The 144,179-nt window shown below is 42.0% G+C and overlaps 1 protein-coding gene across 4 annotated transcripts; it reads right to left on the bottom strand.

The window, feature by feature from the left end:
- Positions 1-70,865: 70,865 nt before the first annotated feature.
- On the bottom strand, positions 70,866-133,269 carry MMRN1 (multimerin 1). 4 transcript variants are annotated; one of them, XM_073340687.1, is made up of 8 exons: positions 132,630-133,269; positions 114,817-114,936; positions 110,774-110,880; positions 103,570-103,668; positions 98,830-99,003; positions 91,550-93,529; positions 83,656-83,802; positions 70,866-82,380 (listed from the first exon to the last, which is right to left on the bottom strand). In XM_073340687.1, exons 1-8 carry the CDS (start codon positions 133,184-133,186, stop codon positions 81,959-81,961), a joined length of 3,606 nt encoding a protein of 1,201 aa, XP_073196788.1. In that variant the 5' UTR covers positions 133,187-133,269; the 3' UTR covers positions 70,866-81,958. The 4 variants fall into 4 exon arrangements, with proteins under 4 accessions (XP_073196788.1, XP_073196789.1, XP_073196790.1 ...); XM_073340688.1 differs by having other exon boundaries at positions 98,830-99,000; XM_073340689.1 differs by lacking the exon at positions 98,830-99,003.
- Between the last annotated feature and the right edge of the window lie 10,910 nt (positions 133,270-144,179).

Here is a 144,179-nt window from a genome sequence, read left to right as displayed (position 1 = left end):
TGTCTCCTTCATCCGCTCCTAATCCTGTGCCTTACTTCGCACCACCCTCTATGATAGCTGCCTCGACTAATATGTAGAATGGTTACCTACACTACAGGTATTATGGCTCCTTAAGATGTCCTGGCAGCTTTTCAAATCTCAGAAATTGGAACATTCCTAATGCAAGAGGTACATGCTGCCTGTGAGCTGGTCGTGTGTGCTTTGATGTTTGGAGGCTTACCAACTAGTTGATGGCAAGTGAAAATAAACTGTGCGATTCACTTGGAGATTCTCTGTGACAAGATGGTTTGGCCTTTAGATGGTTAGAAATGGCTACATAGAGGTGGGGAGACAATCAGAAGGGGTTGGTGCTATCAAGGCAATATAAAAAGCTCTGGACACATCCAGTGTACACAGTTTCTTCTCTCTCTGTTTGAGGGCAGCTCTAGGAAGAAGCATGGTGAGGTAATTGGTTCAGGTGGAAGTGAGAGATCACCTTTTCTTTGTTTGTAACCATTTTTGACTTTATCCCCTACACTTGAACTCACTTAAAATCCTCTTTTTGTGTTAATAAACTTGTTTTACTTCTAATCTGAATTAGGGCTGTCATGCACAATTAAGGATCCTGCATTGGGTGAGGGTAGAAGTATTCAAACTCCATTGGGGGTAATGGGTACTACTTTTCCTACTCATTTTGCCATGCATGTTATCACGGTCAGCATCCACCACAGGATCTTAGCTGGGTCAAGTGTCGATTATTTATGGGAAGGGCAATCCTGACAGGACCAGAAGTTGACAGGAAGTCAAACAGCTTGTTGGATTTTTCTGATATGACTGACATATCTATCTCCAGAGTCTTGTCAATCCTCAAAAGGATTTGAAGTCACCAGTTGCTGGTACCAGTTCAGAGGTTACAGTATCATCAGTGGATGAAGATGACTGGTCCTTTGGTGGTGATACTGAGTCTTGGGTACTGTTTATAATTTGTACTATTGTAGCACCTTGGAGCCCCATTTGTGCTAGCCACTGTACAAACACAGAACAAAAAGACAGCCACTGCTTACTTTTTTTTTTTTTTTTTTTTTACTACAAATATACCCACAATAGTTAATTTAGTTAGTTTCTGCCTTCCTTAATTATTATAAATATATTCACAATAGTTAGTTGTTTCACCAATTACTTGTCCGGGCTTGTCTTGTCTTAACTTGGGCCTGCCCACGTCAGCAAAGCCAACTCTCCACAAAGGCTCCTTCTCACCAGCCTTTGACTCAGTGCTGGGACTGTGGATTTATTTCTGGAGTCTTTACACTGTCTGTCCTGGCGCTCTGACTGGAGTCTCTGCATCCATGTTCAGAACAGCCTCTATCAGTACTGGACTTCAGTGTCAGAAAGGTAGATGCCAGCTTTGATGTCAGGGATGGTGGTGCCAGGGTCAGGCCTTTTCTCAGTGAAGTTCTCTGTGCTGGTCTTCAGTGTTGATTGCCTGCTAGACTGGATGATGCAGCAGGATCTTGAAGTTTGTCTGATGAGGAAACCTTCACGGATTGTTCCAGAAGATGGAGCTGGAGCTTGAGCTGCGCGTCTTACAACTTACACATCTTAGCAGAGAACGATAGCTGTACTGAACAACTGTTTGGTATATGCAATTCTTCTAGGCAGAAGGGGCATCCATGGTGGCCATCTCTTAAGGGGATTAGCCCATTGCAGGATAGACAGGGCTTCAAATGCACAGGCTTTCATTCTGCCATGTCAAGGAGCTCTGTACTGGGAGCGTCTAAGCATCAACCCTTGGTCCAGATGACTAGAGGTGATCACAGCAGTTTTAAGTCAAGGTAATCAAAAGAGTTCTGAAGGTTTTTAGAAGATTTGTAGAAGGTTTAGCCAAGGGTAAGAACTAATGGGTCAGACACTCACCAGATTCTGTTTTGCTACAATGGGTGCTAAGAGGGAACTGAGGTAGGGTTGCACCCACCCTGCCCTTTATGCTCTCATATGGGAACATGAGGAGGCAAAGGATACATGCGCAGCCTTAATAGACACTGCTATTCAAAAGAATCTTCACATGCATTAGGCATGTGCACATATACAGTGGGACCCACACTGACATACTCAAAGGAGAAACCAAGTTCCTTCCATTCTTCCTTCAAGAAACACTTGTTCCATAATAAACCAGCCTGTGTCAGTTTTGTTGCCCAGGATCATACCCACTTCTATCCATGGATTAGCAGCTCTTTGGGACAGGGATTCATTGTTTGACCCAGTTCACCCGCTGTACAATGCTACATAAGCTGAATGTGTAAGCTACTTTGTGGGAACCAATCATTATGTTAAAAAGTGATGTTGTTTGTGATGCTAACATTAAGAACCCCACAAGAGAGGCCAAACCCTGCTTTAGGTTAATCATAAAAAGAATGGTAATGTAAAACAGATGTTTAATTTAACATTTGTGTTTCCTTCTTCTTAAGCAGACTCCTTCACTACCGGTGGCAGAATCAACCCTGCTTTTCAGCAAGATAACCACCTTCAAAACTATGCTCACAAATGGAAATTATAATTAGAAATTTAAAATACACTTCAGTGCACTCACAGTGACAAGTGCTCCTTACGCTGTAAAGTTTTAGATTATTAAGATGAGCAAAACGTGTGGATTTTTATTTCTTTAAATAGCCCTGGAGTGAGTTGTCTGGCAGAAATTTGAACTCTCATGAATGTGTCCCTGCAGGCATGCACAAAATTTTTTAAAAAAATCCCCAACAACCATGTGCAATGCTGTACTCCTCATTTCACCCATTAGGGACATGTCTGGTTCACCTTATTCTGAGCATTTTCATGTTTTCAACCACATGCAAACAGCCAATGCAGATATCACTACAATGCACTCTTCCTCCGCTCTGGGTCTAAAGCGGTCATTTTGAGTGGGGGGGGGGGGTTAGGAGAGAGGCAGGAGAGAAGGGGGAGATGGAGACAAAAAGCATCCATCGCTCAGAAAGAAAAAGGACTGAATTATTTCTTATGCACGATTGTGAGAACTGGGTTTGAGAATGGGTCGCAGGGGGACATGCAGTTTGTACTAAGGAAGGGACACAGAGAGGAAAGGATTCTTATTTAAAGAAAGAACTTAAAAATCATACATTGAAAATATATTTCTTTACTTTACCACCACCTTCATCATTGTCTATAGTCAAAAGTTGCAGTGTTTTAAATATACCAGTATAGTTAAAGCAGTACAACCCCCCCTAGTGTGGGCTCAATTGTACCAATATAAAGATTATTTACATTAGTATAGCTTATTCCCTTATGGGAAGGGGAATAAGTTATACTGATATAAAGATCCTTTATACCAGTATAACTGCCTCCATACAAGGGATTGTACTGATATAACTATATCAGTGAAAAAAGCATTCCCATCAATGAAACAATTTATTGATACAAAAACTGTGTGGACACTGGGCCTTAGACTCCAATCCTGCAAAGAGATCTATCTGAGCAGACCCCTGTGCCTGCCTGGAAGTCTGTGGTGCTTCATGTAGGTAGGTACTGCCTGCACGGAGCTCCTTGTAGGAGCGAGGTCTTATATTATTATAAACAAAGACATTAAAACAAATACAACCCATGTCATGTGTCACTCCGCTTGGACAATGAGCATTAATAGAGTCAGTTTCACTTTTCTTTCTAGCCTGTTTTACTTCGTAATATTTGGGTTTGAAACATTGCAGAGGCTTGTTTATTTATTTAAAACAGCTTTTTTTTTTAAATGAAATTTTAATTGTGGAAACATTCCTGTTTGTTCTAGGGTTTTTATTTTAAAGTTTATTTTTATAAAGATTGTACATGGGGCCAAGTGTAAGTTGACAAACGTTCCTTTCAGTTTTTTTATTGAAGCAGCCTACAAAATGGGAAGAGAGAAGAAACCTGCTGTTGGAAGAGAGAGCTGTATTTTTATGTGACATGTATTGAATGTTTACTTGGCGTGGGAAACATGAACTGAGGGTGGTATTCTGCATTGGAAAGCAGAAGGCTAAAGATGAAGAATGGATGTATCATTTTGCAATATCTGCCATTCTCTTCACTGAATCATCACAGCAGGAGCCTTCCAAAGTACCATTGAATTGGGAGTTCATAAATTCTGCATTAAACTAACTTTAATTAGGTTTGCCTCGGGCCTAAGTGCCCCAAAAGCTGTTTTGTTAACAGAGAACTATTAAAGAGTTTTCCTCAGCAGAGTAAGGTCTAGGGATCTATCTCACAAGTACAATAAAAGAAAAAGCCAGTACAGCTGAAGCAGATGGACCAGGTCGAGAAGAAATTGACATTGCTTCAAGGTATAACTTCCCCTCACACACTCCATAACCCTCGCACACCCAACTGACTGAATGGCAATTCCTCTCCTTTGCAAACAAAATGCCTCCCACTATACTGGGCAAGTGGGTAGCAGACATAGTCCAAGACAAAAAATAAGTGAAATTAACCAAAACAGACAGGTGCACGTTCATCTTATCCCTCTTATCTAAGTGTCCATTACACAAAACAGCGAAATGTATTAATGCACAAGAAGCCTCTGCTATGTGTCAGCTATGGTTGATCTCTGCCCACATTATATCAGACACAAGCGTTAAAAGGCAAGGAAATGAAAAGTTAAGGCTACTGAAAGTACATCTTTTATTCCTCCGCACGTAGAGATGCTCGCCATTAGCACAACCATCATACATCACAGAGAATGCACCACAACCTTAACTCTGCCCTCTTAAGGATGCCAGCCTCCATCACTCCTTTCACTAAATTCCACCCATCCACCTCCCCCACAAGCAGACCAGACGTCTCTCCTGTGCATCCTTCACTGTTCCGCAAAACTATCCTAAGAGCCCATCACACAATACCTAGGCAAAAAGGAAAGCATTTCAGTTTAGCTATCAATTTGAAGTTTGTAAAGCTGCTGACCAGTCGTTGTGGGCCTCTGTAGTACAGTGCATCTGAGCATCTCAATCATTAATGGATGTGTTTTTCCCCTTTTAAACAGATGGGGGAACTAAGGCACAGGGTAGATTAAGTGAATTGCCCAAGATCACGTAAGAAATCTGTGGTTGAGCTGGGGACTGAACCGAGGTCTCCTGATTCCAATGACAGTGCCCTAGTCACTAAATCATCCTTCCTTGCATATTTGGTATTGCACACAATGCAGTCTAAAGCACTGGTGCAGAAAATACATATAGGTATCAATCAGTGTGTTCATAAAACAGCTGAACCAAGGAAATTCAAACTTCGGTATCATGGCGTACATGGAAAACGCTGGCCAATGCCCAAGAGTTCGACGAGAATCACACCGTTATATTCCGTTCCATTACTGTAGCAGATTGCTTTGCCTCAAGAAGCATTACACTGGCTCACATGACCATTAGGCTTCAGAAGAAGGGAGAGTATCAAGCTTCAAGTCAATGTGCAATCAAACAAGGATGTGGAGGTGCACTTTCACATTCAGTGTCTGTTCTGCTTAGCTTCATATCCTGTATGCAGGAAAGGGAAAACCACTTTTCTTTTTTCAAAAATCTAAATTTAAAAGTTAAATCCTAAAATATTATGGAAATGTTATACACTCGGTGGGGGAGAAAGTAACTGAAGCCAATGTGATGAGTTTGGTGCAAACATAGAGTACTGCTCGGGGACACATCAATTAGATACAGTCTTTCCCTTGAGTTCAGTGGGCTTTGGATCAGGCCCTAAAAAAGCTATGCATTATTAATTGTTGTTACGAATATTAACAGACTCCAACACACATATTTATGATGTACAACTGCTGTGTTTCATATAAAAACAAGTCAGCACAAATAACCAGAGTGCTGTGCAAATACTCGGCTTACCCTCGTGTATTACGAATTCAAGTGGGGCCTCAGTTTTCTCGTCATTTCCTTTAATACACCACTCTTTATGGAGTTTGTGCTGCTGGAACACAGGAGTTGCCATAATGGAGCAGACTAACGGTGACCAACCTAGGCAAATATCTTAGTTCTCTCAATGGCCAATATTGGATGCTAGAGAAGAAGGCGTAAACTCCTTATATAATTGTGCAATACTAAACTGCTGGGGAAGTTTGTTTCCCAGCTAGTGATCACCTTATATGTCTTGACACCCAATAGACTTAGTAATATCATCCTAGACAGTTTGATTATTGATGCATAAGTGCAACGAATGGCATCAAACATCATTTTTTTGAACACTGTGATTCTCAAAAATGACAGCAAACACAGCAGCACAGATGATCAAGGCAGTAACCTATCAGAAAACTTTTCAGTTCAGAGGTGCCCAGATATTGCCAAACATGTTTAGCTTAACATTGAATCAAAAACAAAATATGTTCAAAATGCAGAATTTATTGCACTGCTAATAGAGTTGTAATAATTTATATGTCAAGAAGTTTCTTGACTCTTATGTTCCTATTTGCTCTGCCCTGGAGTAAAATTTGTATCTATTTCTCATGACAACCTTTGAATCCTATATGGGTAATAAATAGTCTTCTTCCAAGATACCTGGATGGAGTAGTTATTAAATAAACATGAAGGCATTTGTTATCAGCTGTGTTTAATTCTCAGGGTTTTTAATACTTCTATGCCTAGAGCCTAGACAATTAAATTCCTCTTGAAATAGATCTTAAATAAAAAGGAAAGTTAAAAATAAGTGCTGTAGCATGTAAACAGTACCAGCATATTAAATTTGTGTTCATGAACAAGGAATAAATTAAAAATGGAGGGTGCTTTTTGCCTCCCCGGGGCAATAGTAAGTTATGCCTCAACAAGCTGCCCAGATTTATGTCCCTCAATACTATTCTATCCAGTAAACATTTTTATACCTGCCATGGAACCTCCAGAATCAGCTGAGGCTGTTTGTTCCAATATATGGAGTTCTTTCTATAAGCATTACTTAGTAATGTGTTTAGAATTCCTTAAGAAAAAAAATCTTAGGAATTTCTATACATTTTACAAAAAAGAAAATGCATTATAGCAAACCAGAATAATACCACCAATTTTTAATATTCTTTTTCTATTTTATGACTATGCCATTTTTACAGAAGCATATGTTCCTCTTTTCTTTTTAAAAAGGATCCTATTTTAGAAGAAATTCAAAGTGAAAGTGAAGCTTGTGAATGCTTTGGGACAGAGATTCTCTCTTTTTCGGCATTTGTACAGTTCTTAGCACAATGGGGCCCAAAGCCTGATAGGAAGCTTTGTGCCTTAAATAACTCTGGGATATTCAAACAAGTCTACAGGAGGTAGGAACCAAAATTTCATTTAAATTCAGTGGGAATTGGGTCCTAACTCCCACAGCCTCCTTTGAAAACCCCAGATTAAAGAGATCTCTGTTCATGTCACTCTTTCTAGTGGAGCTATTTCAAAAGCATATTTTATAAAATAGAGGCATGCAACTATCAACTGATTTTCATGGAGGCCATTTATAAGTTATTACCCATGACCATCTGCATCATACAAGGCAACAAAAGACATAGAACACCATGAATCTTAGTTCTATAGAAATTCTACTGATCCAGTAAGGAAGCAAGCCTGCCATGGAAGCTCAGTCGCAAAATATATATTGTATTAGTATCACACTGTGGGAAATTGCAGGGATAGCAAAGGACCCAATCCTGTACCCATTTAAGATGATGGCAAAACTCCCATTAACTTCAAAGGGAGCAGGACTGGGCCTGTAATCTGTGGGTGAGTATTCCATGCCCACAGTACGACGTGTAAACATCTCCCATATTTGGATATATAGTTACATTTACAGTCCGAAGAGTCACTCCCCATCACTCTGGACACAAACAGGGTTTAAGGGTCTATATATTTCTTTAATTATCCTGTTTTCTTGCCATGAAGGATGTCAGGAAGAGAGGCGTTATCCCCCAGTCTATTGAAGGGCATCCTACCTTCAAGAGCATTTCCCCCTTCCCAATCACTTAAAGACAAACATTCCTTTAAGGCTTTTACCATGCTGATAGATTTGTTTGTTCTTACTGACAGATAGGAATAAGATCAATAGGATACCAAGGCCTTTCAGAATATGCTCAGCAGAGTACCTTAGATTTAATTAACGATAGCATACATAGGTCTCAGGCTGGACCAAGTTGCAAACTCCATGTTGAAAGGGCTGGCCTGGTGTATTTAATGTGGCATTCTGCAGACCCATTAAGGACTGTATTTTTTAAAATGAAAAGGAGTACTTGTGGCACCTTAGAGACTAACCAATTTATTTGAGCATAAGCTTTCATGAGCTACAGCTCACTTCATCGAATACAGAGTAACACGGCTGTTACTCTGAAACCTGTTTTTTAAAATGTTTTCCATATGGAACTGGAATTAGTCTGCACAATAGCTTTGGCCAAAAGGCCCAAATTGCCTATGTAATCTCTAAACCACAAACCTATGTGTTGCTAGGAAGTGATCCCTTTTTGTGAGCCAAATGAAATATTTGTCCTGCTCCAACTTCTTTCCCATGTATCTTATACTGTATATGCACCAACATAGGACTTTTTGTCAGTTCAAACAAATCTTGGACATATCACAGATTATTGCTTGACTCAAATATATTTTGGTAAATGGCCTCATACTGTAACTACAAGAAAGAATCCATATTTTTTCCTTGTGATATATTAGTGTCTTTCATCTGTTCCCGTGCACACAGTCCTGTAGTTGTTGTGCACGGAAGACTCCCATTGATTTCCATTACCTGTGTGCACAGGCTGCCGAATTGGACCCCGGTAAATTACCAAACGTCTTGGCTCTTTCCAATGCAGTCTTCACAGCACTATTAAAAGCAACCAAAAAGTAAACCAACAAAGTAAATTTCTTGACTACCGGTCTTTTATTAAGACATTCATCATAGCAGCATGTCCAGCATCAGGGTCTGACCTTGAAGTCCAGGGGAGTTCTGGCATTGGCTTGAATGGGAACGGGATCCAGTCTTAGTGGTGCATTTTGAAGCCACTATTATATTCATAGCTAGAACACAGCATTTAGATAGGAGAACTATTACCTGAGGACAGCTTTCTAAGCATAAATGTAATTACATATTTTGGGCCTAACCTGAATGTTGTTTAAAACACAGTGAGGGAGTAGCAGCTGTCTGCAGAAAGTATCTAGAATTATTCAACCACTTTTCTAGTTGCTTCCAAATTATTAGAGCTAACCATAAATGTTAAATATTAAACTCTAGTCTTCAACGATAATGGCCTTTGTAAATAAGAAAAAAAGAGCATTTTAATATATACATGTTTTTTTAAAAGAATGTAGATGGAGAACACTGAATCACAAAAGTGTACACCACATTCCTGTGACTAGGTGGCAAAATTTTAACTCATGATTTCCCCACTGTGCCTTGCTGCAGAAACCATCTCAGTTCCCTGTTCATCAACCTGGGATACTGAGGAGTTTCATTTGTAAATGCAGCAGTATATCTTTAAAAATTAGCTAAACTCCCAAATAAAACTCCTACATACAAACTATTTCTGAATTAGCACTGATAGTATATGTTGTATTCCAGTAAGGTTTGCTGTTAGGCTCAACCATAACCACCACTCTGGTTTAGTTCCTAAGTGGTGTGAAAAGGCAGGGGGGTTGGGGGGGGGGGAAGGTAGCAGAAGTGCTAATGCATTTGTTTGATGTGTGTATGCGAGAGTGAAAGAGAGGAGGTGGGTGGGAGTGTAACTACACAGGCAGCTGGCAAAGCAAATTGTTTGGTTTTATATTTTCTCTTCCCCCTTAGTAGAAAATAATTATAGCCATACACAGTGATGAAAATGTTGATTTTACTAATCTAATACTGATATTGCTTTTATCCCCATTGAACTCTTTGCTTCTAATTTTTCACTGATCTTTTTACATGCCGCTCACAATACACTATGCAGGGTAGATCATATAAAAGCTGTGAACAAATCTATCCCTATATGATTCAGTATGGCAACTTGCCAATAACGAGTGGCTGACATTACTACATCCCCCCCCCCTGTAATTAATGTGAAAAAAACACAATTATCTAAAAGGACAGTGTGGATTCTCTGCACAGTGAGGAAAGCATAGCCATAGACACTCCATAATGAGGAAATACCTAGGTCATTTTATCATAAATGTGATTTGATATTCCTGGGATGACAGTTTCCTGTCCATGTAAAACTTGAAGTTCTGTAATTGGCCTATTATAAGACTGCTGTACTCTGGCTTCCTACTCCATTGAACTCTGGGCTTGATCATCCCTCCTGTGGGAAAACTTGCAATGTGGACAGAAGAGGAGAACAATCTCCTTAAGGTTCCTCTGCTTGATATTTCCCCCAACCTGTTCTATCTGTGGCACTGTTGGTCACCCTGTGGAACTGACTCCCAAGATCCAGAGACCCTCTACACAGAGGCACCACATCACCTCTGAGCCTCTTGTGGCTTTGCCCCGACGCCTTGGGAACAGGGCTCTGTAAGAGCTGCACAGCCATGGCTAGGGCAGCCATGAGACCCTATTAAAGAGGGAGCCATAATACAGAGACTGGGCAGGACCAAAGGCGGAATATGGCCTCCTACTCCTTTCCACACCCAGCTCCTGCCTTTCCCTTTCTCCAGCATGGCTTTCCAGACCCGCTGTGAGCTCTCCTGTGGTGCAGGCAAAGGACTATCACTGCTGCAGAGGTAGCTGGGAGGTTGTATATCCTCTGAGATCTATAGGTGGAATGGTCTGGCCCTCTTTTCTCAACTCCCCTGTTGTAACGTACCACAATTGTCTGCCAGGAACTGCCATACAGAATGTTTTTGCAAAACACGTGAAACCACCACCAACTGTTACTGCCACCACCACCTAGATTTGCATCAGCTCCTAAGGGCATGAATTTTCTTGCAATCCTTCTTGGCTGTAGTAAGTGCGATCCTGAATCCACAGAAGTCAACAACACCACTGGTCTTTGACTTAAATAGCAGCTATGTTAGGTCCACTGTAATATATTTTTTTTACTATCCGGCTGATCCTGCACCACTTGCTCACATGATTAGACCAGCTGGCATTAGTGGAACTACTTGTAAATAAGGGGAGCAGACTTTTCCCCCCCCCATTCCAGCAGACTACTTAGACATTGTTATTCTATAGTCTCTTCATTTCTGATTCATTTGAAGAGTACTATTTTGGGGCAGTGAAATGAAATTTCTTACCTTTCCAACTAGAAGCAAAAATGGATTTTCCCTTCCAATATAAAGTTCATGAAATCAATATAATTGTGGTACCTGTGCATGTATTAACATTCAGAGCTTTACATAAATTATCTGCATTTTACTTATAATATTGCAGGAATATGCTTTGACCTACAAAAAGACAATATTCTAGGAAGTAAGAGTCGAGCATTTACTCAACATTTTAAGTAAAGATCATAGTCAAAGCGAGTCAGAAAACTCACCTGGACCCTCTACTGTGCTATTAATGCAAGAAAAATCCCTACCACTGACTTCAGTGGGATATTTTCCCCACGTAAGAAGTATGGGACTGAGCCTTTGGGGCCTGATTTTGATCTGACTTGATGCTGCACGGCCCTGAGCACCCTCAACTGCATTGACGGAGGATGCCCCTGCTGAGTAACTCTTGGCAGGAGCTGCTCAGAACAGCACTGAGCTCTCACACCAGTCTCAGCCCTGATCCAGCATTCACGGTAGACAACGAGGGCAGCCTGTCCATTGACTTCAAATGCCTCAAACCCTCTATCAGGGATAATTCCATTGAGTTAAGCAATGAAAAGGGAGCATTAGGATGTAAAGAGAGATCAGAAGCAAGCTCTTTGTCATCAGCTTTTTAATGTTTTTAGCTGGCCAATCCCAAGGTGAATTTTAGAGATGTTATGTAGTCACTGTTTTTCTTCAGGAGCTTCTATGAAAGAGACAGCCTGCTGATGATCACTGTTAGCAGTTTTTAAATTATTTTTATTTTGCATGCTCTCTCTCTCTCTCACACACACACACACACACAGTTGTAGTTACTGAATATACGGACTGAGACCTTTATTCAGATTTACTCTTTCAGAAGAACTCTGATACTGGTTTTTCACTTTATGAAAGTATTACTCCAAGATAAATCATTTTAAACCAATTTGAGATCTTCCTCCTTTAGACATGAGTTTTTATTTATTATTGTCGTATTTCCAATCCATATTACTGAAGCATTTATGTAGAATATGGTACCTCATTTACGATGTAGTCTTAACACCTTGCAAACACTCCTCTGCTGGCTCAGTTCCCTAGCTACAAAGCACATCATTAATACATAGTATGTAGCATACGTGGTAGATTTGTTAGTCTTTAATATGTGAAACTCTGAATTCAGCTCTTGGTAAGGTCAGAAGTGAAAATGAATTTGGTGATCTCATGCTGCAGTTGTTCCCTGTGGATATTTGTACATGTCACAAAACTACTGAACAATTGGCTGGCTGCTCAAGAGAGGTTCAGGACTGGAATAGCAAGGATGCTGCTGGTTGAAGTTGAAATGCAGTGGCAAAGGTGCGTGGGGAATTTTGTACAAGTACCTGACTTTAGCTATCAATGGGATGAGCACCAACAATTTTGTAAAAATAATTATTACTTGTTCAAAATATTGAAAGGATTTACCCTATAGTTTTAGCACTGCAATCTCTAGGGCTCTGTAATGGATCCTTATTCAAGAAAGCACTTATGCACATGCTTAACCTTTAAGGACAAGCTTAACTGATTTCCCTCCATCCTTATTTTTGAAAATAATGGAGGACAACCCTCCCCCACCTGAAATACAGTAAAGTATTAACTTCAATAGCAATGGGTTCAAGCTCAACATACTTCTTAGAAAAATATCACAAATAGCATAAAATAAACCAAGCTGGTATTTTAGGCCAATTGGTGTAAATAGGAACAGCTCAATTGATTTCAACAGCTGAGGGTCTAGCCCATCATGTCTATATTTCCATAAGATACTGAAGATAAAATAAACACCTTGGCCCTGATCTCATAAGGCTTGCACAAAGGTAGAACTCCAGTGATTTCAGTGGAGTTACTCCTGCTTTGCACCAATGTAATTAGATCGGAGTCAAGACCCTTTTGTTTTTAACCAAAAGAAAGTAACGTATGAGCCTTGTGACAAAGAACGGAGAGAGCGTTTCAAGTTCTGAGCTGATAATAGCAGGGAGACAGAATCTAAGCTCTATTGTTTCAATAGACACAAACTCTCCATTAGTATGCAAATTATTATTTAAAGAAAGAAAATGTGGCATAGAACGTGAATGATGACAGTTACAGTAGTTGTGGTTACAGAGGAAAAAACATGACTCAGTCTGGGTAACCTTAACATATAACACAGATTCGGATCCATTAGAGGAAGGCCTGGAAGGAATTAGCCCTTTTTCTGCACAAGTTGTCAAAACTTCTAACGAGATAGTGTGGGAAAACATACAATGAAAGTACCGTTCACATTAGCACAACCAGCACGCTGTTTGCAATATGTTTTCAAGGGATTAGGATTAGGGGATAGAAAGTTTCTTACCCTTCAGCTATGCACAGTCAATAACATCTTCTTTTAATCACGGAGACCAAGCAAGAGCGCGATTGCCACCCGCACTTACAATTTAAGCTAAGGAGGCAGTGGTGCGGTCTGTCAGTTACAGCTAAAACTGGAAGCAGCTGCAGTTCTAATCTGAGCTGAGCCACTGATTTACTGTCTGACTTTAGATGAGTCACTTGACCTTCTTGCTCCTCAGTTGTCCCAGCTGGAGAGTTGATGTAAATGGCTGAGTGTATGGTCCATATTGCAAACATACCAAAGATTCACAAATATTTGGGGAATTTAGAACTGGTGGCTAATACAAAGGTGTTGTAAACTAGTTGGCATGGAAAGCAGGTCTGAAGACTAAAAGACTAAATTTCAAAACACCACCTACAATTCTGGGTGTCATTTTTGAGTGCCCAACTACTGACACTTTGGAGCTAAAGAGAGCATGGCAGGAGGGAGAAGGATGGCTGGAATGCAGCTGCCTTCTGGCAATTCACAGCTTCTGGAACATCCCTTGGCATTATACTAGGGATAAATATCCTTTTGGGGTTTAATTGAACACTTCAGTACATTGTGGTCCTGTTTGGCTACACACTGCAAGAGTCATGGAAAACCCAACAGACGCTGTCGTCAGATTTCTTCTTTGAAAACTTTTGACCAGTTTGTCCTTTGTCCTTGAGCTTCATTCTGTAGAAGAGAGGTGGGGTGGGGATGTCAGGGAGCCATAAGTGACTCCTTGAACCTTAGGGCCGGCTTCAGCCTCTGCACCGGCTCCAGTCCCAACAATGTTTAGAACTGCGAGTAGGGACGCTGTAAGATACATCACTGACATGGGATTGGTGTAGCAGAGTTCCATCCTCATGCCGAATGAACTTCTTCCTGCCCCCCAACATGCCCCCTATCCAGAAGGTGGCTAGGGTAGCTGGTACAGGACCCAGGTTTGGCGCATCCATTCCACAGAAGAATTCATCTATAACAGGAGAATTCACTGTTGGCCATTTGCAGACAGTTTCTAATTTTTGGGCCTGGATAAAGAAGGCAGACCTGTGGGTGGCATCTGTATGTAAATGGCCTGTTACTGTGAGTATTTAACATATATAGTAATTAGCTATGCAGAAGAGTGACACCCACTCAGCACACCCCCATTTGGCTGAGCATGAAGTTCCCTGCTATTCTCCTCTGGTGCCCCCTACTGGCAGCTGCTCCAGCTCTGGATAGTCTGCTTCTTCACACCCTTCGGTCAGGTCACGTGCAGTCCCACCTCTTCCAGGATAACACAGGGTCCCCCTGAATAATCCAGTGACCTCATGCCATGTCTTTAGCCTAACTCTGAGCTCAGTGATCCTTACACCACTTTTCACACAGGGCTTTCGTATCATCTTTTTTTGTGTCTGGTAGGGGAATCCAGGGCCTCCTTTTACTCTGGGTTCCAGTCCCAGGAGCCTGCAGCAAGCAGCTAAGGTCTGCTTCCTCACACTCCCCAGTACCTCACTAGCCACTTTCTAGCTCAGCCTGTCCCGAGGCCCTTTTCCCCTGCCCCTTCCTGGGCTCCATCTTCTGCGGACTCCTCACCCCTTCCTGAGCTCTTCACAGTTCTTTCCAGGTCCTGTACTGAATGACGCCTTCCAGAGCTTTCTCCCTGGATCCTGTCTGCCTCTTCTGAGGCTGTGTGTGTAAGTCTCCTTCCTCCGGAAACCCAACCTCCAGGCTGCCTCCCTCGGATCTTGGTCTTTTGTTCCCGTTCCACCCATGTAGATTCCCATCCCAGTGTATCTCCTGGCCCTGTGCCAGAGCACTCATCTTGGTAGAGGCTCCCCAAACCTATCTTCCGCTTCCCTTCTACTGCCTTGAAGTCCTTCCTTTATTAGTCACCTCACTTCTCTCAGCTGGGACTCATCCTTAATTCAGGCACCCACCTCCTCCCGAACTAAGCCTAAAACCAAATTGCACTAACTCACCCTCCAGATGCAACCAGGTGCACTAATTGCTCTGGATCCAGTTAATTCTTTCTCTGCTGCTGTGGGGTATACACCCTGTCACAAGCTGGCACGAGAATAGCTTTGTGTAGGCTGGAGAATGTTATGCGAGCTCTGCGAGTTTTGTGGGTCTCCATTTTCCTCCACTGTATGAAAAAAAAGGAACTCATGGGGTAGGAACCCTTTAAAATTGATCCCATCTGTACATCTAGCCTCTGTGTCCTGGAATAACAGGATGGCAAGACTTTTGTTGACATGCCTGTTTACAGGAGTTAGACGCTGCATATAGCTACTGAGTGAACTCCACTGACTCCCTCTGGTAAGTTAATGGCAGCTGGATGAGAGACAAGTAGAAGTGACCCTATGGGCAGTGGAAGCAGGGAGAAAGGACATGAAGGTCCTTCAGGAAACCCTATGAACAGCTAGACTAGGGCAGAACACTTATGCTGAGGCTGGTGTTCTGTTATTGCTATTTAAGTTACTAATGAAGTCAAACCCAAGCCAGAAGGAATGGTAAAGTCGGTGTAAGCTTTAACTGGACTATGGTAGAATGTGCACAGGAGCTTTCAAATAGCACCTCCTTTCTTCTAGAATTACCTGCATAATATAGTGGCATCCCCCTTATAAATAAAATATCCTTTGTGAAAAAAAACACTGTTTTAATGAATAGAGGCACAGTTAATAAACAGTACATCAGTCGTTCGTGCTGATGCATATGCATATTTATAAATAATGCATAACAACAACAAATATGCATTATTGCTTTAAAATTATTATCATTATTGCTTTCTTCTGCTCATCATAATATGAAGAAAGTGAAATTATAGCTGTATCTGTCAGCTGGCACTTAAATAAACTGAAAAACATTTGAACAAACATTTCCTAGATATTACTCACTGAATTATTTTCTACCAATGTTCATTAAATCAAATATTTTATCATAATCCACATAGCCAACTTTACAACATCATGCGGTTCAGATGCAATACATTAAAATATACTAATGGGATGACATTTTACCAAGGAAAATAACTGTCAACAATAGAGAGGTGGTTTCTTGGCCATTTGCTGAGAAATTGCAGAAAATCCCTCTTTAATATGGATCACTTCACCTCAGCATATAGGAGAACTGACTAAAAACTAAGCTCTAACACCTGATGCCTAGCATCGTGACTAATATGGAAATACATCTACATTCTTCATAGCTTATGAAGAAATCAGAAACCACCCCCACCAGAGAAAAGACACATATATACTCCAGGTCTTTCTCCTGTAAGTTTCTACTGCAGTATAATGAATCACTGCTCACAGGTAGTTAAATTCTAATTGCAAACAACAGAAATGAAAGAGATTCATGCTTGAAAAATTCTAGTGAATACAGTGCAAAGATATGTCACGATGGACATCTTTGCATCATTGGCATGATTTCTTTTTAGATTGGCTGAAGAGAGATATTGTTGAAAACCACGGTCACATGGTAAATTTGTGACATTTTCTTCTGTTCAGAATACATTGTGGAACCTGACATGTGTTTCCTGGATCTGGTAGGGTTTTTTTTTGTTTTGTTTTTTTTGGGAGGTTGGGAGGGGGGCAGGTCGGGGGGTTGGAGTACAGTGACTTTCATAGCCCAGACTGCCTGGTTGGCTGATTCTCCTTCCCAGCGCTGCATGCAAATTGTTCTCTAGTAAGTCACTGTTTAGTGTAGATGTCTGTTAATTTTCTTAACTTGGTGGTAAAAATATCACAATGGAAAAGAGAGTTAGCTTTGTAAGTGTTTGAGAGATACATTGTACCATTTTACAACATCCACCCCAGGAGAAAACACTTGCAGTGCTATCAAAATTCATTACTACACTGGGGGCTTCCTAAGGAGGCTCTGTCAAATAATGCTATTTAAGAAAAAGATACTGTAACTTTTTGGGAGAGGCAGAAGTCATATCAAGAATTTTGTAAGGATGCTGGTGTACACCCTGATATACTCTACATCTCATTTCCTCAAAACTGGTGCGTGAAAATAGACATGATTAGATGGTACATGTGCTTCCTGTCTTTGCACCAACATAGCTTCAGTGTAGATGTTTCACATGAATGGATCAATTACAAGCACTATTTTGGGTAAGAGACATATTAGGCCTGATTTCAAAGTGTGTCAGAGCTCCCAGTACACAGGAAGAGAAGTGAAGGTTTCCATCATCTTTCTGCCTGTCCTGACCCTGGAGGTTGCTGAGCTAATTGAGCCCCTGACCCAACTGCTGCTCTAATTTGCACCAGAGAATGACGACTCCCAGGGACTTTAGTAGCAAAGAGCTCATTTCACTCTGGCCCTGTGTCCTCCCACTCCTGGTATGACCCCTTTTCCTCCAAAGCACCCCTCTATGGCTGGAAAGAGCAGGAGCAGCTGCAGTAGCGTGACTATATCAGTCTTATGCAAGCCGAGGATTCTCCCATGAGAGGGAATCCTTCAGTGCTGCATCAAGCCAGCTGCACAAGGGGAATTTCGACGGGGCTGAGGATCTGGCCCATTATCTGGAACTCTTAAATGTTATTCCATGGGCCAAATATGTTCTGGGTTCACTTCTGTAACTTCCATTGTTATCTGAAGCTGAATTGCATCATCTGGGTACCACAAGCCAGTCCAAAATTACATGCTTTGTATTGGTGGCCAGAAAGGAACATTCATCACTATTAAAAGACACAAACTGGATTTTGTCGCAGTGCTATGATCCATAGAGATAGCCACTCACATTATTATCGCCCCTTTTCTTCCATACCCTGTTCAAGCCTTTTGTTCTCGCAAACAAGGCGGGGGACACCTCTATTCCCACCCACAGCTCCGATCCCCATTTCTTCCTGCACTCTGTTACACTCCCGGAGCAAAGTACTGTTTCAAACTGGAGGACGTTATAAAAACATTTGCCATAAATCAAACAACATACGCACAGCTTGTACAAACCCCACTGCTGGGGAGTCAAACTCTGCTATGTCTCTTCAACCTCTTCAGCACAGTTCCAAACCTTAAAGGGACAGGGTACTGGAAAGTATAGCCCTGGCATTGCTTCTAGTTCTTGCACAAAAGTAGTTACATTTACACTGAAATACTCTAGCACATAGACTGTAGTTCACGAGGGTTACAACTCTACCCAGGCTGCTCTCCCAGCTTCCCCCTTTGTTCCCATCATGCACCCCAACTCAATGCTTTCTAAAATGTCACCCTCTACACTTGGAACAACCTCCCCATCAACATTAACCAAGCTTATTCCCTGTCCCCCTTCAATCGACACCTGAACACCTACTTATTTCAGAGCCCTTATGCTCTACTAATGATCACATGTATCTCCTTTTCCTCCAGCTTCTGTATTACTCTGCTGCTATGCTTTATCCACATCGGGACCAATCCTGCTCCCATTGTGGTCCACACACTGCTAACCTCCCAGTGATTTCAACAAGAGCAAGACTGAGCTTTTAAAGTGCATGCTCTTTGGGCCAGGATTTCCCTTTTTTTCTGTGTGGACTGTAATTTCTGTCATGTGCTGCACACACCTATTTGGTATTATAGAATAATACAAAAAAACCTGTTTATTTCACTAGTCCACTCACTTATTCAGACAAAATCTCAAATCCCAATTTTTATCTCACAGCAATATACATATCCATTTACTGTAAAGGTCTGAGGTACATAGACAACTAAATATCAGGTGGATTATCATTAAAACAAATTATGGAAGTTTAATGACAGTACTGTAGATGAGACCTCAACAGTGTGCTGAATTTAAACTAACAAGAATCAGCAGATATGTTTTGTGAAACTGAAGATGCACATGGATTATTTTAAAGCCCATTTATTTATTAGGTAATCTATTTGCATTATGTGTGAATCCATGGTCAACTATTTTAAGAGTCCAGTGATGAATGCCACTAAATGATTATGCAGCACAAATGGAAATACAGCCAGTGTCCATATAAGCATTAAACGAGATCATAATGATTAGCTCTGTTTCAAAGCAATATCATATTAATTCACAAGGGATACTTAAATTGTCATACTTCATTTATAATTTAAACATTGCAGTCATGAAACAAATATATGCATACCCTCAGAATCTGATATATTCACTGCCTCACATTTCTTAAAAATGTGTCTTCATTCCTATACTGTATAAATGTAAATCAGACAGCTGAGCTTTCAACTAGGTTTGTCTATCTCAGTTTATCAGTAAAATGGGGTATCAATGGGGCAACAGATCTCCAATTAAGACAGTAAAGGAAAGCTTGTAAATTGCAGAGAATTTATCCCTAGAATGTGTGTGTCAACAAGTTAACTATTATTAATATTGCTTCATCTCTGTTTGCTGTTCATACTCAGATAGGTTTATGTCTATAGAATTGCTTTGGAAGCTCACAAAGGAACGCAATGTGATCTAGGGCTAGAGAACGCATCTGGGGGTCAGGGGCACTGGATTCTCTTTGTGATTCTTCCACCAACTCACTGGATGATGTTTATCAGCTCTACACACTTGTGCCTGCTTCCGCATTTGTAAACTGGAGACAATGATATCGTCCCACCTTTGTAAAGTTATTTGAAATCCTCAAATGAAAAGTTGTACATATGTTTAAAATATCATCATCATTACCGGGAAGACCTAATGTTGTGCTTATTGGGTGAAATTCATCCCTGGTCTACCTCCATTGATTCCAGGAGAGTTAGACCATAGACAAATTTAGCCTATATTTTTTTGCCTTCCCGTCTGCTCCCTGAGAAAAAATAATTGGAAATCAACATTGAATAGTTATGTAAAATACACTGCTGACCATTGTAGTAGCTCTTTTCTTGTCTACTGTTGATGGGAATACAATGCAAGAGAAATATAGCTAAGGGCCAGATTGCAATTCCCTTACTCACGCAGAGTGATAACTTACTCAAATGGTCCCATTGGTTTTAAAGGGACTGGAATAAGGTAGTACCTAACTTGTGCAAGTGCATCACAATCTGGATCTAACTGAGTTTAACTTTCCTTTTCGATTTGGACAGTAATTCACAGTTTGGTCTATTATTTTCCCACATTAAAGACATATTACTTCATTGCAAGCTACAGAGTATTTTCATTTGCACCAAAAAAAACAGGTTGCCATGATATATGGAGACAGCTAAAGCTACCTATGAATGGTTGCATTTTCTGATGGATTTAGCTGAGTCATAAACAGGAAAACTAGAAGTCGATAAACCTGTAAATCTGACCTCAACTTACTTTCTTCTACTCTTTCTGTAAGGCCAGTTAGCGAAGGGCTAACCAAAGAGAAGGAATGACAGAGAACAATTATGGCATTTGAGGAAGACTTTATTATTGAAGTAATAAAGCTTGGGGCTACATTTTACATTTACTTTGCCATGAGCCCCGAACAAGGAGCAATGCATTGCCGAACCCTAACCAGGAGCAATCTGGGAACCTGACAGACTCTGAAAGTCAATCTGTCTTACATGTTTCCCCTTCACCTTCACAATAGAACCCCCTTGGTCATGTCTGTCTATACCTGATTCAGAATATTTCTCCTGCTTAAGAAGGTTATATATTGCGTACTTAGGTTCTGTTCTAAGCAGGATGAGAACTTTACTTGCTCACAATCACTTTAAATCCTTATGTCAGGTACCAAGCAGTCTAGGACTCTCGGATACAAATGCTCAAACTTCCCTCCGATATCAACAGGGCTTATCTTTTTTGGCTAACTGATTCTGAGCCAGGCATACAGATGTGAAGCATTAGTGCACATGTAGAATGCAAACCAAACTTTAGTGTCGCTAATTAGGAAAAAGTCTTTTTGAAACAAAGCACAAACAAGTGACAGTGGGGAAAATAACATGGCATTATTCCCTGAGATATGAACTAAGGACCAAAACAGATGACACAACTTTCTTAAGGGTAAATTAAGTCAGTGGTAGATCCTGGAATAGAACCAAGTTGTCCAGTTTACCTTGCCTCCAGCTATAGCCTTGTCTACACTAGAAAACTTCACCATTGCACCTGCATTGGTGTGAATAAATGGGTGTAAGCTGCATCGAAGAGAGCATCTACAGTAGTCATCCTGTTTTGGGTTCACCATGTCCACATATTGTAGCACTACAATAGGACTGTTTTATGGATACCTGTCTTGCAGTTCTCTGCAAAAATCCTCATCCACTGCACTGTCCAGATTCCTATTTGTAATCTATAACCATTTCACATTTATGAGCCAGATCCTCTCCTAGTGTCACTATGTTGCATTAGCTGAGGATGCGGCTCTGCATGTATAAAAAGTGTATGTATGAAATATAAACATCATATGGGAAATACCATATAGGGCCTTGACCAGAATGGTTTCTGAGGACATGTCAGGGACATTGTGGAACTGTAAGAAGAGAACCCAACTGGATCAGTGGATCCAAAATGTCAGTGCTTCTGGGTCTTCTGTCGACACAGACAACGTAATGATGCAGAGTGGCCTGATGAAGGATGCAACTGATGCATGCCTAGCTTAGAGCAAGTGCCATTGCAACGATGTTGGTAACGCCTATGTGTAACACCGACAGACCCCTGTCGGTAGCGGCCGGAATCGAGCCTGGGGCCTCTAGAGCTTAGTGCATGAGTTTTTTTCGAGTGCACGAGTTAAAAGCCATTTGGCTATTAACTAAAGTTGTAGGGCAGACTCATCAATCCGTCAGTCAGTCAATCTCTCTCTCTCAGAACACCACACCCAGGAGGTGTGTGGGTTACACGTGCACTATTGCAAGCCCTTTTGAGGAGTGTTGACACAATGGGTATTACCAGCATTGCAGTTCTTTGTAACAGCGCTGGCAGCAATAAAACACTTTGGTATAAACAAGCCTCAGGATGGCTGTGAGAATGGGTTTTGTGTGCATCACCATTCTTCTTGGCTGTCCTCTGAGTGCAGTTCTCATCTTGATGAGCAACCCATGATTCGTAACTCCACTTAGTGTTAATAGGCATTACTATACACAGACACATCACTAAGAAAACAGAGCCCTTTATCTGCTGAACAGACGCTTGTTCTATTTTCTTCTCTTCAAAACATGTGATTAAAAACAAGGCTTTTTGTAACCTGTTTTATAAAGCTAATTTTTTTTAAGCCATCCGTTCTAATTCTTCCTTTTTCGAGCCTCAGAAGCCCAGTGGAATGAGTGGCCAGCTGCAGCAGAGTACACTGTATTTCATTATTTTTAAGAAAGTCAGGCTTGCATTAAAGCGGAAGGCAGGGCAGAGCGGATTTAGGACTTTCAGCCTTATAGCCACAACGGACGTGTGCCGTTTATTGAAAAGATTTACGGAACTGTATTTTCATAATTAATGCTGGTTATATATTTAAGATCAAAGGATAGTCTGGCTTGCTCGGAGGCAGAAGGCAATGAATGGGAGGCCTTACAATTAAGGTACCCCCTTACTTTCTTGTGCTGGCTACCTGCATCACAGGTAAAAGTGTGGGAGGGGGAGCAGGTGTGGCAGAGCTGCTACATCCCACCTGCACAGGTACAGACCTCATGCAGTTTACTCCTTCCCAGGATGTTTAGAGCAGACCCAGTAGTCAGGAATCTTTGTCTAACTCTTAGTGAACATTCACTTACACGTTCTGGAGTATTTTGTTCTTTCCCAATACAGTCTGAAACATTCAGAAATTATCTGTAATCAAACAATTAATAGATGAATACACCAGAGTTATCCAGAAGCTTCTACATCACATGAGATTGCAATCTGGAAAATGCTCCTTGGTACTCAACAGGGCTGAGTGTTACAAATTACAAACAGAAAATGTGCACAAAAACCAAAGACCTTGGCCCTTGGCACTGGAGTACACTCTTCAACTTTGGGGCAAAGGGCACACGTAAAGAAGGCTATGCCACTTCATGCTCCTCTGCTCCTAGGTCCTCTAGCCTGGTCCCCTGAACATAAGAACGGCCATACTGGGTCAGACCAATGGTCCATCTAGCCCAGTATCCTGTTTTCCGACAGTGGCCAGTGCCATTCAGAGGGAATGAACAGAACAGGGCAATCACTGAGTGCTCCATCCCCTGTCATCTACTCCCAGCTTCTGGCAGTCAGAGGCTAGGGATACCCAGAGCACTGGGTTGCATCCCTGACTGTTTGGCTAATAGACATTGATGGACCTATCCTCCATGAACTTGTCTAATTCTTTTATGAACCCTGTTCTAGTGTTGGCCTTCACAACGTCCCCTGGCTACGAGTTCCACAGGTTGACTGTGCGTTGTGTGAAGTGTTTCCTTTTGTTTGTTTTAAACCTGCTGCCTATTAATTGCATTGTGTGACTGCTGGTTCTTCTGAAGGAGTAACACTTCCTTATTCACTTTTTCCACTTTTTCATTCATGATTTAATAGACTTCTGTCAAGGCAATTTTGCTGCAGTCTTCACTAAATAGATTAATGGTGGCCAGATACTCAACACAATTAACAACAAGGGGGAAGGAACACAAACCAAAATGGGGAAAGAATAATTTAAAGAATACTTACAAAAATTAGAAATTCATCCTATTAGTACTTAAGGAATTAGCTGAAGCAATCTCAGAAGCATCAGCAATTATCTTTGAGAACTTCTGGAGCACAGGCGAGAGCCCAGAGAAATGGAGAAGGGCTAATATATTACCCATCTTTAAAAGAACAACAAAAAGGACAGGGAATTATGGACTGGACAACCTAACTTCAAAACCTAGAAAGACACTGGAACAAATTATTAAACAAACTATTACCTATAAAGGCACTTGGAGAGCAAAAGGAAATTACCTATAAAGATTGCTGAATTAGAGAAGACCAGTCTTATGTCAATTTCACTTGGTGCCAATTGTCCCATGGTCAGAGGGGAAAAAGAACCTGGTGGGTCAGAAGAGAGAAGAAAGAAATACATCTCCACTGAATGGTTACCTCCTTTCACAAGGGCTTCACAAGGTTTGGGACCTGCTGTGTGAGAGGGCAAAATGGAAGTGTGAGTGGGATCGCACTCAACTTGCCTGACCCACTGGAAAGCCATGGGACTTTTGCAGGTAAGTGAATGATGAAGCTGTCCGCATGAACATGCCTGCTTTCCTGTCACTTCTGTTCTGTGAAGGTCTGGTAACAACAAGTGGCTGAGGAAATTGTCTGGCAGTACAGCTGCTTCAGGAGAGCTATGGGGAAGCGAACGCCCAGCCAGGAATCAAGGGCTTTCATGCAGGTGGCCCTGACCTCTGAAGATCTTGGGGAATCTGCTCCAAGTGTCAAACCGTTCCTTAGAAGAATTCACATGAAACACAGTGTGGAAACACACAGAGTTTCCTCTGTCCTGTGCAGGGTAGCTCATGCCAGGAACATTAACGCCTTTGGGTTTTATTGTTGATATCCTGGTCTGCTCTTGCTAAAGTTTTGTTGCTATTTTTAAAACTGTGTTACTGTTGTATATTGCATAATCAATACGTACTTCAAACAGTGACTTGGTCCCAGATGAATGTATGGTGATAGCACGGAAGCATGTGAGCAAACACATGAAATGTATTGTTTAAAAATATCTAGCCAGTGATCTGTGAAAGGCTGCTAAGGTTGGAGAATGAAATCCATCTTCCACTCACCGCTGATCATAGCTAATTCCCATACAGTTCCATGCAAGAAGCAATAAAGCAGTTTTCCCCCTCCCCATCCCACTTGTGGCCTCCTGTGCTGGAGAGGTAACTGTTTGTTATTTTCAGTCTCTCAACTCGCACAGTTCTCATTTTTTAAAGTGACATATTGCATAATTATATTATGTTAGTTTTGGACTGTGGATTACTGTTCAGTAGTATATGAGCTAAAACCAACAGAGTCATGTATCTCAAGATACATTGTGGATAAACTGGAGAGAGTCCAGCGAAGGGCAACAAAAATGATTAGGGGACTGGAACACATGAGTTATGAGGAGAGGCTGAGGGAGCTGGGATTGTTTAGCCTGCAGAAGAGAAGAATGAGGGGGGATTTGATAGCTGCTTTCAACTACCTGAAAGGGGGTTCCAAAGAGGATGGCTCTAGACTGTTCTCAATGGTAGCAGATGACAGAACGAGGAGTAATGGTCTCAAGTTGCAGTGGGGGAGGTTTAGATTGGATATTAGGAAAAACTTTTTCACTAAGAGGGTGGTGAAACACTGGAATGCGTTACCTAGGGAGGTGGTAGAATCTCCTTCCTTAGAGGTTTTTAAGGTCAGGCTTGACAAAGCCCTGGCTGGGATGATTTAACTGGGAATTGGTCCTGCTTTGAGCAGGGGGTTGGACTAGATGACCTTCTGGGGTCCCTTCCAACCCTGATATTCTATGATTCTATGATTCTAAGACTTAATTTGGATTTGCAGTGTCTTGGAAATGAACATCCAATGCTTGGCATATGAATTATTATTCTGTATTAAAAGTGGACATATTCAGGAATTCAAATATAGGAAGTGCACTAGGAGGGAATTTAAAAGGTTTTCATGAAGATGTCTTTTTGTAAATAATACCTAATTACGGCAAAAAAATCTCTTAAGCTTTCTCAAGCTCCACCCAATACTCAGACACTCTGCTGCTGAGTGCAATTTAAAAATTTGAATAGCTACTGTAGAGAGATTGTTACATTTTTAAAAATATAGGCTGGATCATCGGCTTGTATAAATGGGTGTACCACTATTGACTTCTGTGGAGCTTTGTAGATTGGCACGAGGTGAGCATCTATAAATCCATGGTGCACCCACACTTTGAATACTGCGTGCACTTCTGGTTGCCCTATCTCAAAAAAAGATATGTTCGAATTGAAAAAGGTATAGAGAAGGGCAAAAAAATTTATTAATGGTATGGAACGGCTTCCATATGAGGAGAGATTAAAAAGACTGGGACTTTTCAGCTTGGAAAAGAGACAACTAAGAGGGGATTGCCAGCTCTCCTGAACTTTTTTTCCCTTTAGATTTTCTTCCCAGGGGATCTTACCTACTAGTTCTCTGAGTTTGTTCAGGGCTGCTTTTTTGAAGTCCATCCTGACCTAAATTACTATCTACACCTACAGTGGAACTGTCATTTGGGTGGCATTTGCTTCAGAGCAGTCTGACCCCCAGTGCATAAAGGTGCTGATTTCTCCAATTTCTTTCTAGACAAGGTCTGAGATACGTAACCTAATACAATTCACTTCAGAGGAAAGACTATGTAATTAACTCAGTGCCTGTCCACTTTCTAAGCTAAAGTTTCTCCTAACCCTCCTGATCTGTAGAACTATCTGTTCTACCTCTAAACAGTACTAAGGAATAGATTGGGGAGTTGTGGCATCTTTCAATATTCATCTATTTCCTTTTTCTTTTCTCCTATCATCTCTATGTAGTTCCCTAGAAAAGCATGTATTTTAATTTCATATCCTCCTAATTAACTCTTCTTGTAATAACTAGGATTTGATGGATCAAGACAAGACTATGGCGATAAAGCTCCAAATCTCCCCAGTGTACTAATTTGGAAATTATGCTAAATGCAAGCACGGAATGGCATGGAAACAGCAAAACCCTTTGAAATGAGGAGCAATTTTACAAGGGTGGTAAAATGGATACTAAGTGTCTTCTTTAGGAAATGTAACAATTTCATAAAATCGTTTTGTGCCACACTAAGCCTTTAGGATACGCACTATTCAAGAGACAGAACTCAACTGTGCCTCCCTATGGAAAGCCTCATGAAGGCTACCCTTCTGTTACAGCTCTTTTTAGAGCACAGGGCATTCTACCCCTCCACCCCTCTCTTTGTATTATATTCTCTGTATTTACTACTGAGATGCTCCAGCCCAGGGCTGGAGGAGCTGAGCAGGACTTTCCCAGCAACTGCTGCTGTCGGAGCCGATCTACTTAGCCAACTCTGCTGCCTCTGCAGTGCACCCTCTCCATGCTTGCTTGCAAAATGCATTATCATGCACACAACCTCTACCTTCATCCCCATGCCCGGCTGCAATGGTAGCTAGTGCTATGGTGCTGCACAGCGGAGTTGGGAGCCTGTTCGCCTGTGAAGATGCATGGGAACAAGTGGCCTTAAAAGGCATTTCTAAATAGAAAAAAAAAAAGCAAGCCTATGCAGTCATCTGTTCACAGTAAAGGTTACACTGTGGACCTTCTATTGCAAGTCCTATATTCACAGCCCCTTCAGATTTACATAGAAAAACAATTTTGATCTCAGAACTTGGTTATTATTTTCAGCCACTTGTAAAAATACTGGAAAGTTGGAAATAACTGAGCAAACTTTTTTTTTTAAGTTATATGAGTTACATGGGAACCTTTTTTAAAAGTGTTCTTACTGTTTAATTGTACACCTTAAACGGAAATATCTATGAAAACTCAAGTTTATGGTAGATTTAAAATATACATGCAAGGTGGTGCTATCAGTTCTGCCTCTTATTAAGGCTGCCTGAGATTTCCCCTTATAATTTTCAGTTAAATTATAATTTTGCCAAACTTCAACTGTTTGGGCTGAATTTTTCCACACAGGCTGTTTGCCTCAGACAGAATTCTTCTGGAAATTTTCAGCCAAAACAGTTCAGCCAGCAAGGCTAGGGAAAAAATACATTGCCTTGCCTTCAAAAAAATATCTGGCAACCTTTTATTTGAAAAGCTTTTGTACTCCCGTACTTTGGAGTAGAGATTTGCAATTTGCCTGAAATTTAGAAGGAGAGGGGTGACCTTTGTACCAAGGATGTGCTTTTGACTGTTCCTGTGAAAATCCGCCAAAATTTGGCTAAGTTGTAACCCTTTGAAAGAAAAAAAAAAAATCAGTTCAGCCATGAGATAGAGAGAGACTTCTTAGAGTTTAACAGCGAAAATCCCTGAAGAGCCCATCCTCATTGAGCATGTTCCACTCTCTCATAGCTCCGCCTTGTGACCAGACAGTATGTGTGCCAATCCCAGAGAACAAATGAGCATCCTCCATCCCAGGGCTGTATCTCCTGGCTACTGTAGGCTGAGCACCAGAACAGAGAATAGGTAGCTTGTTTTCCCTGTCATCTCAATGACCCCACTGTTGGCACCCTGCCACAGGCCCAAGTGCTGTGCCTCACTTTCCTCTTTTAGCTATATAAATCAGTCCCCACTTACGCTTTGCCTTCAGGAATCCCTTATTCAGAAGGAACTTTATATTAATTAATAACCAACAGCTAATAAAATGAAATAGTCTCTGGCTTCTGTTTTCTCCTTTGTGGAATCTTATCCTTCTTCTAGCCTTCTGTCATCAGTAAGTCACCCACAGCCCCTATTGCCTTCCCAGACTCAGCTGCTGTACCCCAACCCATGCTGGGGTTCAGTCTTTACTGGCTCTCTCTGTGGGGTCTCTCTCTCCCTGTCAGCACACTTCATCTTCCTATTCGCCTCTTTGCTTTAGAGATGGCCACCAACCCACTTCCTGGAGCTAACTGCCCACTCTCTCCCTTCCCCTGGGTGTCTGACCGTTCTACTGTCAACTCTTGTTTAGGGTTTGTTTCACCTACTCTATCTCCTGTGCATTCCTCTGCCCGGAAACACCCGCAGGACTTCTCTAGAGAGAACTCCTCTTGTAGTGTAACTTCCTTTTTATAAAAGAAAAGGAGGACTTGTGGCACCTTAGAGACTAACAAATTTATTTGAGCATAAGCTTTCGTGAGCTACAGCTCACTTCATCGGACGCATTCAGTGGAAAATACCGTGAGGAGATTTATATACACAGAGAACATGAAACAATGGGTGTTACCATACACACTGTAACGAGAGTGATCAGGTAAGGTGAGCTATTACCAGCAGGAGAGCGGTGGGGGACGGGACCTTTTGTAGTGATAATGAAGGTGGGCCATTTCCAGCAGTTGACAAGAATGTCTGAGGAACTGTGGGGGGGGAAGGGGGAGAAGGGAATAAACATGGGGAAATAGCAACTATCTGCTTCCAGGTATTTCCTACAAAGGTCATCGTGGGCCAGTTAGGCCCTGATCCTTCCTGAAGGGCCTCATGATATACCCAGGCAGTGTGAAGGAGGAAACCACTTGACTCTAATGCACAGGGGAACAGCATTAGACTGGGGACGGGGGAAAGGGAAAAGAATAGACTAGAACAAGGGGTCTGGTGAGAAACTGGGACTGGGAACAGTCTGGATAGGCAAGGAGAAGGGTGTGAATTAAGAGAGGAGTATGGGACTGGGAGCTGGTGAGGAAGAAGGGGACAATTCTGAGGTGCAGAGGAATACTGAGATCAGAGGAGGATATATAATAGAGCTATTAGCATTGTCTGTCATTACTGACAGATTCCGTATCACCAAAGCCAATGTATAGTATTATCATCATCAAGAATTTGTAATTTAAAAAAGTTTCCTGACAAGAGGACTAGGGTAGGGAAACTTCCTAGGTGCACAGATCCCTGCAAATTGTGAACCTCAGGGAAAAAAAAGTTGACGATGCTCTGAATGGTCTCTTTTCTCCCCTTGGTCCATGTTGCTCATTATCTCCCTCGAGAAAAGAAGCCTGAGGTTCCAGGTCTGCATTCCCTCCGAACAAACCCACTCCACGTGAGGCACCTAGGCTCTTTGGGAACAGTCACAAAATTTAGACTCTCAGGCCACACAAACCATGCATGCCTCCAAGCCATGTGCCTGTCCATGCTGAGTTTGGTGTGAGCATGGACCTGAGTTTTTGACTGGGAGTTGGGAAGGAGAGAGATGTGGGGGGGACAGGCACCCTTTATCCCATTCTTTTTGTTTCATGTGGAGAAGTTTTTAAGGGCTGAAGTCTTTTCATTGCATAAAATGTTTTACCACCATCTTTGGGCACTGAAAATAGTTCAGCGCCTTACACTTTATGCCCATAACATTTTGTGTGACTAAATGACTTGAGCGCAAGGACAAACAAGTAGCCTGTAGAGAAGAGCTGTGCATTGGCTCAGAATAGTAGAAGTTTAGGGGTGGCCCCAAAACTCAAACATCAATATAAAAGGGCACAGAATACAATAACCGCTACATCTGCCTATGGACTGGGGCAGTGGTAACATTGCCAAAACAACATTTTATTTCACTTACTGTTTCCCCTGGCCTCTGTCAGTCCACACCCTGCTGCAACCAAGCTAATGAAGGAGGGGAAGCCAATTACAAAATGTCTGTCTGGACCAACTCCTCGCTGTAGGAAGTATATAATATTCTCAGACCAGAAATACAATATATACCGACACAGTTACTAACACATAGCTTTAACTGTCATCTTTGCAACTACAAGAGACTGCCCATAGATACAGACCCTAATAATCTCTGTATAGGGAGCACTGAGAATAGAGACAAAGCATTACATTATTAGAGAGAGACAAAGTTGTGGAAATAAATTAGTCCATACTGGAACTGATTCTTCAGAACAACAGGGTGTCCTGAGTCCTTTGCTTCTGATATTGTCCAGGATATGTTTGCTGAAATCTCTCTCTGGTGTTGACAATGCAGTAGGAATTAATTAGCGAACAGTCAAGTATGTACTAGAGAAATCTCACCTTTTTTTCCCCTCCCCTCCTCCACTGTGGACCTAAAACTCACAGCCATTCCCTGCTAATTACATTCCACTGTAAGCTGCATGAAAATGATAACACTTGACTGGGAGATGAGTGAAAAGAATCTGACCTTCTTAGTCAAGGTCATGGATAGTGTCATTGTTCTGAAGAGCTAGAAGTAAAGATCTCCTGAGCCATCACGATACACAGGCTGTTCAGTACTGTGAAATGACAGTGAGTGTTGGAGGGCACAATAAATGCAATTTTTAAAAAAATATATTATGTAGGCTAAACTCCAAGCGCCAGTGACCAGCCTGAACAGTCAGGCTGTGTGCTGCGGAGGTGTGTCAGGTGGAAGCAGGGAAAGGATGAAAGCTTGGAACAACATATGCCAGGCCTTTCCCACCAGAGGGGGACCAAAATAGGAAGATGTATACAACAGTTGATTCCCTGCCCCACCTTTCCTCTGCACTATGCACGCCCTGCTCCTTCACAACTTGTTGCAGGCTACTGCAAAGCAATCATCTATCCCAGGCAAAGTGTGTACATTCCTTAGGGTATGTCTACACTACGAAATTAGGTCGAATTTATAGAAGTCGGTTTTTTTGAAATCGGTTTTATATATTCGAGTGTGTGTGTCCCCACAGAAAATGCTCTAAGTGCATTAAGTGCATTAACTCGGCGGAGCGCTTCCACAGTACCGAGGCAAGCGTCGACTTCTGGAGCGTTGCACTGTGGGTAGCTATCCCACAGTTCCCGCAGTCTCCGCTGCCCTTTGGAATTCTGGGTTGATATCCCAATGCCTGATGGGGCTAAAACATTGTCGCGGGTGGTTCTGGGTACATATCGTCAGGACCCCGTTCACACCCTCCCTCCCCCCGTGAAAGCAAGGGCAGACAATCATTTCGCGCCTTTTTTGTCTGCTGCCAGCCAAAGATGTAAAGGATAGATGGAGTGGGTCAGAACAAGAAATAGACCAGATTTGTTTTGTACTCATTTTCCTCCTCCCCTGTCTAGATCACACTGCAGTCAGTCACAGAGAAGGCGCAGCGAGGTTAATCTAGCCATGTATCAATCAGAGGCCAGGCTAACCTCCTTGTTCCAATAACAACGATAACTTTGGTGCACCATTTCTTATTGGAACCCTCCGTGCAGTCCTGCCTGAAATACTCCTTGATGTACAGGCACACCCTTTGTTGATTTTAGCTCCCTGAAGCCAACCCTGTAAGCCGTGTCGTCAGTCGCCCCTCCCTCCGTCAGAGCAACGGCAGACAATCGTTCCGCGCCTTTTTTCTGTGCAGACGCCATACCAAGGCAAGCATGGAGGCCGCTGAGCTCATTTTGGCAATTAGGAGCACATCAACCACCACACGCATTATCCAGCAGTATATGCAGCACCAGAACATGGCAACGCGATACCGGGCGAGGAGGCGACGTCAGCGCGGTCCCGTGAGTGATCAGGACATGGACACAGATTTCTCTGAAAGCATGGGCCCTGCCCATGCATGCATCATGGTGCTAATGGGGCAGGTTCATGCTGTGGAACGCCGATTCTGGGCTCGGGAAACAAGCACAGACTGGTGGTACCGCATAGTGTTGCAGGTCTGGGACGATTCCCAGTGGCTGCGAAACTTTCGCATGCGTAAGGGCACTTTCATGGAACTTTGTGACTTGCTTTCCCCTGCCCTGAAGCGCATGAATACCAGGATGAGAGCAGCCCTCACAGTTGAGAAGCGAGTGGCGATAGCCCTGTGGAAGCTTGCAACGCCAGACAGCTACCGGTCAGTTGGGAATCAATTTGGAGTGGGCAAATCTACTGTGGGGGCTGCTGTGATGCAAGTAGCTCACGCAATCAAAGATCTGCTGATATCAAGGGTAGTGACCCTGGGAAATGTGCAGGTCATAGTGGATGGCTTTGCTGCAATGGGATTCCCTAACTGTGGTGGGGCTATAGACGGAACCCATATCCCTATCTTGGCACCGGAGCACCAAGCCGGCGAGTACATAAACCGCAAGGGGTACTTTTCAATAGTGCTGCAAGCTCTGGTGGATCACAAGGGACGTTTCACCAACATCAACGTGGGATGGCCGGGAAAGGTGCATGACGCTCGCATCTTCAGGAACTCTGGTCTGTTTCAAAAGCTGCAGGAAGGGACTTTCTTCCCAGACCAGAAAATAACTGTTGGGGATGTTGAAATGCCTATATGTATCCTTGGGGACCCAGCCTACCCCTTAATGCCATGGCTCATGAAGCCGTACACAGGCAGCCTGGACAGTGGTCAGGAGCTGTTCAACTACAGGCTGAGCAAGTGCAGAATGGTGGTAGAATGTGCATTTGGACGTTTAAAGGCGCGCTGGCGCAGTTTACTGACTCGCTTAGACCTCAGCGAAACCAATATTCCCACTGTTATTACTGCTTGCTGTGTGCTCCACAATATCTGTGAGAGTAAGGGGGAGACGTTTATGGCGGGGTGGGAGATTGAGGCAAATCGCCTGGCTGCTGGTTACGCGCAGCCAGACACCAGGGCGGTTAGAAGAGCTCAGGAGGGCGCGGTACGCATCAGAGAAGCTTTGAAAACCAGTTTCATGACTGGCCAGGCTACAGTGTGAAAGTTCTGTTTGTTTCTCCTTGATGAAACCCCCCGCCCCTTGGTTCACTCTACTTCCCTGTAAGCTAACCACCCTCCCCTCCTCCCTTTAATCACCGCTTGCAGAGGCAATAAAGTCATTGCTGCTTCACAGTCATGCATTCGTTATTCATTCATCACACAAATAGGGAGATGACTACCAAGGTATCCCAGGAGGGGTGGTGGAGGAGGGAAGGAAAATGCCACACAGCACTTTAAGCACAGCACTTTAAAAGTTTACAACTTTAAAATTTATTGAATGACAGCCTTCTTTTTTTTGGGCAATCCTCTGTTGTGGAGTGGCTGGTTGGCCGGAGGCCCCCCCACCGCGTTGTTGAGCGTCTGGGTGTGGAGGCTATGGAACTTGGGGAGGAGGGCGGTTGGTTACAGAGGGGCAGCAGTGGCAGTCTGTGCTCCAGCTGCCTTTGCTGCAGCTCAACCATACACTGGAGCATTCTGGTTTGGTCCTGCAGCAGCCTCAGCATTGAATCCTGCCTCCTCTCATCACGCTGCCGCCACATTTGAGCTTCAGCCCTGTCTTCAGCCCGCCACTTACTCTCTTCAGCCCGCCACTTACTCTCTTCAGCCCGCCACCTCTCCTCCTGGTCATTTTGTGCTTTCCTGCACTCTGACATTATTTGCCTCCACGCATTCGTCTGTGCTCTGTCAGTGTGGGAGGACAGCATTAGCTCGGAGAACATTTCATCTCGAGTGCGTTTTTTTTTCTTTCTAAGCTTCACTAGCCTCTGGGAAGGAGAAGATCCTGTGATCATTGAAACACATGCAGCTGGTGGAGAAAAAAAAAGGGACAGCGGTATTTAAAAAGACACATTTTATAAAACAGTCGCTACACTCTTTCAGGGTAAACCTTGCTGTTAACATTACATACATAGCACATGTGCTTTCGTTACAAGGTCGCATTTTGCCTCCTCCCACCGCGTGACTACCCCCTCAACCTTCCCCCCTCCCTGTGGCTAACAGCGGGGAACATTTCTGTTCAGCCACAGGCAAACAGCCCAGCAGGAATGGGCTATACTGAGTGTCCCTGAAGAAAAACACCCTATTTCAACCAGGTGACCATGAATTATATCTCACTCTCCTGAGGATAACACAGAGAGATAAAGAACGGATTTTGGTTGAATGCCAGCAAACATACACTGCAATGCTTTGTTCTACAGTGATTCCCGAGTATGTGTTTCTGGCCTGGAGTGATAAAGTGTCCTACCATGAAGGACGAAATAAGGCTGCCCTCCCCAGAAACCTTTTGCAAAGGCTTTAGGACTACATCTAGGAGAACCGCAAATGCCAGGGCAAAGTAATCCTTTCACATGCTTGCTTTTAAACCATGTATAGCATTTTAAAAGGTACACTCACCAGAGGTCCCTTCTCCGCCTGCTGGGTCCAGGAGGCAGCCTTGGGTGGGTTCGGGGGGTACTGGCTCCAGGTCTAGGGTGAGAAACAGTTCCTGGCTGTCGGGAAAACCGGTTTCTCCGCTTGCTTGCTGTGAGCTATCTACAACCTCCTCCTCCTCATCATCTTCTTCGTCCCCAAAACCTGCTTCCGTATTGCCTCCATCTCCATTGAAGGAGTCAAACAACACGGCTGGGGTAGTGGTGGCTGAACCCCCTAAAATGGCATGCAGCTCATCATAGAAGCGGCATGTTTGGGGCTCTGACCCAGAGTGGCTGTTCGCCTCTCTGGTTTTCTGGTAGGCTTGCCTCAGCTCCTTCAGTTTCACGCGGCACTGCTTCGGGTCCCTGTTATGGCCTCTGTCCTTCATGCCCTGGGAGATTTTCACAAAGGTTTTGGCATTTCGAAAACTGGAACGGAGTTCTGATAGCACGGATTCCTCTCCCCAAACAGCGATCAGATCCCGTACCTCCCGTTCGGTCCATGCTGGAGCTCTTTTGCGATTCTGGGACTCCATCATGGTCACCTGTGCTGATGAGCTCTGCATGGTCACCTGCAGCTTGCCACGCTGGCCAAACAGGAAATGAGATTCACAAGTTCGCGGTTCTTTTCCTGTCTACCTGGCCAGTGCATCTGAGTTGAGAGTGCTGTCCAGAGCGGTCAGAATGGAGCACTCTGGGATAGCTCCCGGAGGCCAATACCATCGAATTGTGTCCACAGTACCCCAAATTCGAGCTGGGAACGTCGATTTAAGCGCTAATCCACTTGTCAGGGGTGGAGTAAGGAAATCGATTTTAAGAGCCCTTTAAGTCGAAATAAAGGGCTTCACTGTGTGGACGGGTGCAGGTTTAAATCGATTTAACGTTGCTAAATTCGACCTAAAGTCCTAGTGTAGACCAGGGCTTACACAGCACCTCAGTAATCATATTCCCCCACTGTGCAGTAGAACCTTTTCCATTGTGTTGCAAAGGGCCTTTGGCAGCCAATGAATTTTTTCCTTCCCACTTAAAGGAGATCAGTATGTTGCGTTTTTGCTGTAAAAAAAGATTGTGTTGTAAAGAAACTCTGTGAGGTTGTGGAATTTTCTGGAGAACTTCAAATCTATGTTGCAATCTTTGATGTTCAATCACAGTCTGACTGGCTGGCTGAGATGGGCCTGTGACTATTAATCATTTCGCATATATAGCTCTCCTATCTGCTGTTCAATATCTTGGGCACTAAAGACTATTGATTGGCTACCAATTCCCTGAATAAGGTCACATAAGCCTGGCATTTGTAATGCAGAGAACACCAGATGTGAACTTTAGGAAAATTTGGTTATGGGTCAGAATCCATCCAAACACTCTTGCTGGGGCTCATCCCCAGTTTTGCATTTCACAGGATGAAGCACTTCATCTTTTTATTAAAACGACTAACCTATTGTTGCTTTGTGTACCTCTAAGCTACAACAGGGATCTGATGAGATACAGTCATCAGCATCTTCAAGGTTGCCAAAGATCTGCCACCAGGGTCTGTGGCAGTGTTGTGGCAGCTAGTGAATCTAGTTAAAACTTTCAAAGGGACCCAAAGCAGTTAGGTGCTCAACTCCAATTGAAATTCATACGAACGCAAACCCACTCACACACATCACGTGTATTAAAATAAATCTCTATGTATCATACAGAAAATGTAACCAAAGAACTCCAATTACCACAGTGTTAATGGGAGTTATGTGACTATGCTCTCCACATCACGCTGATCATTTGTTTGCTTCTAGTTGTCACAGTTTCCTTTGGAGTTAATACGCCATTCAGACCTCATCCTGAATTTGGATCGGCTGACTTTGCTTTTCTGTGATAGTTTTTAGGTCAGATTTGCTTCTCTACTACCTGCCAAACCAAGGCCAGGAGGCACAAGGGGCCAGATTTTTAATGGAATTAAGCACCTAAAAGTGCAGACAGGCACCTAAATACCTTTAAAAATCTGCTCAGGGAACCTTTCCCTCCATTTTTTGTCCATGCGCAAGAGAGTCAGATGCATTCCTGGTCATTCAGCTTCCCGTGCACACGGACTAGAGTGGGCAGTGCGTCTAGACTCCCCAAAGGGCAGCAGTGGGGCCGTGATGGAGCCACCACTTATGCACCAGCTAACAGAGCAGAGGCAAAGCAGAGATGAACTTTATAGGGTGGTGGATCTTCCCCAGCAGTCTTAGCCAAATTTGCCATCATGCCTCTTCAAGAGTATTCTCAGTGCATTATCCCAGCTAAAGAGAAGTCACCTGCTCTGTACAATGGTTCTGTTTGGGATAGCTGATGAAGCGAGTCTGTGTAGGTTTACTGTGGAGCCTAAAGTTCAGAGGGAATTGCTCTGACCCTCTCAACAAACGCTGTGTTGGAAGAAATCTTAGTCCCCAGTGAATCCCTGAATTTAAAAAAGCCGTAATCTGTATTCAAAAGGAAATTATTTATGCATGTACAGTAGACAAGGCAAAATGCGAAGTTTCACTGAACTTCAAGCTGGCTGCACTTATTTTCCCCTTGAGCTGTACAAATAAATTTCAGCATGACAATGAAAAGCAAGCTACATCATATGGATTCCTCTAAAATCCCTACATGGATTTACACTGTGTAGAAAATACATCTAGGATAACACGTTTTGGTACCACCACCATTAAATGTTGTGACTCTTATGTAGAGATATACTTACAAACATATGACCAAATCCTGTGGATTATTCTGTGCGACAGGCAGGAAATTATATATCCACCACACAGGAGTCGCATCACAATGGAAGGGAAAAGCAGCAGGAGAAAAAGCAGCAAGCAGAAGTCCATGGACAGCTAAGGAGTGAAAGGCTTTGGAAAGAATCACCTCTTCAAGAGTGCCATGGGGTTTTGAAAGATCAGCTTGGGCTGAAAGGAAGGGCTATGTCTCTGTGAAGAGCATTGGTGCCAACAGAGTTTGGGAGAGCAAAAGGAACATTTCCTATTGTTCAGACTGCATCAAAATGAATGAGTGCCTGCTGGCAAAATTGGTGAAAAATTAATCACATTTCTGCAGTTTCATGAAAACACTGAACATTTCACAGCTTTGCTTCTAATTGGAAGTGAAAATGGAAAGGCTCTTTTTCTTTTTGTCAAATGGGAAGATATTATCTTTCCACCCCCAGAGGGAAATGCACAAGGGTTCCTCCCCTGGCCAGAATTATAGGACAGATTGTTACTACACACCCACATAGCACAGAAAGGCTGAGGAGGAGTCTCTCTTATACCCCATTGTGGACTATATGGACCTGGGGGCCAGGCACACTAAAGTGTAAGATTCCCCTACAGCAGGGGGGTGGTTTGTGGGCAGGGAGGGGTGGAACTTTGGTTCTGCTCCGAATGCAGCAGCCATTATGGTTGAGCCTGCAGGGGTTTTGTAATCTGCTGCTGGTATAGGCTAGCAGCAAGTTACCACCTCTCTCCCGGAGCAAAAGAAGAAGCAGAGATTGTGCCTGAGAGGGTACATATGAGGGGCAATGGCTCCCGGGACTGCTATTGGAGTGGTGCAGCTTGTGCACGCCATTGGCTTCGAGTACTGCCTAAAGAGATGCTTTAACTCAGAGAAAAAACACAGTTGCCACCCCACTGAGCTTTCAGTCAGTGCTAAGAAGAGCCCGAAAGTTGTTGGTAAAGGAGAAAGCAGACTGAATCAGCACAAGATTGAGATCCAGAAAGGCCCATCTTAAACACCACTGAATCACCTGACAGTGTCTCCCTTAAGCAGAATGATCATCCCTATTAAATAGGAAACAGTGCCATTAAATATCATTGGGCTTAAATCATTTCCCTGGGAGATGTTTGTTCCAGTTCAGGAACAGGTTCAGATAGATGTCTGTAGAAAAGACATTGCCTTATTCAGCAAGCAGAGCAATGTACTGCTGAGGGCAAGCAAGGGTGGCAGAATCTGGCCAGAAGTACAGTGTATTGTAGTTCAGTTGGATCATGTACTGGTGTAACTCAGTGTAGCTCCATTGACTTCAGTGAGGCTACACTGATTTACACCAGCTGGGGGCCTGTTTCCTTGATCCCATCTACAAGAAACTTTTTCCAACATACATTTGTGATTAATAACACATTTAAGCAAATCTGACATTAAAATCACTTTACTGTAACCCTATACTGAGTTACTGTGGTGTTTGTTGTGTTTATTTCTCCAATATATTGCCATTGCTTTCTTTGGAATGGTAGTGCCATTATACTACTAGGATATCTTTACACTAGATTACTACTCACTCTTCTACTGCTCAAACGCTTTCACATACATAACAAATCCGCAGAAGTCCAAAAATGCCCCAGAAAATATGAGAGAGAATGTGCAGAACCAAAGCACCAAGGGTACCAGAGTGCCCCAGAAAACAGGCGTCTTTGCAAATTACATCCTTCTTGGTACACCAAGCCCTGAGGTTTCTGCTCCCTGCAGAACCACTGAAGATGGCTTAAGCTTTACAAAGAATTGGCCAAAGTCAGAGATAATGCCAGCGTTGCATTTCTATCTTCTTGCCTTGGTGATGGAACTTTAACAGGATGCTGAAATCCACCACAGGACTAGATATTGGTCCCAATATCTGCTCAGAAAAATAACTATTGACAACTTCTTCCTCCTCTTAACCAAAATCCAAAAGGACAAATGGCAAATATGCTTCTTTCTTCATCACCTAATTACCCTGATCCCTGGCTACAGGCTATTGGCTTCCATCTAGAACCTGTGATAAGGAAGCAGACATTGTAGGTGCTTTGACCCGCCCATAAAGTACTGTACTGTCAGATCCAGTCCATCCCAGGAACTTCTTGGTCCCTCATCAGGGGATGCACTAATGTCAACATAGACTAAAGAATTTTCTGCTTTACTGTACCAGCTGTTATGAAAATGGATGTATTCTAGTCTGTGCAAACCTCCCTCTGGCTTAATCCTCATTTGTGGTCAGACAAATCTCCTTTTCCCTACCTCTCCTGTGGAATGCATATCTTTAATTACATTTTGCTACACACTAAGCATAAGTCACCCATTGTTGCAGATGTGACAATCCAACTTAAAAAGTATTATACAATCAGGCTTGTAGCTAGGCAGAATAAAGGCTGCAGAGAAGGAAAAAAAATCTGAATGGAGAGTCCAGGAATCCCTTCTCTGGGGAAGAGTGAAAATGCCACGTGTGTTTTCCTGCATTCTGGAAGATTCTAGATGGATTTTATATGAACAACAAGAACAAAAAAAGGAGCTTCACCTATGATTTCTTTGCAATTCTAGAATAGCTTGCCTGTGGAAAATTATATTAAGTCACAAAACTATAAAGCATGGACCCACACTCCAACTGTATGCATGTAGTTTGCATTGAGAAAGAATCAAAATTAGTTCAAAAGGTTATTTCCTTTCTCTCCCTTTTTACCTGTCTTGTCTGTTTAAATGCTCAGGACAAAGACTGTCTCTTGCTATGCATTTGTACAGATCCCAGCACAATGGAGTCAATACTTGTCAGGGGTCTCGATGTGCTGTTGTACTGCATTTAAAAATAATAAAAGGAAAACCAAGCTCCACACTGTCTAATGCTGAATCCTGGTACTAGGAAAATCAAGCTCTCTACCTACTTTGGATTTATGAGAATGGAGGTGGCTTCTGAGGGCAGCAATAACAGCCAAGGGAATTGTACCGATCAACTTGGGAAACAAAAACTATACCACACATTGATTTACGGACTATTGCACTCCTGAACAGAGCAAGATGTCAGGAAACTGCTTTACTTGTACTAATGTAATGCAAATCCCACTCTCTCATATGGAAACTGTTTCTGGAGTTTTACTGTGAATTAATGACATCTGGATTTGCCTTGTCAGCTTCCCCATCCCATATGCTCCTGGTGGCTATTTGTGTATGATTTGGGATAAACAGTAACATCCAGGATGTTGCTTTGTTTGGATTTTATTTGTGTCTTTACCCTTCTTTTGCTCTCCTTTGTTACTATCTATTTTCTCCTTTTCTAGACTCTCTAGTATTATTAGGACATTGGTTTCCTTACGTGATAGGATCCGATATCATACTGGAGCTGGGCAAATACTTCTTTATAAATAATTGATCTGAATTGAATTGTGCCCCTTTTTTAGTTCATAAATTGTCAGTGCACAGACTGACACGGTCTCAGATTTGAAATTAGACATGAATAAATTCTGAATTATTGGCCGAATGATTCCTGCAAATAAATCCTGCTCTGAAGCATGTGAGCTTTTCGTTGCATGTATTCATTCTTTGAAAATATAAATGAGAGCAAGTTGGTCAGCTAGATGGTATGTTTCTGTTCCCTGACTGGAGGAGCATAACTCTTAGAATCAGATTTCCAGTGTGCGTTTAAAATGGACTTCCTGCAAATATGCTCCAACATTAGCTTAGGGCCATAATGTGACTGGCTGCACGATGGGTGTGCAAGAGCTGGGGGATGGCAGAGAGAACCCCTGCCCTATTGACACCCCATCCAGCAGATGAGCACAATTGCAGGCCCACTGCTTCCTGTCTGGGTGAGCAAGGGGATTATGCTGCATCCCCAAAGGTGTGTGGCCTCCCACACACTTCCTTGAAGCAGAGTGCTTATGGAGCTCCCCAAATGCAGCCACATGCCTAAATGGCATGATGGAGCCCTTGAAATTAATGGTTTCTGCCATCATTCCTGCCAGTAAATGTATCCCCTAGAAAGTTTCCAGGAATTGGATGCAAAAGGGGTATAAAACTGAACCCAGGAGAATTAATTAAAATACTTCCTACAAGTACTGACAAAAATGTTTGTGCAGGATGTAACTTTCCTCACTGTGCAGTTATCTTTGCCATTTTCTGTTATGAAAGTTCAGGAACCTTTTACTGAGGAAGGCACACCTGCTTATACTTCATATTTGTGTGTATGTTGTTTGTAAAAGTTTGTCTCTCTTTAGGAGCAAAGATACAGTCAAGATTTTCATATGTGAGTGCCAGCGATTCTGGGTCCCTCGCTTTTTAAGCATGCAACTTGAAGTACAGTACAGGGGCTTGATTTTCAGAAAATACTGAGCAAACACTTTCTGAAAATCAGGCCTTTTTAAGGTGTTTAAAGTTAGGCAGCCGAAAATCAAAGTACGCAAAATCGCCTCAGCCCTTTTAAATTGCCAAACCATGTCATGAGTCAAGGCATACAAATAGTGCCAGCCATTTCCATGTCTGCCTCAGCGCCTTTATGCTATTAGAACATATGATGGGAAGTCTCTTAAATACGTGCCTCCTGTTACACTCTCCACTGTACTTCTTTACTAGATAATTAAGTAAGAAATTTCAATTTTTTCATGTCTTCACTAAATTAAATTCTGCTCATATTAATCTGCTCCATATGGTCATTAGCCTAGTTACATTTCATCTGTGGGATAATAAGATGGGATTTGTTGCAGTCATCCCGCTGTTGTAGATATGGCTGTGTGGACATGGGTTGAAAAAGTTAATTTTCCTCCCCACCTCCATCCCTGTTACAGATTTTGCTTCTTAGAAGCGAAATAATATGCCAGCATTGTCTGATGAAGAACACTGAAGAATGCAATATAATAAACTCCCAGTGAATACAATTGCTGGTATCCAATGATTAAAAAATTGTAAGCCTATTTTCAGCTGTGGGGCGGCAAATATGGTTCAAATGAACAATAGGTATGGATGGAAGGTAATAAATTCCCTAGTTCCAAACAAATTATCTTAATTAGGCAAGTCCTTCTTCTCATTTATTTCTGTGCCTTACTTTGCTCAGTGATGAATACCACACGCTGTCTGCAAAGGAGTAATGGGAAAAGCAGCTGCATATCTGCATATGTGTTCTCATCACACTAAGAAAAAGGCAAATACACTTTTTTCAATCATCCACTTCTGATATGAGTGGAATTTTTGAGGCATTTAACTCAGTGGATGTCAAGAATGCTGCAGTGATTGACCATTATATTGTCACATCTGTTTAGAAGCAATGTATAACTCTGAAAAAAATCTAGGTCAGGATAGCTTATTAACCATCTGCACTCGCAAAATATAGTGACTTATTTAAGGCTAAGACCCGTGTTAGAGAAACAAAGTAATAGAAATAAGAGGTGGGACTTGTTAACGATAGGGCTGAGAAGAAATCCCCTATTAGCAAACAGTGGCATCTCTTGTCAAGTTCAGTGTCCCAGCTAGCAATGCAAGAGGTTTAATAAAATGGAAAGAGGGGGAGAAAATTCAGTGAGAAGATTAAGCAAAGAAGGATCCCATTAGAAAAACAGGTGCATCTATGTGGTGTTTTAGGTGCTCTTTAAAAACAAAAACAAAAACAAACAAACAAAAAACCAAGAGAGTAAAACATGACTGTAAAAGGAAACTAACAACTAAGCCTGGCTGGCAGTACGGGGTTAGGTGTCCCAAGTATCAAGACTCCCTTCAGCCACACATTTGTGTACAGGCAGGTTCTCATCAGCTTTGTCTCTCTGGGGTAGATGCTGTAAAGTGAGCTCCATGTAGTGGACTGAATTGTGGGCCTTGTGGGTAAGACCCCAGAAAACAAATCCACCACCTGTTCTCAATGGACATATCAGAAATATGCCATGCTTCTTAGGAGCATAGGCTTGCTCCCTATCTGGGTCATTCCCCACAACACTTATTTCTGTGCGTCAGTTATCTTTCTGTACACTTATTTAGGTTTTGCTACTCATTACACTTTCTAGATGCTGGATACAAGTATTTTAAAAGCAGCCGCCCCCTGCACAAATTATATCCTCAGCTCTTGGGGGAGGTGGCTTAAATTCTATTACTGCCCTTACGTGGTCATCTTTTTCTTTGTATTGAACTTGCATTCGGGGAGACGGCTGGGAGGTGTTCCACTAAAGTGCTATGGAATCTTCTTGAGTTGGAGAACATTCAAGAGTGAAACGTTCTGTTTAGTCTATATCCAGCTGGGAAGGCTATGACCTCTGCTTGAAGGAGATGACTCTATCACTTTAGGGAGCTGCCTACCCAGTTTGTGATGTCTAATCCTCAGTTATATATGAGGTGCAGGTTATGTCCAGTTGTGTGGGTTGGGCTGAGACCCCTTGGAGAATCCTATAGTTACCACAGTTGAGGTTACTTCTTAGGACACTGGGCCATAAATGTCAACCACACGTACCAGAACATCCCAGGATGGCGGATTGACGGAGTTTCCAGCCTCAAGGCCTGCTCTATAAAATCTGCTATGAAGCCTGCAGAGGTGTTCGGTTTCCAATGTACTGTGAGAATTCCCATGCTAGTTCTCTCGCTCTCTGAACTCTCCTATCAGCCACATGCATTCAAATAATTTGGTCTTCAGCGAAGGATCCCTTCTGCATGGGAGAACAGACAGACATACAATTGCCACCCCCACCTTTTGAAAAGTCTGGACTCAGTAGATTAGACCCTCATCTGGTTTAAATCAGCATTGCTTCATTAACCTGTACAACTATGTATGTTTATTATTGGTCACCTCATCCTCCATCCCCACTTTCCTCTTTTTTCAGTCACGTTCACTTGTAATATCTTTTCTCAAATTTGTCCCCAGTCCTCCAAACTCTTCCATGAAGGCTGTGGAGAGCCCCATTTAAAGCAATGGGACTTTGTGCATTTGAAATGGGTCTGTCTGCACAGCGGAGTTTGCAGAACTGAGGCTGTAAGCTTTCTGGGGCCAGGACGATGACTTCCCATGTGCATTTACAGCATGTTGTACAATGATTTGGTTGTCTGGGTGTTTGTTGCTGTACTAGAGTAATCAGGAAAAAATTAAGAAAGCATAGAGAGAGGAGGCACAAAAGCTTTGGAAGGGAAAAGGTCACCCTCTCCATGAAAGTTCAATAAAACAGCAGGATAACTTGCCTATTTGGCATCTGTTGTGGTTTTTTTTCATTGATAACAACCTTCTGAATATGGCTGAATAAAGCAGAAAGCTCAAGAATTTTGTGCCAATGAAAAACGTATAATTCTATAATAGGACCCGCTGACACGATTTCAGTGGCTAAAAACTGAATGTTTGGTTTTCTTTTCCTTCTATTTAATTGCAGGGTTTTACCTTACTTCTGTGATTTGTCTTTTTCTAACCACCAATTTGGGCGATTGTGAGGTTAAAACATGATGAGAATTCTAGGGAAACAAAGAAGTGGAATTGCTTATGCCATTACTGTTGGGAATGTGGCTGGTTTTTTTTATTTTAATCTTATTGTGTTGGTTGAATATGTAGAGATTACTAGGAAGAAAACAAAAAAAACGATCATACTGCTGAATTTCCCCTCCACTCTACAATATGGACTCATGACAAAGGCATCACCTTGGCTGTAAATCTTTCAGATGCAGGTGATCAGGAGAGGGTAAAGAAGGTTTTCTTTGAGGAATTAAAGCTTCTTTCCGGATTTCCGCCTGATCACTCAGGGTAACGGAAAGAATTAGCAACAGTGAAGAAAGCATTCCTAAGGGAGGATTTAGCAGTCGCAGCAGTTTTGTATCTAGTGCAATTATATGACACCTATAATCAGTTTTCAGTGGGTATGGGCGTATATATATGGGAGGGAGGGGGGAAGAAAGACCCACTATCTGTACATGGAGGGGGAGAAAGACTCAGCCATGCTTTTACTGAAAAGGCCATCAGAAGTGAGACTGTGTAGGGAAAAAAAGGGAGACCCACGAGACTGATGATTGTGTACCTAATTGTCAGTATAACAGCACAACTGAAGGAGCAGTACATGCCTGCTTGCTACTGTGGCTCAGCCGGAACAAAATCGAGCAAGGGCTTTTTGTAGGTGCAGTAATGGAAGTTTTGCCCGAGTAAGGACTGTCGGACCCGTACCTCTCAGCATGTATGTCTAACTTGCGGTAGAAGAGCTGCAGCACAGCTGCAACTAGCCCCCGCTCGCAGGGCTCACGCTGTGGGGCTACATAACTGCAGTGTAGATATTCGGGCTTAGATATCTGCACTGCAGTTTTATAGCCCCACAGCCCAAGACGTGCACGCTTGAGTCAGCTGACCCAGCCAGCTGTGGGGCTTCTGTTGCAGTGTAGACATACCCTCAAAGGGGAATATGGGGCAGAATGTTTGACAAGTCTCCAGAATGAGGGACACAGAAAAATTAATCATGCAGGAAACTTAAAACATTGTGTAAGAGAGAATCTTCCTATAACCTCCGCTTTGTGATTCTTTGTTTCTGGTGTAAAGAGTTTTCAGTAATGAAAGTGAGGGAACTCCACAGGTGATTTTTGGGACTAAAATGAGTTACATAGTAGAGAGATGGCAGGGTCATCAGATTAATATATGTGTAATAAGGCTGGTGCTGCACTGATCCATTTACTTTTTGGTTTTCTTTATCTTGTTTCCTTTATTCAATACAATTATTGATGGGCTTCCTAACTACTTGTTGTTGGACAATTACTTACAAAGATACTACTTCTTTCTGCCTTGAATCAGAGGGTTGTATTGACTTTCCTTTTTATTCTGCTTCTTGCCTGTGCCTGATATGGCTGCTCCTATTCTAAAGAGCGCTGTGCAAACTTCAAGGCATTGGGTCAGAAAAACATCCACCAAGTTCTGATTCTTAAACCCTTGAGTCTGTAAAACCAGGTTGGAAATCTTACAAGGACAGAGTTTTTGGCCCTCCCATCCCCATGAGATTCCTACCACTACAGCTTCCAGGCAGCACAATGAACACTGCCCAGCATCACTGCCCAACAGTAGCAGGGAGTATAAAAGAAGGGATATAGTGTAAAATTTGCAAAAGCTCCTAAGTCACTGAGTTCCAGATCCTCAAAATCAGTGGGAGTTAGGCACCTAAGTTCTTTTGAGGATCTGGGCCTTAGACATTTTTTAAAACATTACCCACTAACCATAATGCTTCAAGGCACAAGCCAACCTCGGACTAACTGCAAGACAGTATATGGGGTTAGATAGATCTCTGGTCTGATGATTTTTAGGTGCTAGTGAGGTCAGTGGGAGTTGTGCAATAGGTCTGCTGTATACTGAGAAATTATTTTTCTACCCATATTTCTGAGGCTGTGCTTAGAAAACTGAAGAACCTCCTTATCACGGACAGCTGACTTAAAACGATACATGTTATATATCATTGCTTCACAGGGATCTGAAAGCAAAGGACAAACTATACTAGAAACGGAAAATAAGAGAGAGAATGAAAAATATATAGAGAGTAAAAGTTTATACGAGAAAGAGAAGGGTGGAAAATGAATTATTGCTAGCTTACAGGGCTAATGGAAACAATAACTGCCTTTATCAAATAAATAAAATAAATACGAGAGAAAAGTAGGTCCATTGATAAATGAGGGGGTAATCACATCAACAAGAATTTTATACAGGTAGGGTTAATGAATTGCTATTTTATACCAGTCATTGAGAAGAATAAAAAGGCATATGAGTAATTATGCATTCATGAAGACCTTAATGGAAACAGCTGATTAAAGTAATGAAATGGGACCAAGAACATTTATTGGAGAAATGTCCTAAATTAAGAGCAATCAGACTATGGAATAAAAGGGTGTGTTCGAATCTCCATCTCTCTAATCATTCAAACTTAATTTAGAAAACAGTCAGGAAAGCGGGGGGACAATCTTGCACTAGGAGGGGTTGCTCCAAAGCACACTAAAGACAGTAGGAGTTTTTCCATTTACTTCAATGGGTTTTTGATCAGGGATGAATAGAGGGGTAAGGGGTCAATCCCGCAAAGCGCGGAGCTCCCTGGCCCATATCCAGAAAAGCATTTAAGCAAGTGCTATATTTTAAGCCTGTGACTACTCATGTGCTTAAAGTTACGCACGTGTTTAAATGATTTGCTAGATTAGGGCCAGAATTGCTCTATATTTTGTAGGGCTGTGCCCTTAGTGAGTAGGGTTTTTACATATCAAAATTTCAGGATTCTGTAGTTACTGCCTGGTACCTGTTCCTGTATAGCTAGACAATTCACTATATTTCCACAAAGGGAGGGAATCAACTAAAACCATAAATGGTTGTCATTAGAGAAGAAATCAATGAAGATTATTCTTTTTAATTAGAGTTCATGGAATTCCTTTTTCTCATGTCCATGGTAGGCAAGTCATCAGTTTCTGATCAAGGTAAACAGTAGCAAGAAAGAAATCAGTGACAAGTAATTGGTTCTTTTAGTAATATACAGTAGAGTAGCAGCAATTCTGGACACATATCATAACTGAACACGGCTATTTCTGCTTCTGTGGGCACAGATTTTTATATCCCCTGAATTAAGATATGAAATATTTTGATGCTGTTTTTAGTCATTTTCACACAAAAGATTTCTGTGTTGAAATTAAAAATTCAAGAAACTGGAAAGAATAGGAACTGCAAGGCTGTTCTCTAGCACAATGCTTATTTTATATGTGCAACTGACAGACAGAATTGCGATTTATAATTAGGAAAGGGACAATTCCTGGTTCAGAACAGGTTCCACTTATTCACCCACCAAAATGTGAGTATCAGTAATTAACTGTTTTATGTATCTCCTTTTCTAAGCAACTCAAAATTTAAATTAAAATGACTGCACATGCTTAATTCTATACATTACCTGAAAAATAGTTTGCATAAATAGTCTTCTTTTAAATGAACAGTATTAAAAAATAAGGTAGTCAGGCATTCAGTTTTAGGTGAGAGAGAATTTAAATTGTCCCTCTTATAGTCTTTCCAGTTTAATATTTGTGTGTGTGCATGCATGCACGGTTTGGCAAAGTAGCTAATGGGCCCCTTTTGTCCCCACTCTGCTGATGGGAAGGGATAGAAGGGCTGTAGATTGATCTCCCTATAACCGGATGTATCCAGTTGCGAAGGGGATGTGGTGCACTACAGATTCTTGTGCACTCTGCTGGCAGTCAGTGGGACCTTTCCTTCACCCAGCATGCTCTCTCGGATGGGCATACTCCTCCTTTCTGCAAGATTGCTCGTCCTGCACCCTGTTGTCTTCAGCCTGCCAAGTTTGTCTTAAATATATCATGTACTTTTTGGGGCCTGGCATTCTCTGATTCCATCTCTGCCTGTTAGGTCCTCTCTGCTGCTGTCCATCCTCTTCTCTGTCTTTTCAGTGGTAGGGCACTAGACACATGGCAATTCTACATGGTGAGGGCATCAGTTCAGCAAGCTCGTCTACAGCTTCTTGCCCTCTCTTTCTTTCTCCAGTCCCACTCCCAGCTTCACAGAACCCGTCCAGGGGACCAGCAGCCATTCTCAGCTCTACTTTTTCAAGGACGTAAGTGGCGCATAGACCTTCTGCGGGTTCTCTACTTTCAGATGAATCTTTTAGTCCAGATTTAACATGTGCGGTGAAAAAGCATTTTACCTATTTTGTGGAGTCCTCACTGAAAAGCAGGAAGTATCAAGCAGCCTATTCAGAAGTCAAACTTCAATCTAGTGTGCCTCTGTGCCCTGGCATCCCTCTTTATTGGTAGAAACAGACTCAGTCTCCGCCTGGGCTAACGTTAGTTAATCTAAGACTGTGATATCACTTGCAAGTGTCCAGCAACAGAAGAAAGCAGCTAGAATTTGGTAGAGGACAATTTCTTAAAAGGTGTTTTTTTCCACATAGATTCTTAAAAATAAAAACAGGTAAGTGCAGACAAAGGGGATCTGGATAATTTAACAAGTAAGTTAAATGAACCAGTTTTTCTATCTAGCATTTCAAAGAACTGACTGGACTTCAAAGGAATAAAAGCATATAGTATCCCCTCCCACCAGCCTGACGCAAGAATTTATAATAAGAGATTCCTTGAAAACACAGGTAATTAGATTATTTCCCCATATGAATCACAAATATAATTTAACTACATGCATTGTCTGTTTTGTCATCAGTGAGAAATGCCTTCAAAGAGACCCTCTGAAACGAAATTATTTTCCTTACTACAAAGAAAACTAAAACTCACCGTTTCCCTCATATTGTGTGTTTAAGGATCAAAGCGGATGGAGTGAAAAGTTGAGACTCCAAGCCCAGCAGGACCTTGACTGAGGCAGGTGGTCATTCTCATATGAACTGAAAGCACGCTGTCACAGTAGACGTTAAGAACAAATTTTGTGATTCGAAAAGGGTAAGAATACCTGGTCTGTAGGCCTCTGTTATCGTCGTTTTTTTCCCCTGAACACACTCTCACCAATGGGCAGTCTTCTAAGGCATGCAAACACCCAAGTCCAATATGTGTTTCTATTTAAACATTTTTATTTTCTTTCTCCTCTTGTGCAACGTAAACCTTGTCTGAGTGTACTATACCAGTAAATACGTAAATATATATCAGGTAACGTGATGGAGTGTGACAGAAGGAGCTCAGATACTCTCGTGATGGGAAAGAGAGAGAGCTCTGTGTATATTCATTGAGAAGACATTGCTTCCTACAGCTCAGACAAAAAGAGAGGCCATAAGCTTGAAGTAATGCAAAACTTGGTGCGTGCACTCAAAAAGTTAGATAAAAGATGGGGGCTCCAGATTTTCAGAGGTGATTACCTAAGGTTGGCTCCTAGGTGAAGATTTTCAAGGCACTTTGGCACACAAATGCCACTGAAAGTCAATAGGAGTTGAGCATCTAAGGCCCATTTGTGCTTTTGAAAATCTCCCAGTCAAAGCCTTAATTAGTGGCCTGATTTTCAAACATCTTGAATCCTCATCTTTTGAAGCTTTATGATGACTTCACATGCTAAGTTTTTCAGTGTTTCCTGCACAGAGAGACCATGCACCTTGATTAACGCAAACAGAATACGCCCATTATACGATGGCTATAACTCTCTCTTGCTCAGACATTTTGATAACTAAGGGCTTGTCAACACCGGCAATTCACAGCGCTGCAACTTTCTCGCTCAGGGGTGTGAAAAAAACCACACCCCTGAGCACAGCAAATTTCAGTGCTGTAAAGCGCTAGTGTAGACCGCGCCCCCAGTGCTGGGAGCTGCGCCCCTCATGGAGGTGGATTTTTTTTAAAGAGTGCTGGGAGAGCATTGCCAGTGTAGACTAGCCCAAAGTCTCTTATTTAGGTGCTTAAATATGATTTAGGTGCCTAACTTTTCAGTTTTGAAAACATTGGCAGGTGATTTTACCATTCCCAAGTATTTTGGAGAAGGCCCACTGCACAACAGCAGTGAGTAGAGAGGCAAGGGCACTGAGAGGAGACATGTAAAGAACAGCAGAGGTCAGAATTAAGACTAAAATTAATTAAATCACTGTAGGGAGAGCCATACCGGATAATGATAAAAGGAGAATTTTTCTCCTCATCCCAGACAATTAGTACCTGGCTGATATCCTGTAGCATGAGGGTTGACATCCCTTATACATTTTCTCCTAGCTAGCGTAACTACTGTTATTATTCATGTATGCCCCTATTCAAGACAGCACTTAATCTGATCAATAGGCATTCTAACCTTGGGATATTACTGAGGAAAATAATATGATGAGCTCTTTATGGCCAGGATTCAGAAAAGCACCCATATTCAGGGGAGCCCATAAGCGGTGTGGAGGAATCCCGAGCTGACGTAACTGGTCGTATGCTACTCTTCCAGGGGTAGGGTAGGGACCTGCCTGATGGCTAAAGACATACTGAACTCTGGGGATCCCCATTTGGCCTCACAGTCCCTTGTGGGCAGTTACAGTGGGGTAAGATAGGACAGAACTGGGCAAACCAATAGGGGGATCAGATCAGAGCCCTCCTTTGCCCCTCCCCATGGTTCCTCAGCGAAGAACAACTTGGCCACACTGAAAGATCAGGGCCTAGTTGTTTTAGGAAATCACAACTCAAGCCACAAAGAATTTTCTACAGAATTATCCTACTACCCTTTCTAGGCAGGCTTTACAAAGATGCAAAGAAGATAAAATTCAGTGCTTTCACTTTTGACATGTTTGTATTGATCTCTACAGGAAACCTGATGGGAAGCAAATGAGAAATGCAAATGAAGCCACCCAGTAGATAAAAGCACAAGACATTTTAGGGGAAAAGGCCGTGTGGTCATCAAAGCTGAGTTTTACCTTCCATATCTCAGTAAATCCTGCAGTGTAGCAACTAGCTGTAATTGTTTCACGAATTATCTTTGCTTTAATAACTTTGCCTCATAAGCTTTTCTTCACATTTCTTTTTCTATATATGAAAAAATAATTTCTTATATCTTCTCTGATGTGCATGCTTTCATTTTTATTTACAGTCATTTCCTTTTTTTCCAACCCTCTGTGTTTGGTTAAAAATAGTATCTCATTGGCAAAATATGTACCAGTTTAATTTTTATGCTTTAGCCTACTAAACTCTTGCTCTCGCTTTCTCCATTTCGGATGTTCTTTTTATACTTAAAAGAGAATTTTATTTTTTCACCCTTGCTTCAGAGTTCCCCCTTTTGATCTGGAACAAATCATGTCCTCATTTCTGAGCCTTTAATGTTCCAAGTTAACATATTTCTGTGTTTTTCCCCATGCAAAGAAGAACCAAAAGCGAACCCAAACTCTGAAGGGAAGTCTTTACCACAGAATGTAATTGTCTCACTTCCTCAACTTTACTACTGTAAAGCTCTGTACTGTTGTTTTTTTGTTGGTCTTTTAACTGGTTTTGTACGCTGTCTGAACGCTCACAGAAAGGTAAATGAATCCACCTTCATAAACTCCTTAGTGCTTCCATTTAAACATAGTCATAAGAAATACCTTTCCCTTCTGACTTTTGTTCTTTGTTTCCTCCTCAAGGATCATCGATCCGATGCGTTTTCAGAGGCAGGGTTTAACATGTAGGGTTTGAATGGGTTTTCATTTTAATAAGGCTCCCTCAACTGGCTTTTTATCCACATCTGAAGCACTGCAGTAAATGTCCAATTAACTGAAGTCTAAGTCAAAGATAGCTCTTCTAATGTGTAATATAGTTACAACCCTGTGCACGGCACTGAAATGTGTACACAAGCTTCATCGGGAAATATTCCCTGGTAGGAGGACTATTATTTTGAGCTGCTTGTTAACTTTGCCTGCCTGATGAAAGGAAGCTGAAACATCAGCCTTTCCCCCCCTTTATACGAAAGATCCATGAAATTCACAGAAGCGTGTTTCTAGTTGTAACATTATCTATGTTACTTTTAAATTTTAGAGTGTTTTCACTTAGATAAAAACTGTAGAAGTGAGAGTAATAATAAATAGTAGTCACTAGAGGGCTAGCTCCTTCGCAGTGAAATATCACTCTGCATAACTGAGAAGGAGATGAGACAAAAGTGGCTTTATGTCATCTTTGTAGTCTAATCCTGGGGTAACACTACTCCACCTCCCAAAGATTTCTCTAGGACAGAGCAATCCCCATGTAGCTGATTAAGTAGCCTTCTCAGAGGCCTGAATCTGGGCAGGCATTGTGATCTAACGGGTGGGGTGCAGGAATGGAAATCAGAAAACCTGGGTTCATTGCTGGCTCTGCTGTTGAGCTGCTGAGTGACTCGAGCAAGTCACTTCATCTCTCTATTTTCCTGTCCCACCTTTGTTTGTTCTGCCCAAAGGCAGGTACTGTCTTTCAACATATGCTTGGACAGTGCCTAGAACAAGTGGGCCCCACACTTTGTCAGGGCCTCTAGTTGCTACTGTAATACAAATAATTTGCATTTATATAGATCTCAAAGCACTTGGCAATCATTCGTTAATTATGCCTAAAACATTGCAGGGAGGCAGGTCAAATACTAAAATACACCTGCTAAAATATTAAAGTACTTCTACCTACAGACACAGTATTGGTTAGATACTCATGTCTTGCAGAAACAGCTATTATACAGATTAAGGAGCCCCTAATAATATGCATTGACTGGAAGCATCACAGTAGCTCATCAGTCTTGTGTTTAAACTGTTGTGTAAAAGACTCATGGGTTAATGGATCTTTGCTAGTCATTGACACGGCGCATGCATGTAGAACTTTAATACAATAAAGTAGTTTATCTCTATGCACAGAACGTAAGTGGTGCACAGGGCTATGTGCTCTGCAGTGTGTTGAATTTCCACCTTTAAGCATGTGATGATTGCTCTTACATGCTCATCATCTTGACCACGCTTTGAGGTGCACTGAAGCCTTGGCACACATTGCCATATCCTGGAGGCATTTTACAGCAAGTATTCTTGACAAAAAAGGATCCAAAGACATAGGCTGCAATTGCTTCAAGAACTCAGCAAGGTGTGCCAATGCTCTACTGTGCCAGGGCAATTCACCGCAGCACCCCCTGTACCTCATAAGCCCCATAGGGAGGAGCTGCATTGGGCTTGCAGCGTTCAAAAGGCACTGGGGTTAATTTAGCTCAGGAGCGACGTTGTAGAGCCCTCAACATCCATCCTTGTGCAGAATTTAGCAATTAGTCAGAAACGTGACAGCACATACTCTAGGCCTCATCGACAAAGACCCTTTTTGCCTACTGTTAGTACTACAGACCCAATGCAGCTCTGGAATCTTTTCTGCTATATGCACCACCAGCAAAACTGTTAGCTGAACTCTGAATGCAGGATAGTTATTCCTCGGTGACAATGTATTACTTGGAGACTTTCAGCTTGACTTGCCTATCCCAGGCTCAAGTTTAAAGCACAAGCAATTAGAAAAACCCAACACAACTTTTTTTTTTTTCCAATTTACAAACTGAGACAGGTTAGGGATAGATAAATTCTCTCAGGATAAAAAAGAAAAAAAAGAGGAGGACATCCCTGTGAAGTTCCCCATGGAGAGTTGACCACATTGGGCATGTGGGGTTTGTTCACAACCTCACCCCGTAACAGGCCACAGAGTCCACCTCCAAACCTGGTGGATACCAGAGCTTTCTGCATAGAGGCCCTATTTATCCCTACCAGCTCCGTTCCCTCATGGCAGCTCAGCTCCATTGGAGCTATGCTGCAAGAGACTCCCCATGGTTGCAGTCGTTCCCAGGAAACAGCTGAGGAATGATAATTCAGCTTGGGGCTGAGTTATCTTCTCTAAGCAATCTTCTGAAGGGGTAGCTCACTCTGGTCTTCCCCTTCCTTGAACCCCTCACCCAGGAAATGCCCTCTCTAGGGTCTGGAAGAGGACAACAGTGCCATAGAGGTAGTTGAGTCCACTGTTATCCAGGGAAGGATATTCTCTGTACTTATGTGGTGGCCACCCTCTTAGCCAACACACTGAGGGTTGAATCAGGGACCTCCTGAGCTAAGCACATGTCCTACTACAAATTTCAACTAAAGCATTCTAGCTGAGGTGGTAAAAGACCCATATCTCCTCTGCCAATCAGTCTCAGTGGCAGCCCCTTAACATCCACTCACCAGTAGGTTACACAGGGATCTAAGGGGAACAATCTGTGCCTTGGAAGTCACTGAGAAAAAAAATATACATGCATGAGGTGCTTATGGTTATTCTTCCTCAGTTACACCGGGCCCATTTTTCAGTAAGGAAATATACTGTTTTGGTAAATGACAATTTTTAACAATTTTAGAAAATGATTAAAATATTACTATAAAATGTGGAAAATTGTGTCAAAAGCAGAAAATGGGTCCATTTCAAACCCTGCAAAACAGAAACAACTTGGAAATTTCGAAGTGTTTCATTCAGTTGTTTTCCCATTTTTCAGCCAGCTCTTATGTGTACCAATGTGCCTCAATTCCAATCTGGAGTGAAAAAACTAGTTCAGTCTCTCTGTATGAGAAGACACTACCATGAAGCATTCTAAGGGTGACAGTGGTTCTTGTGATATGGACGTACCTCTCCACAAAGAACTGGACTAATCCCACAAGATCACGTTTATAATAGGCTCCCAAACAGCTATCAGATGGTAATGGCTTCTTCTGATCAATAATGACCTGGACAGATTTGGAACTGACCTAGAAGCAAAAGGCTTTGCAGCCTATTACTAATTTCCTGAGCTAGCCTGTCCCCTCTGAGGTGTAGCTTTCTAATGAATATATTCCACATTCAAGATGATAAATGGTTTCAATTAAAAAAAAATCTTTGGGAAAATATGCCTGTTGTTTAGCAAATGAATATATAGTATTATTCATTTATTCTCTTAGGCCATTGGAGTTAATGTGTCAGTTCTATAAATTAAACGTTTTTGTATGAATCATGGGTGGGGGCGGGGGGAGGTGGGAACATGCCTAAAAGCCACATTGCCTTGGGAAAAAAGAGGCAGTTCCTTTTCCACTAACAATTAAATGAGGAAGTATGGGTTGGTTAGGAGTTGGGGGAGGGGAGATGCATTCCCACAATACGTGCCTAAGAGAAAATTGCATTGATATTTATAGAATAAAAGCTCTACCTGTTCTTAAGGTTTTCTAATTGTTAAAGATGTCATCTATAAAAAAAGAACAGAGCCTGCAAATGCTGTGATGTGAGGGAACCGGGTAAGCTTAGTAACTGTGAGAGGAAATCCCCACTGTTCCTCTCACTCCTGTGAAGCTAGGGAAAGGAGGGCAGCTGTTGCAAAATTGAGCTTTTAATTGGAAATTTTGCTCCTTTCTTCCTTATCTCAGGTTAATTTTCCTACTGTTACCTGCTGCTGTGGAACACCAGTGCATTCTTTCAACCCCGGTCGCTTGCAACCGATGGAGAGCTAATGCAGAGGTCAGAGTACACATACTGAGACAACAGATTTCTCTGTGAGCGCCTGACCATTTTATGTATGGTATGTTTTTCAAAGTTAAGCCCTTCAACCCATCTATTCGGGGCCAAATCCTCAAGTCCTCATTCAAGCCAAACTCCTACTGAGGTCAAGCAAAGGCTGCAGGGACCGTGACGTTTTTAGCCAAATCTCCGTCTCACTGACCTGACCACCAGACTTTGAAGGGCTGGTACTCAGAGGCACCTGATAGATGGACAGTATAAACAGTCTCAAATCCACCTGAGTCTATGATAGGAACTGCAGAAGGTGTGTGTGTGTGTGGGGGGGGATTTTACATTAAGAGTATAAACAAAAATGAATTATTCTTGGTCAATTTATTCCAAATGTTGCCAATGCCCTATTTACACTGTGCTGTAGGGTGACAAAGACGTAAAGTCACAGAAAGGGTTATTGCCTATGAGGGATATAACTCATAGATTAATAGTTTAAATGCTTAAAGATACTTGAATGAGACTAATAGGCCCCGAGAGCTGACATATAGTTAGCAGCCAACACTTAAGCCCTTGGGCCAGATTCTCACCTGTGCCAAAGCTCTGTACAGGGAGGGGAGGGGCAAAGGTAGCTTTATACCATCTTTGTATCACCCCCAGTTCTTCAGACTACTGGGGTTCAAATCAACCCACAGCATGATTTAGAGTAGCCTCTGCACTCATATAGCTTAGTGATGCCAGTCCTTCACTCTACCAGAAAGACTCAAAGTGGCCTTATTGTGCTGGGTACATTGTGCTTGATTCTCCGGTGTTCTGCTTCTTGTATAGTGATTTAGATCCATGCAAAAAGTAGATGTAAAATGCTACATTTCGAGGTGGCAATGAGTTACCCCCTCTTTGCACAGGTGTGAATGATGCCACAAGATCAAGTCACTAGAGAATTAGACCAGAATCTTTAGTGGCGCCAACAGGTTGATACCAGTTGCCAGCAGGACGGTTTATTTAGAAAAAATGAGGCTTTGGAAGGAAGTTGCATTTCATGGGAATCACATCATAACCTTGAATCTTATTCTGTTAATGATATTGCTGTGACATATAAGCTGTTGGTTTTTTGTTCGATTGCTGGGAGAGATTTATACAGCTTGACTTTGTTAAAAGGTCACCAAGGTTATAAAGACCGCAATTTCCATCTGTCTCTTCTTTCTCAAGTTCAGAAACTACAAATTCTAGATTCCCCCCTCTTTGAAAAGTCTTCAAGGATTAGATTGGGGGAGGGGGAGTTCTTTTAGTGTGTTTATCTTGCATATTTCAGCTGTGTAGCACGGTAGAAACCCGGTCCTGCCTGAGGGACTTAGAACAGCCCCAGAGAGGGCTATGGCTGGGGACAAGAAGCCTGGGCTGATTGGAGAAGGCAGCAACAGCTGGGGCCACACCCCAGTCAGGCCCAGTTGGCCCCTATAAGAGGCTGCAAGCCAGGAGTCCACACAGATTCTCTCTGCCCGTAGAGAGAGAAGGGTCTGGCTGCTGGGGAGCCTAACCAAGTTCCTAGAGTGGAGCAGGGCTAGGAGAAGGTGAAGGGCGCTCCAGCCTGGAAACCCCCCAGGCTACGGCCTAGTCGAAGGCCAGTTAAGTACTAGGATTGCAGGGGGCAGCCCACGGGTAGGCAGAGGCAGCAGGTTCAAACCCTCCTTGCCTGTGATGAGTGGCTTGTATACTGCAGTCAGCCCCAGCGAGCGGGGGCTAGATAGTGACTGGGCAATAGCCAAAGACTGAGGCGAAGTGGGGATAGGGGTTCCCCTGGGTGGGGAGACCCTGCAAGTGAGGAGTTACTGCCAGGGGGCAGCACACCAGCATACAAGGGGCACTGGGTCCGGGAGGAACACGGGCCTGCAGAAGGTGCTCCAAGGCTGGAAGTAGAGCTAATTCCCAGGACTCCAGCAGGAGCCGCTGCAGGGGTGAGACCCACATGCTTACAAGCAGAAATAAAGAAGGTGACCCAGCCTCCAAATAATCGAGTGACTAGAATGAGCCCATTGCAAATGCTGGGAAAATTGAGAGGACATAGGGATGAACCCAGCCTCCACTTTCATGGCTGGGAAGAGCCTATATGCCCTGGAATTGCTGCAGGAATGTGAGGGGTTGCGAGATATTTGGGGAGGAACTCCAGGGGAGGTGAGGAAAGGCATGATCAGTTCAGAAAAGGGAACAGAGGAGCTGCCACTACTGGGATCCTCCTATCCTTCCTATGGCTTCAGGAATGCTAAAAATCAGCAAGTTTTGTTCATTAGCAAGTGATGCTCAAATAAAAAATCAAATTGTTTCCTTTAATGGGATGGTGCTTTTCACTAGAGGATGGAGCAGGTGAAGAATTCCCTTGCACATCTATGATGCTCCTGACAAAAGTGCTGATACAATTGCTGCTAAGGGTAACACAATACTGGAAGAGAAATCGTTGAAGCTGGATGATACAAACAACATCTACTAGTGCTGACAATGCCTCCTGGAAGTAAAGCAAGCATCATACTGTCTTCCGCCTTTTGAACTTACTCCATCCAGTGTTCACAAGACTGAGTGAAGCCATCATGTATTACACAGCATAGCCAAGGTTCTCTCATCTAGGATATAAAGGCCAAGTGTTTTTAAAATGTTGTCTAAAGTTAAATGCCAAAGCGGTCTCACTTTCCAAAGTGTAGTGCACTAGCAGCTCCTATGAACTATAATGGAGTTATACCTGGTGTGAACTAGGCCAATGTTTTTCTGACCATTAATGAATTTTAATACAGTTGAACTGCTGCGTAGGACCAGTGGTAATTTTTCCCTAAAATTTCCTTGTGTACACAGAGCCAAAGAGGTTTTGGCTGACTCTTTTCCCTAAAAGAGTTTTGGCGGGCAGGAGGGTCCCGCAGGCTGGATGTGGCCCACGGGCCATAGTTTGCCCACTTCTGCTCAAAAGACCCCAACCAGAGGAGAGGACTGAGGCTAAGGTAAGCAAGACACTTAAGTTTACTTTTTTTTTTTTCTTACCATTTGACTTTTAACATACTTCTCTCTTCTATTGTATTAGGCGATTGGAAATGGAGGACACCACTCAGATTTACATCAAGCCCCATGGTTTTGGTTGGCAGTTCATTAATCTAGGATATCACGATCAGCAAAGCAGTAATTTTAAGAGAAATTGGTTCTTGTCCCTGTCAAAGAGCGGAAGTGCTCGGGGGCAAAAATCTCGCCCATCTGGAAGTCCAATACTCTAAAATAGCTTCATTCTTCAAGTGTAGGTCTCAGCACATTTTCCTATCGGGTCTGGTAACTTTGCAAGTCTCTGGCATGTCTGTGAGTACATCAGTGTTTATTATTAAGCATCTGACAGTAACAAGACATCTGTAGCATTTATGAGAGAAATAAAAGTGTATACCCACAATCAGAGGAGAACTGAGTCGTAAACACATTCATTTTCATTTGGAAGTGACCCTACACAGCGATCTGAACACTAATTCCAGAGATGAGATAGGGAGCATCCAGAGGGCTTTAAGCTGAAGAAACTCATCTATGAATCATAAAACCAGATATACATTACAGACTGTACCAGGCATTCTGTCTGACACAGAATAAAATTTTTAAAGGTTTAAGGTAATTTTAAGAATTTCCTTCATACTTACAGTTACTGGTTAGTTTGTACTTGGCTATTTGTCCTGTAGCTTGTTAAGTTTTCTAATCATATTTTTATAAGGGATCTAGCCAAGGCTCTAAACCTGATTTTAAACTGCAGAAAATTATTATATATCCTTGTCTGGTCAATGGAGATGTTTGTATTAATGAACTGCAGTCATGGAATGCTGAAATTTTTTTATGGAAGCTAACTACTATGATCAGAAAAGTAGTAATGTGAAATCTTATTGCTCAACAAATCTGTCCCAAGGATACATTCAGAGACCTGCCTATAGACTTTCTGGACCAAAAATACTTCTTTCTGCATTTTGCTCCTGTCAGAACTGCTGAGAAACGTCAGCAATATCCGAGCGAGAAGAATTCTATACTGTCTCACACATCACCACGAGCAACGCTGTTTTATCTGTGAAATCTTTGCCTAGTGCTACCCTACACCTCAATTGCACCTTATCAATGCCTGTAATAAGACTCCATTGGGAATGAATGATGATTTATTTGGGCTGTAAGGACCTTGGAGAAGGCAAGTGTGTCGTCTTTTGTGTCTGTCAGGGCTTAACAAATAATAGTGATTAATAATGCTTACCAACAATCATTGCATTTGAGCCAGGAATAACACAGCTTGACTTTCAGATTCCAAGCTGGGTTTGGAGTGCGGGCAGTGAGCTAAAATCATATTTGTACATGTAAACTGAATACACTTTGTCCCCGCCAGAGTAATGCAAAGCTGCCCTGGTGCATGCAAGAATGAGCACCAAAGCAACCTAAAAGGCATCTTAGCCACTGTCGAGGGGACTCCTCGGGTGATGCTGAACCTCTGCAATGGCTCTGACACTACTCCCTGCTCAGCTCCCCTTCCAAGCCCATGGGGCATGGCTAGAGAATGAACTGTGTGGCCAGGACATTTAGACGTCCCCACCTGCTGGCTGCGCCTTTGGGCAGATGGTGGCAGCTGAAAACTGTTATACTTTGCGCTAGGGACCACCATCAAGCTCAGGGAAGATAAAGGTGACTTAAAATAATTTTTGCTAACCCCATTCTTAGTTGTGCTGAGCGCTCCTCAGCTACAGCTCAGGATCTAGCCCTCAGTTAATAGGAGTGGAGTGGACAGTTCAGGTGTTATGGCATACAAGACATTTGCACTCCGACATCACTGGGTTAAATTTTCCGCCAGCAGAGGCAAAGGAGACTGAAGGCAGTTCAGTGGTCCCCTTGGGACGGGGCAGAGGCATAGTGGTCGGATAGCCTTGGGGAAGCTTGCATTGTTGCTGACCCTATTGTGCCTGCTGTAGCCTACAAGTATAGCTAATTGCTAGGTAAGGCACGGATACAAGTAAAGGCATTCATGCAATGAAAGTGAACAAAAGGCTGGTAAAAGACAATAGCTTAGCTAAACAAGGTGTAAGGCTCAAAAGCAGGGATGGGCAAACTTTTTGACCCGAGGGCTGCATTGGGTTTCAGAAATTGTGTGGAGGGCCGGTTAAGGGAGGCTGTGCCTCCCCAAACAGCCAGGTGTGGCATGGCCTGGCCTCCGCCCCCTATCTGACTCCCCCCGCTTCTCGCCCCTTGATGGCCCCCCAGGACTCCTGCCCCATCCACCCTCTCTGTCCCCAGAGCCCCTGCCCCTAACTGCCCCCTGCCGCCCCATTCAACCCCACTTCTCCTTCCTGACTGCCCCCCCAGGACTCCTGCCCCATCTAGCCACCCCTTCTCCCTGTCCTCTGACCGCTCCCGGAACCCCCACCAACCCCTCCTCTCCTTCCTGATCGCCCCTGGAACCCCTGCCCCCATTCAACCTCCCTGCTCCCCGCCCTCTGACCGCCCCAACCCTTATTCACACCCCTGACCACCCCCCGAACTCCCCGCCCTCTATCCAACCCTCCTCCCCCACTCCCTGCCCCCTTCCTGCGCTGCCTGGAGCACCGGTGGCTGGAGGTGCTAAAGCTGCGCCGCCTGGCTGGAGTCAACCACGCACCATTCAGCACAGAGCACTGGGTCAGGCTGGGCTCTTGAGCTGCGCTGCCCCAGGAGCTCGCAGCCCCGCTGCCCAGAGCATGGCGCCGGCAATGCAGTGAGCTGAGTCTGTGGGGGAGGGGGAAACAGCAGAGGAGGGGTCGGGGGCGAGCCTCCTGGGCCAGAAGCTCAGGGGCGGGCAGGAGGGTCCCGCAGGCCGGATGTGGCCCACGGGCCATAGTTTGCCCACTTCTGCTCAAAAGCCTTCGCAGCTAACCAGCAGTAACCTTAGATCACATGATACCACAAGATAGAGCACTGTAATGGCTCAACAGCTGACAGGTAACCACAGGATGCCAGTTGTTATCAGCTTTAGATATTTTAAAGATACGAATATCAGCAAATGTCTGACCCCAAGAATGCCATGGTAGCTAATTGACGTATCCGCTAATAAACTGGAGGTAAAAGGCCTAGTAACCCATGGGAGAAGGGCACCCCAGCATGTGTCAGGTGTGGATGTTCAAATAAGGAAAAGGGGCTGAAACCCCTACTCAATATGCATTTGGCCTAGCGGTGTCAGCATAACTCATTCTGGCAGCTGTCCACTGGCCTGCGTGCCTTACGAGATGCCAGGATGATGACCACTGGTGGGGATGAAAAGGAGGATGAGGACTTACACTTCAGGTTTTTCTGCAAGGGATCGTGTGACTAAATGAATGCTCAAACACTCATTCTGTATTATCTCTATCTACCTGGCTGAGTGAAGTGTGACACTATTGCAAATACAGAAGGTCCTGCCAAAGTGTGAGTGTTGTACCTGTATACGTCAGGATTCCCAACTTCACAATTCTAACAACACTGGGCCTGGTCTCAGGACTAGAACCTATGAAACCTCAGAGTGTTAATTGGGAATCCTTAAGTAATCAATCAATAGATCAGGCAAAACTGCTGTATAGATAAAGAGAACCTTTCTGCCCCAGAGTGGTCTGCCCACAAGTGACGACCCACCCCTCCCCAGAATCCAAATAAGCCACAAGTGTTAAAATTATATACCTCCATACCAATACCCTTTGCTTCCAGTTTCATTTATCATTCCCAAGCTGCAGGGGGGAAGACGAGAACGTGAACACTCCTGTTCTGAAGTATTTATTGTATGCCATTCCAAAAGCCAATAAGACACAGCTGAAGAGATATAGCTGAGGTTCCAGACTGTTGAATTTCAGACATACTGGAAGTGTGTTCTAAATGGCTAAATTGAACAAGGAATGATAGGGAAGTCAAAAGGTGCTAATATACATATTGCATTATTTTCTTCTGCGCCTGTGTAGTTAGAGGACCAGAACCTACAATAAACTGAGAATGTGGAGTTGCCTGTTTTGATTTTTATTTAGTAACAGTAGTGGAGCCAGCCTGTCATTTCTGCTGCTAGTTCTGGACACGTGTACACTCGTTCTCCATCTGGACTGCCACTGAGGACTGCCACTAACTAATGGAAGTACCCCTTGCCCCCTAAAGAAAGAGAAACACTTTGTGAAAATTACCTTATGTCTGTTCAAACATCTATTGCTGACTGCCCATCATGGTACCGGTCCCCCGCTACTTAGCCCTACTGATAGGGTAAATGAAGGAACTTTTATATCTTCAGACTTCTCATTATGATCCACAGTGTGGTGCCCTTAAATAGCACCCTTTGTGTGTAGGTGTAATTGGCCAATATGAAGTAGTTTCTATTCACTCCTTTTAGTAAATGCACAGCACACTGAACGTGTATGCGTATAATTTATCATGTCAAAGTCACTTTATTTTACCCAGTATTGTTCTTTCCTTTCTTCTCCCCCTACAAATTATTATTCTGTGTGAATTTCCTACATAATTAAGTGGTTTGGTTGCAGTTCCAAGGTCTATAAAACGACAAAGGGAAAACTGAAATAGCTGGCTCTGAAATTGGTTTACATTCAGCAGTGCTGCCTACCATTTGCTTAGACCAGCAGATGTCAGCCTAAATTGAGAAATGGAAAAGAAATACTGTATCATAATGTTAGTGTCTCATGTACCAGATGGGAGTTTTACACAACATGGCAGGAGCAGTTAGCCAACAGTGGTTAAAATTCAGCGTTGGGACTAGCACGGTGACACTGCATGCACTGATAACGTTTTTTTGATTATGGAACTTAATTGTATCATAGATCAATGATAGTTTAATTTATGAGGATTGATTTTGTTAATTCAAGCAGTTCAAAAGGCACTGTTAAAGCTTCAATCCATTTAACTGTATCTGACTTGAGCTTTGCTCACAGTATCAGAAGATAAATGACTGTATACAGCTAATACCTTTTAATTTTTCCTCTTTTTGTCTATTCATTTCAACATCTGTCATTTACTGTGAGTTATATTTAAATGAGAACTGTTGGTTATACATAGGGCCCTGCCAAACTCATGGCCATGAAAAACGTATCATGGACTGTGAAATCTGGTCTCCCCTGTGAAATCTGGCCTTTTGTATGCTTTTACCCTATAGAGACCAGCGTTTCTCAAATTGAGGGTCCTGACCCAAAAAAAGAGGTGCGGGGGGGGGGGGGGGTCAAAAGGCTATTTTAGGGGAGGGTTGCAGTATTGCCACATTTACTTCTGTGCTGCCTTCAGAGCTGGGTGGCCAGAAAATGGTGGCTGTTGGCCAGGTGCCCAGCTCTGAAGGCACCATACCATGCCACCCTTACTTCTGTGCTTCTGCCTTCAGAGCTGGGCGGCCAGAGAGGGGTGGCTTCTCACTGAAGGCCCAGGTCTGCAGGCAGCAGTCAGGGTGGCAATACCATACCATGCCATCCTTACTTCTGCGCTGCTGCTGGCAGTGGTTCTGCCTTCAGAGCTGGGCTCCTGGCCAGCAGCTGCCGCCCTCCGGCTGCCCAGCTCTGAAGGCAGAGCCGTCGTCAGCTGCAGCACAGAAGTAAGGGTAGCAGTACCAAAACCTTACAATCCCCGCACAACTCCTTCTTGGGTCAGGACCACTACAATTACAACACCATGAAATTTCAGATTTAAAAACTGAAATCATGAAAACTTGATGATTTTTAAAATCCTAGGACCATGAAATTGACCAAAATGGACCGTGAATTTGGTAGGGCCCTAGTTATACAGGATATAGTTTGGGCTTCTGATATTTAAGCTCCAGTTGCAAAACAACCCCTACTAGTTTCCCCCACTGTCATTTTACTATTACCATATATCTGTAATAACAATTTGACAACTAACCCTTCATAAAAAATAATGTTTTGGTGCAGCTACATTGAATTGTACAAGAGGGTATCTGCTCAGAGAGAGAGAGAGAGAGTGTATGTGAGACCACCATCCTCCAGAGATTATGGTTTCAGGGTATCTCAGATTATCAGGCAGGGCATAACTTTCCAAAAACTACAGCCCTGGTGCATTTACCTCACATCCAGTTCCAGTAAACACAACTGGTGCCAAGTCTCATGATTTTATTACAAGTCCCATGCTGTTTGGGGTTTTTCTTACAGCCCCAAGTACTTAGAATCATTTTATCTGAGAAGCTCAGATTTATTGACAATCAATCAGTGTGTAGCCCTCAACGTTGAGGACTAATGCCTGGAAAATCAAACCTGAAAGGAAAATCAAACCTGAATGCAGCCAATGAAGTGAGCTGAAGCTCACGAAAGTTTATGCTCAAATAAATGTGTTAGTCTCTAAGGTGCCACAGGTACTCCTTTTCTTTTTGCAAAACCCAGAAGGCAAATCAAAAAAACCCAATTTTAGTTTTTTAAATCTTATGAATTTTGAGCCCTCACTGATGACTTTTGAATGCTTGTGATTGTCAACACTGACTGTGCAAATCCCATGAGAAATAACAAACAAACAGTGCAGGAACACCTAGCTGGCTTTAACTAGGTTGCTTTTCCAAGCAAAATCCTTTGCAGGCCCCCTTTAGCCTCGGATCAGTTCCCGGCTCCTTCCTCTAACTCTTGCCTAGCCTGACAGATGGCTCGAACAGCAGTGTCAATAGAGTGCCTGCATCCCTGCACTCTCTCTGGTTTATGCATTTTACTCAGGGCCCAGCCTAGCTGCAGCCTATGCCCTTTACAATGAGCTTGCAACACCACAGCCAGGCAAATCAATGAACATTTTCTCTTTGCTAGAATCTTTAATCCCAGTTTACACTAAGTCACTTCCAAGTAGAAGCCCAGAGACTTTTCTAGAGCCATCCCAAGTGTACATTGCTTGATGGGTGATCAACTTCTCTTGGGAGCTCAAGGAATTGGTAAAGCCTCACCAGGTGAGGAGCACTGCTGCACGGACTGTTCCAAAAGCAAATGAATCATCATCACCCAGTAAACAAATGATATGTCACTGGAGATGAGAAAATGGAAAGCTTTCCTACTATGTACTTTGTTACAACAGCACTGGCAGTGAGAAGTAAGACTAGAAATACACGTATTGCTGTTAACTTTGGTCTTGTGACTTTCAGATCAAAGACTACAACAGGCCACATTCACATCTGGTTCCAGTTTAGCTCATTAGAAGCCAACGGAGCTAGGCTCTTGCAGACCAGCTCAGGATTCTGGCATTACAGAAAAAGAAGACTCCAAAGAAAGCTTAGTATGTGCTTCATGATTACATGCGTCCCAACACCAAAAGCTCAAAAAATATGAGCCAGACCCCAAAATCTTGAGCTTTTTTTTTTTTAAAAAAAGGTGAAATAGTGCTTTTGGTCTGTTTTGAGTTCTGATCTCCCCCTGGCCATCCCCAGTGACAGTGTCACCAGCTCTCCCCCATTTGTACAGTCAAATGGTTTTAGACTCCCCCACCCCCTGCTACAGAAGCTGTTGCTAACCACCTGATGGTGCAGAGCTCCCAGCTTCTCTCCAAACCCCAAATTCTATTTAATTAATTTTGTGCCCCCAGCCACATGTCTAAGCCTTGCCCCTCAGTGTACCTGTGTGTCTCCTGAAGCGGGGGACTGGCTGCAGAGAGGTCCTCTTCTTCCCCTTCCCAGCTCCTGGAGTTCTTCACGCCTCCTCAGGCACGGGGCAGCTGCAGCAGAGCCCCAGCTCCAGTGGTTCTCCACCCCCTTATCCCAGGCTTGGTGTTGCAGGTATGGGGAGGGGCAAGGGAAGAGTGAGCAGAATCACCCTGAACTGTTGGGCTCTTTCTGCTCTCCCCTTCCCTCCTGTGAGGACAGCATGCTGCTCCCATTCTCCCCTTCTAACTCCACCCTCCTCTGGCTCCTGGGGAGAAGTGGGCGAGCCTGGCCGCCTCCTGCAGCAGAGCTAATTGGCTACTCTTCCCCAAGAAGCAGGGAAAGCAGCCAGTCAGAGGGGAGGCTTTCAGCCAAGCAGGGCTGAAATTCCTACATGGGCAAGAGAGTCTTGTTATCCTGAGACTGGTTTCAGCAGGGCCCAGAGTCACATAACTTGCAAGGAAATCAGGAGAGTTGGCAACGCTGGCGAAGAGAACAGACTGGTTGATTTGCCCACTTACTATTGGTCTCGTCTCATGCCTTCTACAGAATAGCACCAGTCCTGGATGGAGAGCCTTCTCCTCTACACCTTCTGTCTTTTGGAACAGATGTCTCACGCCTCTTCACCTCACTGTCTCGCCTCTCTTCAAATTTCAGCTGAAAACATTATGTTTTTCCCTTTGTCTGTGACAAAAGATCCATCTCCCTTCTATTTTGTATTATTTAAATCATGGTGGGGTACAATTTGTAGGAAAGACACTGTGTAGTAAGGAGTTATACTGTATTTTTCAGGAGATGAAAAAACACCAACTGAAAAAAAAGGAAGTGATTTGGCTTTAAAATAAATAAATGGAGACCTGAAAAAATTTGTTCCTCCACTTACCCTAAAATCCTTCAATTATGCACAGTGAATTCTTGATCCTGCAAACATTTGTGCAAATGACTTAACTTTGTTCAGCTGAGTAGTCCCACTGAATTCAATGGCACTACTCCCACAAGTAAAGTTATGCCTGTGCTTCAGAGTTTGTGGGATCAGGCCCGTTGCGTTTGAGCAGTGCACTAAAATCATACTACTAATACGCACAAATTAATTCTGTAATTCCCACTTCCTTATTTACTGCTCATTTTCCATGTAATCAGGAAAAATGTGCTAAATGAACACCTCAGATTGACTAGTTAGGTCACAACATATCACCTTTTGTAAACACAAATGGACTGCCAGATTAATTGAGGACAGGGAACATCTACCCATCATTCTGTGGGAAAGAGAAATGAGCTGGAGGCGCCAACTAGTAATTGGACAATAAATAAAAACCAAGCAGAAGTATTTAAGTTATTAAAGCTAAACTATTAAGAGAAGAAGGATGGCCAAGTGATTAGGGCAACAGACTAGGTCTTGGGACTCTTGGTTTAAGTCCCTGCTGCACCACAGACTTCCTGCTGTGTGACCTTGGGTAAATAAACTCATCCTCTTTGTGCCTCAGTTCCTCTATGTAATATGGGGATGATTGTCTAACCCCTGACATGACCCGGGTTGTCAGCGGGCAGGATCGAACCCCCGGGGACCTTTGGAGGATAGTGCATGAGCCTCTACCGCGTGAGCTAAAAGCCAACTGACTCAAAGTGTGTAGAGCAAACTCACTTAACTCTGTCTCTCTTTAAGTGGTCTCAGTACCACTAAATGGGAAAGAACACCACACCCAGAAGCTGTCTGTGTGGGTTACAATTGCACTGCCCTACCTCACAGGGATGTGGTGAGATTAAATGTATTAATGATTATAAGGCACGGTAATGGGGGCCATATAGTGCTTAAGAAAGACTAATTTCCCTCCAGAGATAGCTGAAGGATGAGATCATTTTCAAAAATATTTGTTTCTGCCACTGTATTCCTCTGTTCTAGTTTGCTAAACAATTGTAATCATTCCCCATTGTTTCCAGAGACTTATATGCATTATGAAATGCACCTCTCCATAAGCTTCAGCCCTCTGAGTGCAAGCTAATGAATCAGTCATCTTTCTTTTGTGTTTCCTGTTTTGCTTCTTGCTCCTGCTATGTTCTATAGTCTTGTGCCTTTTCTCATCTGATTCAGCATTGCCTTCCAAGTATTGCTTTTCCTTTGTTACTTCCTGTTTTCCAATTTTGCATATTATAATCTGTTGGCTTTGCAATGTTCAGGTTACACTGCAGTTTCTTTCCTTTCCATTTTATGGCTGCCTTCCCCCCACATCTGTTTCCCCCCCGCCCCTTATATAGTACTTTTCATCATTATTGGCAGGATGCATCTCTCACTTAGTGCTTTTAATTTTTTTTTTGCTTGCTAAAGCTTTTTGTCCTGAATCTAGTTTGTCTCTCTCTCTCTCTCTCCATCTCGCATTTTCAGGTTTACATTCCTAGGCTCTGATCCTGCTGTGCAGCCGCCTGTTACAAAGCAGAGCGTAGGAATCTCTGGGGAATGGCCTGTCAAATTCGTCTACTTGGCGATCAGTTACGATGGGTTGGCAGGTGGTGTGTAACTGATCGCTGCATGAGCAGAAATGTAGTAGACTGATAGCAATGTTGCAACAATCTAAGACAGAGATTCTGTAAGAGATAGAAGCAGGAAGTCAGAGATAGAGAACTGTATGAACATTGGAGAAACAAAGAAGTGAACTCTATTGCAATGTAATTATATTTTCCAGAGTATCGGGTTTATTATAATCTAAATATTATCTTTAAGAGTCAAGTTACTTGTTTTAATTGTAGCCAGAGAATGTGGTTTCAGTGGCACTAGAATGAGGGAAGAACACAACACAATGTAAAGCAGCCACCACCCCTTTTTAATGTTTACATTAGATTTTTCTTTATAAGACTTGTCTTATAAACTCATTCCATGCAGTCAGACAACAAATATTTGGCAACATACATTGACAAATACAGTAAAATATAATTGGGCAAAGGGATTTTGAGGATTGGTTCATGCATGAAAATATTGTTGTTTTTGTAAGAATTTGTGGAGTTGATCATTATGGTTCCCCCCTCCTCCCCATCTTTTTTGCTAGCTGTTGATGGTGAAACTGGTGGCCACATGCGGGTCAAATTAAAGTGTAGTCACAGAGCAAGATCTCATCATATTCATAAAGAAAATCACAGAATTTCACAAGTAGGTATAATTTTCAAAATGGTACAGAGAGTTTCATTTCATGCTTTCAATTAGAATGAGTGTGGATTAAATGAGTCAGTTGATTTAAAATTTTTCAACTAGACCTTCTGCATCATGTGCTAAATAGTTACAGGCAGATTTGGCAGAATTTGGGAGCCTTCATACAGGTGAATGGGGCATGAAAATAACATTTCGTGGAATTTTCTTGGAAATGGCTTAACATTAATCTTTGTACAACTGAAATTTTGAGCAAAAATACTTTGAAACTTGGAAAGCTTTAATTAACTCAGTTTGTTTTTCTGAATTAATGAGGAAATGTAAAGTCTCTTACTTCAATGGGTTTTTTTAAATTTTATTTCATTTGTGAATATTTTCCATAAGAACAGCCATACTGGGTCAAACCAAAGGTCCATCTAGCCCAGTATCTGGTCTTCCGACAGTGGCCAATGCCAGGTGCCCCCGAGGGAATGAATAGTCGCTAAGGTGCCACAAAGACTCCTCGTTGTTTTTTCTGAATAGAACAGGTAATCACCAAGTGATCCATCAGTAATAGAATTTTTCAGAAATGGCTCATTTGTGCTTCTGATATTAGCTGGTTCCTTTTCTTTTGCAGTGATAAGCCTTCTTTTGTTTGAGCCAAATTCTGCAATCTTTACTACCGCAAATCTCCACTAAGTGTAATGAGAATTTTCATCAAATAAATATCGCAGAATTTGGTCCACAGTGTTGAGCCCTCTCTTTTTCAATTCCAAAAAGTCAAAGGACTCAGTGCCAATGAAAGATAATGTCTCCCCATGGAAGAAAGATCCCAGAGAGAGAAACAAAATTGTTTAACTGTATTTGTGTCTGCTTTTTCATCATAAATAAATAGAACCTTATCGGATAGATTATTTCGCAAAAAATACTTTTAGCCAGGAAGGAACACAGGGCCAGATTCTCCATTGGTATGGGGCAGCATGGCTCTATTGAAGTTATTTTCCATCTGCAGAGAATGTGGCCCATCATGTTCTCTTTGGACACTCTTGCTTGACATGTATTGTGTGTTTGTGGACTGATTCTATGGGGTGCGATTGTTGTCTCCTAGCTGTTGAGCACCCTCAATTCCCTTTGAAATCAGTTGGCTAGATTCTTCTTTCAGTTACACTGGTCTAAATCTGGGTGGATTTAGATCACTGTATCTGAGAGCACAGTATGGTCTGAGAAGAGTTAAGGGCCATCAGCACCTTTGAGAAGGAGCTCAACACTTCATTTCTGGCAGGAATTAAGATGAGAGAGTCCAGATACATCCTTGGCGAAAAAAAATCCACACATTATGAATGAACTACTTAACTTCTTGAGACAAAACTTCTTGTTATATGCTGGTGTATACCATCTCAGTGGTGTTTTTGAGATGAAACTCACATTTACCACTCAAAATGGCCCCCAGACTGTTGAAAAGAAATGCAAAACAGTATTTAGATGGTGGAGAAAGATACTCCTCACACTTTAACTTCAGGAGATTTTCAGACATCCCAGACTAAAATATCACTGAGGTACTCAAATCAAATTTGAAATAGCTTCCCTGGGAGGTTGATAAATAAACCTGTGTATCAGCAGCATAACAATGACTGAAAATTGGGCTCCAGAATACTGAGAGAAAGCTGTGGACTCAGAACAGTGTTGGTTTAAGGATGGAGCCTTGTGGGACTTCACAGCACCTTTGTACTGAACTGGCAGAAAAAAGCATCTTACATGCAAGGAACTGCGTATAATGCACTAACTAAGAGACTAAAACTACTAACAGGCAATATCGAGGCTCATGGAGAGATGAGCTCCCATGATCAGTTCCATCACACTCAACAGACAGATTGAGCAACGTAAGGCATGGCAGCATGCTGTTATCAGCATACATGAGCACATGACTGGTAATGCAGCTCTGCAAAGAGCAGTAATCATGCTGTGGGAAGATCAAAACCCAGACAGAAATTTCTCATTAAGGTTGTTAGCTGGGGAGCAACTTCATAATTTTGTTGTCCTTGTCAGTGCTTTTTAAAATAATCTTCCAAAGAAAAGTAGCAATTTTGTGGTTGTTAAAATATTGTCCTGAGTCATCAGTCCCGTCCCCCCCCGGACCTTTCCTTTTATTTTTCCTCAATGCTTAGGAAATAAAAATGAGCCAGTTTAAAAAGGTAAAAGCAAACAAAGAGTGACATACAACATTACCATCAGGACAGAGTACTGCTCAGTGCCAGTCTAGTACTATTCACCTTGAAAGTGATTTAATTAAATAATTCTGATAATACTCCAGGTATGTAGATAAATATTATTATCCACATTTTATAGCTGGTGAAACTGAGGCTCTGATTCAGCATCCTTTCTTTATTCAGCCACACTCAATCTGACTGTAGATGCGGAACTCACGCTTCTCATGATTTCCTTCGTATAGGGCTTCAGAGCGAAGTGGCACAATGCGTAGAGAAGCCCAGTGCTGAAGGCATAAGCGTGAAAACTTGCCGAAATTGAAGTAAGTGGCAAAACTCCCATTGACTTCAAAGGGGTCAGGATTTCATGCACATTCTATGGAATCTATGTACAGTGTGATTTCCCCACATTTTTAAATGTGCAGATATTCACACCCTGTGTGTGTGTCTGTAATACATTAGTTCCTTCTGCAACCATATGCTTTCCAGACCTTTGTTTTAAATCTGTACACATAGGGCAGTCTTTTTAGCATCACCAAGCTAAAGTACTCGCGACATAAGACATTGTAGTCATTCTGCATAGATCTCCTACATATGGAAGATAGAGCTGTTCACATACATTTTATATTTATTCATAAATGTTCATTGGTACCTGTCACCGTATTACCCTGGTTCTGAAAGATTTTTTTAAAAAGACGCCTGTATATAGTGGGCAGGCAGAATAAAACATCCTACCTCCTGACTTCAGCTGGTTGGAAATTTTTGAACATTTTTACTGTTGTTGGCTAAAAAAATGGCATTTGAAACCCCCTCCCCCCCGACTTTTTAGTGAAAAATTTTCAACATTGTTTTGCTTTCAATGGATTTTCATGCTATTTTTAAGATGTAAATGACTATATTTTTTATTAAAATAGTTATCAGAATTATTCTCTTGTAAGAACTGTTTTTCAAAAATAAATCATTTTGAAATTGTTATTGAAATCCATTTTTCTGTATGGAAACAAATTCAAAAACCATTTTGATAAACAAGTCAATAACATTTTCCATTTAAATTATTTCAAAACAATCCCCACAAAATGGGTAATTTTCAAACCCTGTGAAATTAATACAATTTTGACTTTTTCACAATTTGTTTTGTGTGTGTGTGTGTTTGTGTGCACATGTTTTGATCAGCTCTATTCCTGGCTACCAGCAATAATCAGGAAAAGGCATAACACAGACCCCAACTATGCAAATTCTTACACATGAACATAAGTGGGGCTATTAACCATACTAAAGTTACACATGTACATAAGTTCTTGCAGGTTCGAGGCCACAGCTTATGCTATGCCCTGCACGCTGCTAAATAAGACTGATGTGCCTTGAGAGGGAGTGGGTTCCATCGCTTGGACCCTTCTACTGTGAATGCTTAGTCATCCACGGATCTTTTCAGGAACAGTGGAAGTCACATATTACTTCCCACCCAGCTCTACTCTTCCTCTATTCCCTTCAGTATTCTCCCCAGCAAGTTTCATAAACCTACTTAATTCTTCATTCTGAGATCAATTTTTTTATGGACAGGTAGCAAGACTGTCTCCCTTTTATATTTTATTTAAGCTTCTAAGTCCATATGTTATGTATCCATTTTCTTTTCATTCAAATTCTGTCCTAGGTAAATAGGAGATCTTTTTGCTAACTAGCACACCAGAGATTTATTCACTTAAATCACAGTAGCTGGAATAGCAGTTAACTCTATATATCTTTCATGCAGCAGTGGGACACTATATTCCTTACTGTGTCACATGCCTGCTCTCAGAAAAAATGCCTGATCTGGGTTTGTTGAAATAATTGTAACCCTTTCCCCCTCAAATTCTCCTCTCCCCAATGATAGTCCAGACTAGCAGATCCTGTTGTTCATGCATCTCCTTAACCATCTATCTGGGCAAGTGGAAAAACTCAGTTTAGATAATAGACAAATGATATGATAAATGCTGGATTTTCAATTTATGCTGAATAAGAAAAGTTTGTCGGTAAAGAATTTAGCCGCTTTCCTTCTTTCAACCTCATTGCCAACTGACTCATTCTGCCACTGACATTCCAACATCACCCTCCACTTTATTTCCTGTCGCCTCCACTCTGTTATTGATCACCCGTTGGCAATCCAGTAGTATGTCTTGAAATCTGTAAGGATCTCACCAATATATTTGTATACTATGTCTAATATTTTCGTATCCAAAGAAAATTTCAGACTTTGCTGCGCCAGCATGTTCTCAGCAACGGTCACTGGAAGGGTCATTTCAGGAAGTCACCTGTGCAAAGTGGAGTAAAACACACTAGCAAACCATAATGGTATTCTTATATACTTGCTTTGCACTCACTTTACACAAAAGGAACTGACTGTACCTAGTGCAAGACAATGGAGAATCAGTCCCATTCTGAGCAGCTTCTATTCAGAGTAGGCTAGGAACTCCATCTGCTTCCAACCTGAGAAATGTAAATCAATCAGGTGATTGAAAAAAGTAATTGTCACCAGCTCTTTCCACTTGTGCCTGAGAAATGGACCAAACCAAGCGTAACAGAAGTAGTAAAAGAGGCTAAATATTTGTGTAGGAATATATGTCTCAACACAGATTAGAAACCTGTGGGTCCAACCTTTCTCCCATGAAAGCTACTAGAGTTTTGCTATTGATTACAGTGGGAGCAGGACTGATCCCTATAGTCATTGCAGTTAACACAGCTGAATCCATATTATGAGATGGAAACTGTTGGCTATTTTGTGGTTCTAAAAAATGTAGGCACAAAAGTGAATAAACTGATTCTTTAAAAACAGCCTCCACCATCTGAATCTGGACCACTTCAGATTCTGATCAGTTCAGGAAAGTATCTATTCTCTCACAGACAGGTGTTTTCTTAGGTGATACTGGCATCAAAGCATTCAGCAGGTTTAAAGTCAGTCTGCCACCCCCAGGCGGGCTGATCTGTTGAATGGAGTTCCCTAACCTAAGGAACATACACTGGAGTATTGCACCATGTGACTGAGGGGAAGTGGCAGTTCAGATCTTAGGGCAACACACTGATGTGCATATTTGAATAGGATATCCAACCCCTGCTCAGCAGAGACTGACAGTCATCCCAGAATTATATTACTCAAGTTAAGGGCATCTAGCAATCAAGGAAAGAGAGTTAAGAGTTGGGAGAGGAAACATGGGAAGGTACCAAGGCTGATTATACTCAAACCCAGTAAGGAAATTCAAGACGGGGATCAAGTCAGGGGAGTTTGGGGAAAAGGATAAGGATAGTGGGTAGGGTAGAATTACATGTAGTTGGATTGGGAGGAGATTGGGCAGTGTTTCAGATTAATACGGTATCTAATAGTACTAATGACGAAAGTCTTTTCATAACGCTGATGACTAGGAATTTTGGTTGGGAATTTTCTATTGAAATGATTTTTTGATGGAAAAAGCTGCGTCCACAACATGGAAATATACTCTTTAATTTTCAGCCAAACATATTTTCTGTTTCTCCTGTGTTTTCTGTATATGTCAATGGGTATCTATGGACAAACTGCACTATTGTTCAGGTCTCTGGGGCATACAGTGTTAAAGGGGGTGGTTAAACATATACATTTTGGGCTACATCCTGGAAGTCAACGAGATCCTTGCAGCTCTCGACCCACTGAGAATCCACTCCTGTGTTCTGAGGCTTAATGCTGTCTTTTGTAAGTATAAGCAGGTAATGGCACATTCTTTGACAGACACTAATCATAAACAACAAATGCACATGTATGTTTTTACCTTTCATGATAAAAAGCAATAAGTAAACCAGTACTAACTCATTTCCTCCCCCCCGGTAAGGCAATTTGCAGAGAGGTCAGATTGTTCAGATAGAGCCAAGGATAATTCTCCCTCTAAACAGGTGTATCATTTTAGCCATTTTTTAATTGCCATCTTTCCTGGCTTTGCAACAAGATAACAAGATAGAATACTCTAACAGATATTCAGTGTCAGACACCTGTGATTTCATCTGAGACAATCGAGCCCTCGTCATGGTAAATCTTCATCAATATGAAATGTACAGATCTTCAATAATGTGTTCACACAGCTTTCAAAAGACTTATGGTATTTACAAAGAATTTTTGTTCATTGCAGAGAAAGCACTTGTACAAATCCCATAGATTTGAATCGCAAGCTTTCTGGAAGCCTTGTATGCTATTTGTAAACAGTCACATCCTTGGTTGTGCTTTGTTTGTATGTTGCATTTTCTAAGATAAGAATCCTTTATAACAACGTAGCAACCCGCCATCAAGAAGATTTTCAAAAGGATTTCTGCTTAGGTATATGGAATATGTGAATGTACGGTTGGTGTTTCTGTAAGGCAACCACCCCAAATGTCTAAGTATTGTGTACTGGGGCACTGAAGTACATTTAAAGTGAACATGCTGCCGATAATATATTTCTTAGCAATTTTATTACCAAGATTGCAGATTGAATTTTCTTGCCTAAACATTTTGAGAATGAAACCCTATTTAAAGGCAAAGGTTTACTAGATCTTACTCATGAAGACAAAATGGCATTTACAACACACATTATTGTTATAGTTCAAGAATGAGTGGCAATTTTTCACACAGAAAATGAAAAAAAGATTTCACTGTGCACATTAAATATACAGCAATGTTAAATTCATAGTATTTCTCATTGAACATTACTGAAACAGTGACTTGAATTAATGTGGTTCAGCAAATACAAAGGCTTCCCCCCCAAACAAAACAAGAAGAGTCTCCTTTTCCACGTACTTCATAGATCTCCAGAATGGTAATGATTTCACCTGGTTCAATGAAAGGGCCTGTGCATTCTAACAATAGGCTGAATGGGTAAAGAAGTGTGAAGTTGATCCATTAAGGATTAGATGAAAAATATAGACTCAAGTAGCCTAGCTTTGGTATATCTGACACCCCTGAAAAGGTTAATCAAGTCTCAGAAGTTACTCAGTCACTGTGTAATGCACTCAGGATATGATCAGTCAATGAGAGTTTGATTTTACATTATAAAGCTCAGCATGGCAGAGTCCATGTCTGTGTCTTGAACAATGCCAAGCTCAGTATCAGCACTTAATTAATAAGGATAACAAAATGCTTGCAACTTTGTGATCTTGCGAAAAACTGTTGTGGGTGACGTTCCTTTGGAAATAGTCTAAAATTGTCTTTTTGGCTTTCAGGAGTATGTCTCTCTCCTGCTCATATAGTTGAATCCTAAAGATGCAGATAAGGCTGTAATAGGAGTTTCAAAAGTATGTAGGCTTCCACAGAAGAGATTTCACAGCCAAAAAATAAACAAAAGGAAAAGGACGGGAGTGCAAGGAAGCCAATAACTCTTCTATCTACAATTCATGACAGCGATTCAGGTGCTGATTCTTGAGGCTCGTATAGAGGAGTGAGGTGGAAAGGACTTGGGGGAACGCTGCTTGTTCCACTACAGAAGAAGGTATACACTGTTTGCTCGAAAAAACTGCAGATTTCAGCATGAATGATAAAAAATATGAGGGGGAATGCATTCAGTGATAACTACGTTTGTGTAGGTGAGGAAATGATAATGCAAGCTCCAGAGTAAATTGGATGGGCTTGTCAAAGCCAAACCAGATAATGTTGCCATGGTTATTGAGTCACCCAGATAAAGAGACCAATGTTCGCTCTACTGTATAAAGGTTTGGGATAGTCTTTGTGATCCTTTATGTGGGCTTTTGGGAGATACTAATGTTCAGATGTGCAACCGGGTATCTCCGTATCATCAGGGAAAACAAATCAAAGAGTTAAAATGAAGGGGAAGGGATGTCAAAATGCTGTTGGAGCCATCGTTTGGGACGATTTCTAATCGGGTCACATGAGAATCTAGATTGATTGATTTATCACTATCTTTTCTGCAAAATGGGTAGTCTTACTGATTTTTTTGATCCGCAGTTATGTTCAGTATCATGTGTTTTATTAGATCAAGTGGCTTATATACTTCGTCAGATGCCCAGAAATGAGTTTTAAAGGCTGAGGCAGATACATGCACATGCTGTAGAAACTGCATTTAAGTTTTTAACAGGAACACACAGGCAATTCTACTTTGTTTTATGAGTGAAAAGATCATTGTGAGTTAATGCACAATATATACTTGCCAGGAGATTCAGCTTATTGTGTATTTAAAAAAAAAGTTATTTTCCCCCTTTATCGGTGCAATAGGAATAGCAACAATGCTACTAGGGAAGATGATTTCCAATTTATTGCTACTCAAGGCCTGGATATAATCAGAGTTCTTGGTCCATAGCTAATGAGTTTGGAATTTTTGTGGCAGAAAAATTTGAAAAACATGATGACCTATCAAGAATCTGGCTGCTGTGAGAATATAATTAGTGCCTATGAAGCTGGAGACCCAGCTTGAAGGATTTTGTGGCAAGGGCAGCAAGGGCAAAGAAAGTCACATTAAAAAGAGATGCAATCTCTGGTGGGTCATTTGAATTTCATCTGCAGGGTAATTTCCACGCCATTTAGCCATCTCCACAGCAGGAATAAAGAGGACTAAATACGTTATTAAAATGACAAAGTCATACAAGGGGAGGGGTGGGATTTGGGAATGTGGGCAGTACGTTTGATAAAATTCAGTGAGAGAGTAGGATGAGTTAGTGTCAAATCAGGGATGTCAAGTGTTTACAGAAAGATACGGTACACTGGGGAGGAAGGGGCTGGAGCACACACATTCAAGGTTCATGGTGTGTTGAGGATTAGTCTCATACAAGCGGAAGAGAGGATTATAAAACCACTACACTAGTGTGGTTTGCATTTGTTCCCAACACTGGTGACTCTGCTTATTTGGGTGTCGGTCAACGAGCTGCAGGTTACCTTTCTGACAACTTATGCATGGTGAGATCCATTAATAAACCATTAGTGGATTTAGGCCTCCAGTAAATGCACTGTTATTGAGGCTTTTTTTCTCCTTGAAATTCAGATTTTTAAATCTAGGCTTTTCAGAGCAAAGCATGTGCCTCACTTGTTAACTATCTGACTGATATAGGCAAAGAAAAAGGAAGGGGCTTTCTTGCTTTCAGATCACATGGGAATCAGAGGAAAAACAAATGCAGTAGGTCAGACTGGTCTGTGGTAAGTGAGATGCATGTTTTCAGTCCCAAACAAGCCTATTGTTCCCCATTGGTGATAAACCAGGGTTAGAAAAGATTGTGAGATCACTGTCTGCTCTCCCTTGAGGTTTTCATCAGTTGAGAGCAGCCTCCATTTTCAGTGTAGGCTCCAAGGAATCTCCTTGCTGGCATATGCTGCCAGGGGATATGATGAATCAACTTATCTCCTAACCACCCTAAGAACACCTCCATCCTGCTTGTGATGAATGTAGCCATGTTACTCTCCTTATTTTGCTTTCTGTGCACTGCACCTTTAACTTTCTACAGAATGCCCCCCTCTGCAGGGGGAGCTGCCAATTTTTGAGGCAGGGTTAATGCAGCATATTACAGAGGAGACATGCACTGCCCTCTCTCATGGAAACTTTATTTTTGTTCTTTCTGGTTGTGTTGTTTTCTTTAATCTAAAGTAAACACCCGACTGCACGGGAAACATAACTGTGCACGTTTAGGGGGGGCTAGCTGACTGACACTCTTAAGGGAGGATTTTCTGGGGGAAGGATCCCTATCAGGGTCAGTTAGGACATAAGGTAGAGCAGACTTTGCAAATTTGGCCTATAATGTTTGTTCCTGCTAAGTGTGGGAGTCAGAGCCTTTTGGAAGGACAAGTGTCTGTCCATTACCTTTACTTCCATAGAAAACCACTGACCTTCATTAAAATCACAAGTCCTGAATGGAGGCAGTATTCAAATACCTTGAATTCCTAAAAAAAAGCAGTTATGAATAGATTGCCTAGCTTTAGGCTATATTTTCAGATTATGGGACTCCAAAGTATTTCTCCTGACTTCAGTGCATTTCTTTCTTTCTTGTTTAAGCTTCAGGTATATCTACCAATGAGTACTAAGAATAAACCTGGTGTTTTGTGACTTTCTTAGAAACAAGTTCCTGGCAAATGAAAGCAATATAACTTAGAGAGCATCCAAAACTTGTTGGACCAGATTTTCAGCTGCTGTATACTGGTGTAGCTCCATTTACATCAATGAAGCAGTGCTGATTTATAGCAATTGGGGATCTGATCCATTATCCAGCAGTGAAAGAAATTATTTAAACAAGTCCAATTAGGAGTCTGATACCCAGTGCCTTGCACCCTGTTTAGACATTCACATCTGAGAAAAGTAAAGGCCAATTGGCACGAAATGCTGCCAGTACAGAGTTCTCTGTTCATTCATGTCATTGATAGCTTTTTACACCCACTTTGCACTGGTGTAGGTGACTATAAATGGTGTCAGGCAGTGGAGAATCAGGCCTGCAATTTTTAAACCAATAACATGTTCAAACTGGTGCCACCAGACATTTGGATGCATGTTCTAATTTATATTATGCTGCTTTATCACATGACATCAACTTGGAATGGCTCATACAGAAGGAACCCATCTTGATTGCATTAACAATCAATCAATTTGAATAATGTGCAGAAACAAACAATCTTGTATATTCATTCATAGATTTCAAGGCCAGAAGGGATAATTCTAGTTTGACCTCCTGCATCACTCAGGTCAAAGAACCTTATGCAATAATTTCTGTATCAAGCCCATAACTTCTGCCTGAGCATATAGTACACTATAGAATATATTTTTAAAAGATATCCAGTCCTGATTTAAAAGCTCAGTGATGGAAAATCTACCAATTCCCTGGCTAAGTTCTTCCAATAGTCAATTACCCTCACTGTTAAAATGTTGCACCTTATTTCCAGTCTGAATTTGTCTAGCATCAGTTTCCAACCATTAGATCTTGTTATGCCTTTTTCTAGTAAAGAGCTATTTACTACCATGTTGTTTATGTACAAAACCATGTACAAAATTATGAAGAAAATAGAAAATATAGAAAAATATTTAAGTGTAGCCTTAAAATACAAAGATATTCACAAATCATATAAGGCCAAAAAGAAAATACACATAGTTTTCACTTGATGCAATAAGCTAAAGAGGAGCCCAAATTCTGAGCTGCAAATCCTATGCAACACCTCTGGAGTGAATGGGGTTGCAAAGGGAAAAATCAGGGCAAAATTTGACCCACCGTATGCAGACTTGGGGGCTGATTCTCCACTGCCTTGTAAAAGCACTCTTACCCATTCAAGGTGAGCACAAAAAATGATCAGATCAGAATTCTCCACTCACTTATGATGGTGATATTTTCATATTACAGCCCCTGTGGACTCTCTTGTCACAGGAGTAAATGGTTATACGAGAAACAAGGCTGTGGAGAATCAGGTCCCTGGACTCCTGAAATTTCACCTGTCCTGCAGGATGGGAGTATCTTTCTTAGAGAAACTCAGTGTTATGCAATGGAATTTACCTTGCAGGAGAGGAGGAAATTCAAGGTACAGACAAATAACTCTGCAGGCTGCTTCATTCAAAGGTGGTATTTTGCATTTATGGCTGACTTATGTACGGTACAACAAGTAACCAGTAAATGTAGTGACAGGTGGATACTTGGCTGGGATGGAGCCAGTTGCCAGTCTGAGCCAGACTTCTTGACCATAGTTTAACTCCAGTAAAGCATGCCCAGTTATTACCCTGTTAATGTACTTGTTACCGTTGACATTTTCAGACTGGAAAGCGAGCTTGTCTATTCCATCAACCACTAAATAGCCAGAGACGCGAGGACTGGAAGATGCAATGGTGTACTCGAAAACATACACCCCAAGATATGGAACACGGAACTTTCCACTTGCTGGGACATAGGAAGATCCATAGTTGACATCCAGATTATTAAATCTGATGGGGCCAGGAGTCGTCATCCCATAGGTGTGAGAGGCAAAGAAAGCCACCATAGGTGCATATCTGTAAGATCCTTTGGAAAAATCTGCAAAGAGTAAAGAGTATTTCTGAGATGTGTTTCTTGGTCTTTCCAACCCACTCCCCATGTGTTGCATAATTAAAGAGGACCCATACTGTATGTCAGAGTTTCAAGTAGGAATTGAAACAGACACAGTGTAGAAACATTTAAGGCATCTCGTCAAGTAGCTTCAGCAGCTAGAATAGAAACAAAATGAGTCCCTATGCACTGCAGAAAATGCAGTTTCCTCCACAATTAGTGCCAAGTGCACCTACAAAAGCTGTATGTCAGAAACAGCAAGGGAACTTCACTGTTGACCGTACTGCATTATTATTAAGAAAAGCTTTTATTTTTTCCTCTTGCCCCCACTGCAGGATCTCTTTCTTTCCCTGTGTCACAAATCTTTACACAGTGTGTATGGGTGTTCTGAAGCCAGGGATTGTGCTCACAGGCCCTACACAAATATGGGAGAGATTTAGCACTCCTGACAACAAATGGGGGAAAATAAAAATGTATGTATGGGTTTTTTTCCCATTCCAGCTGAGCATACACGCTAATATCCCTGCTACTGTACAAATGATTTTACTCACTATTCACATGTAGTCATGAATGAGAAGCAGCCAAACAGCTGCTGCAAGTAGCATTCAAATCACATTTCATGTGGCTTGGATGTAAAATGTGTATTTATTTATTTTTAAGCTTGGCTGAACAAATATATTTTCTGCTTTCCCTGTTCCCAGTAGCATTTATGTGGCTTTCAGAGTGCAGATCGTTAGGTGGCCTAGTAATTCCTCTGATTTGATTGACTGGCTGAGGATCTGGCCCCAGGCTCAGCAGTAGCTAATGGGATTTACAGCACACCCCAAGAAGTGCTGGGCCCATCATTTCCCAGTGAAGGGATTTCACTATTGTGTAATAAAATTCCATCTCAGCTTGTTCAAATACATTTCTAACACCTTCCCCAGTAACCTGTCTACTCAACCCACCACGGAGCTCTCTCGGTTTGTGGCTGGCTCTGTGACCCAGACCAATTAAACCTTGTGATGTGGGCCATGCTAAAATAGGGTCAACAACAGGAATTAAGTCCTTCAGTGCTAAAGCGCAGGACTCTTCTACTTGAGCTAAAGGAGTAACTTTAACTGGTAGCAGCAGTAGTAGGCCCTTATCCTCTGTGAACCAGTCTCTAGAGGGGGCCACAAGATATTTAGTCAGTGTATGATGTTAGCAAATGCTGGCCGATTGGTGCATGATGCAAAACGCTCATATGCGTTAGTATGTTGCCGTGCTAAATACTGTACTTACCTACAGTCACAGAATTTTCGTCCACCAACTTCTTACTGCAGTTGACTCCTCCAAAGGGGTGGCGACAAGCACAAATAAAACTCCGCTTTTCATTGATGCAGGTTCCTCCATTCTCGCAGGGGGAGCTAGTGCAGCCCAAGTACTCACCTGTTTTAAAGGGAAAAAAATAACCTGAATTGTCATGGTCGCTATATTCACCAACGTTAATTACAATGACGCCCACTGGGTCTTGACTAGGGCCATGGAAAACATTTTTATCCATACCTAAAATCAGGTGAAATTCCCCTTCTGAATTTGTGTGTGAAAGTCAACTTCAGAGAGTGTTCAGTCAGAGCAGGACCTTCCCTATCAGTCAGTCAATCTATTCTACCTGCACATCTTCACTCCAGGCAGCCAGTTCCAGGAGCATTTTCTCTCTCTCTCTCTCACTCACTCACACCCCCCCACACCTCTACATGTCTTGTAAAGATTGGCTAGATGAGATAAGATGGAAGATGTTACAACCCTGCCTACTGTGGGTGGATGGCCCAGGGTCATCTAACAAATCTGCAGTTAGGCCATGGCAAGTAGGCCCATTGCTGGTCCTGAATCATTGTCCACCAATCCACTGCAAGCTATCTCAGGGATGGCATTCATTACCCACCACTCCATTAGGTGGCAGCAGAACTGGGAAAGGTCACCAAATTTGGGTTATTCTGGACCAAGATGGACATCAAGTTCCCATGTCTTGGAGCTCTGCCAGCCGCCCCTCTCTTATAAAGTCAACAGGATTCATCTTGGATTCTCCTGAAGTTGTGGCGGTATGGCACAGGGACAGAGGCAATCCCTAAGATATATCATCTGAGCTCTGGAACATCATGATTTGTTCACTTAAAACCTTGCGCCTGCAATTTTGGGCATGCTACCACAGAGGCTGCTTTGAAAATCTGTCCCTGAAATTAAAGAATGTACAAGGTTCAAACTGTTCAATGGAAAGTGGTAAAGATTAAGAGCTCCCAAACCACCTGAAGGCTTATGTACTTTTCTGAGCAGGGAAGCTTGCAAATTTTTCTTCCCCAGTTATACTGGTCAATCAAAGCCAAAAATCATAGAGAACATTTTTCTTTGCTGTAATTTGTGGTGCATTGGTCTCAGCCATACTATACAACAGACTCCGGTCTTAAGAGCAGAGTCCAGCAACTGAAATTGTGTATAGTCCTATGAAAAGGCAGCAAGTTGGACAACTTCTAGGTGTGTAAGAATAGGATGGTAAATTTAAAGGGGTCATTGGGAGATGAAAGGTCCTTTCAGAAAAGCTCTGATTGCCAGGGGAAGTGTTGTATTGTCTCTTTTCACAGATAAACTCCATGACTGTGAATGAGGTACCTTTAGTTTCCAGCACAGCCATTTCAGGTGCTACTGCATTTAGTCACATTATTTATATGATGAATGTTATTTCACTGAACAGAATGTTAAAGCTTTTTTTCTGTTTCTGCAATGTCTCTTGAGTTTAAACTGATCAGACTTATGGACTGAAATACCAAAAAGGTTCTTGTGTATCTCATGTAATTTTTCCCGACAGTGAGTATCATCCGTCACAATAGTGCTTGAAATAAAGCAATGTAAGATTGCAGTGTCAAAAGTCACAACACGGGCAGCTGAAGATGAAGCACTTGTTTGCTCCTGCCTGGATAATCGCTTTGCTCTATATTTAATTGAAGTGACTCTTGACTCACATTTCTCAGACTCTCACAATTGCTTTTGTTGTATGTAAGGAAGGATGGATAGTGGCTGATTGTGCCACAGTTCAAAAGCACCAGCTCCTCTGCGTGGACAGCCCAGCGTGCATGGGATGCTGAATGTATCTCAGCCTGTTAACTGGCCTGTGTTTGTGCCTAGCTGCCAGGGACAACCAAAAAGGAACACATATATCCATGAAGCAGCCAGGAGGAGAGGCCAGTGAAGCAATCTGCATTGGGAAGGAGATGGTTGGTTAAAGGGCTGCAAAGAGAGGAACACGTGTACCATGGAGAGTGAAGTTAAACTCATCAAGAGAGACCCTGAGCTGATATAAATTGGCATAAGTCAATGGAGTCACACCAATTTACAGCAGCTGAGCATCTGGCCCTCCAATTCCTAGAGACGACCAAGCCAAGTTATTAAATAATCCATAAAAAGTGACAGGTTTCAGAGTAGCAGCCGTGTTAGTCTGTATTCGCAAAAAGAAAAGGAGTACAAGTGGCACCTTAGAGACTAACCAATTTATTTGAGCACAAGCTTTTGTGAGCTACAGCTCACTTCAGCTCACGAAAGCTTATGCTCAAATAAATTGGTTAGTCTCTAAGGTGCCACTCGTACTCCTTTTCTTTCTTCATAAAAAGTGAGGAATTTCCCAGAGGTGCTCATCCTCTAGCTATCTGCTAAAGCACTGTAGGCTCTGTGCTGTGCTTGTAGTTCACTATGACCCTGTCAAGCCACCAAATACTTTCCTTCTCCTTGCACCATTCAGCACTCCATGACATCCCTAAACACAACCGCCATACTATACACATCTTCTGAATGGAGTAAGTTGCAAACAGACTTCACTTGGGGAAATGTCTCTGAACACAGCATTTCATCTCTTTTTATTTAAGCCCTCACAAGTCACTGGGACAGGTAAGTGAAAGAGAGGCTCAGCAAGGATAGTTAAATGAAAGGTTTAAATGGCAGAAATAACTGCACAGGATAAGATAAACAAGGTTACTAGTTACATGCCATACAGTGGGACAGAGGACAGATGTAGTATTAAGGCAGAGTTCTGCTACTCTTGGTAAAGGCACACAGCCACAGTCTCTCTTTAGGGAATATTCTGCCGATTGTGGTACAAACAAATCTTCACACAAGTAATGAAACTCTGTCAGTATCCACTGAGGTGCTATTTACAAAGAAATCAGATATTTACTAATCTGATGGAACAGATTATTGCAGCTGGCCTGTTTATGGAGAGGCATGAGTCCAATTATTTAATTTGGGAATGGTTTAAGAGGAAGGCATTTAGAAGTCATTTCTCAATGCTTGGTTTTCAGTAACCGTGACTGTCTAACTACCTGCAACCATTAAAAGATGGGCAGAGTTTGGGATTATCCTGAGCCAAACTGATTTCTAACACTCCCATAGGCTGTCATACTGCAACGTAGTCACAGTTAGGTCAGTAGTCTGAATCTGGCCCAGTCTGACAGCGATAAAAGTAATGGCTGTTCAGTGGCACAGGCGAAATGAATTCCTGGTCTCAGTCCAGTGGCTAGATGTCCATAGCACAAGAGGCACAGATTGATTGACTGCCCTGGAGGCAACCTCAGCCGAGAGGCCAAAGCTGCATGGAATTACGCTGTCGCCTCACTAGTAGCATTCAGGGTTGAAGCACATTGGCCTTGCAGTGGGGAGGTAGCTTGCACTGCAGTAGCTCTATCCTTATGGGGTTTTTTTTACAACAGAGAATGAGAGTCTCCAGGACCTCCATTGCAATGCCTTTTGTGAGCACTAAATTAAAAAAAAAAAAAAAAAGCCATCACCATCGCCTTTCATCTGCCTATTATTCTATCAAACTAAATATGCACAATTGAAGTATGAAGAGTCAAATTGAATTAGAATAATCATCAGTCTCTTGCAATTAAAACACTTAATGCAAAATACAAATGGGCTTATTTTACTGCAGGCTTGAATGATAAAGCAACAATGAAAGCTTAACATTTCTGTCAGGAAGAGTCAGAATTTACATGTATCAGTAAAATGTGACCCAAAATAGATCTCTATTTCCACATCTACAGACTTCAGAACTCCATCTTAAGCCTCATTATGAGTGTCCCACCCCCAATGGAACAAATGGGAATTGGGCATTAAAATTAAATGGTCTGATATAGCTTATTGAAAGACAAAAACGTTCAGTCTGTACTGTTGTTATCCATTATTGCACATACCATGCTTCTGGGGAGTCTGAGCCAGAAACAATAAGCAGAAAGATAGAAAATAAAGTGGAAATATTATTGAAACCTTAACAAACTATAACTTCTGGGATGCTTGATTCTCTGATGAACTGTGAACGGTTGACTTTAGTCAGGTCCATGTGAGTGTACTGAGATGGAAGGAATGGAAATAAGATACAGGAGATGAGAACAAAGAGAAAATAACCTTTATGCTTATCTCTCCCTTTCCTGGTCTCTCGCTCTCTTACACACAGGCACAAAATACATCACCTGCTCAAAGACTGTCATCCCACTGAAGTCAGTTACTTGGTGGAGCCATTACTTAGATCATAACTTTGCATTTACTTATATGCATACAGAGTTCAAACTCATACTGTAGTCTCACTGATTTCAGTGGGACCCCATTAACATTAGTCACAAAATTCACATTCATTTAAGTAGGGTCAAATCCTGATCACACTGAAGTCAATGGAAATTCTACCTTTGATGTCAGTGGGACCAAGATTTGGCTCTACTTCCATATGGGTTGCAGGATTAGGCTCCTCAAGCTGTCACAAAATTAAACAGAGGGCTTGTCTTCACTACGGGGACATTGACGCCACTGCAATCGATGTAGCGGGTGTCGATTTTGCAGGTCTAGTGAAGGCCTGCTAAATCAACGGCAGATCACACTCTGGTTGACTCCGATACTCCACCTTTCCAAGAAAAGTAAGGGAAGTCGACTGGAGAGCGTCTCCTGCCAATGCAGCTCAGTGAAGGCACCGGTGTAAGTCGACCTAAGCTATGTCGACTCCAGCTATGTTATTCACATAGCTGGAGTAGCTTAACTTAGGTCGACTTACCCTGGTAGTGAAGACAAGCCCAGAAAAACAAACATCTAAGTCCTATTAAAATCAGTAATTAGAGAATTGTAACTCAGTGGCGATGCTGACCATTTGTATTTGGAGACTCTTATGGAGTGTTATGTATGGTTTCTTAAAATATGGATGGGGGGGCCTTTCTGGATGAGAAAAATCCTTCCCACAAGGAATAGGACAGAGTGGACCAGAGGCGTAAGAGGGATAATGTTTAGACTATTTGTAGAACTGTACAGTAATAAACTAGTGACAGTGCTAAGGGGTTATCTACAGTGTATTCAAAAGCCTCAATATCTTCAGAAAATCCTATAGAAACCTTACTTTCAAACTGTATAGAAAAATTACTTTAAAAGAAATTGGGTGTTTGCTATTATCTGCAAAGATCCCTGCTTTCTACAAGCACATCCAAAGTTATCAAAAAAGCTATTTGTGAAAATTCAGTCATATAAATAATAAATAGGACTGACATTTATTCATTAACGCTTAAAAATAAGCAGCTGGCAGCTTCCTGTGCTCCAGGCAGTGGCCCTTGTGACAGTTTCCAACAAAGTGAAAGATCCAGGAGGGATCAATGACATCATTTTTTTTCCCTTTAGTTTTAATTAGGACCAAGGTTTTTTGAGTTTCCATCTTTTGTGCAATGACAGAGGCAGGCAGAAAACAGAGATGGCTCAGAAGGAGTTGCTGTTCTTAGGATAAATAATTGAAATTTGCTTTTATTTTATGGAAAAGGTTTTGCACATTTCAGTGCATTTTTAAGCATCTTTCAGTTGCCAGATAAAAGATTGACTTATCCCCCGAAGGATAAGACAACTTTGAGCCCAATTCTTTGATCTTTGGGTTAATGGGGTTAATGTGTGTTTAAACTGAAGCATGTGCTTAAATATTCTGCTGAATAGCTGGACTTAAACACATGCTTAAATACTTGAACTGAAGCCTTAATCAGTGTTTTTTCCAATAAAGCTCAAGATCTTGCAAGCTATCACGAGAGAGTCTCAAACAGAGTGAAACTGCAGTTTTCTTTTTAAATCCAATGGATATTTAGGAATCTTTTTTTTTTTTTTTTTTTTGCACCATTGGCTTAGCTTTAGTAATGGATGTGTGGAAATGGGGAAAAAACTGGATAGGTTCCTGCACACAATGCAGATTCCAAGAACCTGGGGGAAAATGGGATAGGAAAGGTGGATGAGTGACACAAAGAGATTTGCCCATGCTTAGGCACGTATAAACAGGGGAGTGTAACATGGACATTTTTATTTCCCTTACCATTCCCTATCCTGCAGAGACCGTGAATAATTTTTTCAAAAAGTGCCCAAGTGACTTAGGAGCCCACATCCCATTTACCAAAGTCACTTGGACTCCTAAATCGCTAACCCATTTTTGAAAATTTTACCCAGCATCTTAATTTTTTTCTCATTTTATTTCCTCTTCTCAGAAGTGACACAGACTAAGCATTTGCTTGTGTTGTAGAATTTCAGTCAAATCTTATGCCCAATATTGTACCTCACATTTTATCTTTTTACTTTTTGATATTAGACCTCTGACATGCAGTTAGGAACCCGTTCACATGTGATTCTTCTCTGAAACGTGCCTTTGTAAAAATGACATCATCTTACTCAGCAGGATCTGCTTTTTAAGTATATTCAGTTAGACCCATTTTACTGGCGAGAGCCCTGATCCTGCAAATACTTAGGCATGTGTTTAACTTTAAGTACACTAGTAGTCTTAATGAAGCTTTCAAGTAGCTAGCAGTAGTCCCATAATATCAGTGGGACTGCTCAGATACTCAAAGGGAAACATGTGCTTCAGTGTTTGCAGGGGCCTATATTAACCCCCCCCGCCCCCCGCACTTCTGTTAGTACTGCAATTCCAGGCCCCAGGGCAGAACGGTCAGTGGGCCCCATGCCCGCAGAAGCCACGCACGTGCGGACGTGGTCCGCCGACATTTTGGCGGAGCTGCGCCTGCTCTGGCAGGTGCCCAGTGAGATATTTCGGCTGCGCTGCAGGGTGTACTCTTCCGGCAGGGCCAGGGCTTTTACATGCCCACCCGGTAGGGTTGCCAACTGTCTAATCGCACAAAACCAAAGACCCTTGCCCCACCCCTTCCCTAAGACCATGCCCCTGTCCTGTCCCTTCTCTGAGGCCCCACCCTCTGCTCACTCCATCCTCCATCACTCAGTCTCCCCCACCCTCACTCATTTTCACCAACTGGGGCAGGGGGTTGGGGTACGGCAGGGAGTGCTGGGTGTCGGCTCTGGGAGGGTGTATGGGTGTGGGAGGAAGTGCAGGACCCCCCCACGCCCATTTAAATTGCCCGGACCCCTGGGCAATTGCCCTCTTCCCTCCTCCTCCCCCCGTCGGCGGGCCTGTGCAAAGCTGATGCAACCCTTGAAGAGCAAACTGGATTCCTATTCTGGTTTTCACATCTTTATTCTGACATCCAACTGCAGAACCTTTATAGCTAATGCATTAGCTGGACTGCCACTTGATTTTCAGGTTCTCAGTTGAATTTGAAAGGCTGGGCTGGTATTTAAAAACTAACCCATCATTACTTTTACATCCTTTCACTGAGGGAAAAACCATGGGACCTCAGGAGGTCTTTTGTAAAAAGTCCATTTCTAGAGGACAAACATACTTTAAGAGTATGTCTACACTGCAATTAGACACCTGCAGCTGGCACCTGCAGCTGAGTTGGGTTCAAAGGACTTGGGCTAAGAGCTATTTAACTGTGGTGTAGATGTTCAGGCTGCAGACCAAGCTCTGGGACGCTCGTACCCCACATGGTCCTAGAGCCTGTGCCGCCACCTATACTTGAACATCTCCACTGCAATTAAACAATCCTGCAGCCCGAGCCCCACGAGCCCAAGTCAGCTGGCATGGGCCCACTGCAGGATTTTAATTGTATTACACAGACACCCACAGTCACAGATATGTTGAGAGTGAGCTGCTGCATTATTTACTCCTAGTCATTTTTTCGTCAAGTTCTCCTGCCAACTCCGTTGGGACTACTAATTGACTTGGTTAATCACATTGATTACATAAGCCTTTATGATAACATTAAAGACCCCAGCAGCTAGTGCCTGGAAAATGCATTACCTGGTTCTATAGCGTTGTCTGTGTTTCTCTGACTTCGGCCTGCCAGACTTGTGGTGGTATTCACTGTCCCTTTTTTCGCTGCAGCTGGTTTCTTTACAGTCTGTTTCATCTGCTTCTGAAGTTTGGTAATATTGCTCAGAGCATCAGCCATGGATTTGTCCACATACCAGGTTAAATTAGACAGGATTGTCCCTGTTTTTATTTCTAATACAGACTCTATGAGCTCTTTTAGGCCTCTCTGCAGCAGTGGGATATCAGGTTGAGCAAGTTTAATTAACTGGGGTACACTAGCATTCACTTTTCGAATGCTAGCTGAGGCATCCTGACACAGCCCCCAAGCCTCATAAGCAGTCTTGTTCAAAAGAGGGATATTAACTGAGAAACGGATAGACTTTGCTTCCAGTGCCTTGACTCTGGAACTCAGTGTCTGTAACTTGAGAGAGACCATTTGTTCTTGTTCCGTTGAAGCAACTTTGCCTTTTTTTAGTGAAACACAATTATTCACCAAAAGCTTGGTTATATTTGACTCAATGCTCTGCAGGCGAACTTCTTGATCTTTTGAGACCACTGTAGAGTGTAACAGCTTTTCTTCTAGTCGACTGATGTCTTGTTGGTGCTCAACCATTTTGGATGATGTTTCATTTAAAATGTGGTAAACTTGTCTGAGGTCAGGGAGGCTTTTTTTCTCATGCTCTTCATATGGAAAATTGGAAAGGTCCTGAATTACTTTTGAAGCATATTGGTGGCTTTGCTTGTCATTGATCAGTGTCTGAAGGGACTCATTCAACCATTGGAACTGGGGAATAAATGCCAGTATGCTGTCCATCTTCTCGGCACCACAACAGGCCTCGGTCTTATTTTGCAGGACACTTAGAGTATCTTTCAGAACGTAGTTATCCTGAATAGAATCAACAGCACTGTTTAAAACTGTCATGGTCTTATTTAAGCCATCTTCTAGGTCCATGAGGCATTCATTAATACGCCTCTCAAAGACTTCATCTCGAGTTTGAGCCTCACTTTTAAGTCCGTCCTGACTTTTGACAATTTCTTTGACGGTGGAACTCAGACTATTAACAACAGAGGTTAGGTTTGCCAAAGTCCTGCTGATTGCTTCCACTTCAATTTGCTGTTCATACTCTGCTGTCAGACTAAACGGTGGTCCCTGCTCAATCAAGGGTTGGAGGATCTCCATATCGTAACACAAATCATTAATTTGCTCATTCATTTTGTCCATCTTATTGCCCAATGGAAAGACGACAGCAGCTAGGGTTTTGTTTAAGACATGCACATTCTCTTCTGTGCCCTTTAGCTTTATTTGGAAGTCATTCCTGCACTTTGACAATATGTCTTCACATACTGTATGAACAGAATCTCTCTGAATCTCTAATGTAACAGTAAGATTGCTGATCTTGATATCTTGTTCTCTTAAGTCATCATACAGCTGCAGCACCATTAGGCCATGTTTCTTCACTTTCTCATGTAGAGTGAGAATATATTCTGTAACATTATCATTCACTGCTTTATCTACTGGAGGGACATTTTGGTCCGACATCTGTTCAGCTGATAACAGTTGCTCATGGACCTCTTTCATTTCTGTAAGAGTCTTATTCAGAGATTCATAGTAAATGGTGCTTCTTGACTGCTCATGCTGCAAGTCAACTTCCAAGGATTTCTGCTTTGCCTGTAGTTCTTTGATGGGCTTGTCACAAGCAAACCTCATCTCCTCTTTCATCTGTACCATATCATTCTTCAGCTCCAGGATTTCATTCTTTGTTGGTCTGTCTTCTTTGTCCTGGGCATACTTTTGTTGGGTCTCATTCATCTGTTTGACTAATTCTTTTGTGCTTTCAAGATCCTCTGATAAACTAGACACAGTCTTGAAAATTTGGGCCACTGTCTCTTGCATGTCACTTTGGTAGACTTTAAACTGCTCTCTGATAAGGTCTTTGACTAGTTCATTGATACTTTTAGACTTGAGACCTAGAAAAAAAAACAAGAAAAAAAAAAGCAAAAACCAAATAACTAAATAGTCTTTTGTTTATAGACATCCAACATTCTTTCATCTCATGAGTACACACAGTGTGTCGTAAGGAACTGAAATGTAATGGTTGTCTCATTGTGATCTGTTTGCTTGTAAATTTAATTTAATATGGTAGTAATAAAGTGGCCTGTTGGTCTTTGAGGACCTGATACTGTTTCCAGTGAAGTCAAATGGAGCTTTACTGATGATTGCAATCAGCTCAGAATCAGAGACTGAATGTGTGGGTTCAACATTCATTTGCCTAGTCCCAAGCAGAGCAACAGAGAAGGTGTGTGTGTTCTCTTGGCTTACTCTGAGAAAAAGGCTTAATCCTTCCCCTCAAACACCATGTTTAAAAGACTAGGGGAGGAAATATCTGTTTTACCTTGTCTGTGTTTGGTCAGGAGGGGGAGAAAGAAAGAAAATTCATTGTAGCCTACCTGTCATCCATGGAGAGTGAGTGGATAAAAGGAGATGGACAGGAAAAAGGGAAATCGAGACAGAGGGGATGGATCCTTCTAATTTTGGTACTACTGACACTTTAGAACTTGTAGGCAGCAGCAAGACCATTGAAAAAGGCTGGTGCTTTGCAGGTCACACCTTTGCCTAGTTGTAGTGGCACCTCTTGTACTTTTAATTTCGTTCACATAAGTACTAATTCTAGAAGGAGTTATGCCAGTGGAATTAAACCATGGTGATATTTGGCCTTAGGAAGAGCATAAGTCATACCTGACACATGGCTCTTTACAAGTAGCCAAATGTTTGCAAAAGCCACACATGCTTTTGGTTCTTGCCTATATAACTTCTGAAAATTATTTGGGCTGCAATTAGGATTCAGAATGAAAAGTGTTCCATTCAACAAGCCTGACTATATAGGAAGCTCCTTGTTTTAAGCATCTTGAATTGTGTGTGTATTTCCAGCTGGAAAAGCAGTGAGCCAAACTGGTAACAGTAGCTTTTTAGGAAATAAGAACAGACCTGCTGTGCATTGTGTCTGGTGAAATGACCGGTAAACGCCCCAGATGCTTCGACAAAGAAGCTGTCAATAGTTCAGCTAGTGGCTTTTTTGAGCCAAGAGAGATAACAGGGAGGAGGGGTTGTAGGTGCAAGAGCATGAAGAGATGCCATTTAAGAAATGACAGGGAGTTCTCCTGGCAATTCACGCACTTATTTATTGTGTTCCAGGGTCACAGAGGTTTGGGTGATTTTTACACACACACACACACACACACACACACACACACACACACTAACAGAGCAAAGGAATAAAACTGGGCTCTCCAAGCAGAGTTTTTTGTTGCTTAACTGCTGGACACAAATCTGCTGCAGCAGGAAAGAGGCAAAGTCAGAGACGATTGTAAGGAGGAAACCTGAGAATGAAAACCCAGTGGGTGAAGAACTGAAGATGTGGTTTAAGAATAAAATAATTTACAGACGCACTGTGGGCGTCTTCATCCAGGAGTCAGAAAAGTTGCTTCAGTTTGAAAAATGTTCCGGATTTTTAAAAGCGTAAACACGGGGGCAGAGCAGGACCTTAATGGATACGGAGAGGCACAAAGTACCCTTGTCAGCGCTCTTCATCTAAGCAGCATCAAGCCTTGCTACTATTTAGATGGGAGACCACTTCAAAGGAAACCTGGGTGCTGCAGAAAGAGATGTTTGTTCGGGGCTATGTGGTACCCTTACCTTCCCTGCTTAGTGGAAAGCAGCCTGTCTGTTGTGGAGCCGCAGCACCCCTGCTTTTCGGATATCCCCCCCATTATCAAGCAGATTGACAAAATGCACAAGCCTAGGTTCTGCCCTGCCACTGCTGGGGGGGCATGGATGAGCGTTCACATTGCACTCCCCGTCAGGACCTGGCCCAGGCCAGGGAAGCTAATGATTCAACCAGGGGACCAACTCTGGTGAGGAATCCTGGTCACATGCCACCTAAGACTCATTGTGCATATGCTAAGAAGAAGGATGCTTGCAGATCAGGGTAGCCAGCCAGCTGCTACACAGGGAGTAATCTGCATCCTTTCAGTGGCTGCAGTGACCCTTTTTTTTTGCCCTGGAGAGAGCAGGGCAGGAATTGTGCCTTCACAGGGGTTTCCGTCTCTGAATCACAGTCACTCCCTCTTGGGGCTACTCCTTGGGTGGTGCAACTTATATTGCCCCTTTGCTCAGGGCTGTGCTGGCAGCGGTATGTTAGTTAATTTGTAAACCAAGGTCCCTGCTACTGGTGGTCAGTAAGGATCCCTGTCCATTTTAGCAAGATTACAGGTATTAATCCTGGCCAAATTCCAATTTGGCTACTTATTTATAGTAGTCTGCAGCTATAAATTCCCTTTGCAGTTTCAACTATTAATGAAGGAATAGCATGTATCAAAGTGTACATGCAAAAGAGGGGAGAGTTAAGGTTTCATGTCCAATTGTAACTGGCATTTTTTGACTTCTAATTGCTTAACTCTACAGTCAATTTAATATTTTAAATATAATATAAAGATACTGTTATAATAATGGAAGGATTCTATTTCAAAATGTCAGAAGAGAAAGAAAGCAAATGGAAGAGCAAGAACGTAGTTTGAGGGAGAAAATAGATATAAAATTTAGACCGAAAATAGAGGGGAAATATTCAGAGAGAATAACTTGGGCATGAAGAAGGAAGGGAGGTCTGTTAATGCAGCGAAGAACCTACTGAAAAGGTCTTTCTATTCTTGGAGTATCTGATACTCATTATACAAATGCAAGGAACATGACAGGGAAGGAACATGACATGCAAGGAACATGACACCTGGTGATTGGTGCCATATGTCTAAGGTAGGACAGAAATATCCAAGTATGCTCTGAGGTGCAAAGAGATAAAGGCTTTGGCATACATGGTACTGTCAGTACACAGAACAGAGCTCAGCAAGCAGCCATTGTGGCCGAGCAAATAGAGCACTGTACTGGACACAGGAGACATGGGTTTGAATCCTGGCTCAACTGATACCCTGCTGGGTGACCTCAAGCAAGTCACTTGTGGCTCCATTTCCCCATCTGTAAATTGTGGGGAATGATACTGGCCTCCTGTGTAAAGTGCTTTGAGACCCACTGATTAAGAGCGAGGTAGTCGGTAACCATGACTGAAAAATTAACAGATATTACAAGTGTTGGGATAAGGAGGAAGAGGAAAAACATGTGGAGAGCACAGGAGAGGAGCAGAAGATCTCAATGGAAAGAAAGATGGTCTGTAACTGAAATAGGAGGAACGAAGTGGCGTACAATCCTTGTGGGCTCACCCCAATCTGGTATGCTGTTTGCCCTAGGGGGAATATGGAGGGAGCAGTACTTGTGTACCCCAGACCACAGAAACTGCAATTGTCCCTACCCCGATGAAGGCTCCATGCTCCTCGGAAACATGTGTTGCTGCACCTTTTCATGGGGTGCAGCATCCTATCCACTGTGCATCTGTCCTACTTCTCAGGTCAGTGTGGAGGTGGTCTGAGGACATGGCCCTTCTCCACCTCACCCCAATCTGGTATGCTGTTTGCCCTAGGGGGAATATGGAGGGAGCAGTACTTGTGTACCCCAGAGCACAGAAACTGCAATTGTCCCTACCCCTGATGAAGACAGCACCAGGGAGAGATGTGATCCTAGTTTCCAGTCTCCCCACAGCGCACCTGAAAAAGATTGGCAACAACCCGGGCCTGAGGTTTATAATTAGAGCTAATAAAGGCAGTTGATGGCAGCACTTTCATCATAGCAACTTGATTAGGAGATTGATTTATGTTGGTAATCTAACACAGAACTAGTAATGGGAGATTTCATGTAGCCAGGTAATACATGGGGCATGATAGGAAAAGGCAATAAAAACTCAAAAACCATTTGTAGACAGACATAGTATAAAAACTGCTATTCTTATAATGTACATTCGTAATTAGGTTTATAATGAGTCCAAAATATAGGTAGAAAGCATGGGCATGGGATTTCAGCAATGCATATCTTGGAAGAATGTGTAAATGATGGATAACACAGAAAGGAATAAAAAAATGGATAGAAAAGATGCAGAGGGGAAATGGGAAATGTTTGAAGACGAATTAAATGTGTGCCCAAGAGTCAATAAATGTAGAAGTGAAAGCAGGCCAATTTGAATGAGAGAGACAGTACAAATGTGATCAGGGGTAAAGCAGAACCACACAGCATGTGGAGTATACAACTCTGGAGACAGAAGGATTGGAAACGTGAATTACATTTCGTAGATTTAGAGAAGCGAAGTTTAGAGAAGCATGTTGTTTATGCCTACAATACCAGTTTCCTAAAATTATTCTTTAGCCAATGGATAAAAAACCAAAGTAAGTAGTTGGGGGCAAATCCTGGGAAACTGAGCAAAATGTTGCAGTTCTGAGGGAAGGAATTTTCAGCCCTGATCAGCTGAGGTATCTGTGCAGCTGGACCATAGCTATTACTACGGGGCATGCAAAGGAGTAGTTGATGTGTGTCCTTGTTTTCTGCAGGTGGATCCGCACTGACCCATTGGCCATGCCCTTGCCACCTTCCCAAAATAGCTATTTTCTATTTTCTTACTTACTTTAGGGGTTGGGGTTCATGTCATGTTTTTTTTAAAAAAACAAAGAAGTCAAGAAAGAACTTGACGACAAGTACCTTGTCTTTGCTATGTTTTTACCTCAGGAGAGCTCTCACAGGTAACACAAAGTATAAAAAAAAAAGAAGTTTTTTTTTTTTAAAGCAGTGAAGACAAGCCCTCATTCAAATGCCTTAGCCACAGCTATCCTTCTCCTTGGAGATAGGGCTAAACCCTCAATTACCATTTGGAAAATTTTACTCTTTATCACAAAGGCAAATTTTTCAATAGAATGAATGCTGTATTGTAAACCAAACAACAACAAACCTCCTCAAAGGTTTGCCCCAAACCTGTGTGAAACATGTATTGCACAAATATTATTCAGGCTTCTCAGAAACAGAGCAAAACCCATTTCTCCGACAGCTAGCAAAATGGAGAAAGTGCAAAGGAAAGGAAATTTGTAGAAGTTGTAGATAAACTCATATCCCCTAATAGTGGGTTGGTTTAACTTACCTTGGAGTGTACACAACATATTGTATTGATTATTTACTATTAAAGAGACCAAAATAAAGGTCTTTTAAAAATTGTACTGTCAAAAGAAACAAAGAAAGAGTTCCCTCTGCAAATATGGAATAATAATAGAGGTCAGCATAAGAACATTTTTCCTGGCACCTTTAACAGGGTGAGTGATTGCATTAATTTCTTTCTTTCTTTTACCTTTTAGGAAAGACTGGAAGTCTCTACCCTTATCTTCACTGATTTTGCCTTCCAGAGAGGAGAGTGTCTTGCTCACATCACTCATGGTAGCAGAAATGTTGTCAACCTTCTTCTGTAGAAAAGTCAGTTTCACCTGCTGGCTGCTAATCTGCTCTTTCATTTTTTGTGTCACTGCTTGGTGGAAGAATAGAGCAAAAAAGAAGCTTTATTAAATCATAGGGGAAAGAGGAAGTGGATTTTTTTCTGAGAAGAATTCGCTGAAAGTAGAATGCAAAGTTTCTGAGTTACAATTCATGAGTGAGTCATCTTAATTTTTGTCATATATCACATATTAGTGACATTCAGCAGCACAGCAGTAACTAATTACTGAAGCATCCCATATCCATTATCAAGTATTTATAGTTCTAGAAGAGCTCTTTGAATGGTTAACCTATCTTAATCAGCATAATCCCAGTCTTCTCCCACCTACCACCCAGTGGAGGATTCAGTGATCATTAATTCTTTGTCCCTTAATAGCACCAAGATATTTATTTTCACTGATCATTTACAAATCAATCAACACATGTCGTTTGAATGCTTCAGTTTTAAGAAGATACATCCATTTATGAGTGATAGGATCAAAAGAAGGACCCTCTGAACAGGGCGGCCAGATCCATCAAGAATGAGCACCAGAAAAATAAAAAAATAATAATACAGGATAGAACCTTTATAGTTCTGACACTAGCATTCAAAAAAGAGCTAATTGCCCAGTCTGGGAAGTTCAGTTATTAAAATATCAATCCAAATTGCCCCTCCTTGTGGTTGTGGTCTATTGAGATTAGTGGATGTCTGGTTCCCAGCTTTTAAATTAGCCAGTCGAGAAGTAAGGCCCTGATCCTGCACTATTAGGGCTTCACAATGGGTTCACGCATATGCCTGCATTGAACATCTTGCAGGAGTGGGTTTTAAGATTGGGATTTTCAAGAGCCTGAGAGAGTTAAGCACTCAAAATATGAGGGAGTTGCGTGCCCAACTCCCTTAAACTCCTTTGAAAATCTCACCTAAATGACAACTTTAAATATATAGATAGATAAATACAGATTTGTTTGCATTACCCCATATGGACCAAACCATGTTTTGACTTAATAAAGCACCTTGCAATGGATCCATACAAATATTTATTAGTGGAGATCCATAGTATTAGTATTGATCTTGTGTCACTTCTCATTATGGCCTCAGTGTCTTTTTCCATGGCAGCAAATGGCAATAGTCACAAATTTGGTGGAAGTATAAAGACTACACAAAGGAAGTAGCCTGCAAAGGGGAATTTTCTTTCAACTGTGCAGTAGTGCAATGGGACAATGATTCTTCAGAATTCTAGTTAGCAGACTCGGTGTTTACACCATCTAGTTTAAAGTGTGGGTCTATGTTGAAAAGTGACTATTTACCACTGGCACTTTCTTATTTAACAGTTCTCCCTGTGGGTAATCTTAGGGTATTGTTGTCCGGGATAGGTCTACAATATGCATGAACACGAGGCTGCAGCAGCATGGATTTTAATACAGGGTCCACAAGCCCACACAGGCCCTGGGTTTATTCAGGTGACTAGCCTGCTCTGAAGCCTGTACTGCTGCAGCTGCACTCCTATTACTACCTGAGCGAACTAGAATAAGATAGCTTGGGTATGTCTGTGTGCTGCAATTACACCCTGATTGCAGTGTAGACGCGTCTTTCGTCAGCTACTGGCTTTAGTGACATTAATAAGAGATTTTGACTGCTTTTCACTCCTGTTTACACTTCAGCAATGGGAAAGCAAGTTGAATTCCATTTTGGCTCATGCATAATTGAGAGAACTGTTAACTATATTATATCTGCAGATTCTTTCCTCAGTTATGTTTGTTGATCCTCCCCCCTCTCTTTGCGGCCCCTTGTAGACAGTAGAATTGGATAAGCATAACAATGGTCTGCAGAGAAGGGGATTGCACAGGTATAAGAGAGAACAGAATCTGGCCTGCAGAATTGGTGTAACTGGTAACGAAGCATGAGACAGGAAGATTTGAGTGTCTCGGCCCGGGATGTGTTTACAGGGCTGGCAGCCAGAAAAGACATCTTTTTACTGGTCAACTGAGCAAATCTGATCTAAAAATCATTGAGTGACAATACACATAAGATCCTAAGATACTATCTTTAGAGAGTCACTTTTCAGGGTAGACTTGCACTGTAAGAATTTAGGAGTGAAATAAAATAGTGAAGAAGTGGTGTGCATTCATTTGCCTGTTTATTTTTACGGCTATTTTATGGTCTGCAATTGAGCTCTTCTTTGTCTTCTCACACCATCTCACCCTTGTTGTTGGTATGAAAGCTTTTTCTTCTGTAGCTCCCACTTGAAACACCCTTCCTGTATGTCTGTCCGGCAGCCACTCCCTTTCTTCTCTTGCCTATTCCTTTTCATTTCTCTCTTACTCTTGGTATTTCGGGGGAGGGAGGGCATTCTCCTGTCAGAGTAGCATAGCAGGTCTGAATTCTGACTTTCTGCTCTCCCTATGAATCTCCCCAAGGGAGAGTGGCATACTGAGAAATGAAACTTAAGGATCAGAATTTTACCTACAACAATTATTTGATCTGGCAAAGTGTATTGGAATACAAGGCCAGATGCAGAGGGGATGTAAATGGAGAGGTAAGTAATAGGGTACTTGTTACACCATGAGCTGGTGCAGGCATGTGCAATTCAGACACCAACAGGAAAAAGCAACTAACAGAAAGGTGTACAAAAAGGTGTAATCTAGCTTTATATCTTACACTTTCTTTCACAGCTCGTGGATTCCTTTTCTGGCATCTCACCAGCTAAGTTATATCAGTTCACTACTGCTCACACTGACTTGCCCATGTGTGGGTAACAGCACCATTTAGAGAGGAACAAATAGTTTGCTGTACATAATTTATCGGCAAATGGAGTCTTGCGTTCTTCTTGGGAATATATATATCACAAGCAAACAATTTCTTCAAACGTTCTTCCTTCAAAATATTCAGCATATTTATTTTGTGATTTTTTAAAAAACATCATGCACTGATCTTGAGTAGTTCTCTGTGAGTATCCGATATATAAACTGTTGGCTAATTGGAGTGGGCTGATAAGTCATATTTTATTGGATGTATTTGTAATTCACCCACTGGCATGAGTAAAATTTGGTTTCCTTGACTATTTGTACAGTGTGGCAAGGCTCCTCCTTTGTCTCGCCCGACTTTGCACTTCCCCCTCTGACAGAGGCATAGCCTGCTTTAAATCAGCCCCCCTCTAGTCAGTGTTAATCTTCCCCCTCTGTATTCTCGTATTAATATTTTCAAGGTAGGCCGTATCAAGACAGGCCCAAGGAGCGTTCCTCCAGCAAACAAAAAGAAATCATTTTACAAACACAAAACAACAGGGGAACACCTTTCCTGGGGGGGGCGGGGGGGTTGTTGTCCTGCTGTTGGCTGCAGGGTGTCCATCCTTCTCCTCAACAGCCATTCAGCTTGGGGGGGTTCCCGCCTTCGGGAGGATTGCAGCTGCTCACCTTAGAGAGGTCTGCTTCTCTACCACCACTAGCCCCAGAGCAGCTCCTCTCTCCTTCCCCTGGCTAACCAGAGGAAGGGGCTTTTAAAGGTCTCAGACAGCCTAATTGGACTCAGGTGTCCCTCACTGACCTGAGGTAACCCTTCTCAGCTGATAGGAAAAAGGGCCTTTATCATTCTAGGCCAAGGTTAACATACCTGCCTTCCCTCACGCTCTTGCAGCTGCCCAGCCTGACTTTGTCACCACAGGTGATTACGGAATTCATTGTCTGGAACATTTGTGCTCATAAAACTCCAACATAAAATAGTCGTGGAAAATGAATACAAAAGGGAAGTGAGCCTGGCCAAAGCATATGCATTCAATACTGTAAAAGAATACAATATGTGAGGGGGTCTTTTTTAAGGTATCTAGCTTCATCAATGTTTAGGTCCTCTCTGACTTTAGCTTACTGATTGTATAAAATTACTCATGTTACTGATTGGGGTCTGACTTGGCTTGGCTCTGCCTACATGTGCATAACAAAGAGCCAATCCCTGCCCCAACATCCTCACAATCTAACTATGAAATGATAGACAACAGGTGGTTGCAACTAAGAGAAGGGAAGAACAGAGTAACCGAGAGACAATTATGATTAGCACAATAAGCTGGGGTCATATCACACTCTATTCAGAACAGACCCGTAAAGTATTATTGTATAGCTTGCTTGTGATTCCATTTGGGAAGATGACAATCAAGTGACACCAAACTCCTCTCGTCAAACATTGAGCACTCTGGCGGAAATGCTACTGAACTGGTTTAGAATAAACATATCAGTCTGATAAGAATATATGCAACAGAGAGCGCTAAATCCTCAGCTGGTGTAAATCAGCATAACTCCCCTCTCTTTTGCAATGCAGTGCTAAGCTTTGCTGCCTGCAGATCTGGCCTAGATATGTATATTTTTAATAGAGGCGTTGTGGCCAGTGCCACAGTGGGTTTTGTTTTTATTTTGGAGACTGAATCTTTTAGTTGCATACTCTTAGACACTGATCCAGAAGATTCAGTTCCCTCCCCCCTCTCAAAGTAGCACCACCAGTAGAACAGAGCTACAAGAGAATCTGATGCTTCATCTCACAGCTTTTGGCAGCTGGGGATGTCTTTTGTAGTAGCTTTAATAAATAGCGTTGACAATGATTGTGTTAGAGATGACAGTAATTACAACTGCTGACCTGGGTCATTGGTGTCCTGCTGGTTTCCCCGTGTCTCTGCACTGATAGCTGTGTTGCTCTCAGCTTGGTTGCTATGTATAAGCAATGGATGTTGTTGGTCTAAAAGAGGGGGGGAAAGAAAGGAGGTAAGCAAAACATTCAGCATGACTACTTTATCCCGTACTCAGCAATATTGGTACTGCTCTTCATTTCTCCATTCTATCTCTCCCAAAACCTAATTGTCTGTGGTGATTCCTGAGTTAGCAATTTAGCCTATCTGTAACACATGTGGACCATTGGTAAAGACAGTGACTGGATTTAATTCTGACCAGAGAAGATTATAAATGTCTCACAGATGTTGCAATTCATTGTGATTTGTAGAAGTTGGTGCCAATACAAGATTAAACCTCCCCTATAATTAGGAACATTCAGAAATCTGGATTAAATTTAGAGTAGAGGCTTTAAGACAGATATAAAACAAAACTAATTTATAAAAATATCTTATGTCTTTGCCTGATGGCTAGCTAAAGAAATTTTCAGCTGGTGTCTAACAAAGAATAGAGAATGGCTTTTTGCTTATTGAAAATCAAACATTTTAAAAAAACAGAACTGTACAAACAATACATTTTGTGACCATCAAACTAAGTACAGAAAGGTAATAAAAGTCACCTTAATTGACTACGGAAAGCAGCATAATCTAGTGATAGGGATTCGGTACTCATATCTGACTTGCTCTGTGACCTTCATGTGGCTTCTCTGTGCCTCAGTTTCCCTAGATATGATTGGGGGTTATCTGTGCTTTACCACTTCAAGTATTTTGAGAGCAACAGATAAAAAGTGCCACATAAATGACAGGCATTATAATGGATAAGTGAACAACAGAGCTAATTGGATACACATTTACCAAGAGTTAAGCTACAACAGAAATAAGAGATGTGCCTGGGCTGCAAAGTAAAGATTCATGTTTGGATCTGAACTTTCCCTAAACTGCAAGAGGAGAGGAGGGAGATTTGAGATGAGGGCTTTCATGTGCTGCACCTCCTCTCTAAATGGAAAGAGCTTTTTTGTGTGAAGAGAATGGCAATATTAAAGTATTGCAGGGCATTTTTCTATAAATCAACCACAACATTTAATAAAATAACAACTCCCTATCTATTTAAAGAGGAGATTTTCTAAAAGCAGGAAAACAGCTGTGGAATCATGTATTTTAACCCCAGTTGCTGTTATACTAGTTTCCTTAGAACAAGCAGTATTTATGGTAGGATTTTCAAACGTGAGGGGAGCTCAAATCTTCAAGTGAATGTAAACTAAAACAGAAACTGTTTTAAGATTAAGAAAAGATTCAGATAAGTAGTTCACTCAGCCCTCCCTCCCTTTTTTTCCTTCTCTTTGTATCAGTGTATCTGTTGGGCTGGCTGCTTTCTTTAGATCTCAGGGGTTATGAGACTTCTTGAGGGCCACAGGGTGAGTAAGAGAAACCTGAGAAGCAGGGGCCCTTGGCAGCAGGAAGTCTAATAATGAGGGGTCACAGCAGTGCAAGATACCTGCAATTCTCTCTCTGGTAAGGGGTCCTACCACCAATGGAAATTCAAAGTGTGAAGCACTACTGGGGAGGAGGAGAAAGATCATGGAATGGGCTGATTCAGCACATTCCCTGGGCAACCTTTGCTGGTACAATTCCTAATGACCCCAACTGTCATTTAAAGCTCATCTCTCCCTCTAGAACCCCGATGCAGCTTGCCAAAGCAAACACTCTCTAATCTCCTCAGGAGTGAACCCAAACTGAATAGGGATGAATCTAGCCCATTTCATTCAGGGGCTCATCTGACTCAGGCAAGACATGGAGATTGCTGTAGATGAGGGTAGTATTAGTCCAGAATTCAAAGGAATATTTAGACTAGAGATCTCTACACCGTAGAATAGCATTCAAACTCCTTGGGCTCAGGGAGGAGGAGCTGAGAGTCAGGCTAAAGGGAAGGTGAGGACAGGGGAAGGGAGAAAGATCTGTTTGGAGTGAGAGAAGAAAGGCAGAGGCAAGATGGAAAAGAGCAGGGACGGAGACCTGAAAAGGTTCAGATAAATTCAAATATCCAAATTTTGTAGGAATTGTCTGAACCTTTTGAAGCTTGCCCATTATTCGTATAATAATCAATACATACTTTGTACTTCATAACAAGGTGTCCCTTATGGACCTTCATGGAGATGCAGAGCTATCCTGGTGACTCTCTCTGGCAACCAGACCAGATGGGTCCTATAAGTTCCAAACTTAGAATATTGAGGGATTTGAGTGTGTCTGTAATGTAAAGAGAACTAGTGGCAGGGACAGTGAGGTTCTGCAAGGAAAAACTCAAAACTGCCACCTAGAGGAGGAACCTTAGGCCGAAGTTGATATTGATTGGTATTTAAATGAACAATAAAGGCAAATCCAAGAAAGGTTGTAAGTTTGGAAAACATCCATTATCTATATTGGGAGCTGGGTGGGAACTCCATCCATTTATGCACGTTTGTGGCACATTTCATATGAGGATCTCAAAGCATTTTACACAAGTAGGCAAATTGTATTATTCTCATTTTACAGGAGGGGAAACAAAGTCTCATAAAAGATATTGTCTTGCCTGTGCCAAACAGGGAGCCACTGGCAGAGTTAAGAATAGAACCAAGGTTTCCTGCCTCCCAGGCCTCTGCTTTAACCACTAGACAATGTTGCCTCTCTTATGCCTGTCTTAATATTGAAATCAATAGGACGGTTTGCAGTGTAAAGTACTACTTACCCTGAGTAGGGGTGGCTAAAATAGACGCTACACATTTACTAAGTGTGCAAAATATTTCATAAATAACTTGGGTGTAGTTGGAAGGCTATGGACAGGAGCAAGAGTGATAATTTGGTTGACAGGATTTCTGACCCCAAATACAGGATAAGTAGAAAAGGATAGGTTTAGGGAGACTATTTTCAGGTAAAGAACTGAAATCTAGTTTGGTCCTAACCTGACTCTCCAAGGTAACTGAATGGAATGAAATATATATATAAATTTCCCTACTTTCCATCAGCCTCATAACAATATTTATGGTAATCAATCAATGACATTTAAGGAAGATACAAGGAGCTGTATTATGGGGTAAGTGAATATTGGAAATAACAATTAGCTACTGAACAGGTGCTCATGACATCAAATTATCACCTGGTCTGTTCCATGGAACCCAATGGAACTGCAATCATGCTGGGTAAGAAACCGAAAGGTCTGTTTACGATTTCAATAGCTGCTGTTATCTTCTTCTGACCATGGTTGTTGACAGCAGTTAAACTCTTACATTCATCCCAATTCATTCTATAGTATTTATCAGGAGGGGAGAGATAATATGATCTTTGACTGTGGAGTCAGTTACTCGCCTGTGATAAAGGACCAGCTGATGGACATCCTTTTATTCTTTCATTTACCAATCTCTCTGTCTTCCCAAATGTATTCACCAGCATCCTTACGGCTAAAGACACCAGATTTTTCAATCAGTCTTATCTTTCATCTCCCCCCACATCGAATCAAGCAGCTTGTTCACTGCTTCAGACAAGTGGCACATTCCTGATCCTTATAGTGCTTTCTATTCACTTTTATAGTTTCAGGGACTTATATTTCTCCTTTCACGTTTATTTCACTAATGTTGTAAATTGTCTAGCTAATTGAATGCCTGTGAGAACGGGAACATAGGAATTGCCATACTGCATCAGACTAGTCCAGTATTCTGCCTCCTACTGTAGCCAGGACAAACTGCTTCTGGGTTTTCTTGTACTTTCCTCTGAGTGACCAGTTATGGAATAACCTGCCCATATGGGAAAGGTACATGATGGACAACTTTAGAAATTAGGGTCCTTTATCAACAAAACAGGTTCAGAACAGTCAGCAGCAACGTGACTTGTCTCACCACATCCCGCTAACTTGTCTCAGTCCCGTTCTGAAGGAACCATCTGGAGGGATAAGATGGGAGTTGAATCCCTATGCTTATCTATTCATTGGACACAAGGATGTCCTAACAAGGATGAAAATAATGCCAGTTGTAATTTGAGCCCCGGACTGAAATAATTAAATTTGTTTCCCTTAGGCCAGCAAACAGTCACCGAATGGCAAAAACTTTTGCTTTCTATCCACATCTTTTGCTTCCCATTTAATTGGGAGAATTGGCCACAAGTCTAAGGCTCGATTTCTCAGCCAGTCTGGCCTTTAATTTTGTGCTCAGGAAGTGTACAGGCCTAAATGAAGAAATTGCACATATGGAATTTGAGGCTGCCTTTTAAAAGTTGCACCCACAATGTTAAATTTAGGACAAGATTTTCAAAAACACAAGACTGAAGTTAGGTTCTTAAATCCACTCTTAGGCATAATAAAGAAAACAACTGGTCGTTATTTAAAAGTGCTGAGCAACCAGCAGCAGCTGCTGGGCACTCAGCACTTCTGAAAAATTAGGTCACTTATTCAGGAGCCCAACATCAGACTCCTGTCTTTGAAAATCTTGGGCTAGATATGTAATATATTGCTGCACGTATTTTTAAACACATATATGCATGAAATGATTTTCAGGAAGTATTAAAATATGGAGATTAGATCGTCTTTTTCTCTGAATATATTTGTGATGCAGTAGGAGCAGCTAAAGGAGAATCACCATGGGGAGTTTCTGAGTTTCATTACAAGAATCCTCCCCATCCCTATTATAATCCTTCTGAGAGTTCTGTGCTTAAATTTGAATTGCTGCCCATCGTGTCTTTTACACTCTGCTGTGGCTTCCTTGTTTCTGTTCAGAACATTTTAGAGCCATCTGCTGGAAAAAGTGTATTATTGCAGACATATTTAGAGTTAAGAATAGTTACTGTACTCTCTCTGCAATTCTGAGAATATTGTGTGCCCTAAGCCGCAGCCAGCACAGATTAAATCATTCGGGGGAAAGCGGGAGGAAACTGAATCCATGCACTTAAAATCAACTTACATTGCAATGCTGCATTTGGATGCAACATGACCTACATTTACGAGGGTGCAGTTTGTCCTTTCCAGAAATGATTTGTGATGCATAATGCACTGTATGTAAGCAGACCTGAGCAAAAATCAGAACTTTTATCCTGTGAGGAAATTCCAATATTTCAACATTTGTTTTCATCACATATTGGGACGAAAAGGTGATCATTTTATTTTATTTATTTGAGGAACAAAATGTTACAAAACATTTTGATTTGGAGGTGATGAAACATTTTGTTTTGGCATTCTTGACAAAAAACAACAACATTTCAATATTCCCATATCAAAACATTTTGTTTTAAACTGACCTAAAACATTTCATTTCAAGTCAATTCAGCATAAAACTACGTTTTCCTACGGTGCTACGTTGCTTCATGAGAGTTATAATTCAGAAACCTTATGACCTTGTTCATTCTTTCTTATGGGTCAGGCTCCCTGACTGGACTACATCTCCCATGATGCACTCATAGTCACAGGACTCCCATAAATGCATCATGCAGCCACAGTTCTACTGTGTAGAGAGGGCAAGGTCAGGAGAGGCCACATCCACCGCTCAGCTCTGTGTGAGACAGAACAGTGCATACATAGTCATTCTCTCTGCAGCGGTGTTGAAAGGGAGGCCTGGGCACATGGCCATTGGCTCACCACTCTGCAAATTCACTGGCCGAAAGCCCTGTGTGGGAGGTGGGTGTCAGTGGCTTTGGAGTGGTTGGCAGGATTCTGGAGAGAGAAAAGAGAAATACTTTGTCCTTACGTAACACTTTTCATCCGAGGCCGGCCCTTCAGGTGCTTTACAAGCATGCATTAATTAAGCTTCTCTATGCCCTTGTGTGATGTCTCATCCCATTTTTCTAGATGGGCAAACTGAGATGTGGAGTGGTTAAGTAACTTTCCCAGGTCACAGAGCAAGTTAGTGGAAGATTTGGGAGTGGAAACTAGGAGTTTGATTGTCGATCACCAGCTGTAACCCAGCACAACTCCCCTTTCTATTTTTCTACACTAATATATAATGAATTGGGGTATAAACATCATTTCCCATATTTCCTTGATGCTGGACCAGTTACTTTGATTGTACTTTGCCTCCTTCTTAAGCCTTCATTTTTGTAATCTGTTTTTGTTAACGTTTTGTATTTTTTTTTAAATGTCAACTCTGAAAATGTCAAACAGGGGCTTTGGATATAAATCGTGGTGGCTGATCGTGCCACATTAGAGCCTGACCCAACGCTCACTAGCTTTCAATGCTGTAAGAGAGATTCTCCCGACTGCTGGGGTCCCAGCTCTTCAATATTTCCCTCTCCTAGATGGGAATGGCTGTGGCTTCTCTACATTCCTCTACATTAATTTTTAATGACAGCCTCTATTCTACCACTGTTGATTGAATTCCCCACCACATCTAATAGCCTTTCTTGTAATATTCATTCATTTAAAATATGTATGCTAATGCCATATCTTATTTTTCAAGGGCAGTTTGTTTAAGGCCAGGAGCAAAGTAGTAGCAGTTATACAGATGTTAAATGACAGCACATTGCCATATGTTTGATCACCAGGGCAATGGTAAACGCTACATGCTTTGTATAAAAAAGGCACAGTTGTACGTAGGCCATGTATAATATCTGGTGTGGCTTTTTGTAAAAGTCAGTCAGCAGATCCAATCCTGCTACCACTGAAATCAGTAACAATTTTTCTATTGACTTCAGTGGTAAAACGGATCAGGCACATTATCTTATCTACTGGCTGAAATATATTCCAAGTGGATGAATCTCAAAAGGCAAAGGGGTCAGCCTACTATAGGTCGATTAATTTTACAGTAGGTACACAGTGAAAGACCTTGATTTAATATCCCCAAGGCTGCAATTCTGTACACCCTCTCTGCCCCCCAGAAAGGTCAGACAGAAGTAGTGAAGCATTTAATACAGATTCCAGGTTGCCGTATAATAGAATCAGAATCAAGAGTTCGTGAGTTTTATTTATTAAGGGAAGAGCTGGGGGAGGTAATTTCTCTCTCCCTCTCTCTCTCTCTGAATAATGTGGCATGAACAGTAAAAATTGAAAGCAGGGACAGTAAATAAATGCTGCCAGTCTGCACTTTTCTGATTTTAATGGATTTCATTCTGTTAGGAAAAGATCTGAACTAGACTGACTTTCATCTGGGGCTTTTGCTCTTGAATCAGATTGCCTTTTCTCTCTTTAAACTGAACTGGATTCAAATCAATACAACTCTGACGCACCTTTGGGTTGGCACTTTTCTCCGCTGTACCCAGGGCAGCACTTCCACTCCAGTGATGTCACAATTTTATGTTTGATTCTGTAGGCTCGGTGGGTCATCGTCTGGGATCTGGAGATCAAGAAGAGTTTGGAAATCAAATGTTACGCGTCTGTCTCAGAAGATTGAATATGATGTTGGAAGATAAATCTGTAATCAGCACATTACACTGCACATTTCACCTATTAATTTTTTTTTACAACTACTTTGGAGTGAAAGGAATTAAAAAAATCCCAACGACAAAAACCAAAAAAACCTTTGTATATTTTCAATGCTAACGACTGATTCTGGGTGCCCAACTTCAGACATCTAAAAGGGGCCTGATTTTCAGATGAGGGTTAACTCAGTGCTTTCTTAAAAAAAAAATTAGGCCTCTTTATGGTATCTGAGATTGGGCACATAAACATTCAGGAATCCAAAATATCTAGTTACTTTGGAAGGCCTGGGCCACAGTGTATGCTCTGCTGTTTATAGCAAGATAAATTCTGAAGGGTGAAATCCTGGCCTCATTGAAGTCAGTGGGAGTTTTGCTATTGACTTCAACCAGATCAGGATTTTAAGTCTTTATTTAGTCCTTGTTCATGCAAATCTCCTATAATAGAGAAAGAGAGAGTATAAATTGGGTAAGAACTTCAGAATTAGGTCCGGTGTTATCGTGAAGCAGACTTTGTACTGATGGTAACATTTCTCTCCGAAATTCATAAAGAAGCGCTCTCTCTCTTTCTCTCTCTCTCACACACACATAGTGAAAACCACTAAAAGCTTAAGCCTTCTCTCCCATTCAGAAAAAGGTTTCATGAGGGCATTTCTGTCCATTCTGTCCATACTGATGTAATTACATCACACTAAAGAGCTGGTGTTTGCACGGTCCCTCCTCCTGCACGCAAAAACCAGCGGCTGTTGTGCACGAGGGAAGAGTGCAAATTGAGTAAGGACTCATCTTTAAGAAGTAAAATTATGCATAGTCCTAAAAGATGGGCATGACTATGAATAATCAACAACGTAAATATATGGAGTTTGGAATATTAATTCTGGTTCCAAATATTCATAGCCATCCACTCCCTCTGCTCGGATTCCCAGGATCCTCATTAGGTTTCCTTAGCCACATACGGCTATCTCTCAGGTTCCAGTGATCATCTTGCAACTTGGCTTCTAGATGCCTCTGCTTTCCTGTATACCCTAAAACATCTTTCTCTTCCCGCAATGTGAAACTATGGGGCAGGATGTTGGTAACAGCAGAACGGCTGAGAGTCTATTCTGCTCCCCACTAGTGCTCCATCCAGATCTCACATTCTTAGTGACTTCCCCTCAATGGAGTTTCTCAGAGTTTATTTTCCAGCAGAGATTGTACAAGATTTGAATAGGGAGGTGAACTTTGGTCCCTCAAGGAATTGACTTAAGGTGGAAAACCTTGTGGAGCAGGACAGAGATGGAAGCTTGGTGAAGAACTGAAGGAGGATGGGAAGAGAGAACCCAAGAGCCAATCTGAAAATCAAATGAAGGTAGATATAGCTGTGTAACTGTGCTGCCTCCGTTTGAGGTGTACTGCACCTTTATAATTAAGAACTTTGCCTGAGTGCAGAGAAAGTAGCCATTTTGTTCTCAGAGTTGCTTGGCCCATCAGGGAGACAGCATACACTTGCCACACTCGCTCTTGGGCATTTGGTCTTTCTTGTTTTTTCCCCCCTTAATTTCATACAAGAATCAGTCTAGACTGGAAGCTAGTGTGTGTGTTTATGTATATTTATATATGTATATATAAAATCTCCTCTGCCCCTTTTAACATTCTAAATATAAACGCCAGACAGAAGCAGTGATAAAAAATGCTACTGGCTACTAGACACTGTTCCCAGTGAGAGGGCTAAAGTTACAAAGTTTGGGAGCTCTGAAGATAGCTGCCACAGAATTCTCAGTCCTTTTATAGCAGCACAATCCCAATCTAAATGACTGCTGGAAGAAGGCAAACTCGAAGACTAAATCCACCAGGTTTGTGTCGGAAAACATCCTCCCAGTGAACTCTAAAATGCTATTTTGTTTTACTCTACAGTTAATCTCAACACTGTCTCACAAGGGATAGTCTTATATCATCTACTTTTCTGCAGCTGCCAGAAGCTCTCCCTTTGTCCTACAGATAGCCGAGCTCTGACTAGTAGAGTAAGACTGTGTACAATATTTACTTACACAACCAGCTGAAAGAGCTTATTTTCCTACAAAGGCATCCTGAAATTTTTGAATTAATAATAATTTAAAAAACACTTAAAAGAGACAATGTTACAACTGCAAGATTCATCACATGCACAGTGTATTAGTAACACATGTTATGGCCTTCCCCAGAGCCACTTAAAGCATTCCCAAAATGCGGAGCGTAATTTACCTGCTACCGATAGGCAGTAGCAAAGCCACAGGCAGACTCCAGCACGTGATGTTTATACAGTACAAGAGAATGGTATAGTCTAGTGGTCATAGCCACAGATGGAGAGCCACTAAGTCCTAACTTCTGGATTAGAACAACTCAGACACACTTAGGGGATGTCTCCCTTTGCATACCCCAAGTAGCAGCGGAGGTGTAATAGGGAAACCACCAAAGCACACACCAGACCAAATTCAGAAGACTCTGGCAATAAAACTTTTTAAGAACAGGCCATTAGCCTGGGTTGGAGGTTATCACAGACAAGGAAAGAAGGAGCTGAAGGCGAGATGAAGGACAGCAGTGTCCAACTTCAATCTACTCCTAACCTAAACTTGAATCCTGTCCTCTGTACACAATCCTGCCACTAAGTGGAAAATGCATGAAAAAGTCCAGGCCAAACTGAGGGGCTGGAAGATAAAGCTCATCCGAAACAAACAAACAAAAAATCAAATTGTGAAAATTTTCACTAAAACAAAGGACAAATGTTTCGCAAACTTTTTTTGCAAAAATGTCATCCCATCCCCCCAATCCTTCCCGAACTCTACTAGCAGGTCGTTGAAAACTAACATTTGTAGAATCCAGTGAGGCAATCCAACCACAGCCCCGTCAGAGGGAATAAACACTATGACTATGCTTAGCACAGTGAGTGGGTCCTAATCAGTAAACTACCCCCAGGGCTCAGTCTTCAGCCAACTCCAGTTGCAACAGCTGTGACTGAGATGGTTTTTTGAATTCTCTCTTTCACAGAACGTTTCAGAACTTAAAGGTGCAATGACAACACAAACATCATGGTTCTTAAATGGCCATATGCCATACAAACAATCAACTCCCCCCCACCCTTTTGTAAGACAGTGAAACTTCTGCTGCCTTCAGTAGGAGGTATAATTGCTCACTTCAGATTTGAATTTGATCCCTACAGAACAGGTGTTAAGTTACACAAATTTTGCACCTCCACCAAATACCAACTCCGTTCCGGTAGCACTGCTTTGCTAAACCTATGTGCACCCGTTTCCTGGCAATATTACAGCTCAGTCTGGCCCACTGCCTTCAGACCACATGCTGCACGCACCGTTTGTGTGGGGAAGGCCTCGTGATTGTGGTGAAGCTGTGGGTGTGGGGAGCTTGAAAGGAAGCTGTGTGTGGGAGGCTCTGACCACATAGGTGCTTTCATCTGGAGAAGGATCTGTACTGGCAGAGGGAGTGCCACACTGAGGGACTGCAAGTGCCCAGCTGCTTCTAGTATAAGAGTGTCTGCATCAAGTCCATCAGTCATTCCCTGGCAGGGATTCCTTTCTTCCGTGGGACCTCTTCGAACTCCGACACAAAACCTGGTTACCCTGATGGGCGAAGGGCCAGTATTTGGTCCTTGGTATAGAAGCTAAAGAGCAATTTGTACCGAGTTACCTACTACGTTTTGCTTCAGAATTTTACATTGATATGATCAAAGAATCATACAAGATGCTTGTCCCACCATATTTGGCTCAGGGCTATAAGCAGGATGGATTGAATTGCTATTTTTCATTCAAAGTAATAGCAGGTTACCTGCTGATTCATAATTAAAGTGCATGCAAATGCTATTTCTGAAAAGGATTACGCACCTCACAGGACAGGCTCCAGTAGTCCAGGTACATGGCTTCGCTTTGCCTGATGTCAAGGTTTCCATGTTGTCCACCACGACGGTAGGTAAGAGTCTGGTGTGGACATAAGCACACCAGTTCCTGTATGAGAAAGAAGGAACAAGTGGACAACTGTGATATCCAAATAACATTTCCCCAAATACAATGGGAACATGATCCTTCAAGAGGAAGGATGGCCTTGTGATTAAGGCAGGGGACTGGGATACAGGAGATCTGGGTACAGCACCAAGCTCTGTCATAGATTTCCATGTGATTTTGGGCGACTCACTTCATCCCTCGGTGCCTCAACTCCCCGTCAGTAAAAGGGGGATAATAATTCCTTTCTGCCCTTCTGTAAATGTTGGGGCATGGACTGTTGCTTACTAAATGCTTGTGGAGCATCTAGTACAAAGGGATCCTAATATCAGTTGAGGCCTTTAGGTACTACAGGAGCACAAACAAATAACAATAACAGTATACTTCAGCAGGCATTTTCTAGCTTTGAGGTCATAGAAACTTGTTCTCTGGGATTCACAGAAGCGGGTCCTGGAGTTTCAGCATTCACACATCTATCAGTATTTCTATTTCATTGATCGGTTTTCACACCCCACATTTTTAACCAGTTTTAATATTTACCCACTTTGTGTTGTGCTTTGAGAGCCTTACAGGAAAGGTACTATGAGCACCGAGCATATGGTTGGTGCCTGAGCCCAACTGCACTTGTGACTGCTGGACTACAGAGATTTGACATCCACAGAACCTGCTCTCTGTTTTGAGAGGTACTTCACACTCAGCAGCACTCATGTATACCACATTATGGGGCACGCAGACACAGCCCATATTATATAATTATTGAAGAATGTGCTTCATATAAGAGTTGTTGTGTAGTTTCTTTGATCTTGTTTCTCTTACTCATTGTATATTTCCTTGGGGGTTTACATCAGGAAAAATATGTCTTTTTAACTGGGGGTGTAAAAACTCTGTGCTCTCGTATGAGGCTCTGTTTATATTCTCTTTCCTATGGCTAGGACTCGTAGCTTCATTCTTTTGTGTCAGTTTGCAAACTGCATCAATAAATATTTGGAAAACATAAATGCAGCCTCCAACAGTAAACGTAAGGATCAGATTCTTCTCTCACATAGAGGGTGTTAATCAGGAATAATTCTTTCGATGTCTATGGAGTTACACTCATGCAAAACCGGTGTAAGTAAGTGGAGAACCAAACACTATAGTCATAGCAGAGAGATCATAAAACCACTTACAACAACCATGGGATTGTATGGGACATAAAAGTCCACCAATGGAGTGAGGAAACAAGGGAACTTCAAAAATTATCATAGTTATTCAGAATAAAAATGACACGTTTGCTAACTCCCTATCCTGTGATATACAGGTGAGTTAGGTAAGGGGAAAAAAAAGGCACAGGTCGCCCCTTCCATCCCAGAACACTTATGCAGCAGTAGGAAAAAATATGCTCCTAGCAGGCTCTTGCTATTGAGTGGTAGCAATGAATTCTGGCTGTAGCACCTGCTGGTGCTCTGTAATCCTAAGGGAACACAGCCTTCTGTGCATGAACGTGGCCAGGCCTCTTGCCCTCCTGTGCATATGAGGTGGTTGGCAACACATGCTAATGTGTTGCAGGTTACACCCATTTAGAACGTCAGTCCTCAGCGTGCACCCCTCCAGCACCTGAACCACCATGCTTTGCATGTCCAACCTTTGCACCCGGTATAGCTCAGGTGAGGATTCTACATGGATAACAATGAGATCAGAGATAGTCCTTATCTTTGACACACAGTACAAAGGTGAACTAAGTCTCCCATCATAGATGTGGGGTGAGTATTATCTCCTTTTTATAGATATGGAAAAAAGACTGGATCAAAGTGAGTCATGGTATTCAGAGGTGGAGCTCCTACTGAAGCCAGTTGTTTATGCTCAAGCTGCATTTGGTACGTGGCTTATAATTTTATGTGCCCCATCTATGACATGGAGAGCTTGATTTGCAGTGGTGCTGAGTATCCTCAGTTTCAACTGTTGCAGGTATTCAGAATGTCAGAAAAATCCTGCCTCTGAATTTCTAAAGCTGGCCACCCAGCAGCTAAGGCACTCAAAAGTAGAGCAAAAATTTAAAACGGGGCCCAAAATAACTCACTCAAAGCTACAGTGAGTCAGTGGCAAGGTTAGAATTTAAGAATTCCTGGCTCCCTCACCTGTGCTCTAACTGCTAGATCACACTTCTCCCCACAGAAATAAATTAATTAAGATAAAACTGGTAGCACTCTTAAAATTAGATATGTTTTTACACTTGAACAAAGGACAAAATGAAAAAAAAGAAAGCAGCCACAAGAAACAATTTTAAAATACATTAAAGGCCTGAAACACAGAGAGTGTTTACTTTTCAGAAACGTAGCCTACTTTTTAAGGTTCATAGTGCAAATCCACTAATCATAATTATGGAGAGTGGAAGAGTTACTGAAACTTGCACACATCTTTGTTGCTGGATGCATTCCAATGGGGGATGGGAAAGGAAGCAGCCAAGCCCACTCCAAAATATTGGCTAAGCGTTGTTTTGTTTAAAAAAAAGTCAACATCAATTTCTGATCTCCATAAAAAATTAACTCTAGTGTTGCCTGCAAAGAGCATTTGTATTTAAAATGGTTAAACTGATTTCAAGCTGCATCGGGCAATGGCTGAAGTGGTTCTCTGTAGCCTAGCAATCTTTGATCAGCCTAAATTGGAGGAAATATGGATGGTAAAAGAGCCCCTGGTGAGACTCATAATTAGGTTTGTGCTACCAATGAAATAAGCTCATTAAGTGATGTTGAAAATGTAAATATAATTTTGAAACCAAATAGTCTGAACAAAATTTAGGTTTAAAAATAGAAAATGAAGCATGACGGAAGGATGATGATAGGGAGTGTAAAGGCAAAGGCAGCCACTCAAAACAACTGTTTTGCATAAAGTGAATTTAAACCTGAAAATCCTCTTTACCTTTCATGGAATAATTTATTACAGATTGGAAATACTGATTTCTAAACCTGTGGGCTTTGTCACGACCTGCAGTTGCTATTGCCCTCCTTTTGCACTAACTTAGATTTGATTCGTGAAACATTGTATTTAAAAAACAGAAACAACCACATTGGTAGTAACAGTGGAAGTTCCCTGGGTGGCCTAAAGTCCACGTAGCAGCTTTTCACAATCCTCTTGCAGCTCCCTGCATGCGGGGGCAGGAAAACACTGCTGGAAAGAGGCTGCAGTAAGAGTACCCCTACGCTCCCACTGTTCCTGGCTGTTAGAGAACACCCTTTTGGCAGGGCCAAATTTAGGATAGTGTTTGAGTGTAAAGCCAACTTTGCTCCACAGCCACTTAGTCCTGCACCAAGTGCCTCATGGCTAAATCTGAGAATCAGAGCCATATTAAGTAATGACAAGGACATTTGTCTGGCTCGCGATAAAGGATCAAATTATGGTGCACTGCAGATGAAGGAAAGCAGGAAGCCTGCTCTTCTCTCCCCAGTGCTCCAATATAAAAAGCAGCCGTGCTGTCCCATGCTCCTTACGGTGCATGCCAGGAGAGTTTGGGGTTGTTGAGGGAATCCATGCTGGACCTACAGGAAAGGTTAGCAAGCATCACTCCCACTGGCACCAATGCAAGCATTATGGAGACTCAGGGTCCAATTCTCCTGCCAATGCAAGCTAAGAAGCCAATGTAAATAATTCTCATGTTGTAGGGTCTTGGGAGTGGGACTAATCAGGACCACGAAGCATCCAGTCCCCACCTCTCATGCACCAAGCACATTGCCATGCTGTGGCACATATTCACTAATAATGCATTTTCCTCCTTAATAGGCAGAACTTGTTTCTGAAAGTATTAAACTAACTACAGGGTTTGTAGCTGTCTGAGCCATCTCTCAGTAAATGGTAATAAGCTCATGATATCATGGTGTGGATGGAGCAGGAGTTTAAGCAGCATTTTTGACCTTCAGAATGATCTAATCCCCAGAAAAAATGCTCTCTCTCTTTCTGTGGAGTAAGAACAAGTAGCACACGAACCCTGAGCTGTGGCGCATCCTTAGGAGGTGAAAAGTAGCAAATATCAGTGCTCGCGTTATTTACTGTACTTTTGTTTAACCTTTGATAAGAATATAAGAATGGCCATAGTGTGTCAGATCAGTGGTCCATCTAGGCCTGTATCCTGTCTTCCAACAGTGGCCAGTGCCAAATGCTTCAGAGGGAATGAAGAGAACAGGGCACTTAACACACGATTCATCCCCTGTTGTCCAGCCCCAGCTTCTGGCAGCTGGAACACGCAGAGCACGGAGTTGGGTCCCTGATCATCTTGGCTAATAGCTGTTGATGGACCTATGCTCTGTGAACTTATCTAATTCTTCTTTGAGCCCAGTTATCCTTTTGGTTTTCACAACATCCCCTGGCAACCAGTTCCACGGGTTGACTGTGTTGTACGAAGTAGTAGTACTTCCTTTTGTTTATTTTAGACCTTCTCCCTATTAGTTTAATTGGGTGATACCTGGCTCTTGTGTTATGTGAAGAGGTAAATAACACTTCTTTATTTACTTTCTCCATACCGGTCATGATTTTATGATAACATTCATGATAATGAGCAGACATAATTCACTGACTGGCTGAGATTCTGAAGTTACCATGGATTATGGATCGTGTATGTTGAAGAAAGAGATGGTTGGGTTAAAAAGCAAGATTGCAGGGACAGAAACGTTCATCTTGAAAGTAAAATGTATGTTGCTCATTCTTGGGCATCCTGGGATCTGCACATGATTAAGTCCATTGCTGAATTGGGGTTTAGCAATAATACCAACTCCCCTTTCTAATGTGGTTCGAGCAAGTGACGTTCTTCCCACTGCCCCAAATCCAGTTAAAAGCTAGCAGAAGGCTAGTAAATCATAAACTTGGCTCAAGCACAGGGTTCATTGGTGAAGGTCTGTTCTAATTTCTTTGGTTTAATGTCTGTCTTTTTCTAGGTGCTGAAACCACCCTTTTCTGGGCTGATGAATTTCTTTCAATGTCTGTATTAAAATCTTCCATCTCAGTATATCTATTTCACCCACGAACAGTAACAGCCAGCAGGTGGCAACCTTTCCCAACATATGCAGCTAAAGGACCCATGCACAACATTTCACTCACTATATCCACACAATGAAATACACCAGAACGATTCACCTTGCCCCCCGCACTGCAGCTTTTCTCCTGTTTCCCACTGTGTAGTGTGGTGTGTGCATGTGAGAATCTTAGATTTTTGCTAAGAGAGTTTCCCCATATGAATAACAATTGTTTTTTTAAAAAAACAATTTATAACATTTTTGCTTTCTAAACAGTATTAGAAAAAATATTTGTTAGGGTCATGGCATCCAGAGAAATAGCTTTCCACCCAAAGTGCCAGATCCTCCAGAGGATCAGAGCAGCGAAATCTACTGAAATCAACAGAGAGTCACCAATTTACCCCCGCTGAGGATCTTGTCTCCTTGTGAGCCAGAATTGTTTAGCTGCACTTCATGGTTGTGCAAAATTCACACACAGCCGTAAAGGTGCTCCTAAACCCATCTGTTAATATAATAGATTGCCTTGAACAAGCAGAATGAGGACCAAGCCAGGGTTGTAGGAACGATAGAGATCACTGAACTGTAATTAAAAACAAGAAAAAAATATTCTGTATAATTCCAACAACTGCAAGAAAAAGGGGATATTTTTAAGTGGGGAGATGTGTATCCTGCTTTGGAGCAGTTCAATCAGCACCCTTTCTATAAAGAAGGCTAGCCTTGCAAAGTTGTCATGAAAATTTACCAGCCCGCTGACAAAATCAGCTTGTTCATTGGGGAATTGTACCAAAGGCCATTGAAGCGAATGGGGGGAGTATTTCTATGGGCTTTGGATCAGGCCCCTTATTACTAGGATGAGTGATGCAAATGTAAAGTGAAATGTGATTTATTCAACCATCAAAAAAATGTTCATTTCCCTGGGGCGACTGGGAGAGTGGACGTTTATGAGGCTGTAAGAACCATTTCCGTATCATGTTGCCACTGTAAATCCATTACAAAGCAAAAAAAAAGAACATCCACTGCCAGCTCTGCAACTTTGCTTCCATTTGCTTAGAAACACAGATGATGCGTCTGAACAATCCTTGTAACTGTTCCTAAACCCTGGCAAAAGGCACACTCCCGCTAGCCAAAAGCCCAAAGGGCATGGGTTTAGTTCTGCTCCCTTACTTGTTTTGTACCACTGCTGAAAAGGGGTTTATTTTTATCCACAAGTAAATTAGATTACTTAGCTTTTAACTCATGCGATATTGAATCTGCACAGTTGAACTGCATTGAACCATGGGATTACTGTGTAGCTGAAGGAATACAAAAGGACCTAGATCTGGAGCACTAATTAAAGGCAACACATAGCTCTGTGATTGATTCAGATGATATTCACTGTATACATTGCATGGAATAGTGTAGGAGATACAGAGCCTCATTCTCCCCTACTTTGCACTTTGTGTCATCATTTACATCAGTGCAAAATGGTTGTAAAATGCTACCCAATGAGAATGGTAGCATATTACACCTGCTGTGCACTGATATATATGTCTCCCCAGGATACAGGGCTGTGGAGAATCAGGCTCATAGAATAGCAAAGTAAAATGCAGGAATAGGGGTGTTGGGTCCAGCATTCTTACCATATTCCAACTTGTGAAACCTCATTGCATCTATGTAAATTCCCCTTACAATTTAAACGGGATATGAGGTTCTTCACTTTCTTTCTCAGGCTCCAGTGCAGCAAAAGACTTAAGCACATAGTTAACGTTAAGCATGTGAACCTTCCCCTTGATTTCAAGTTAAGCACATGCTGAAGTGCTTTGTTAAAGCATGGCCCTACAGTGTTGTGTAGCAGTATAGTGTGCAAAGAAATACTACTTTTTTTTTTTAAAAAAAAGGATGATTTTCCTTTCCTTAAGTCTCAGCTTGCAGCCTTTACCACATTTAGCTACTCCGCATTCATGCTGGTAATTGGGCTAATTTTCTACTGCCTTACACTTTTTATAGTTACTTGCACCTGTTCAAAAGAAGTGCAGAGTGAATGTAATATGCCAACCCTGGTATAGGTGAACCCTTGCATGTATTAGAAGTGGTCCCAGTTTAAATAAGGTGTATTTTTAAATCAACTGTCAAAAAAGTACAAACCCTTCTGTGGCTAATTTTAAATTGATTGACTTATTGATTGATTTAGATACTTAAAGGAGTCTGTGCCTGTTTAATTATTTCATTTTAAAACACTTTTTCTTAAACAGGTACATGTTTTAATTCAGAAAAGCTGAGAGAGAAGAATTCTGTTCCGGTAGCATCTTACACTCATTCTGCATAAACATAAATGCTTATCAAGGTGCAAGTCAGGATAGAATCTGACTTCAATGGGACTGCTCATGTGAGTAAGGGTTGCAATGACTATGTCTTTTATTACAAAAAATTAACCTCGTAATAAGTTTTCCCCATCTGAAAACAGAGTTATTCAAGGAACACTTGTTAGGTTGAGTCAGGCCTTGAATTTAGATTATGTAGAAACAAGATGTTACAAAGCCTATGATTAATAGAAATGTATCCATACTTTTTTTTTTTTTTTTTAGAAAAGATTCCAATGAGAATATTTCTTAGTTTGATTGAAACAGCCTGCCAAGTATTTGTACTGAGAGAGTCTACACATTTATATAATGCAAATCAGCATACTCAGAGAACAGAAAGAAATATCACAGCGTTTTGCTACTGCCCCATAGCCCAAAAATGACAGGATCAATTTTTTCCCCCCTCGATGATTTTCTTGGTATCCAATGGATGACACAATAAGAAGCTCTTCACCTGTTCCGTACCGAAAGACATGATGGATTCTCGATCGCCTGCACTCTTTGAGGCTATGTCCATACTATGAGCTAGGAGGGATGGGATTCTCAGCTCACGTACACATTCTTATGTTAGCTCAATGAGAGCTAGGCAAGTGCAAGTAGGAGCATAGTCGCACAGGCAGCCGTGGCGCTGCTTACCTATGCCGAATACGCCTCCACAGGGTTCAGGTGAGACTTTGTATTCAGCACGGCTGAGCCATGTTGCCACTGCCCATGCTACTGTGGCTACGTGGCTACCGATACTCACGCTAGCTCTCATTGAGCTAGCAGAAATGTGTGTACATGACCTGGGAATCACACCCCTCGATCACAAGTGTAGATGCCACCAGAGCTAAGACTGGAGATCTTGTTAAAAGATATGCTGTAACTCAAGCAAAAGTTATGGACTCGATGGGGAAATTATTGGATGAGGTTCTGTGGCCTGTATCATGCAGGTCAAAGTAGATAAATGCAATAGCCCCTTCTATCCTTAACATCTCTGATTTTATTAATCTTAATTGAAAATAAAAAAAATGCTTAAACGACTAGAAATGGACTATAAAAAGTGAAAGTGACTAGTCTATTTTCATTGTCCATGCTAAATGGAATGCAAAAAGGAAACTATATGTGAAGTAAATTTGCAGAATTCCTTCAGCTCAGATCACTTTGCAGGTAATGGTACCACATGCAATGGAGGCTGTCTTTTAAATATGTAGTTTTTATTGTGAGAGAGAGCACTCTTGTTGATACAGAAGAATAGTGGAAAATAAAGGTGTACAATTTGTTTTCTCAGGATTCAAGGCCCTGACATTTTTTCCTGCATTCTCCAAAACAGATGCTTTTCTGTCATCATTCATTTCCTTTGTTGCACATAGCATGTTGAAATCTTGGACAATGAACAGTCCCTTTGTTTTATTCAAATTTTGATTTAACATCATGAGCCATTAAATCTTCTTTCCAATGCTGCAGTGTCAATCCTCAGCTTCCACTCACCTATTAGCATCATTTCTAGAGATCAGTAAACTTGCTCAGATAAAATAAGGACCATTCATCATGTCAGGTAAGCTGGGGTGGGATTTGAGACCTTTACTCCACTGTTTCAAAGTCCAACTGCCAGGTACACCTGACCTTTCTGAGCTCAGTCAAAATAACCAACATTTCCCACAGTTGAAGTGTAAACTAACCATTCAAAAACACTTCCATTAGCCTAGTTTGAGAGTAAGCCCTCAAAATAGAGTTGAGAAACCAACCTATATCCATTCTCTAAAAAGATCATAGTTACAGTTAAATTTGAGATCTTTTCTCTCTAATAATTATCTCCCATTACCTAATCAGCCACAAGCATGAAGTCCCATATGCTATCATCCTTTTAACTTACTGCCTACTTTTGTAGATGATATTTACATTGCTTATGTTAAAACATACCATAATGCTTAGTGGGACAAAGTTTCCCCTGGATAAACCCAAGTATCCCCCAATTACTTCGGTGATTTGAGTACCATCACCTTCTCGGTAACAGTAGTTAGCAGTTCAATGTGACTGCATGGAGCTGAGGACAGGATAAGGCCCTGATGCAAAACCCACAGAAGTCAATGGGAGTTTTTCCAGTGACTTCAGTGGGCTTTGGATCAGGCCCTTAGTACTTACTAGGAGCACAAGTGGCAGAATCTTCCCTTCCTTCATTTTCAGTATGAAATCTGCCTTTTAAACCACTTTCAGCACACAAGAAACAGGCGGTAAAAGAAAGACCTTATGAAAACATATGGGAAAACCTAGCTGCTGTTCTTTTTCTTGACACATTTATTCTAAGAATTAGTGCATTAATTTTCTAAAGTGTTAATTGCATTCATATCTGTGAGAGTTCATATTTTCTGTGCACCTGATAAGAAATACAGCAAAGAACTGAATGTCAGACCTGTGTGAATGGTTTGGAACTAAATCCTAACACTAACTGGCCAAGTTGTTAGTGTAATCTTAATCTGTATAATGGGAAGAAGTGACAATAATGTGAGAAACTTGCTGCTCACATGGAATGTGAAACAAAGCGTATGTTGACCATTAAGACAAAGGGCCTATTGTTAAGTGAACTAAACCCCTATCAAACTTTAAGAATAATTTTCAATAATAATGTTAAATTGTGCAACCTTTACGAAGAGTGGAAAATTTAGTTTAGGAAGAGTAGAATGTTTCATATAATATCCTGTATATCAGAAAAAGTGTTTTTAACTGCAAAATGTACTAACCACATTACTGTGGAAAGTCTTGATAGTGCAATATGTACTTGGAAGTTTGCAACATGTACCAGAGAAAAGGAGGTATATGTAAGTGTCATGTGTAAAAAGGGAAGTTATGGCTTGACAACAATCTGTCTATTAAAGATAAAGTTTGGGTTACTGATCCAACAGACAGAACTGGGACCAGACTGTCATTCGTGTCATTGGTTGCAAGCTTTAGTTCCATAAAGATTAGGTATCATACACCTCTTCTTATTATGAGCTATTCTTAATAATATAGGCAACTTTATTAATAAAGGCAATCACGCTTGACTACTTCTATCTCACAATTTTATTGTTACTAAGACCGAACCACTAAATACATATGTTCTTATGTGTTACCTTTATATAGAGAATAAACAAACATCTCTATCATTAAAGTAATTAGTATAATGGGGAGAGCGGGAGCAGTTATTACCACCTTAAAAATATTGCAGACTTGAGAAAGCAGAACCATCTGAATTTAGAGCATCACTTCATCACAATCTGATCTGAAGAGGAAACTAAGTACCCCAATTTGGCCTCTTACTGAAGGAGCTAAGCAAAGAGCTATACCAAGAGTATTCCTCTGTAATAAATGCCTAGTTCATGTTGCAAAAATGCCACTTGGAGAGATGGGCTGGATTCCTTTAGTACTGTATTTCCAATACCATAGAAAACAGAGCCTGCCACTCCAATACCTTGTAATCTTAACCACCAGCCTGAGGCTTAGAAAACCTGCATTTTAGATGTTGCTGTTTTTCTAAGCCACAATGTTTGTTTTCAGCAATTAGCATTTTCACTTAAGTTTCATAATTACAGGGCAGCTCACGTAACACCTCCTTCTTTCCTTCCTGAGCGGTTGCAGGCAAAGATAAGTGATAGTTTTTAGTGTGTTATGATACCTGCAGAGCAGAACTCCAACAACCTTAGGTAGCCTTTACTGTCACTCTGTGTGCCAAATCCCCAAAGTGACTCATCCCAAACTATATATTGTAGTTATTTGTAATGTTAATATCACAACCGAACTACATCACCTGTCCATTCATTCCATGCATGGGGCAGTACTACTGGGAGTGATCATCCATAACGTAACACTGTTGCAGTACTGATTCAAATAAATCAGTCTCCCACCATCTCCCTGAACTGTATCAGCCCTACTCAACCTAGCTAAATGAAAAAGTCCATGCAGGTTGCAGGTTTTCCTTTGTCACCTTACAGAAGCATGTTTAGTGACCCATCAGTACTTAACCATACTAAACCTTTCACTTCTGCATTCATCAGTGACTTTCTTGTAAGTATTCTCTGTTAAAGTTCTATTGGGACATTAGCATTTCCTTGCCACGGGGCTATAGTGACATATCAGGTAGTTACATGGACCAGCCATGGAGGTACATTATTACCCCTAATACCTAGCATATAACAAAGCAATGAGTTGGTGAAATAATGCCAGTACCTGGTTTAGCAATACGCTTTTGGCGTTAGGATCATAATGGAAGTAAATGTGCTCAGAATACACAGATAGGAAAATTAAAAACTGCTAGACTGGGGGATTAGAGACAAGGTTCAGGAATACCATCATGCTCCTTACACTACTGTAGAGGAATGGTATGTTGCAGAAGTACTCACTTAGGCTTTGGGAAGGAAGGTGGAGGACCATTCACTCTCCAAGTATCTCCAGCTAGTTACGAGAGCAATCTTACACAGGATGCCTCTCTCCATACAGACCATTGTGAAAGTACAGTAATCACAGAAGGCAGATAAGATAAAAAGCAGGGCTTAACATGGTGTGTCTTTAAAATACAGGGATATCCAAGGTCTTCCGAAATCCACTCAAGAATCCCTCTCCTCTGAACTTAAAAATCCAAAAGGCCAGATTCACCACCATGTGCAATTCTGGTGATGCAAAGCGTCCATAAACGTGGCTTAACCAATTGGTTAAACCAGGTTTACAGCTATTCTCTGTCATCGAAGCAGCCAGATTATACTGGTGAACATTGCACATCAGCTTTTATTTCTATGTACACTACACATTCCTCCTTGTGAAAAACATCACAAAAAACATACAGGGAACTGCTGATAATTTCAGAGCTCTGGTTATGTCTAGGAATTGCTATAGCACACACATCAGCTATGACAACTGAGCAAATCCATCATGGTTGTTGGGTTTATTAAACCTTTCTCTGCTTAATAGATGTAATAATAGCAATGAGCAGCAGCATAGTCGGGGTGGAAGGGTAGGTTTATAGATGTCTCAGACCCTGTATGGATTAGCCTGTGACTGGCTCTGTAACCCCAACATAATAAAATCATTACACTACCACTTGCAGTGAAATATTGCAGTAATCTAACCTTTGTTGTAAATTAATACCCTTGAGTCATATTGGACTCCAGGGTGTAGTTCCAAAACAACTCTTGATTTAATTTTTATTGTAACTTTCTTGCATATGGCATTTTAAGTATTTAAATGACAACTAGTCCTAAAACAGTAAATTGCTATCAATTCAGGGTTTGGCTTTTTACAACACTTACAGCAGTAAAGCCCTATAACAGTTGTCAACCCAGTGTTGTTAATATTAAACAGCAGCTCTCTCTCTGAGGCCCACTGAAAGTCAGTTGTAAGGTTTTGCGCTTCTATAGCACTTTCCATTTTAGGAACATAATTAAGTCCAATTCCTGAGACCAGTGGCCAGTCTGAATAGCCATGCTCGGCTTGGATATGGGAAAAGGATAGCAAGATCTGTTTAGCTGCAGTCATGCTGCTCTGCCCACATAAAGTCAATGGACTTACTCTGAATTTACACTAACTGAGAACAGAACTGGGCCCAAAATGATCACATATATCATCCAGCAAGTCAATTTGAGCTGGAAAATTAGCTTTGGTGCAGGTTGTCCAGTCAACTAATATTTGTCTTATGTGGAGTCAACAGTAGTAATGTGCTTAACTAATTAATTAACTTAGTAGATAACAAGGAGACAGAGACAGGGTCTCTGACTATAATCCAGTTCTGAACAATGTTCAGCTTTGTGTGTCAGGCTCCATTTTTCACTGCTCAGGCCCACCTCTAATTAGCTAGCACTCATTGAGTGTTCAATTGTGGAAGCCCTGTGGTGTGGAATACCCACTAACTTAAAGAACTAAACCCTACTCTGTCACTCAGAAACTAGTTTGAGTGGTTGGTAACCTTTGGTATAGTGATGAGCGGTGGCAAAAAGTATTAATACAGTTCAATGGATACATTATGCCCCTCTTTGAGACTCATTTCTTCTGCATGCCCTACAAGAAAAGAACTGCACTGAACAGAATACAAAATCAACCAAACCTCTAATTAGTTTTTCCCCTCTGAGTTTCTCTGTGAGTCCCATCTTCAAAGGGTCATTCGGTGAAAGTGAAGGTGGCTATTCAAAAGAAATATAAGGAAATATTTTTTCACATGATGTACAATTAGACTGTTGAACTCACTGAGGCCAAGAGCTTGGCCGAATTCAGAAATGCTTTAGACATCTATATGGATAACATGACAATCCAGAAATATAAAAGGAACTGCTTACAAAAAGGTTATGGAGGGACAAAAACCCTCATGTGTTAGGGCTTATTGGGGGAGAGGAGGAAATTCTTTTCTGAAGCAGGTTATCCCATAACTGCCTACTGCAAAACTTTTTGCACCTTCCTCTGGAACATCCGGTCCTGGCCACCACTGGACGCAGGATACCGAACTACATGGGCCACTGCTCTGATCCGGTATGTTAGTGCCTATGTTTGGTGTTTCTGTCTACGCAAGTTGAAGCTCTTTGGCACAAGCACTGTCTTTGTTGTGCATCACGTAGTGCTGAGCACATTACTGTCATTTAACAGATATAACCCTGTCATTAGACATTATCATGAATGCCCCAACTAAAGGGACAATAACTTAAATCTCCCTGTATCCAGTAAGTATTTACCACATTTATGTAACTACATTAGGCTAGAAAACAAAATTTTAAAGTGGCTAATCCAGTTTTTAATTCTATTTCTGTATAGGATCCCCTTGTTTTTGGGTTGCCACATTGTTTGACTTTCTGCTATTTTTTTAATGGATTTCTATAGTGAATTTCATTTTGTTTTGATTGTCTAGCATGAAGTGGCCTGGTGGGGGGAGTATTATCTAAATAAAGTGATCACTAATAATGATTATTTAGTACCAAATTTAAAACTATGATAAACTTAAGAAATAAAAAAATATTTCTCTTAAGCATATGCATACACATATACACAAACAAAGCAGCACACAGCGAACTGATGGAATTTTTCCAAAATTTGATTTTGACCATTTTTTGGACAAAATTTTGAATACTGACCAAAAGGAATGAATTTATGAACATGCTTGTGAAAAACAGGCATTTTTTGCATGCTGTAATGTATATGTAAATATGCAAAAGAACTTTATCTGAATTTCTTCATTGTCCCAGAAGACAGTTGGACAATAATCAAGGTTAGGTATCACTGAGGGAATTTCCATTTGACAGCACTGGAAACCGAGTTCCTCCCTCCACCAAATACATCACTTTTTATATGATAAATAAACTTATGTTTTTTCCCCTATTATCTCTTCCCCTTCAAGGTCTCTGCCTATTGTGCACGAACCTTTCGACAGCAGTGTGCCTGTACAGATGTTAACACACTGGGTTGCTGTAAAGGGTATGATGTCAGCTTATACAAGGTCACTGGAAGAGTCTGTTTCAAACTGAATGTAACAAAAGATTGATGTTCCCATTCAAAATAAAGTAAAGGGCAAGTTGGATTTCTAAATTAACTCAAAGATATGCATTTTAAAGCTATTAAAACCCGCTATTGATGTATTTGTGCTATGCTAATGTGTTACACAATGAAGGAAACTCAAAGAAAGCCTTATGTATTGACATCAAGTTTTACCTTGTGCCAGTCTATTTTTATTTAACACCAAACTGCAAAAAAAAAAAGGGGGGGGGGGTAGCAGTAATCATCTTTAAGTACTTTGTGGGGATGTTAAAAACATTTATTAAAAATAGTTAATACTTAGCTCTTAAATAGCACTTTCATCTCTCAGTCGATCTCACAGTGCTTAACAAAGATGGTCAGTATCAGAACCCCCAAATGTTAGAGGGGGAAACTGAGGCGGAGGTGAAATGACTTGCCTAGGGTCACCCAGCAAGCCAGTCACAGAGCCAAGAATAGAACCCCAGTCTCCTTAAATTGTTGTAAACATACTCATATAGTTATGACTAGACCTATATTATGGGACGACAGAGAATTAGAATCTTGGAATGAGAAGCAGAATATTAACCATTCTACCTTAAAGACCATCAGGATGAAATCTAATCTGGAACTGTAGGAGTTAGCTCAGAGTGACAGGTCATGCAGCTTGAGTTTGACATTCTGATCCATCTTATTGCCCTACACTGCAACTCATCCCTGGAGTATCTGAATGCAATATCCAATTCTTGCTTTGCAACTTCACCTGCTGCATGGAGTCTGAGCAAAACAAGGTATTTGTGTTGAGAAGTAGCTTAGTCCTCAAATAACCCCACTAGCTTTCATGGGGCTCTTCATGGAAAAAAGGTACTGTTTAACATGAGGTATGGTAATTTCTACTTCTGAGTCACATCCAGCCCTGATGGGTGTGACTCCAGTGAGCTCACTTACTCCAGGGCTGAGTTTGACCCTCTATATCCATTTCCTCATCTACAAAATAGGGGCAATATGTACCTATTCCATGGTGGTATTGTGAACATTAATTGAAATTTGTGGGATACTGCAAAGGGAGGTCTGCCGGAGTTGGCTATGGCTGTTTGAGGGGTTGAGAAAAGCTGAGAAATGCCACTTCCTAGTCAGTAGTTACACCAGCTGGAAGCTGAATTAATGTGGAAAAGCCTAGGGACTTCAGTTTTATCAAGGGTTAAAGCTGTCCACCCATTTCTTGATTCAAACAAATATGAAATTGGTGATACAGTTCCATGATCTCTCACCAATAGAGAGATCCAGTTTAACTTCAGTTTACCTAGCCCACTGTGACAAGGAGTTTTTTCATCTTGTATATATTCATATATATTTTCATCTTATATATATTCATACTATATTCATCTTAGAGAACTTCAGTGGAATACTGCTTCTATGGAAGTGCTCTCCTTACTGTAATCTCTTCCTAGGTTAAACCAAATAGACTTTTGTCGTTTGTGTCTGTTATCACTTGTACACAGATCCTGCTCTAAAGCCCAGTAAGGTTTTATATCAGGTTGCTGCATAATGTGCATAGAGATGTTTAAGAGTTTAATTTTGTTTAAATTAAAAAGAAAAACAAGTCTACATTTTTAATGTTAAAATGTAAATAAGCACTGTAGAAAAGGAAACCTCTATTGTATAGCCACACAGCAATAGATATTTCTGAAAAATAGCAACACCTTGCATCATTCCGCCAAATATCCAAACTCTTAACAATTAAGGAAGCCTCAACACTTCATTGAGGTAAGTAAGGATTATTGTCCCCATTTAAAGTTTAAGAAATTGAGGCACAAACAAGCTAACTGACTAGGGAGACTAGACAGCAAGGGTGAAAAATCAGGACAGGGAATGTGTGTGTCTGTGGGGGAGAAGGGTGGTGGTGATGGTGGTAATAGGAGCTGACATAAGAAAGACCCAAAAATTGGGACTGTCCCTATAAAATTGGGACATCTGGTCACCCTATAAGTGACTCACCCAAGCGAGTCTGCCCAGTGGTGAGATTATTCACTAAAGACAGTTGGTCTAACAAGTGCCCAGTCATGAATGTTAACTGTGCTGCAATGCCACTTGGTTTGGCTTTCAATTAAGACATTTTGTGTGGCATCCTCATATTTTAATAGTTTGTGATCCCTTTAACAAAGAGACCAGGTGGGTGAAGTAATACCTTTTATTGGACCCACTTCTGTTGGTGAGAGACCCAAACAGAAATGCGTACAATAAGAGATATTACTTCACCCACCTTGTCTCTCATCTCCTGGGACCAACATGGCTTCACCACCACTGCATATCCTTTAAGAGGGGCAGTTCAAGAACACAAAGCCAAACATTTTTTAAAAGGCCTCTATGTTTGTGCACCCAAAGAAGTGGGTGTGCAATCTCTTGGACCCACAAAAATGAAAATTCAAGAGGGAGAATTTATACACCACACTGCTCAATATGAGTGCCTAAAACAGCAGGCATAGACCATCTACAATAAAATGTGTGTTGTGGGCAGCTACTTAAAACCTTGAAGTATATTGACCACAGATAATTAGGTTATTCCATCTACCATTCTAGTCATACATGACAGTGAGGACTTGTACATTGGGTTTAAAATAATAAGCATGACAGGCTAAAACTCTGTAGTCTTTACTCAGCCACTACAATGGGCATGATGTTAGGGAGCCAAAGGAACTTGGCAATCATGAGTTTGCAGTTGTGGGTGCATGGACTTGGATACACTGAGTGTAGACAGACCTTGAGTACGGACTACAGTTGTTGGCTCTGGCTTCCTCCCACCCCAGCCTTCCTCAAATCCAAGTCCTATTGAAATCAATAGGAACTTTGCCTTTAATTTCAGTAGGACCAGGATATAGTCCATGGCCTTTATAAGCAGTTCATAAGATAAGAGAATAAAATATGTCGCTTTCCTTACTTTCCTCGGGTAGTTTCAAAGCTGGATTTTTTGAAGTCAGCATCCTTCTTAGTGCTGGTGGCACTATAGTACGACAGCCTGGGAGATCTGTTCCCTGTTCTTTGCTGGCTTTTAACAGCCCCTTGTTGGGGAGGTATCTTTCTAGGAGTGCTCTGTGGAAAGCTCCCTGTGCTGTTGGATAGGGTTCCTTGCTTAGGATTAGCACCACCACGATTGCCGTTTCCACTGGACTGTGTTGTAGGGGTAGAGGTTCTCTTCTCCTGGGTCCCTGGCAGGGTTTTCAATCCCTGAACCTCTTCTATGGGTGCAGGGGTGATTTTCACAGCATGTTCCCATGATGTACTTGCTGCAGCTGTTTGGGTCTCAGAAGGGGTGGATATAGGGGTTGCCATCAGGTTTCTGAGGCTGTGTGTTGCAGTAGGAGGTGAAGTCAAGTCTGCATGGCTTGGTTGGGTTTCACCATCCCTAGTCATGGACCAGGGCTTGCCAGTGGTAGCAGATTCCAGGCTGCCACTCTGTAAGTGAGATAGAAGCAATAAGAAGATTATCTCCTTCATCCTGTGTTGGTTTGTAAGAGTCACACGATGTCTTGCACGTATTCCTTGTGTGAGGATCCTGCAGCCGCCTTCTCCTCCTCCTGAGGCGCGGCTCTCAGAGTGAACCTGCACGGAGAGTGCTTTGCCAGTTTTGTTTCTGCAGAAGAGGAAACAGGTTTTTAGTATTTCAAAACTGACTGAGGAAGCTCAATTTCCTGTTTCTCTGCAACCTGTGCCCCCTTACAGGCCTGGAGCCTGGAAGCCTTAGGGGAAAAGAATAAAAAGGGTTATCTGCTGAAGCTACAGGATGAAGATTAATGGCACAATGTGTACATGGAAACTTTGTCAGTGAAGTTAGTTGGGGGTGTGGGGGGGGGGGGAAACAAACCAGTTAAGTAATTTCCCTTTCCATGTATCCATGCACAGAACTGTCAAATGTGCCACTTAGTTGTTCATATTTGCTGTGAACTTGCTATGGAGTTCCCGAGAAAAGAACTTGGGTGGACTTCAATACACTGGTACATTATGTAATGTTTGCCATGTTTCTCACTGGATTTGAATACTCAAGCAAACAACTGCTGCAGGAATGGAGCTGGTGGGAAGAGATTGCCTTTGCACTAGACTGAAAAAGTATAAATGAATAGAACAACTTTATCTACATGCTATGAGCCAATACCTGGCCCCTTCCTTGTAACACTACCCTGTAGGACCAGAGCACTTTGAAGTTTATGACAAGGAGTACTATAGTTATTATGGACGCATTAGCAGTAACTCCAGAGTTGAGGTTGCATTCAAATTTTGAATTTAAGACCTTTTTATATTTAACAATTGAATTTAATCTCAAAATTTAATATATGCTCTTTGTGGGTCAATTGAATTTTCTATAATAGCTTTGGTCAAAGATTTACTAACTTTAGCAGAGGAAACTTTTCTGAATGAACCTTCTTTGAATTTTTTCCCTACACTTATAAAATGTCCCCCCATCCTCTAACTAAAGAGCCACAGCAACTCACACACACACACACTTCCATTGCAACTCTGACACAGGCCATTTCTGAAAACATTAATTTTAAACACAAACAGACTTATTCCCTGTCCTCATTTTAACCTGCTTTATCTCTCAGATGAAAAGCCAGTGGACCTTTTGAGTTCTATTGGCTAGTTTTGTCCTCTGATGCTGCCAGCCTGACTCCCTCCATCTCCACTCAGCACAGAGACCATGAGGAGCTAAGGAAGAAAAACAGGCAGCAACAGGTATTAAAGAGAGCTTTGGGAGCCATAGGGAATAGACTGAAGATCTGTCAGGCCATGAAAGGTAGAGTGGGGCAGTCAGTGACTAATGGGGCTACGTTAAAGGTTCCTGCCTATGTATCAGGCTGATGGAGGAAATTAAGTCTTTATGTGGTTCATACAGACTCATCTCCCCTTAGCACTGATGATGTCTTGACTTCACAGTACAGCAGGCAACAGTGAACTAAGGAACCCAGGGGGGAGTTGACAGCATGCTCTACTCAGCACTAGACTGGCACTTCCTCCTGGTCACTGTGGGGAATAGCTCACTAGGTCAACACCCTTTCCCATAGTTGCTCACAAACCCGCACCTCTCTCTCTCACGCCACAAGCTGCTACTGCCGCTTTGTGACTCAGCCCTCCAGCCAGGTCACGGGATGCATTTTGCCCTCCTGGGGGTTGGAAAGTCTGTCTTTACCAGCAGCCCTAGGGAGTCTTCCCACTCCCTGCTTCACAGTTCCACTCTCTCAGCAGCTGGCAGGGAAACCTGGGCCCACCCTCTCCTCCAGGTTCCAGCTCAGGGACCCGCAAGTTAACAGTCAAGGTCTGGTCTTTTCTAGAAGATTACTACCTTCCCCTGAGCCCTGGCTTGCCTCCCCTAGACTCCAAGTTTGTCAGCTCAAACACACCTCCCTTCTCCAAGGCAGTAACTACAGAGTTTCCTACCAGCCCCCTTTTGCTTCCAATCTCCTGTCTTTATAGTCCCAGCCCAGCTTGTTCCTCCTCAGGTGGGCTCCTTCATTCAGTCAGGGGATTACTTGGCCACCTGATTCCCCTCAGCTGTGGCCTGTTGGGTTATGTAAAGGTTCAGACTCACCCCTACAGTGCCTCCTGCTGGTAGTCATTGGGAATTAGCTCATCCAGCCCCAGAGCATCCTCTGCAGGCCGGTGATCCACCTCACTGCCAGCCCCCATGTCCCTCCCAGGACCCAGTGCCCCTTTCTCTGGGGTGCTGCCCCCCTGGCAATACCCCCACACTCTCAGGTTTTGGGTCTTCCCACCCAGGGGAATGCCCCCCACCCTCTAATCCCACCTCACCTCAGTTTGGGCTACTGCCAGTCCCCACTTAGCCCCTTATATCAGGGCCAAACTGCAGTGTATATGCCACTCATCACCAGCAAGGGGGTTTGGACCTGCTGCCTCCACCTACCCATGGGCTGCCCCTCTGCAATCCTGCACCTATTTGGCCTGTAGTCAGGCCTGCAGCCTGAGGCTTTCCAGGCTGGAGATCCCAGCTCCTCTGGCCCTTCCCCAGCCCTGCTCCAATCTAGGTGCCCTGCTCAGCACCTTGCAGCCAGGACCTTCTCCCTCCCCAGGCAGAGGAGGACTGATTGGGCTCCTGGCTCACAGCCTCTTATAGGGGCCAGCTGGGCCTGACTGAGCTGGCCACAGCTGCTGCTGCTCCCTTAATCCGGCTGGGCTTTTCCCCACAGCCCCAGCCCTCTCCCCGGGCTGGGCTCAGCCCTCTCAAGGCCAAAGCGGGTAACCACCCCACGACAGGTTAATTAGCCCCCTTCTCAGTCTCCATCAACCCTTTCCAGGCAAGGGTGGGGTAAACACCCCATCACAGGAAGGAATGAAACAGAGAAAGAGTGTGTGTGAGAGAAAGTGTGTGTGTGTGTGTGAGAGAGAGAGAGAGAGAGTGTGTGTGTGTTTGCGGGCAGGGGTGGCCCGTTCATATAGGCAAACTAGGCGGTTGCCTAGATGCCAAGTTAAATGGAGTTCCAAATTTGAGGAAAAAATAAAATGAAAAAATGAAAAAAATACAAATAAAATAATGAAGATGTCATAATTTCAATTCCTGTGTGTGTACGGTGGGAATATGAATTATAATTAATTTCTCTACCTTTCTGAGAATTTATTAATATGTCAAATCTTTTATTTACTGCAAACCTAAATAATATTTTAGTAATTTTGTTTTTCAATTTGCGACGTAGAGTCAAGATGACCCACTTCGCAATTTTGATAAGCAATAACTCAGCCACAATGAAACACATCCGCCAGTGGCAAGAGCTTCAATGGTAGTGACACCTAACTCGAATATACGTCAAGGTCGCTTAGCCGGAAATTCATGTAGAGCGGAGATATCGCATGTTGATACGTCAAACGCTCGTTTTAATACACGTCAGGGTAGATGGTTAAGAACTGAGCGAATACTGTGGAAAAATGTGTTTCTTGGTGTCAAAGAATAAAGAATAACGTCTTTCAGCAGAATAAATCCAAAATGTGAGTATCTTTAAGCGTTATTAAACCTTAGCGTTATTATCGGGCTGTATAATTATGAACTTTTCTTTGTTATAACTGGTTCACATGTAATAAATAAGGTCCATAAAAGAAAAGTAACAGCTTTAACGCTTAATAGACTATGAAAGTGATGATGTCACACTCCAAGAGGGTATCCATGAGGAAGGAGATTATTTTCCAAACAGCTGGCGTTGGGTTATAACATTGAAAAAGGTCATTTTGTTTCCATGTAAATGCTGTAACTAACTGTTTTAATAGATAAGTGAGTGTATGTTACTAATCATTGAACATTTTACCAGTGAAAATACATGTTGGAATGGCTGCAATGTGGTTTAAATTGCCAACCATGTGGTGTGTCAGCCATCCTTAATGCTATAATGCTTGCAGTCGAGAGCCCTGTACATAACAATATTCAAATGCCCCATGGCAGAAAGGGGAAAAAGAAAACCCTCAGGAGCTGAATATCATAAACAAAAGGCTGAGAAGGAGAAGGACCAAGCAAAAAAGCAGGGATCCTTCCTGAAATATCTTCTCTTTAATCCAAATAAATAATGAAGCAGTTCACAGCATCCAGATGAAGGAATTTTACTTGGAGAGGAGGTTAGCTCACATCCACATGGAAGCAGTTTGGAACATCAAGATGAAGGTATATTACTTCCAGATGAGGGTAGCTCACATCCGCAAAAAAGAAGTTTGGAAACTCAAGATGATGGAAACTTACTTCTAGATGAAGGCAGCTCACAGCTTCAGACCTATATGGAAATGGAGAAAATGTATTCACCTTCAGAGACTGTCATAAATATAAAGGGAAGGGTAAACACCTTAAAAATCCCTTCTGGCCAGAGGAAAAACCCTTTCACCTGTAAAGGGTTAAGAAGCTACGATAACCTCGCTGGCACCTGACCACAATGACCAATGAGGAGACAAGATACTTTCAAAGCTGGAGGGGGGAGAAACAAAGGGTCTGGGTCTGTCTGTGTGATGCTTTTGCCGGGGACAGAACAGGAATGGAGTCTTAGAATTTAGTAAGTAATCTAGTGTTAGATTATGATTTCTTTAAATGGCTGAGAAAATAAGCTGTGCTGAATGGAATGGATATTCCTATTTTTGTGTCTTTTTGTAACTTAAGGTTTTGCCTAGAGGGATTCTCTAGGTTTTGAATCTAATTACCCTGTAAGGTATTTACCATCCTGATTTTACAGAGGTGATTCTTTTTACTTTTTCTTCTATTAAAATTCTTCTTTTAAGAAACTAAATGCTTTTTTCTTGTTCTTAAGATCCAAGGGTTTGGGTCTGTGATCACCGATGCAAATTGGTGAGGATTTTTATCAAACTTTCCCCAGAAAAAAGGGGGTAAGATTTGAGAGGATTTTGGGGGGAAAGACGTTTCCAAACAAACTCTTTCCTAATAATAATAATACCAGTGTTAGACGTTTGGTGGTGGCAGCGAAAGTCCAAGGGCAAAGGGTAAAATAGTTTGTACCTTGGGGAAGTTTTAACCTAAGCTGGTAAAAGTAAGCTTAGGAGGTTTTCATGCAGGTCCCCACATCTGTACCCTAGCATTCAGAGTGGGGAAGGAACCTTGACAGAGACACATGCAGAAATTGAAATAGATGAAGTAGAAGAAAGAAAGGATGAGGAAGTTACAAACAAGTTACAGTATGGGTAATCATGGACCAGATGTGATGACAGTGTGTGGCAAATTCTCATGGAACATGAACCCGAACAAGTTCATGAATTTCCCTTCCTTAAGGATGGAAATAAAAGAAAATTCTCTGCTCAGCATTACAAGAGGAAGCTCATTAATGGGGAAGAAATTCATCAAAACTGGTTACAATATTCACTGTCAAAGGACTCCATGTTTTGCTTTTGCTGCAAGTTGTTTAGAAATCAAGCAATTGGTACATCACTTACTGAAAATGGTTCGAAGGACTGGAAAAACATATCTTCAATTCTCTCGTCACATGAAAAGTACAAAACATTTGGAATGTTTTCAAAATTGGAAAGAACTTGAATTACAATTGAAAAAAGGAAAAACTATCGAAGAAAATTTACGTGTGATCAAGGAAACAGAAAAATATTGGCAACAAAGATTAGAGCATCTGATTGCTTTAGTGAGAGTTCTCGGTGGGCAAACTTTAGCATTCCACGGCCGTGGTAGAAGTGAAAAATTATACACTCCAGGTAATGGAAACTTTTAAAAATTTGTTGAATACCTAGCTTTGTTTGATCCGGTCATGAAGGAGCATCTACATAAAATAACTGATCATGAAACACAGGTTCATTACTTGGGAAAAAATATAGAGTGAACTGATTCAAATCCTAACAAATGCCATTAAAAAGAAAATTGTAGAAGCTGCCTTTCTGCAAAATACTTTTCAATAATACTGGACTGTATAGCAGATATGAGTCATGTTGAACAAATGACGATCATTCATTTTGTGGATATGGAAAAGTCTGCAGATGAAGATAATGTTGAAGTGCTCATAAAGGAACATTTTTTGGGTTTTATACCACTGAAGGAGACGACCGGAGCATTTATGACTGAAACTATTCTACAAGATCTTGAAACAATGTCATTATCTGTTGCAAACGTATGTGGCCATGGCTATGATAATGGGAATAATATGAAAGGTAAAGACAATGGTGTACAAAAGAGAATGATGGAAATCAATCCGAGGGCTTTTTTCGTTCTTTGCAGTGTGCATTCTCTGAATTTGGTTGTCAATAGTGCTACTAGATGCTGTTTGGAGGCAAGCAGTTTCTTTGACCTGGTGCAATGTGTTTATGTGTTTTTCTCAGGCTCAGCATGCCGTTGGGAGATTCTGACTCGCCATGTGAATTCGCTAACTGTGAAACCACTTAATCAGACAAGATGGGAGAGTCACACTGATGCTTTGAAGCCTCTTCGCTATGAACTTGGAAACATTTATGATGCCCTAATTGAAATTTCTGATGATACTACCTTTACTGGATCATCTGGCAATATGGCACGTTCAAATGCAGAAGCTCTTGCAAATAGCCTTTCCAAGTTCAAATTTGTGACTTTACTCATTTTGTGGCATAATATCCTTTTCAAGATTAACCTCACTAATAAGCAGCTTCAGGAAAAGAACTTGAACATACATTTTGCTATTCAAAAACTGCAGCAAACAAAAAATATTCTGGAGGAATTCAGAAGTCCCTGGAAAAATCATGGAGCAGGTCCTCAAAGAATCAATCCTGAAGCACTTGCATGAGAGGAAAGTGATCAGGAACAGCCAGCCTGGATTCACCAAGGGAAGGTCATGCCTGACTAATCTAATCGCCTTTTATGATGAGATTACTGGTTCTGTGGATGAAGGGAAAGCAGTGGATGTATTGTTTCTTGACTTTAGCAAAGCTTTTGACACGGTCTCCTACAGTATTCTTGTCAGCAAGTTAAGGAAGTATGGGCTGGATGAATGCACTATAAGGTGGGTAGAAAGCTGGCTAGATTGTCGGGCTCAACGGGTAGTGATCAATGGCTCCATGTCTAGTTGGCAGCCGGTATCAAGTGGAGTGCCCCAAGGGTTGGTCCTGGGGCCGGTTTTGTTCAATGTCTTCATAAATGATCTGGAGGATGGTGTGGATTGCACTCTCAGCAAATTTGCAGATGATACTAAACTGGGAGGAGTGGTAGATACGCTGGAGGGGAGGGATAGGATACAGAAGGACCTAGACAAATTGGAGGATTGGGCCAAAAGAAATCTGATGAGGTTCAATAAGGATAAGTGCAGGGTCCTGCACTTAGGACGGAAGAATCCAATGCACCGCTACAGACTAGGGACTGAATGGCTAGGCAGCAGTTCTGCGGAAAAGGACCTAGGGGTGACAGTGGACAAGAAGCTGGATATGAGTCAGCAGTGTGCCCTTGTTGCCAAGAAGGCCAATGGCATTTTGGGATGTATAAGTAGGGGCACAGCGAGCAGATCGAGGGACGTGATCGTTCCCCTCTATTTGACATTGGTGAGGCCTCATCTGGAGTACTGTGTCCAGTTTTGGGCCCCACACTACAAGAAGGATGTGGATAAATTGGAGAGAGTCCAGAGAAGGGCAACAAAAATGATTAGGGGTCTGGAACACATGACTTATGAGGAGAGGCTGAGGGAGCTGGGATTGTTTAGCCTGCAGAAGAGAAGAATGAGGGGGGATTTGATAGCTGCTTTCAACTACCTGAAAGGGGGTTCCAAAGAGGATGGCTCTAGACTGTTCTCAATGGTAGCAGATGACAGAACGAGGAGTAATGGTCTCAAGTTGCAGTGGGGGAGGTTTAGATTGTATATTAGGAAAAACTTTTTCACTAAGAGGGTGGTGAAACACTGGAATGCGTTACCTAGGGAGGTGGTAGAATCTCCTTCCTTAGAGGTTTTTAAGGTCAGGCTTGACAAAGCCCTGGCTGGGATGATTTAACTGGGAATTGGTCCTGCTTCGAGCAGGGGGTTGGACTAGATGACCTTCTGGGGTCTCTTCCAACCCTGATATTCTATGATTCTATGATTCTATGATAAGTGATGAAGGGTTTGAAAGAACACTGGTAGATTCTCTCGAATTTGCTGAAGAAACAGACTTTCCGACAGAATTTGAACCAGAGTCAGTTCACATTCGGCAAAAGAAACAGCAGTTTTCATATGAAAGATACTGAAGTTTGTTTGTGAAAATAAACTCACAGCATTTTTCCAAACATTTTTATGGCTCTGCTCATTGCCAGTTTCTGTAGCTAGTGGGGAATGTAGCTTCTTAAAGTTAAAATTGATAAAAACATATCTGCGTTCAACAATGGTGCAAGAGAGACTTGTTGTACTTGACACAATGTCAATAGAGCATGAAATAGCTGGAAAACTGGATCTAAAAGTACTAGTGACTGAATTTTCAAAACTTAAAGCAAGAAAAGTCATGTTTTAAGAGCACAGAGTGTTTTTTATTTGGAGATGGATGATTTTGGATTTGTAATAATAAAAATTATAATTAACATTTTAATGCATTTTTATTTGATATTGGATTGAACTATCATCTAGCTGTCATGTACAAATCTATTATGAAAATTTTGTGTCTCTGTTTTATCTGATCTCAGAAACATTGGTTGGACAGAGGGATGGACAAACCGAATAATTAAGCCTCTGTTTTAAAAAAAAACAAAAAAAAACCCTTAAAAACATTAAAAGGAAAAAAGGGGCAAAATGTTTCCCAGTTTACCAAAAACCTCAGCCTAGATCTGCCCCTGAGGTTTTGGGGTGGGGGGCGCTGATTGCATGTTTCGCCTAGGGCGCCAGTTGCTGGCTGCTAGTCTCGGGCTGCCGTGTGTGTGTGTGTGTGTGTGTGTGAGAGAGAGAGAGAGAGAGCGAGAGAGAGAGAAGAAAGGATGAGCAGGACTATTCAAATCACAGGGCTTTGGGTGCCATGTGTGAGTAAGTAGGGATGAGCAGGGACTCTGGGATGGTAAAAGAGGGCTGTGCTTAGGGGACTGGTGCCTGGTGTGGCCAGGAACGGAGACAGCGGCATTACAAGCGCCTTTCAAGTGCCATTAGCTCAACACCCTGTCATTTGGCTCCACAGCTGGTGCTCTCTTGCTTCTCTGGTGTGCCAGAGAGCAGAGCTGGAAGAGACAAGTGTCTCTGGGCAGGCCATTAGTGTGTCAAGCACTGGAACCTTAACTGTCCTCTGGGGAACTCTTCAAGTGTCAATATGTCTGCATACAAGCCCTATGTTCCTCAACCACAGACCCTCTTTCCCTCATTACCCAGCACTCACTCTCCTCTCCCTGCCCTTTCCAGCATAGTCCTCTTGCTCATACCCCAAAGGGAACCTCCATGTTGAAGAGGGAAAGTTGCCATGCGTGGGTTAAATTCTTAAAAGTTAGCTGTTTTGTTCCCTCATGGCTCTCTGACCTTTCACAGGGTGACTCCAAGCCTCAGTGATCTGCCCCATGAGCCTGGTCATGTATTTCATGCTTCAGTTCTCAAGCAGCTCACAGATCTTTTCTCCAGACCTCTCCCAGGGTCCTCTTGCTCTCGTTCCATCTGCCCTGTGCAATGTCTTACCCAGTTTTTCCTTCTGTTATTGCTGAGATGACATTTTCACACGTATGCTTTTTCAGCTGCCTTGAGATTCTGGAATAGGTTACAGCAGATAATTCACCTTTTTTTAAAAAAGGAAATAATGAGTGGTTTGGTCTACATTGAATTCCCAGGAATGTCACTTTCTTTTGGACCTTGTTTTTCCCTTATTAAAAACATAGTTCCACAGAAGTCAGGATTCTACACATGGAGTTGCATAAAGTAATAACAACGAGCATAGAGAGGAGCACTTCAATTTATACAAAGAGACACACAATAACCTTGTCTTTCTATTATCAATTTAGACTAATTTTCTTGGGGCAGAGATAGCCACTTATGCGTGTACAGTGCTTAGCACAATGGGGCCTCTAGGTGCTACCGTGAAACAAATAATAATCACCGTCTAACCAGAATAGTATGTACTTTAGGTAAAAACAAAGACAGAGAAGAGGAAGACAATTTTGGGCTTGACACTCCATGGCCTTCCACCTAGTGTAGCCTGTCACACCTGTGCCAAGCAAGAATCTTGAGGGTTTGGGGATTATCATAGCCCATCCCCTGCAAATTCTTTCTGGCTGTTCTCCATGTTGATTAAACAAGCAAAATGTGGTTACTGAAAACTGTAGGCTAGCAGTAACACACAGAGGTCTGATGATCCAGAATTGACATGTGCACTGTACATGTGCCTGTGTTACAATGCATTTGTCTGTCTGCTTTAATTACAGAGGAAGAATATATCAGTATTGTTAGTAAAATAGTACAAACATGACTTCCCAGATAGAGTTGTTCTGTTGCCAACACACCCGGGTTGAAAGTTAAGAGGTACACTACAGCAGGATTTGGCCCTATGTATTTACTATAGACAGCTCCTTTATACCTTGAGGACCTGTCTACACAAGGGAAGTTTGTCAAAAATTGCTTACATTGGTTCAGGTCCACTGGCATTGGTAACACTGGGAGCCCCAGTATAGACAAGATTCCAGTGGTCATCACCACTGAAAGCACTATGAGTGGGCTCTTGAAGAGGGCTGAAGTGACACAGGAACACAAGTTCAACTGAAAAATTGCCAGCAAACCAAAATGTTTGTTATTTTCCCAGCTCTCATCCATACTGCTTAGAAGAGTGGTGGCCATGAGACCCCGACAGCTATAGGAGGATCACCAACATGGCTGACACTGGCGGTTCAATTACTTCATTGTACATTTCTTGTCCTTCCAAACTCACTGCTCAAAACACCTCGCAAGAATTAGACTCTTTGCTTTTAACAAACGTGCAAAGAAAGATGGAACAATCTGTTAAACCACAAACCCAAGAAACAGAGTCCGAGTGCTGCATTAAGCTACCATTTCCTTCTGAGGTTTGTACTCGACATACGAGACAAAAACTGAAGAAGGCAGCATGACAG

The sequence above is a fragment of the Lepidochelys kempii genome, chromosome 4, assembly GCF_965140265.1.
Source record: "Lepidochelys kempii isolate rLepKem1 chromosome 4, rLepKem1.hap2, whole genome shotgun sequence".
NCBI classification, from domain to species: domain Eukaryota; kingdom Metazoa; phylum Chordata; order Testudines; family Cheloniidae; genus Lepidochelys; species Lepidochelys kempii.
This window is presented reverse-complemented; position numbering and strand designations above follow the sequence as displayed.

Coding starts and splice junctions, on each gene's coding strand:
- MMRN1 (XM_073340687.1), bottom strand. CDS start 133,186: ATGAAGGAGATAATCTTCTTATTGCTTCTATCTCACTTACAGAGTGGC. Junction 114,937..132,629: donor TTTGAAACTACCCGAGGAAA/GTAAGGAAAGCG, acceptor TTTCTCATACAG/GAACTGGTGTGCTTATGTCC. Junction 110,881..114,816: donor ACTGGAGCCTGTCCTGTGAG/GTGCGTAATCCT, acceptor CTTGATCTCCAG/ATCCCAGACGATGACCCACC.